This window comes from Maylandia zebra, linkage group LG5, assembly GCF_041146795.1.
Source record: "Maylandia zebra isolate NMK-2024a linkage group LG5, Mzebra_GT3a, whole genome shotgun sequence".
NCBI classification, from domain to species: domain Eukaryota; kingdom Metazoa; phylum Chordata; class Actinopteri; order Cichliformes; family Cichlidae; genus Maylandia; species Maylandia zebra.
In genome coordinates, this window is record NC_135171.1 from 23,906,697 (window position 1) to 24,008,424 (window position 101,728).

At 40.1% G+C, this 101,728-nt stretch overlaps 4 protein-coding genes across 9 annotated transcripts; 1 reads left to right on the plus strand and 3 right to left on the minus strand.

The window, feature by feature from the left end:
• Nucleotides 1–6,772: 6,772 nt before the first annotated feature.
• On the minus strand, nt 6,773–20,017 carry LOC101464398 (sodium- and chloride-dependent GABA transporter 2). The gene is made up of 14 exons (XM_014412888.4): nt 19,811–20,017; nt 14,660–14,794; nt 14,436–14,576; nt 14,145–14,232; nt 12,169–12,301; nt 10,541–10,675; nt 10,343–10,446; nt 9,709–9,833; nt 9,380–9,492; nt 9,157–9,294; nt 8,840–8,942; nt 8,456–8,556; nt 8,192–8,362; nt 6,773–7,850 (listed from the first exon to the last, which is right to left on the minus strand). Exons 1-14 carry the CDS (start codon nt 19,983–19,985, stop codon nt 7,758–7,760), a joined length of 1,755 nt encoding a protein of 584 aa, XP_014268374.2. The 5' UTR covers nt 19,986–20,017; the 3' UTR covers nt 6,773–7,757.
• A 10,025-nt stretch (nt 20,018–30,042) lies between these two features.
• Nucleotides 30,043–33,077, plus strand: ppil1 (peptidylprolyl isomerase (cyclophilin)-like 1). Its single transcript, XM_004548526.2, has 4 exons — nt 30,043–30,266; nt 30,485–30,639; nt 32,407–32,475; nt 32,796–33,077. The coding sequence occupies exons 1-4, from the start codon at nt 30,211–30,213 to the stop codon at nt 33,014–33,016; spliced, it is 501 nt and encodes a 166-aa protein (XP_004548583.1). The 5' UTR covers nt 30,043–30,210; the 3' UTR covers nt 33,017–33,077.
• A 574-nt stretch (nt 33,078–33,651) lies between these two features.
• Nucleotides 33,652–58,342, minus strand: LOC101475927 (sodium- and chloride-dependent GABA transporter 2). 3 transcript variants are annotated; one of them, XM_004548527.5, is made up of 14 exons: nt 57,763–58,342; nt 50,907–51,041; nt 50,681–50,821; nt 50,372–50,459; nt 48,255–48,387; nt 47,141–47,275; nt 46,960–47,063; nt 46,159–46,283; nt 44,441–44,553; nt 44,193–44,330; nt 42,890–42,992; nt 35,687–35,787; nt 35,387–35,557; nt 33,652–35,301 (listed from the first exon to the last, which is right to left on the minus strand). In XM_004548527.5, exons 1-14 carry the CDS (start codon nt 57,935–57,937, stop codon nt 35,209–35,211), a joined length of 1,755 nt encoding a protein of 584 aa, XP_004548584.1. In that variant the 5' UTR covers nt 57,938–58,342; the 3' UTR covers nt 33,652–35,208. The 3 variants fall into 3 exon arrangements, with proteins under 3 accessions (XP_004548584.1, XP_076740183.1, XP_076740184.1); XM_076884068.1 differs by lacking the exon at nt 57,763–58,342 and adding an exon at nt 55,596–56,036; XM_076884069.1 differs by lacking the exon at nt 57,763–58,342 and adding an exon at nt 51,361–51,468.
• Nucleotides 58,343–63,480: 5,138 nt separating this feature from the next.
• Nucleotides 63,481–87,968, minus strand: LOC101476219 (sodium- and chloride-dependent GABA transporter 2). 4 transcript variants are annotated; one of them, XM_012918517.4, is made up of 16 exons: nt 87,736–87,964; nt 87,466–87,548; nt 87,166–87,359; nt 86,880–87,014; nt 77,869–78,009; nt 77,582–77,669; nt 75,634–75,766; nt 74,698–74,832; nt 74,440–74,543; nt 73,922–74,046; nt 73,279–73,391; nt 73,046–73,183; nt 72,763–72,865; nt 69,402–69,502; nt 68,358–68,528; nt 63,481–67,376 (listed from the first exon to the last, which is right to left on the minus strand). In XM_012918517.4, exons 3-16 carry the CDS (start codon nt 87,356–87,358, stop codon nt 67,227–67,229), a joined length of 1,830 nt encoding a protein of 609 aa, XP_012773971.1. In that variant the 5' UTR covers nt 87,359; nt 87,466–87,548; nt 87,736–87,964; the 3' UTR covers nt 63,481–67,226. The 4 variants fall into 4 exon arrangements, with proteins under 4 accessions (XP_012773971.1, XP_004548585.1, XP_076740185.1 ...); XM_004548528.6 differs by lacking the exon at nt 87,466–87,548 and having other exon boundaries at nt 87,736–87,963; XM_004548532.6 differs by lacking the exons at nt 63,481–67,376; nt 69,402–69,502; nt 87,466–87,548 and having other exon boundaries at nt 68,373–68,528; nt 87,736–87,968.
• Nucleotides 87,969–101,728: the final 13,760 nt, after the last annotated feature.

Consider the following 101,728-nt stretch of genomic DNA (forward strand, 5'->3'; position numbering starts at 1 on the left):
GGTCTACAATACTTTTCCTGGTGTCCTTCGAAAGCTCTTTGGTCTTGGCCATGGCGGAGTTTGGAGTCTGACTGTTTGAGGCTGTGGACAGGTGTCTTTTATACAGATGATGAGTTCAAACAGGTGCCATTCATACAGGTAACGAGTGGGGGACAGAAAAGCTTCTTACAGAAGACGTTACAGGTCTGTGAGAGCCAGAGATTTTCCTTGTTTGAGGTGACCAAATACTTATTTTCCACCGTAATTTACGAATAAATTCTTTACAAATCCTACCATGTGGATTCATGGATTTTTTTTTCACATTCTGTCTCTCACAGTTGAAGTGTACCTCTGGTGCAAATTACTGACCTCTGTCATCATTTTAAGTGGGGGAACTTGCACAATCGGTGGCTGACTAAATACTTTTTTGCCCCACTGTAAATTGACCCTGCCTTCTGAGATTTTTAAATCTATCCCAGCTTCTTCTTCTTCTTTATTGCACCATCACCAGCAAACAAGAACAACCGTATGCTACATTTGAAAAAATGAAATGTGGAATGACGAATATCATCTTTATCAGCTGGTAATCTTAATCTTTCTTGTGCCAGTATGTTTCTAGTATGTTTTTTAAATGCTTTCTCAGTGATTTAAAAGGAATATATATATATATATATATATATATATATATGTATGTATATGTATATATATATATATTACAAAATGTAATAAGTGATTTAACACAAAAAAACCCCCAAACGTTTATACTTTTAGTCCTTACTGTAGAGCATTGTATTTTTATATTTGTTCATTATATTGTCTCCACCATCCTTGTTTGGATCAGGGTGGCATGGTGTGTGATATATCACGTGGTCAGTGAGGCACTTTCTTTTGCAGACAGAATTACTGAGGATGCTTAAGGTCTCTATCCACTTTGATACCTCAAGACACATGGCAGCCAGGGACAGTAGCTTTTGTCTTCAACTTTTTCTGTCTTCAACCTTCTTATATATATTCTTTGGGTTTTTAGCCTTTATTGCAACAGGATAGCTGTTGGAAGAAATTCCAGGGGTGCCTCATACTGGGTGCTGGTTTACTCAACCCAGTGAGCTAAACCAGCATTCAGTCTTTTGGCTTTATTTCTTCTTCTTTTTTTAAACCCTTATAGTAAGTTGCAGATCACAATGTTCCTTTTACAATATAATAAAACTGAGAATTACTGGTGTTTTATACAATATACCCTTACATTCCAGGTTTCAATCCAAGATAACAAGTGTCACTGTTCTGGTGCAGAAGAAAGTGCTTGCATAAAGTCTTGACACAACCCCAGCAACATCTTTTGGATAAACTGGAACACCAGCATGCTCCTAAACATCAGTATTCAACCTCATACTCCTTGTTTGGCTGCATGTCAGCAAATCCTTGCAGCCAAATTCCCAAGTCTTGTAGAAAGCCCCCCAGATAAGTGTAGGCTGAGGGAGGAAGATACTGCAGCCCATAGGTCTGTGATCAGTCAGTCAGAATTTTGGTATTTAATGTTGAACTTGAGTAACTAACATCAGTGTTAACCAGAGATGGGCAGTTACTGTAATCTGATTACTTTTTTCAAGTAACAAGTAAAGTAAGGGATTACTATTGCAAAAAATGGTAATTAGATTACCGTTACTTTCCCGTAGGAACGCTGCGTTACTGCGTTACTAAAACCGTGATTTTTTTGCCAGAATGTCTCATGACAGTGACATAAGCAAGTGCGACATTTGTGACAACAGCTGTGTGCAGATCAACAATGGATAATATATCGAGTGCAGGAGAGAGTATGAGCGTGCAGCGTTTAAAGCGTGGAAGTACTGGCCTTACTTTGAGTTTGATTCCATAAAAAGTGACAAAAACATTAGCGTCCGTTGTGCGTGGGAAGAAAACTTCTTTTTACAACGAAAAAAAACCCCTAAACAAGCTCCGAGTGCGCAACGACGTAACGGGAAATTCACAGAGAAACTTGCACACCTCCACCTACCCCACTCCTGCTTTACAGGTGAAAATAGAGCAACAGGACCGCTAGTCTTTGATTTTATTTATTTTCTGCTGTGTTTTACTTGCATCTCTTTGAAAGAGTGTAAACACAAAAAATAATTTATTTTATGTGCTGGAATGTGCAGAAAATAGGTTTAAATGTTAAACTAATTTCTTCCAGTCAGAGAATGTTGCATATAATTTAATTTTTGGTTGATGCATAAAGTTAAAAGATTAAAACTGATAAAACAAGTTTAAAAAAAAAAACTTTTCCATTTGATTACATTTTGTATGATGGATTATGCAGAAAAAGTAGAATTGGGCTGAAAGATCTATCGCTTTATCACCTATTCAGGTTGTAAATCGTGTTTTTAAAAAGTAACTAAGTAACTAAGTAATTAATTACTTTTGAAAATAAGTAATCAGTAAAGTAACGGGATTACTTTTTTGGGGAAGTAATCTAATTACTGAATACTTTTTCGAGTAACTTGACCAACACTGGTGTTAACTCACAGCTCTGTCAATATGGACCTCCGTTAACATGCATAGGCTTTCATAGAGGAAGTATGGGGAATGGTTTTTGTATTGTGTGCTGTGCAGTTAATTTTGCAATTGACAACTACAGCGAACCTCAGGTGTAAAACTTAGCAACAGAAGGAAACCTTTAATATTTCAGGGGAAAAAAACCCAGACAAAACTGAAACACAATCACACGTTTTTTCATAAAATGTTTAAATGAAGCTGTAAGTGAATTTAATCACATACACTACATGGACAAAAATGGAAACCCATGCCATGAAGGTCCCGGTGCACAGTTTTTGTGCTGATGTTAATGCTGTAGGAAGTTTCAAGCACGGCTGTTATTGTGTCAGCAGACCGATGACAACTTTTCAATTCAATTCAATTCAATTTTATTTCTATAGCGCCAAATCACAACAACAGTCGCCTCAAGGCACTTTATATTGTATTGTATATGGTAAACCCTACAATAATACATACAGAGAAAAGCCCAACAATCATATGACCCCCTATGAGCAAGCACTTTGGCGACAGTGGGAAGGAAAAACTCCCTTTTAACAGGAAGAAACCTCAGGCAGAACCAGGCTCAGGGAGGGGCGGGGCCATCTGCTGGGACCGGTTGGGGTGAGAGAAGGAAGACAGGATAAAGACATGCTGTGGAAGAGAGACAGAGATTAATAACAAGTATGATTCAGCAGAGAGGTCTATTAACACATGTTTAGTCAGAAAGGTGACTGAAGAAGAAAAACTCAATGCATCATGGGAGTCCCCCGGCAGCCTACATCTATTGCAGCATAACTAAGGGAGGATTCAGGATCACCTGGTCCAGCCCTAACTATATGCTTTAGCAAAAAGGAAAGTTTTAAGCCTGATCTTAAAAGTAGAGCTAGTGTCTGTCTCCCGAATCCAAACTGGAAGCTGGTTCCACAGAAGAGGGGCCTGAAAACTGAAGACTCTCCCTCCCATTCTACTTTTAAATACTCTAGGAACAACAAGTAGGCCTGCAGTGCGAGAGTGAATGGGGCGATATGGTAGTATAAGGCCATTAAGATAAGATGGGGCCTGATTATTTAAGACTTGAGGAGCAGGATTTTGAATTCAATTCTGGATTTAACAGGGAGCCAATGAAAGGAAGTCAATACAGGAGAAATCTCTCTCTTTCTTGCACTCTTGCTGCAGCATTTTGGATTAACTGAAGGCTTTTCAGGGAGTTTTTAGGACATCCTGATAATAATGAATTACAGTAGTCCAGCCTGGAAGTAATGAATGGATGAACTAGTTTTTCAGCATCACTCTGAGACTGGATATTTCTAATTTTAGAGAAGTTACTTAAATGGAAAAAGCAGTCCTACATATTTGTTTAATATGTGCATTGAAGAACATATCCTGGTCAAAAATGACTCCAGGGTTCCTCACAGTGTTACTGGAGGCCAAGGTAATAGAAGAATAGAATAATCCTTTAAATGTCCCACAAGGGAAAATTTGGATGTAACAGCTGCAAGAAAGACACATATTAAAACAAACAGTACACAAGACACAAAACAGAAACATACACAATTTTTACATATTTACATCCTTTTAGGCACTGTGCGTCTCAGCACATGCCCATACATGGTCTGTCACTTCATGGGTTATTTGCTGTGGTTCATAAACTGTTAAACTTTGTAATAACACCACTTCAGTTGTTCATGGCTGACTTGTTGCAACCTTGCTCTTTAGAGACCTATTCTTTTACAAAAATGAATAAAGGCAGATTGCATGGATAGGCGCTTGATTTCCATAGACCTGCAACAACAGAATGGGCCAACACCTGAACTGAAAGATCAGGAGGTGTGGCCTAATACCTTTATCTAAATAGTGCACCTGTTTTGCAAAACATTTCACAATTTTCCCATCTTGTACAGATAATCTTCAGATGAAGCCCCATTATATTATAATTATTATAAAGCAATATTATAATTCTTGCTTTTTTAATTTCCTCAAGTATTTCCATCTAATACAGCCAATCAAAATCTACAATGAAACAGTTCAAAGGAAATTAGGTCATCTTTCAGTAAAACTTGAAGTGAAACAGTAGCTGTGTAGCTGTTTACATATTTACCAAGCAAACAAAGGTTGCTGGTTCAATTCCAGCAGGAGACATAAATCAAATTTGTGTTGCGTGGCTGGGATGGTCATCTGGTGTAAGACAAATATGCAGGGCTACTTGTGCCAAGGGAGCAGCTGAAAGACTTAAAAAATAAATAAATATAATAAAGGATCAAAAATAAACAGCACACAGCCATGCTGCCCCATTTTGATGAAACACAAAATATTGTATCTGGAAATACAATCAGTCCAATAGTGCACTATAATGGATTCTACTTTTTTTCTTTTTTCCCACAGAATTCAGAGGGATAGCTTTTAACTTTCACAAAGGTTATCTGATGGATTTACAAACTAATCTGTTACAGTCAGCCGAGATCACTTCACAAGCGAGACCTCATTTCAGCAGCCATTTCATCCTTTGAAACCACATTTGTTGCATGGATTCAGCACCTCTTTAAAATGATTAACTTAGCTACATACAGCAGCTCTGTCAGTACAGAAGTCTTGCTCAACGGCTGTTTAAAAGTATTTGTGTGTGCGCGGCAGTCAGTAAGGCAGTTTAAGGGAAGGTTGACCTTAACTTGAGAGAAGCTACTGTAAAAAACCAAAACAAATTTGTTTCAGACAGTGGATAAACTGAGGGGCTGCACGTTGTAGACAGTTTAATAAAGAAAAACAACATTTTTGCAAAATGCAGGTAAGATTACACTGGAAAGTATCATATAGTCCACTGGTTGCACACTTTAATGTATTAGAGATTTAATGAAAAAAATAGAAAACGAATAATTTTTCATATTTTACTAAAAATATTTTCAGTCCATGAATTCAACATGTTTGTTGTTCTACTGCCTTACCAAAGGTTTTTTGTTGGGTCTGTTATAGTTCTGTCAGACAGTCAAGCCTAAAAAAATCCCCACGGCTCCTGGCTTCTTCCAGGGCAATATTAAATGCTCTGCAAGTTTTTTTGGACTTCATAACATGCTCTGTGTTCTGAAAACTGGCTTTAAGTGACTATAATTGTAGCTGTAACACAGCAAAGTATATAAGGTACTTCAGCAGAGCTGGCAATATCATCAAGGACTACTCTCACCCCAGCAACCAACTGTTTGAACTATTACCGTCAGGCCGACGGTACAGGTCACATAAAACCAGGACAAACAGATTCAGGGATAGCTTCTTTCCCAGAGCTATCACCGTAGTAAATAAGCACAAAAACAATTGAACCTATTCCATACCGTCACTGTCATTGTATTATGCTGCTATTCATACTGTCATTATATTAATGCTGCTATCCTGTATATATTGTACATACTATTGTTTGAGTACTTACGATTGTTTTTTTGTACTTTTTATATTTTACATTTATATTTATTATTGAAACTTGCACCAAGGGAGTGGCACTCCAATTTCGTTGTACTCTGTACAATGACAATAAAGGCTATTCTATTCTATTCTATTCTAAGTGACACTGTCACGATCCTGGGTCTTTTAACCCAGCGTTTTGAGTTTTAGTTTATTTTGATGTTTATGGTTTGCTTAAGTTCATTTGTTTATTTAGATTCACTTTGTTTTTTCTACCCCTGTATTTATGTTCCCCTCACTATTTATTGTCATGTCTGCGTCCCATTATGTTTCCTGTTTTATTTTGAAGAGGTCTTGTGTTTCTATGTTCAGTGTGTTTAGTTTTACACTTCCCCTGTGACTTCGTTGTGTTCATGTGTGTCAGCTGTTTTCCCCATGTGTTCCCACTTCCCTCATTAGCCTCTTGTGTGTATTTAGTCCGTGTGTTTTCAGTCATTCCTTGTCAGGTCGACTGCTAGTCCACATCGTGTCACCGGGTAGCCACGCCAGTTCTCCATGTTTAAGGGTTTTTCATGTTTCATTTTAGTTCACCCAGTTCAGGTTATTATTTAGTTCACCCATGCCCTTCGTTTGTATTTATTTTGCCAGCGATAATAAACTGCTCGTTTTCTGTTAATCCACATCACATTTCACATTGTGTTTCGGTCTGCATTCAAGTCCTTTTTCACAACATATACAGTCTGCCTCAGCCAGACTGTGACAGATATAAAGTCACTGTACAGGCTATATACGCTGTGAATGGGTTTAACAAGAATGGCAGGTGGTCGTTTTTTGTAGTAATTTTTTTTCCATGCAAAATAAAAGCAAAGAAGCAAAATTACCCCCAAAATTATTTTATTATACAAATTTAAAGTCACATGTTGAATAAAAACCCTTAATCAGTACAAAAATACTTTAGAAAAAAGGAAAACTCTGAATTAAAGCGTTAAAAAAAATTGTGTTACAGATTCAAGCAAGTCCTAATACCTTTGTGGAGGATATACATATTTGGTGTATTATATTTAATAAAAATACATGAATTAGACCCTGAATAAATGTTAGCCACAGAAATTTACCTGTCATGCTGTCATGGTGCACATAGTCAGTGACCCAAACCCATTATGTTTATAGCTGTTCTAGAGTTCTTAATAGAAATGTAAATCCATGCGTAAATATAGAAGTAAAATAAAAAAGCTCTTAATACTACTTTAATCCAAGAAAATACTTACCCCTAAAAAATAACAAAGTAAAACTAGCTTATAAGATATTGTAGAATTATTGTATAAATTCAAGCAGGAAGCATCATTACACCTATGACAACTGTAAAAGAGGTACTGTATATTCATTTAAATTTATATGTAGTAAAAAAAATGCTATTTTTTCCTCCCAGTGAAAAACACAAATGAGAATTTGGAATGCTGATAATATGATGATAATCTTTATGGATAAAAGTACTGCACCACCTACATATTACACTTACAGAAAAGCCATGCCATGTAGCTCCTAGGACACAGCTTTTGTGCTGATGTTAATGCCAGAGGAACTTTGTCGTTCTGTACCACTTTGTCCTTTTAGCTTAGAGTTGAATATAGCAATGATGGCAGTGAATTTCAACACAATTTAATAAAAAAAAAAAAACAAGCTTATTTTAGATCTTTGATCTGTCAAGCTGGTCTTTTTGTGTTAAAACAATTTGCTGTACTAAAAATGACCCACCATATAAAACCATGCAGTAAACAAGCTACTCTACATATTTTTGAAATAAAAAAAATTAAAGTTGCTCTTAAAGTTTGGATTTTTTAAAAATATGGTCATTTGCTCCATTATCGTGGACATGCAGTGAAGCTCGCCCTTTCTTTTGCTGCCTCTGCCATCACTGGAAGATCATCTGCTGGGCGGGAGCTGGTCTTAAGACGCTGGAAAAAGGCATTAAGATTGTCAATGAATATCACCAGGGGCATAATTTCCAGGGGGGTTAGGGGGGTTATTACCCTCCAATAATCAGACCCGACCAATATAACCTCTCCAATACAATTATGAATGACCTTTCATAGATAGGCTGTTGATTTTCTTTACTCATTTCAGGTATTACCAGCAAAATAGTTGCATGTTTAATCATCTGGGAATTTACCCAGATTTATTTATTTATTTATTTAGAGAGAGATCTTGACCCCTCCAATGTTCAGAACAAAGTTACGCCGATGAACATCACAGTTAGTTATTCAAATACAAAGCTGCCACTAGTAACATCACTGACCTGCCAGAGACTCCCTCTACCTTTGGCCAGTTTGTAGATCATAGTGACTGGGATCATAGAAAGAGACGACATGGCGAGGAACCAGCCAATCCAGTAAGCCCACCAAGGATACACGTAGGTGTTGTTGAATTTCAGTGGTGTGTAACTTATCAGCAAAAACACAAGGGTTCCCTTTAAAGGAAATCATCGTCAATAATAATCAGTGAAAGATGGAAATTATACAATATCGATAAACTATTTAGTCAGACTGCTTCAGATGCTTACACTGCAAATAAGAGGAGTGGCATACAGCCAGCAGTACTTGATTAGTGACAGAGGTTTGTAACCAATCATGTCCTCAATGTTGTCACAGAAGCGTTGAGCACCTAGGACAGAAGTATTTATTTAATTATTGTAAACAAAAAAGAAGCTAGGGCTATTTTTACCTGGGTTAGCATGCTCACAGTTGCTGCTAATTTCCAATTTGCAGCAACTATAAGCGCAACAATGCGTACTCTTTCCTGCACAAGGAGCTTGCTGTTGCTGCCTCCTCCACTTACATGTCTTTCCATGTCTGCACATTGAAGGGTGTGAACCTCCGTTTCTCTTTGGTTTCCATATATATATATATATATATAAACAATTGTACCACTGACATTTATAACATACCATAGATCCATCCAATAATCACTGACTGGAAAATTGCCATCAGAACAAGAGTGGGCCCACTGCATACATAGTGATCAAAGATCTGCAGAATGTATGCGCCAGCCTAAAATGAAAGCAGCGAATACAGTGGATTTGATTTATTTAAAAAAAAGTATTACTGCAAACAACTCAAAATCCTGTTGATTTAATGGAAACAAAAACACATTTTAGGAGTGTACCTACTGTGTATTTTGTGTCATTTGACCATGCTGGAAAAAAATGTTACACAGTAAACTGATTACATTTGACCAACAATAAATGTGCTTCTGACAGCTCACCTCTGACACTAATAACAGACCAAACATATAGCAGAGCGCACAGATCAGCATCAGATAAAGCTCTCTGCGGTATCCTTTTCGTATCTGGGCTGGGTACACATCTGTTAACGAGGTCATGATGCTCTCGAGACCTGCAAACTGGAGAGTAACACAAAGACAGGTTAGTGTCAAGATAAGTTAAGCAAGAGATTTTTTACAAGACATAGGAAAGACTGAAGCTGACCTGGCCATCTATTCCCAGTAAGATGATCATGGTGAAAAAGCACACAGACCAGACCTGAGGCCATGGCAGCAGGGTCACAGCTTGTGGGTAAACTATGAAGACAAGTCCTGGACCTACAGAGTGAAACCAAGAACAAGTAAATCATGTCAGAGTGCCACAGTGTCTTCGGTTTACGGAGAAATGTTTAATGCATTTTAACATTTAGAAGGTTCCAGGCTTAATAATTGTCATGAGGAAAAAGATTATTTTTCAATTAACAATCCGTAACTTTAGAGAAAAAAAAAACACATGCCAGTCTGAAATCTAACCAAGCAGGTGTGCAGCCTCACCTGATTCAGCAACTGTAGCAATGTCCACACCCTGTTTTTGTGACATGTAGCCCAAAACTGAGAAGATCGCAAAGCCTGATACGAAGCTGGTCCCACTGTTCAACAAGCAAAGATAGAAGGAGTCTCTGCAAATCAGAAACAAAGCTTCCTGTCTTTATTTGTGAATCGGTAACGTACAACAAGGACTGACACTGTGATAACAAGAAATTACTAAAACCTCCAAAAATGTCTCTCTCTGTGTGTGTGTCTTCTGTTCTTTGCCTATCCTGATGCACACTTATGTTTGGGGTTTTTGTGTGTGTGTGTTTGGGGTGTGTGTCATATTTATGGAAGTTGTGCTGATGTGAATTTAATTCTTCTTCATGCTGTATCTCACATTTTGTGTTGTTCCTGCATTATCACAACAGTGTTGGTCAGTGCTATTAAATTCTTTTGTTTGGGTGCAGGTTAAAGTTACATTGACTCATAGTAAGGGTTCGACACTTGTAATGAAAAAATTAAATTAAGATTTTGAATCTTTTACACAAGTCTTATTAACTGATAATTCTTTAGCATTAGGAATTAGCAGCTATAGTAGGACATAATTGCAAATTGTGATTTAAACCATCAAATTAGATCTTCATCAGGTAGTCACCTATAACAGTTATTGTTGTACTTGTTGTAGCTTCCAAGTGTAGTCAGGCATCCCAAACATATGGCATAAGAATAAAATATTTGTGTTCCAGCATCCATCCAGACCTGTAAACCAACAGAAGATTATTTTTCCAAAAATGCTGCTACTAAATGCTGTTATCGTGGCACAAAAATCAAAAGAAAATAGACTAAATAATACCTGTGGGTCAGCAAGCCGTGCCGGATTCGGATACAAGTAGTATTTGATCCCATGGAAAGCTCCGGGAAGGGTTATTCCTCTGACAAACAGCACAGCTAATGTGATGAAGGGGAATGTGGCTGTGAAATATGTAGCCTGTAAAAAAATAAAACGGGCAATACAAAAAGTACACCATAACTAACAATAGAGGGCATGGTAACATTTGCAAGGGGATATGTTGTGACAATGCTGTGATTTTGGCTGTGCAAACCTTTTTAAAAAATTTTCACCAATCCATCAATGTTACTTAATAAGACTATCTTTATTTATTGTTTTTACAATCTTGAATTTTCTAACTGTATCACTTCAGGAAAAAAGGCACCAGTGGATTAATTCAATTAACTCCAGTGATTTAGGAAGAAAATAAGTTACTACACGCTACAGTAGGTAATTATATGGCAGAGACAGCTGGGATCTATTGCACACGTCTCTCCCACAGAGAGATTTCCCAGTCAGCACTTCCAATTCACTTTCTCACAAATCACAAGCCTCACATGAGTCATGCCTATCCACTGAACGAGGCACACGAGAGTCTTCGCGTGTTTCATAACGTTTCGTCAAACTGTTGCTTTCTATATGAAATTAAACTCGCAACCGTATTTGACATTAGCTTGCTCGTGGCTGCTTTAAGTTTATATTTGAAAGATTCAAATTGTTCAGTTACTTTTTTTTATCGGTCTAGACAAAACAAACCTTTGGGTTATGTAGACTGAATATGTTACATCACAACGTGTTTTTTTTCCCATGTATACGGGAGTTATTTTTTGTTTTTGTAGTTTATGTGAAAAAGGGGCCTGCTTTTTTCTTTACAAAGTAGTTTAACCAAACTTTTTTTTTTTAAGTATCTCAGATAAGAGATAATCCTTTATTAGTCCCATACGTGGGAAATTTGTTGATATCTTAACATCTAAATCTAACCAAACTAGAATTGTGCCTTGGGTGGCTTCAGTGCGGCTGCTTCCTATTTTAACTAATCACCAGTAATTTCTTTAATACTGAGTCCAACAATCTGATTGCATGTGGCTGCAGGTCTGACACAACCACAACTGCATGACAACACTGTTATGTGTTGTGGTCTGCTTTGAAAGCTAAGCACACGTAACACTGAACTATTGGCTTGGCAGCAGCCCAAAAAACAAACAAACGGTGGCTGTCTGGGAGTTCTGGTCTGTTATTTTCCATGCCACACCTTAGGAGGGAAAGTGTTTCAGATTATTTATGACCCTTCATCATCAAGTAACCACTGATTATAACGTTTTGAGAACTAGACATCCTGTACCATGTCTGTCATTGAATTTAAGTGCCAAACATTATCTTCTTTGTTAAGCATGCGGTGCGTGCTAAGTGGAACAAAAGTCTCCTAAAAGGGTTTTTAGTACTCAGCTGTAAAAGGCTGATGGGGGTTTTTCATCACCCTGCCGTGTAGGCTGGTCGGTGGGGGTGGGCTAGTAGGCGGGTGGGCGGGCATTGTGGTCACCCAAGTTTCTGAATGCAATAACTCAATAATAAAGCTAAGTAGGAGCTTCAAATTGATAATAGTGGTGTATCTACTACAAATCTCGGACACACATTTGTCATTTTAGTGTTACCTTTCCTGTGGATTTAACTCCCTTCCAGACACAAAAGTAGCAGATGACCCAGGCTAGAAGAAGGCACAGAGAAAGTTCCCACTGAATGTTTCCCAAGGCCTCTATGCCAGTGGATATGTTCAACACCCGACGCCTGAAAGATGACGCAGTGTTAGTTAGATGAATGGCCTTTTAAAGCAGTATGTGTTGTTGTGTAAAACTTCATCTTTGGACTGTAGTTACTAGTTAAGATTTTAATTTTTTTTTACCATTACTGTCATTACCTACACATATGTGTGAGTTTGGAGAGGGCTACAAAAATGGGCAACATGTGAGCATTGCGTGAGTTTGCATGTTGAAAATCCAATACCCAGGAACATTTATATCAGAAAAAATATTATTAGTTACATATTTGATTGACAAGTCACTGGGGCCAACATGAAAGACCTGATGAAGTTGAAGCTCATTAAACTATTCAGAATGATATATGCTTGAATGTGCAATTAAAATCACTTCACACCTTTAGTACACAGGTGTTTTCAATTATTCTGGTTGATTGATCCCATCTCAGTGCTGAGGGGGAGCTATGCTGACAGATGCTACAGCATATGCTGTTACACGTGAACTGTCTTGCTCAGGAAATATGAGTCTCTCAGATAAGGCAGAAGATCTGAATAAAACTTCATAATAGTGCAGATTAGGTAATTTCTTTGTTTTCACGTTGTGTTTGAAGGTGTTTTCAGTTAGGAGCAATCAGACATCTGTGTGGCGCTAAGGGGACTCACCAAACTACTAGGGGTGCAACAATACACAAAATTCTCGGTTCGGTTCAGTTCGATACTTTGGTGTCACGGTTCTATATTTTTTCGATACAAAAAAAATGTTCATTCTTTTTTAATTTGTCATTTATTAAAATTATAAATATATATTTTAACTCAAAAGTACAGTTTTTAAATTTAATGTTGCTGAAACAACAAAGTAATAAAAAAAAATAATCTATCTGATAGAGAAATCACTCATCTTTGGAAAAGAGAGTTTATTACAGAGAAATGGCTCTTTCCAAAATAAAAGCTATACTATACGCTTCTTCTGGGCTATATTCTCAGCAGCATATTAAACATATCAGGTCCCCATAAGGAGAACCATGTGCTAACGGCTGTCTAAATGACTCGGATAAAGTTTGTAGCATGCTTGTTGTTTTGTCTGCTTCCACTTGTCTTTGCACTAGAATGATGTCGGCGTAAATGTGCAGTCATATTCGTTGTGTTCCCACTAGTGCTGTCAGTGTTAATCTGAAATGACGTTAACGCCACAACACAGCAAATCTCCGTTAACGAGCTACCACGGATCGCCCCGTGCGTGGGGCTGGACGGTGTCAACACGTTAACGAGCTAACTGCGCTAACGCACTAGTTCCCACCAATGTAATTGAGCACTGCGTGGCACATCAAACATACTGTTTTACTTTTGTCCATGACGCGCTTACCTTCAGGGTCATACTTCACATGAAGAACAAAACAGTTCCAAAAGCCAGATCTGAATGAGGGTGGGGGAGGTTCAATTTGCCATGTTGCAAGGAGCTTAGCTTCTGTCTTGCTAGCTTGTGCTGCGCTCAGTGGATCTGCGCTGGACAGTGCAGCCTAGGCGGAGTAGTCGAACGCAGATCCACTGAGCGCTCAACACAGACAGCATCGTCAGAAGAAAAGTTGATAAAATAAATTAAAAATGTTGTATTGTTCGATACATATGCATACCGAACCGAAAGCAATGTATTGAACGGTTCAATATCGATACGAGTATCGTTGCACCCTTACAATCTACATGATAAAACTGGCAAATTTATCATAGCACATGCAAAGAAACACACGAAAGCAGTGTGGAAAAACAAAGATCTGATGTGGCTGTGGCATCGACATGCAGAGCTTTTATCTTTAGTATAGTATACCTATAGCTGAGCTTTCAAATGAAGTTTTATTAAAAAAACTCATGATAACTCACTGCCAAAATTCTACAACAGAAGATGATGAATTTACAGGTAAAGTCCAGTTGAGGGTGGCATTGTAGTTGTTTATTACCACACAACGATCTGAAATAGATTAAAACACAGTTAAAGATGACAAATCTTCAAAGGCTTGAATTTTATTTATGTCAGTTAAATTGCTTAAGCGAGATGTCACATTTAGAAACACAATGAAGTGACATTAACATTATCCATACTATTTTTAAGGCCACTGATTTTTTGGTGTATGCAAAGGCAGATAAAAGTATAATAGCAACATATGTATTTACTTGTATTCCATGTGTTATTACAGGTGGCCCATGGCAACTCTCCAGAGAAGGAAGAAAATAAGTAGAGAAAAGCCCAGGCTAAAATCACAATATAGCTGATGCCTCCGTAGAAAATGATCATTTGGCTTGCATATCCCATGCCTGGAAACAACAACTGTTAGCATTGCATTCTCTTACTTCTTCTTCATTGATCTGCTTCACCACAATTCCAGTGGTTAGCTCACCTTCAAACAAGGGGCAGACCTTCCTCCAGCACATGATTCCTCCCTGACTAGTGTACTGGCCCAGTGCCGTCTCCAGCACAAATAGAGGTATGCCACAAGTGAGAAGGAATAGGACGTAAGGGATGAAGAATGCACCTGCAGGTGACAACAAACTACATTAGCACATGACTGGTATACTATATTGCAAAAATATTCATGTTCATCTTTCAAGACAATAAGTACTTACTTGGGCAATGCTAGGATATACTTTTGAATCATGAGAGAAAAATGCAGCTACAGAAACATGTCATATCTGTTATTTTCCATGCCACACCTTAGTCACTCAGCCATTCTCAGTGAGGAAAAGTTGTTGTGGGTGATTTTAGAACAGGAGGGAAAGTGTTTCAGATTATTTATGACCCCTTCATCATCAAGTAACCACTGATTATAACGTTTTGTGAACTAGACATCCTGTACCATGTCTGTCATTGAATTTAAGTGCCAAACATTATCTTCTTTGTTAAGCATGCGGTGTGTGCTAAGTGGAACAAAAGTCTCCTAAAAGGGTTTTTAGTACTCAGCTGTAAAAGGCTGATGGGGGGTTTTCATCACCCTGCCGTGTAGGCTGGTCGGTGGGGGTGGGCTAGTAGGCGGGTGGGCGGGCATTGTGGTCACCCAAGTTTCTGAATGCATGAGAGAAAAATGCAGCTACAGAAACATGTCATATCTGTAGTTAGTAGACTATAAAGGTATTATGAGTGAACTGAAAAGAACTGGGCCCATGAGGGAACCTTGGGGTACACCACAAATGGTTTGTTTTTTGTTAATGGAAGTAGACTTTTCTGATTGGCTAGAATGGATGTCTCACTTGTATCCGCAGTGACACACAGTTACACGCAGTTAGTTCAGTTCAGTTCAGTTCAGTTCATTTTTATTTCAAACATTTCAAACATGTGCCTTCACAATCATTACAAAATATCATTCCATTATTTGTTTGACTGGACCAGCTCTTTATCCTCTCAAGGATACTTGAGGGTGCATGGGAGTTTGCCCAACCAGTCTACATGTGTTTTGTGGACTTGGAGAAGGCATTCGACCGTGTCCCTCGGGGTGTCCTGTGGGAGGTGTTGCGGGAGTATGGGGTGTCTGGCCCATTGCTACGGGCCATTCGATCCCTATACAACAGTTGCAAGAGCTTGGTTCGCATTGCCGGCAATAAGTCGGACTCGTTCCCTGTGGGTGATGGGCTCTGCCAGGGCTGCCCTTTGTCTCCGGTGCTGTTCATAATTTTTATGGACAGGATTTCTAGGCGCAGCCAAGTGGCGGAGGGCTTTCGCTTTGGTGGCCTCAGAATCTCATCTCTGATTTTTGCAGATGATGTGGTTCTGTTGGCTTCATCGGGTGAGGGCCTCCAGCTCGCACTGGAACGGTTCGCAGCCGAGTGTGAAGCAGCGGGAATGAGGATCAGCACCTCCAAATCTGAGGCCATGGTTCTCAGCCGGAAAAGGGTGGAGTGCCCACTCCGGGTCGGGGATGAGTTCCTGCCCCAAGTGGAGGAGTTCAAGTATCTCGGGGTCTTGTTCGCGAGTGATGGGAGAAGGGAGCCGGAGATCGACAGACGGATTGGGGCTGCAGCTGCAGTAATGCGGACGCTGCACCGGTCCGTCGTGGTGAAGAGGGAGCTGAGTGTAAAAGCGAAGCTCTCAATTTACCGGTAGATCTACGTCCCTACCCTCACCTATGGCCACGAGCTGTGGGTAGTGACCGAAAGAACGAGATCGCGGATACAAGCGGCAGAAATGAGCTTCCTCCGAAGGGTGGCTGGCCTCTCCCTTAGAGATAGGGTGAGAAGTTCGGCCATCCGGGAGGGGCTCAGAGTAGAGCAGCTGCTGCTCCACATCGAAAGGAGCCAGCTGAGGTGGTTCGAGCATCTGACAAGGATGCCCCCTGGGCGCCTCCTGGGTGAGGTGTTCCAGGTATGTCCCACCGGGAGGAGGCCCCGGGGCAGACCCAGGACATGCTTGAGAGATTATATCTCTCGGCTGGCCTGGGAACGCCTTGGTATTCCCCCGGATAAGCTGGAGGAGGTGGCTGGGGAGAGGGAGGTCTGGGCCTCTTTGCTTAGGCTGCTGCCCCCGCGACCCGGCCTCGGATAAAGCGGATGAAGATGGATGGATGGATGGATTATTTGTTTGAAAAGGAGTAGGCTGAAGTATTTACTTATTTGTCCCTACCCCCTCAAGTTTTACCTCTCATTCATTTAAATTTTTTTTGTCTTAAATTAAACAAACAACATATGAAACATATGAAACATATGAAGTAAAGCAAAACAAAACATACATAAATCAACAAAAGAAATTAGCAAGCCCCACCACAGTATAGTTTCTTTCATATGAAAAATACAGAATGTGTATATTTGCAGATACACAAGTTATGGAAAAACAAACAAACCAAAACAAAAAAACAAAAAAAGAACCGCAACACCATTATCAGCAACATTACCGTCCTGGGTTAACCCCGTTTTCTTCATTCTTATACTTATTTAAAATTAGGTTTTTATATTTTACTTTAAACTGTTTTATGTTTTTACTGTCTTTTATTTCTTCTGTTAGACTGTTCCATAATTTAACTCCTGAAATTGAGATTGACATAGTTCTTAAAGTTGTTCTAGCACTTTGTATTTTTAAATTCCATTTCCCTCTTAAGTTATACCCACCTTCTCTTTCTATGAACAATTTACAGATTTCTTTGGGAAGCAATTTATTTCTTACTTTATACATTATTAGCGCTGTTTTAAGCTTCACCAAGTCTTGGAATTTAATAGCTTGCATTTTGACAAAGAGTGCATTTGTATGGTCCCTGTACCCTACATTATTTATTAATCTAATGGCCCTTTTCTGTATTATAGTTATTGTTTGTGTGTTACTTTTGTATGTGTTTCCCCAGACCTCTACACAGTAGCTCATATATGGCAGTAGTAAAGCACAGTATAAAATGTGCAGTGCTTTCTGATCCAACATATGCTTTGCTTTCCCCAGGACGGCAATGCCCCGTGCCAATTTCCCCCGAACATAAGTAATGTGTGGCTTCCAACAGAGCTTGTGGTCAATGATCACCCCAAGAAATTTTATTTCATTTACTCTTTCTAAATATACATTGTCAACACATATTTCTACTTCGATGTTTTTCTTTTGGTTTCCAAACAACATAAATTTGGTTTTATCTAGATTCAATGATAATTTATTTATATCAAACCACTTCTTTAATATCGTTAATTCCTGTGTGATCATCCCCAAAACCTGTGGCAATTCCACACCACACAGTTACACACAAGTGAATATTACTGTAACTATCTCTGACTGAATTTTCACACAGAGGACACAGTTGAAGGCAATTTGTCTGAATATAAATATATTTTATAGTCTATGTACTTTAGGAAAGGTTCAAAGCCTAAGGTGTAAAATACGGTGGTGCAGCGGCCCAGCTTTAAGCCGGACCTGCTGCCCTTTGCTTCATGTCTTCCCTTTCTCTCTCCTCATTTTGTTATCTATCTTAATTGTTTTATTTAGTAAAGTCCAAAAGGCCCCAAAAACAATCTTTTTAAAAAAAAGAAATTTGCATCTAGTTCATTAAAACACCTAGAGGACCTATCTTGAGATATCTTTTTGCAATGCACTTTTAATGAGATGACTATAAATTATAAGTTTTTTTCTGCACAATCTGACGTCATTTTGTGTTGATTTTATGCAAAGTATTTAAATTTCCAATCTTCTTACATTGAACAATGTTACAGTAAACAATATGACTAAATCAGTAGGGGTGCTTAACTTAACTATCAAAAGCTATACCCAGCCACTTACAGTGTCCTGTCCATGACACATCAAGATAAAGGAACTATTCATGTGGATTAGGAACACTGACAAACGACTGAAGCCAGCAGAATGTAAAAAATTATACACGGTTACAGAATCTGCTGCAGCATCAGTCTTTACATTATTATTTCTGAGATTCAGATTTTTTATAACTGCAGGGAGATGTTTATAAGTACAACAGTAGAAACCAGGTCAGGTTTCAGGATGATGCTGTTATAGTATGTAATAGTGTGTGGTCTAAAATAGGATGATTTAGAAAAAGACAGACACCTTTGAGATATCTCTGTTAGCTGATAGCTTAGATATACTCATATTTACATAATTCAATTGTTCAGCTATTTTTTATGAGGTAAGCTAATAAAGCCACAAGTATTTTTTATTGCTGTTGCCAAGCAGGATGCAGGATGATTCTTTCTGGTGCAGTTCACTTTCTTCCATTGTCAAATAAGTGTTACCTTGAACGACTATGTGTGATTCTTCTGTGACATAGGGCTTTTCTCAGTAAGAAAAAAAAAAGGATGGGAAATAAGAACCCTGAATTTATCACTTGTTATGGGGACACTTAATCAAATTGGAACAACGGCTGATAATGTCTATGAGCAGATTGTCAATTTCTCAAGGATAAAAGCTAGAACATTTAAATAATATCATCATTTTGCTATGGCTGAAAATAGTCGTTAGGCCTGAAGTTTATTTGTTTGAAATGCCTCTGACATATCTGTCCTCATTTAAGGTCAAAGAAGGGGCAAATCACCAACTTTCAAATGAACATTTCCATCCCTAAGAGGTAAGTCAATAATATTTCATCTGTCTTTTGTTCGTTTGATTTCATTCGTTCATTTTTGGAACGTTATCATCAAAATCTGCCACGTGAAATGTTTACGATGTCCAGTTTGTTTCCAGTTTAGCACCATCACAGCTAGATATTTTTCATTCAAGTGGAGCAATGCTGAACTTAAAGGGCTTCAGCAAAGAATCTGATTGTGATTTTTGGCATGGACACAGACTGTTATTTTTATAGCCTTTTGTAACCTGTCAAATCCTTAATCAACAGGCAGACAGAGACACAGATGGATAGCAGATACACTTCACATTGGACAGTTTTAATCATTTGCAGCTTTTAACAAAACTTTGAATGAACGTATTTGGCAGTGAAAATAAATATCTAATTAAAGCCCATAATTGTGCTTTGGTGAATAATAAAAACATATCTTCTTAATTCCTTAAGAAAAAAAACCCACTATGATCAACCATAATACTACACTTTTATTAATTAAGAATAATGAATAGAAATACTTACCTCCACCATTCTTGTAGCAAAGATATGGAAATCTCCACACATTGCCTAGTCCAATAATAGCACCGGCCACAGACAGGATGAACTCCTTTTTGCTGCCCCACTTGCCACGCTCTTCAACAGTTTTTGAAGTGCTCTTTGTGGGGAGATGAAACAGCCTGCACAGAGAGTCTGCCATACTGCTGAGCAAGTGGTCTAATGGTAGTACTGGCAAAGACTCTTGAGTGTCTGGATTGACTGGCTGGGGACTGTCTTATGTAGATTTGTATTGGGTTACCTAATGCTTATCTAATTGATGACCTGCACGGCCACAAGGGGGACCTCTAGATTTATACCCAAAAGTAATTTCCCAGCATATAGCCGACAAACAGGAGAGAGAAGCACGTGTGACTAATCTCCTTTTGAGCATGGTATTGAAGGCTTAGAAAGCAGGGTTCACTGTCTCAAACCACCTATAAATGACTAACAACTACAGTAATAGTGATAGTTTAACCAAGTTAAAAACAGAGATTAGCCTCCTCTCAGTCTTCTTGCATTCATGTATATTGTTATACATTATTACAGTTTTGTGTAATAAAACAAGTATCATGCAGGGAATTTCCAATACTTAATACTGAAGCCCCCAAGAGAGTCTTTGCCAGGAGGCCAAGAATTTCTAAAGCCTCATTAGATGCCGTTTTCTGTGTGCTGTGCTGTGTACATTTCGTTCCATCAGCTAAATGCCTAAGCACCATGTTGTCTTCTTAATAATGAAGACTTATAGATATTTTGTTTATTTTTAGAGGGAAATTTGGGACTCTTCTACTGTGAAGCTATACTGTAGTGTACACACTGCAGCATGCGGTTTAGCATTGTCTTAAAGAAATATGCAAGGCCTACTTCAAAAAAGATCGTTGAGGGGAGCATAAGTTGCTCTAAATAATGTATAGACCTTTCAGCTCTGTGCCTTTCCAGATGTGCAGTTTGTAATTAATTAGCATCTTATTTCCTGTGCAAGCAGTAAAGACACACTCACTTTTTCACAGGGCTACATAAAGTCTGGTGAAAACTTTATTTTCACGTGACCATATGTGACAAAAGCTTCCTTGCAAGTGGGTAGAAGCAACCTTAGTGGGATTCAGCTTCACACTGGTCAGTAAGCATGTCATGTAAAATATATATTTTTAAAGCAGGCCTCAGGTTTTGCCCACTAAATGACCCACAATGCCCTTTAAGATGACATTTCTATAGTCTTAGTGTAGTCTTTCTTATCTGAATCTGGAGAGAGTTGCTTTAGCCTCATCTGGATAGATGAGCTGACATAGAAACAGAAATATGTCCAGTAAGAAAATTAACTTCAAAACTAGGTAGCAGAGCATCTTTACACAGTCATTCAGAGTTGTTCTCAGGGTTCTCCTGGCTGCCTGAAACATTTCTGCTCATTCTTGATAAAGTGAACCTTGAGCTCACATTATTTATAAACACTCTAAACATCACTCTCACATCAGAATATGTGCCCATAATTATGTGCTAGAAAAGTTTCCAGTGCACAGTTGAATCCAAATGGTACACAGGCGTGTAGAAAGTTGTGAGGAACATAAGTTCTTGTTCTATGTAGAGAAATCAATCTTTAGTAAGGATTTGTAGAAGTAATATTTCACTTGGGGATAAATTTTCTTTCTACATGTGAGTGTCTGTATAAGCTCACTCACTCAGGTAGGTTGGTGAACTTTAATGGTGTAGCTGTTATTCCTCACAGTGTGTTTGTGCTCAGGATGCACAGCACTTTTTGCATTTGGCTCTATTTTGATGTCCTTTTGCAGTTTCTGCAACAGGTAGCAGACCTGGTGCAATAAACTTTAGTGATGTGGTATCTTTAACAGGACTGGTTTTCTCAATTTCAGATTAATTGATGGATATGTATTCTATTGTGATAATAAAGTTAAACTCAACCATTTGTCACCATATCTGCAGGAGTTGATTTTGATGAGGTTAATGTTAAAAGGTTCCTGTTCTTCTTACTGTGACACATGCTGAGCAAACACAACAAAAATAAAAAACTTATTTACTTTTAACTTTTTGGATAAACTAAATTGTCTATGTTTAGGAAACGAAATATATGACTTTGATTTTTCAGCTGTTAATGTTTTCTATGTATCACTTTATATCTATGTTTTCTTCTACTTCCCTCCTAACTTGTCCTAGTATTATGTTGCCTCCAAGTATCTAGTAACTAAATTACTCGTATTCATTTCCATCATTTCTTCTCATCAAGGACTATTTATGAGCATCTCACTATTTCAAAGTCACAGCAGGGGGCACCTCAGGATCTTTGATACCTCTCTCTGAGTGGAGACTGATACTTTCCTCCTTCGCTGCCAGTGTTGGCTCTTCAGCTTTCCCACAAGTGCTTTGCTCCTTTTGGCAAATTCTCTTTGATTAAGCAGTGAAACAAGTATTCAGAAAATAAAAGTTTTGATACCACAAAGTTAAAATATTCCTTTACAAATAAAAATCCTGCATGCATAATTTAAATTCAGTTCAATTGTATTTATATAGCGCTAAATGAAAACAACAGTCACCTCAAGGTGACTGTTGTATTGATTTTGTCACGGCTGGCGGAGGGAGCCGTGTGGTGTGGAGGAAAAGGAGGACCCAAGATGCAGCAAACTGATGATACGAGTGATGTTTTATTTACAAAAGTGGTGGTGACAAAAACAGGCAACGAGGTATGAGTACTTTACAAATGGAAACCTAAACTGGGAGAAACTAAATAGCAAACCTGAGACCGTACAAAGGGGGTGCGGGGCAGAGGGACGCAGAGACAGGACACCATGGAATGCAGAGATACACGGATGAGTGCAGACGAGCCGACAACAGGCAGGAGAACACAGGGCTTAAATACACACCAGTAATCAGGGGATGAGGGACAGGAGGGCAACACAGCTGGGAGAAATCAGAACTGACGGGACAGGGGAAATGTAAACTGAACACTCACATCAGACAGACCTTCACAATAAAACAGGAAACTCAGACACGGGGAACCAAACAAGACACAGATCTAAACAGACAGCTTCACAAACAGATGGGGTGACACCATAGACAGACAGATCCAGACGCAGACTCAGAGGCAGACCGAATATAACACAGAACTAAAACTCATCATGAAAATGATAAAACTAAAAGCGCTGGGTCACCGACCCAGGACCATGACAGTACCCCCCCCCGCAAGGGCTGGCCCCAGACAGCCCAAAACAAAAACAGACGACCAACCCAGGGCGGGCGGCGGGGGACCAGGACGGAGGGACCAACACCAAACAAAAAAAAAACTCCAGTGACCCAAAAGAATTGACCAAAACACAACACACACTGGAGTCCCCGAACAGGGTCCCAAAATATAGTTCAGGAGGCCGGCCCGGAGGCTGACAACTCAGGAGCCTAGAATAGTTCATCTCCGGGGGCCGACCATGCGGAAGGCAGTGGCGGCGACGGGGAAACCGTTCAGGCGGCCGACCGTGCGGACAGCAACGGCGGCGACGGGGAAACAGTTCAGGGGGCCGACTGTGCGGACGGCAACGGCGGCGCAAATGCAGTTCAGGGGGCTGACCGTGCGGACGGCAACGGCGGCGTGTAGGAGGTCGTCCACGCAGCAGGCGGGGGTGGCAACAGAAGTCCGGAGGGCGGCCACGGTGGTGATGATGCCCAACAAGCGGCCTGGCAGACGACCGACGATGTGAAGGTGGTAGTAGGGGACCCGAAGGCTGCGTGGCCCCTGCAGCCCCAGGCGAAGCGGAGGCTGGTCCAGGCGAGGCTGAAGCCGATGCGGAGGCTGGTCCAGGCGAGGCTGAAGCCGATGCGGAGGCTGGTCCAGGCGAGGGCGTAGGTGAAGCAGTAGCTGGACCAGGTGATGCTGGACCAGGCGAGACTGAGGTTGAAGCGGAGGCCGGACCAGGCGAGACTGAGGTTGAAGCGGAGGCCGGACCAGGCGAGACTGAGGTTGAAGCGGAGGCCGGACCAGGCGTGGATGACGGCAGCGGGACGGCTGCAAAACCTGACGGCAGCGATGCTGCAGGAGGTGATGTGGAGATGTGCTGGCTGGGTCCTCCAGGACCGTCAGCAGGTGTGAGGATGTGCTGGCTGGGTCCTCCAGGACCGTCAGCTAACGAGGCGTGGTGCTGGGTGGGCTCCTCGGGCCCTCCAGCAGACGGCACTTGAGGCTGGCTGGGTTCTCCAGAACCCCCAGCAGACGAAACTTGAGGCTGGACGGGCTCCTCGGGCCCCCCAGCTGACGAGGAAGCGGAAGGAGGCTGGACGGGCTCCTCGGGCCCTCCAGCTGACGAGGCGGGAGGCTGGACGGGCTCCTCGGGCCCTCCAGCGAGAACAGTCTCAGGACCAGCAGGCACACGGGCCTCTGGCAGGCACAGGACAGAACCAGCAGGCGCACGGGCCTCTGGCAGGAACGCAACAGAACCAGCAGGCGCACGGGCCTCTGGCAGGAACGCAACAGAACCAGCAGGCGCACGGGCCTCTGGCAGGAACGCAACAGAACCAGCAGGCGCACGGGCCTCTGGCAGGAACAGGTCAGAACCAGCAGGCGCACGGGGACCTCTGGCAGGAACAGGTCAGAACCAGCAGGCACGGGGACCTCTGGCAGGAACAGGTCAGAACCAGCAGGCACGGGGACCTCTGGCAGAGACAGAGCAGAACCAGCAGGCGCACGGGCCTCTGGCGAACACAAAGCGGACTGCGGCTGCACAGAGCAGTGACTCAGCTCAGGCAGCGACAGCCGGATGCAGTCCTCAGCTGGCTTCTTGACCTCCAGGGGTCCAGAGTCGGCTGGGGGCTGGAACCCAGCCTCTGGGGAGGCCCTGGAGTGCGTCACAGTCTCTGTACTGGCCAGCTGTTGGGGACTGATTACTGCGTTATGTGGCGTGTCTCTCTGCTGGACATGAACAGGTGAAAAACAGTGCTTTTTGGGTTGGATGGACTCTACCAACTGAGCTATTGACTGGGCTATGGACTGTAACATAGTGTCTAATGAATCTGACTGTGACTGTAACTGGGCTATGGGTAGTGAGGCTAAATGTGATGGAGGTGGCGACTGAGCGGCTAACTGAGCTAGTGGCTGCTGGGCAGCTAACTGAGCTACCGGCGGGGCAGCTGACTCAAAAAAACACAGCCCCGGAACAAACAGTCACACAGTCCAAAACAGAAAAAGGGTCCTTCTCACTCACCACAGCCGGCAGTTCCGAAGTCCTAATCTCCGGCTGTGGGGTGACGCGCCGACGGCGCGATCGTCGCTTCCTCCCGGGCAAAACCTCCGGCGGGCCGGGTAAAACCTCCGGCGGGCCGGGCAAAACCTCCGGCGGGCCGGGCAAAACCTCCGGCGGGCCGGGCAAAACCTCCGGCGGGCCGGGCAAAACCTCCGGCGGGCCGGGCAAAACCTCCGGCGGGCCGGGCAAAACCTCCGGCGGGCCGGGCTGGGTTGGGAAGCGGTAGCGGCTGGAGGGCGAAGGTGCAGCTCATGAAGGAGGAAGTCTTGTGCTAGCGGGTGAAGCGAGTCCAGCAGCCAGGAGTGGGCAGAGATTAGCTGCTGTATCCTGGCTTCTACCGCGCGGTGAAACCCTTCCCCCTCGTGCTCGAGCCACAAGTTGACCAACCTTGAAACAGTGTCAATTAATTCCTCCCGAAACTCCTGGGACGGTGCGGATGCTGCTGGGTCCATGTTGGTCGGCTCGTACTGTCACGGCTGGCGGAGGGAGCCGTGTGGTGTGGAGGAAAAGGAGGACCCAAGATGCAGCAAACTGATGATACGAGTGATGTTTTATTTACAAAAGTGGTGGTGAAAAAAACAGGCAACGAGGTATGAGTACTTTACAAATGGAAACCTAAACTGGGAGAAACTAAATAGCAAACCTGAGACCGTACAAAGGGGGTGCGGGGCAGAGGGACGCAGAGACAGGACACCATGGAATGCAGAGATACGCAGAAATACACGGATGAGTGCAGACGAGCCGACAACAGGCAGGAGAACACACAGGGCTTAAATACACACCAGTAATCAGGGGATGAGGGACAGGAGGGCAACACAGCTGGGAGAAATCAGAACTGACGGGACAGGGGAAATGTAAACTGAACACACTCACATCAGACAGACCTTCACAATAAAACAGGAAACTCAGACACGGGGAACCAAACAAGACACAGATCTAAACAGACAGCTTCACAAACAGATGGGGTGACACCATAGACAGACAGATCCAGACGCAGACTCAGAGGCAGACCGAATATAACACAGAACTAAAACAATCATCATCATGAAAATGATAACAAACTAAAAGCGCTGGGTCACCGACCCAGGACCATGACAGATTTGATGCGTAGTTAATGCTTAGTTAACAAAAAGAACAATTAGAACTCTTAATATTAACAATATCAAATAGAAATCAAAAACATAGTATGTATCATATGAAAAACAAGTACAGTGTGGTGCAAAAGTCTTGAGCTGCTCGTCATCTCTTTATGTTTTGCTAGGGCATTGGTAATAGGTGTAGCAGTTAATTAAAACATGCGAACATGTGAGGCAAAAACAGGGTTTGAGCTTGAAAATCAATATTTTCAGCTTTATTCTTCAACACGGTCTGAATTCTCTTAGGCAGACCTTCTTATAATTTCTTTAAGTAGTCTTTAGGAATAGTTCTCCAGGCTTCTTGAAAGACATTCAAAGCTCTTCTTTGAATGTTGGCTGCCTTTTGTTCTGTTATCTGTCAACATGATCCCACGCTGCTTCAATATTGTTGAAGTCCAGGCTCTGGGGTGGTCAACTGCCAGATGGAGACGTGTGATTCGTCACTCCAGAGACCACATCTCCACTGCTCTAGAGTGCAGAGACATTCCCTCTTGTCCCACTTTGTTATAATACCACTAACAGCTGATTGTAGAATATTTAGTAATGAGGAAATTTCACGACTGGACTTGTTGAATTTTGCTTTCTACCAGAAAATCTTGAAAGAGAATGTCTATCAATTCATCCCCTGAAGCTCAAGTGCAGTTTGGCTATGCAAGCCCACATGTGAATGCCTTAAAAAAATGAATATTTTAGAGTGTCTTAGTCAAATTCTTTACTTAAATCAGGGTGAGATGCATCGTCTGGACCTTAAACGGGACTGTTCATGCTCAAAAGGAGAAGAGTGGGTCAATATTCCTTCGCAGTCATGTAAAAGCTTGATTGGAGTTCTTGCTGCCAAACCTTTAAAAAAAATCTTTTCTGTACATATTTGTGAACATATCTGTTCACAAATATGATATGTTCACAAATATGATATGTTCACATATCTGGGTCGATTCCAAAAGTTAATCTTTCTGATTAATTGAAACTCAGGTAAAATTTTTAATACAAATTGGTCCATAACTTTTTTCAGCAATCCTTTGTAACTAACAAACCAAGAAACAAGCAAGCAGACAAAGTGAACCAATCACATGACTACTTCAGTGGAGGTAATAAGTTTGAGAGCTAATAGATATTTGTGACCACTGACGAAAACTGGCATAACTTGAAGGAGCCAATAGCATTAACACTGAAGGATGTTGTGGGTCCAAAGACGTCCAGTTGTGAGAACTGTTTCTTTGGAGAGACTTTAAAGATGGGAAGGAGAAGACACACAGGGAACAATGGCCAGACATGAGAAGCAAACACAAGATGCACTGAGAGTATTTTTAAGTAAAGTGGGCCAGTTGACTGGAGGAAGTAAAGCAGTGGAGCTTACTCCTTTATAAGGGTTTCACTCACTCCAAGGTGATGTTTGACAGTGTGCACAGGCCTTGACTTGGTCAGTAAAGGCCTTTTACTACTGAAAAAAAGCTATGTGAAGGGTGTACTGAAGTGCCAGGATAACACCCTATAATATACTTGACATATTCATACCAGCAATAATTGTTTCTGAACTGGAGATAAATGTTTTCCTGTATTGGATATCGGTACATTGATAATAAGTTTACCTCTTTCCATCAGTCCCACATTAGATACCACTTTCCTTTGCCCCATTTTCTTTACTTCCCTCAAGTCAGTATATCCTACCTGTCACCATTTACTTCTGGAGAGGTTTTATAGCTCTGGCGACCTCTAAAGCAGGAGACACAGAGAATGTGCTGTGGATGTTTCACAGGTAAAGGGAATATCTTTGAATGACACTGTTGTAGAGCGGTTAGATATGTAAACCAGACTGGACATGTTCTCTGATTCACAAGAAGCACATCGAGATAAAGGGTAAGTCACATGGAAAGCAAAGCTAGCTACACTAGAGAGCCTGAACGATACTCCAATTGACAAAAGATCTGATGGAGAGCGAGTAAAAGAGTTCATCCTTAAATAGTCCAAGTGAGTGAACAGTGAGTTACAATCAGATGTGCCAGCCAGGGAACCAGGGGAAACCTGCAGGTAGTGACACCTCTAGGGAACACAGGAAATTAATGAGAGATAGAGGAGGCAGAGAGAGAGAGAGCCATGGAAGGGGGGAAACAGATGGAAAAGATGGGCAAGCAGATACCATGACAACTTCTCTCACAGCCACATTCGAAGTATTTGAACTCTTGCTCTTTAGCACTGCTTTTATGGTGCCAGTAAATACCAGTCATCACAGAGAGGCTTGGGTGGAAGAACTGGGCAGTCCAGTATCAAATGAACGGTGGGAAGAAGGCCAATGAAGCTTGTTTGAAACCCAACCACAATTCATGAATTATGGTGCTATGTTGACATTTCTCTGTGCAAGTAATAACATTTCTCCCTTTGTTTGTGTTCGTGACCTTCCTGGTGGAGCAGGCAGCCTAACTTTTATGATTATTTTGTATTTTCTCCTGTTGAGGAGCAGTTTTAGACAGGGTCAACAAGGGGTGCTAGAATCACCCAGTGACCATCATCAACAAGCCTGGGATGAATGGGAGAGTAAACTCAAAGCTGGTTAAGGAAGACCTTCAATTCAAATCCTGCTTTGACATCATGAACCAGAACATGTATTACAATGCTTTTAAGAATACTTCCAGAAATAAAAATGCACCGAAGGACATAAGATGTTGATTCAGAGGCAGAGATTTCTTCAGAAAAGAGGCAGGACAGACTGTCCACACGTCTGTCCATGTGTCTGTCCTCTCACCTCCATAAAGCTTAAAAAGCTTAAACGGGAGAGATGATGGGATCAAATCTGAGTTTAAAAGACAACATTTTATTAAAGTGAAACAAGTGATAACTACAAATGCAGAGTAATGTCAGTATAATTTTTGGACAATGATGTAATTTGGTAATTTTTATCTATCAAGACATTTAAGTTAAATTAATATGACATATACGACAAATAAAATCTTTTCAGCTTCAACCGAAGTCATTAAACAAAAATCTGGGATTCATATGTAAGCAGCTTATGCTGTAGCTGAACAGTGTAGACTTGCTGTAGGCATGCTGTGCTAGACAGACGTGACGTCTGTCTAGCACCTGCAGCTCACTTCTCATGTTGCCACTATATTTTCCAGCTGCTTATTTAGCATTAGGAGCTGTAAGCTGCAAACTAGGAGAGTGGGTCCAGCAGATTCCAGGCGCAACATCAGAGGTCTCTGTCCAGTTAAGATACTACGTAGCAATACACACACACACACACACACACACACACACACACACACACACACACACACACACACACACACACACACACACACATAACCACACATACCCTCTCCCCCAGTTTTTAAATGATGTCTTTGCTCTTTTCCTTTTTCAGGCTCGGTTGGATCAGCACCCCCTGAGGCTGGCTCTGCGTCTCTTCTTACAATCTTACCAGGGATCCTTCAGTTGCATAAGATACATGTGTTACTGCACCTTGGAAGCACTTTATTAGTAATGACATAAACTACTGCTGCTATTATTACTACTACAGGGGATGATAATGATATGAATTTCTTTTGTTAAATGTATTTACTATATCATACATATTTAGAAATCTCTTTAACTACATTATCAAGACAAAATGTATTTCCAGATAACCAAACTTTAAGACAGGGTCCTTTTTCTTTCTTACAAAGTAAAGCGTAAATGACAGTGAAATGTGGTTTGTAATGTAGTTTTTCAGTTTATTCTTAGTAACAACACTGTTAAAAAGTCGTCTGTTAATCTGAACTTCTGAGAAGCTGATGCTGGTAAAGAATGCTAAACGTAAGCAACACAATAAAAAAAGGGGTGGTATCATTTAGTTCGTCCAGCAGATGGCAGCCTTTCTCTAACATTCAAAGGAAATGCTCGGCAAACCACAGAAGAAGAAACTCCTTTTGAAATGTGTTGAATGAATTCACTGGGCTAAGAAATTCCTGGCTACTTATTAGAACTTAAGTTTAACGAAACATTTTTTCACAACTGTTGTAGCTTACGGTTTGAGGTGATAATGTCGGGGATTCCTCCGGACACATGGCAGCCTCCCACAGTGGCTTTGGAGACGACGTAAGTCCCCAATGAAACACTGGATGCTAACTCAGCTAGCTTTGAGGAACCTGAAGTGTTGGTGTCTGTTGCGTTAATAAATTTTGCATATTTTATTTTTTCACAATCTTTTTAACAAACCGCATGAAGCATAGCACGTTTCCGCTAAAAACTAGTTTAAGAGACAGCCTTTGTTATTCAGAGCCGCTAAAGACATGCTAACTGGCCGTGCGTTGCAGGATGGGGACTGTTGTGGTGGAGCTGTACTGGAACCATGCACCAAAGACCTGCAAGAACTTCGCAGAGCTGTCCAGAAGAGGCTACTACAACAACACCAAGTTTCACCGGATCATCAAAGACTTCATGGTGCAGGGAGGAGATCCCACAGGAACAGGTGGGTTCGTCACAGATAAGTGTTTGAATACCACTGTCCACATGTTAGGGTAACAGGTTCATGATTTGAGTAGGCTAAATGCTACTTAAGGGTGTCTAGATTACTAAACATGTCAGTCACTTTAACATGAAGCTAAGTAAATGTAGATGTCTTTCGTATTGTTCCAATTTACAATGTGTTGTGTTTTTTTCCCCTCCCCTAATACACTGACATGACTGTTTTATGACTGTGCACAAAGCAAACTCCATAAATGAAGTTTTGGTGTTGATGCTGCCCAATATTACATTCCCGCTCATTTGGCTGTAAACCAGCCAGGTTCCAAAATTCTTATATGGAATCATGAGGGCTGTTGAAGCAGCATATTAATGCTCGTAGTTTTATAATCAGTCAGAACTCTTAATATAGATCCAGTGTTCAGGTGATTCACATGACTTTTAACCAGATGCTTTGTTTGTTAATACAGAACTTCATTAAACGGTGTGTTTGCATATGCAAATAATATTTACAGATGCTTATAATACTGTATATTTTACAGTTGTTCTTTTTCTTTGCCATCAAAAGCATGTCTGTATTTTTCCAAGAAAAATATGTAATTTTCTTAATATCGAATCCTCTTTTATACATACTAATCAGCCACTTTATTAGGCACACCTTGCTAATACTTGGTTGGAGCCCCTTTTGCCTAAAGAACTGCCTTAATTCTTCATGGCACACGTTGAACAAGATGTTGGAAACATTCAGCTTTGTCCGCTGGACATCTACTATTGAAGCTCAACTTTCATCAATGATGCTGTATTTCAGGGGTCTCAAACTTGAATGAGCTGTGGGCCACTGCAGGCACGGTCATCTCATGTGAGGGCCACTTTAGTGTTGAAGTAGTACAAAAAAACAAACAAACAAGAAAAACCCACAAGTATTTCTGAAAATATAGTGTGTGTGTGTGTGGGGGGGGGGGGGGGGGGGGGGGTTGTTTTGTTAATTTCAAATATTGTATAACAAGGTGCTGTATTTGAGCACAGTGATCTCGTTGTAATGTAAATCAAGCCAATTTCAGGCTATCTGAGTTTTGTGATAAGGTGCATTATCCTACTGGAAGCAGCCATCAGAATATGGGTAACACTGTGGCTATAAAGCGATGGGCATGGTCAGCAATAATAGTCAGGCAGGCTTTGACTGTTGAAAGATGTTCACCTGGTACTAAGGGGCCCAACGTGTGCCAACAAAATATCTCCCACACCATTAACACCAGCTGTGTGAATTGTAGCCTCAGTTTCATGTTTTTAACTAACAGGAGTGGCACGCAGTGTGATCTGCTGTATCCCGTCTGCTTCACGCTTCAATACGCTGTGTTCTGCATACCTTGGTTGTTGTTATTTGAATTACTGTTGGCTTCATATCACTTAAAGAGGTCTGTCCGTTCTTATCTGACCTCTGGCATCAACGAGGCATTTTTGCCCAGAGAATTTTCTCTTTTACAGACTGTAAACCCTGGAGATGGTTGCGTGATCAGCAATTTTGAAGTACTCCTGCTAAGTTCAAAGTCACTTAAATCACCTTTCTTCTGCATTCTGATGCTCAGTTTAAACTTTATTGTCGTCTTGAACACGTCTACAGTTACTGCTATGTGATTAGGTTTTTAGATTAATGAGTAGTTATATGTATACCTAATAAAGTGGCCCTGTCACTACTGTCTGATTAATTTCACATGTTCATGGTCTTCAGAAAACTCATCCAATGCGCCACTTGTAATGTTTGTTTTCCAAACAGGTCGAGGTGGTGCCTCCATTTTTGGCAAACAGTTTGAGGATGAACTACGCCCAGAACTAAAATTCACAGGTAATGCACGTAGAAGAAGCTTTTATAGGCTTATAAAGACAGGCTCTGGAGCAAATCCTTCAAATCATTTGTGTGTGTCAGTACTGATGTCTTAATCTGGTATTTGTATGCACATGTTCACATATGGACGCTTTATTTTTAGATTCAAATCTTCAGTAGAGTTCATGTATACCAATAACTTGTAAAGGTTTCTGGTGTTTTTGAAACATTTCTTTAGTTCACAGCTGAATAAACTGAGTCCAGTGATCCCGATAAATACCTGTGTGATAACTGATAGTGAGGACATTTATAATTTCTCATTATGTCTCTGTGCCTGTTAGGTGCTGGTATTCTAGCGATGGCCAACGCGGGGCCGGACACCAATGGCAGTCAGTTCTTCCTCACCCTCGCACCCACTCAGTGGTTAGATGGAAAGCACAGTATTTTTGGAAGAGTGTGTCAGGGAATGGGAGTGCTGAACCGGATTGGGATGGTGGAGACGAACAGCCAAGATCGTCCAGCTGATGATATCAAAATTCTCAGAGCAAATGTATCCAGTTAAATGAAACTTTTGTTTGTTTGGTTGCTTTTTTTAAATAAATATCTTTTTAATGTAAGTAAAATGTGTTTTCTTCAGCTGTGCAAATAACCTGTAGACAATATTAATCCACCAAACTATTAGACATTCCTACTTAGTTATCACTATCAAAACAGATTACGTTTTAAAGCCAAATTGATTATTACAATGTGTATTGGTTATAAGTTTTAACTCCGCAAGGAACAAGAATAAAACCACGAGAGCAATTAAATGACGAGCAGCATCAATCAAATATTGATTACTGCATATCTGTAAAATGAAAGCTCCGGAGAGACACAACGAGTGTCTACAAACATCTGTAAAGCATGTTGGAGGAGCTGAATTTCAGCCAGTTGTTTGGGATTTTTTCAAATTAATGTAATTATGAACACAGAAAGGTGCCATCAGATTGTCATCCACCATGCAATGCCATCTAGAAAGCATGTGATTGGCAACAGTTTTATTTTCTAGCATGACAACAAGCCCAAACGATCTGTCAATGCTCCAAAGACACAATGGAAACTGATCAGTCATGGATTGGCCTGCACCATAGAGTCTGTATCTGTCACACTCTCTCAACACATTCACTTAAATTACAGAAAAGCTTTCACAGTGAAAGCTAAATTATTCCCCAAAGTATTTTATTATACAAATTCAAGGTCAAATATCAAGACACATTTAAAAAGTCTTGTAACCAATACAATAATCCAAGAAAATACAATGCACCTTGAAGTAAAAGTAGGAGTTCAGTTATAAATGTAAGGAGCAAACATTAACCACTTTTTGACAGACTTGAAGAGCAATATTTATTTGGTTTATTATACATGTTGATAAAAAAAAGAATATCATGAAATATACTCTGAATGCTTAAAATACATACGGATCGTTAGGCCTAGTGTTTCCTGATATGTGTGTGTAGCACAAGCAACATGAAACACATACCAGAAAACGTCAAGGAGAAATCTTTCCAAAGGACACAATTTCATAGTTACTCCTCAGTTCCAGGTAATTAAAAAAGGAGGGGGCACTAAAGGAGTCTGAAGTAAAAAACAAAAACAAAACTGACCTCTGTTGCTTACATTCAGTGTATTTCAGCCAAAAAACTATAGGAATATAAACATAAAAAAGGTTCAGAACACTGAAAACTTGATGTGCGATCCTTGGCATTACTTAGCATGTCAGCATGTAGCAATGTTGACCTTTGTTCTATGAAATGTAAGTTTTTATTTTTCATGCGTATGTTATAAAGCATTTTGTATCTTGTATGTTGTAGCTGTAACCAAAATAAAGCTACAAGCTTAGTGAAGCTAATCTTTTTCATTTTAAATGTTATGAAGGTGTTTCTACGCAGGTCCCCATGTTATTTAAGTATTTAGAACTTAATGCCAGAATGATGATAGATATAGTTTTTAAAACAGGTTCTGACTGAGAGAGGAACAGAAAAACAGCCTTTTACTTTTCAATTTGTATGAATATATAAAAACGTTGTGTTAAAATAACCCAGATTTCCATGAAACATCACAAAAACACAACAGAAGTAGCAGTTGATGTAGGAAATCATTAAAAAAGTGATCATCATAAAAACGTGTTAAACTGTGAATATGTGTTTTCAGCTCAATACTTTTAAACACTAAAAGACCTTGCTTTTATGTTTCTAAAAAAGAAAAAAAAAAAACTTGTCACGGTGCGAGGGGCTGCACGGCGCGTTGTCACCATGGCGATCCGCGTTAACGGAAATTTGCTGCGTTAATGCGGTTATGGTGTTAACGTCATTCTAACAAGATTTAACGCCGACAGCACTAGTTTTAAAATCTCTATTCACTGTGTTGGTCTATAAATAATAATTGTAAGTTTCTTTTCAATCTCAACGTCTGTGTGTTCGTAGTGAGTTTAAAGTAAAAAGTCAAGTAAAAATGTTATTGTTAGGGTTTGAGGTATTTGAAATGCAAATTAAAGTCATATCAGAGGCTCCATATCAGTGTAGTATTTTATACATTCAGCCTCTAACAGATATTCAGACATTTCGTGCTTCAGATAGACCCTTTCACCTTATAAAAAATATTAATACCAGCCACCATATATGTGCATAATAGAGGACCCACACCTTAAGTATTATTTAAAACGCAAATTAAAAGGTACATTTAAAGATTTGCATTTCAGTGAATAAGGCTGAACAGTTATTTTGGGGCACGTAGTGAATCATGGACATTTATCATTTCCTTTTCCATTCCTCGAAGATCACTTGCAGGCTGGGAGCTGGTCTTCAGACGCTTGGTAAAGGAATTAATATTGTCAGTTATTATCAGGTATTATCAGTTATTATCACTAACAGCCGACACTAACAACATCACTGACCTGCCAGAGACTCCCTCTTCCTTTGGCCAGTTTGTAGATCATAGTGACTGGGACCATAGAAAGTGACGACAGCGCGAGGAACCAGCCAATGCAGTAAGCCCACCAAGGATACATGTATGTGTTGTTGAACTTCAGAGGGGTGTACCTCAGGAGCAAAAATATAAGTGTTCCCTTCAAAAGAAAACATTTAAATAATAAACATTATGGGATGAATTTCCCATATGTGGGACTAATAAAGCTTATCTTATGAGAATAGAGCATACTGATAAACTGTTTACAGAAGCTGCTTTAGAAACTTACACTGCAAATGAGAGGGGTGGCATAGAGCCAGCAGTACTTGATCAGTGACAGAGGTCTATATCCAATCATGTCCTCAATGTTGGTGTAGAAGCGATCGGCACCTAGAACAGAGACAGTTTACTAGAAAGAAACTTGTGTTTAACTTTTAATATTTCCCCATGTGATGGCCAAACCCGTGGCCACACTCTAAAGTCGGTAACTTTTGTATTTTCATTCTTCATTTTGAACATAGTAATACATTTTAGTTTCCAATAACTTTATTGATTGGTTTGGATACATTTGTTCTATTTGTAAGCGCGCACATTTAGTTTACTTATGTATTCATACTACTTCATTTCTTTGCTTTCTGACTAACCTTTGTCTTTTTATTTTCTTACCTGCCATCATCACTGGGAGTTGCTGGACAAAAGATGGTAGCCAGGGTTTGAAACCATTAAATACAAGGGAAGATAATTGGACCACACCACCACTTCCTGCTGAAGGGGGGGAATGTGTGTTTTCTTTACTTTAAAAACAAAGTATTTGTATTTAATTAAATATTTGAGTTTAGGGTTTAATGGGGTTTTTGGTTTTCTTCTTTAGTGTTTAGTTTATTAACAAACTAGATTGTACTGCATTGTTTATGATTTATGATTGTGTTTTGTTTGTTACCCCTCATGTGTCACAATGGTCTGATCAGCCATTATATATACCCTTGTATGTCATTTCATGTTTAGGTCAATTATGTACGTTTGGGCAGTCATTTGGTTTGTTAAGGTTGCAGTCTTTGCCTGAGTTCAGTTTTGTTTCTTTGACCTCTTTTATGAGCTCAACATTTATTAGTCTTGTAAATATAATTTTTGGGGGTTAAATAAATGGAAATTATATTTTTCTAATAATTCCTGGGCTCCTCCTGTTTTTCAACTCGGTCCATCACATGTGGTGGCAGCAGTGGGATCCTTCAGTCGAGGAGGCAGGATTTTTTTTTGCATTTTTCTGCCCTTTTTCCTCCCCTGACAAACTTTTTGAGCCATGCAGAATGCTGTGCGCCCAAAGAGAGGAAATAAAATGGAGGCCAGAGAGGCCTTGCAGCAGCCAGAGAGGGAGAAGGAGATGGAAGAAGGAATTTCAGTTGTGGCTGGAGACACTGAAGGAGAGGATACCAGGGAGCCAACTCTCCTTGATATTGCTGGGATTCTTCAGGCTTTCATGGGACAACAGGAAGTTCGAGATAAAAAGCAGAGAGAGGATGCTATACTGCAAGAACAGCGTTTTAAGAGTTTGCAACACCAGTTTTGGCTTTTGCAAATGGAAGTGCAGGCCAGAACCACCCCACTTCCAGAGCCCACATCAACTGATCCAGAGTCTGTTGAAACTCCAGCTGATTATCAGACACAAGCAACATCTCAGCATGAGGGTTCTGGCTCAGCCTCCATATTAACAGGTCAGTCTGTGCATATTCATCATCCTAAACTGGAGAAACTAGCTGTTGAAGATGATGTTGAACATTTTCTGACCACTTTTGAGAGAATTGCAGCTGCTTGTCGCTGGCCTGAGTCAGACTGGATTTTTCACCTCATTCCTTTTCTTACTGGTAAGGCTCGAAGTGCTTATGTTAATATGGATGTGGACGATTCACTGCAATATGACAAGGTAAAAGCTGCCATTTTGCAAAAATACGATATAAACCCAGAAACATACAGGCAAAGATTTCGCTGTCTTGAAGTTTTTGATGAGAGTCCCAAGGAACTGTATGCGAGACTGAAAGAACTTTATGAAAAATGGATTCAGCCGAAAAACAGAACTGTAAAAGAAGTTGGTGAAATTATCATCTTGGAGCAGTTTTTAAGAATGCTGTGTCCTGAGCTTCAGGTCTGGATTAAGGAGCATAATCCAAAGTCTGCTGCAGAGGCCGCCACCCTGGCTGATGTGTTTGTAGCTGCCCGAAGTAAGAGTCAGCCATGGAGCAACAGTGCATGGAAGGCTGCCAGAGATTCACGTCGGTCGCAACCCCCTCAGCATCCTCAGAGGTCAGCGACGGGTGTGGGTAAGCCCTTTACAAGGGAAACGCAGCCTCTGAATACCTCGAAGCCAGGTAAAAGGCCACCAGTGTGCTACCTTTGTGGACAGGAAGGTCACACTAAGCCCATGTGTCCTAATAATCAAAGCAAATTATCTCAGATGTGTTTTGTGCCTCACCGGAATGTGGATATTAAATCTGAGAGAAAGCAGTCAAATAAAATCACCACAGTTAAGATTAATGGACAAGAAATTAATGCTTTAATAGACACTGGCAGCACACAGACTCTGGTACACAGGAAATATGTGTCAAAAGACTACACATGCCCCTCTGAAACCATATCAGTTTGCTGTATACATGGTGATGAAAGACCATACCCTACTGCTGATCTGTTTATTGAAGTGCAGGGGACACCCTATCTGTTAAAGGTTGGTGTAGCTGATAATCTGCCCTATCCTGTAGTTCTTGGGGAGGATCTGCCAGTCATCTATGATTTGTTGAGAGAAGTGCAAGAGTGCAATGTTGCTATAACAAGGGCTCAAACTAAAAATCAGGATGAGCATCATGCAACCCTCAGTGCTTTACCCTTCTTTGAGGCTGAACTAGAGACAGATCCCGGGAAGTCTCGGAAGCCACGCAGTCAAAGAAGACGTGAAAAATTTCAACACACTGTTGGAAAGACATCAGTTCAGGCTGCTCCAGATATGCCTTTAGGTTTTTCAGTACCTACGAACATCAGACAAATGCAGCAGGCTGATCCAACTTTGTCTGCCATGTTGCTGAGGGCTAAGGAAAAGGACTCTGTTGAATCTGACACAAATAAAGAGCTGTACATTCTGCAAGATGGCATTTTATACCACCAGCACGGCCAGGTTAAACAGTTAGTGGTCCCTAAAGTAGCCCGTGAAACAGTGCTTACTTTGGGGCACTCCATTCCCTGGGCTGGCCACCTGGGGAAGCATAAGACCACCGCTCGCATCAAGCGATACTTTTTCTGGCCTGGTTTACGCTCAGATGTTGCTATGTTTTGCAGGAGTTGTCCTCAATGTCAGAAGACTTCAATTAGAGTCCCCACCAAAGCACCACTCCAACTTCTCCCAATCATTGGTATACCATTTCAGCGTCTTGGCATGGACGTAGTTGGTCCTGTAGAAAAAAGTAAATCTGGAAATCGCTTTATGCTAGTCATTACAGACTATGCTACGAGGTATCCTGAAGTCTTTCCATTAAAAACTGTTAAAGCAAAAACTGTAGCTTCCTCATTGATTCAACTGTTCTCAAGGGTTGGATTCCCACAGGAGATTTTAACTGACCAGGGCACTAATTTTATGTCCACACTGTTGAAAGAGGTCTATAAGCTGTTAGGTATCAGGAGTATGCGGACAACCCCTTATCACCCACAGACAGATGGACTGACGGAGCGCTTCAACCAAACTCTCAAACAAATGCTCCGAAAGTTTGTCAATGATACAGGGTCTGATTGGGACCAGTGGCTGCCATACCTCCTTTTTGCCTACAGGGAAGTTCCTCAAGCCTCCACTGGCTTCTCCCCGTTTGAGCTTCTTTATGGCCATGAGGTGAGAGGCCCATTGACCCTGCTAAAGGACTCATGGGAGGGAGAGCAAGGTAAAGAGGAATCGGTCAATGTTATTTCATATGTCATTCATATGAGAGAAAAGCTTCAGCAGATGAGTGAACTGGCTCAGAGTCATATGGAAGCTGCTCAGAGGCAACAAAAGACTTTGTTTGATAAAAAAGCTCGCCACAGGAGTTTTGTCCCTGGCCAGAAGGTTTTGGTAATGTTGCCAACTTCTGACAGCAAGTTGCTGGCAAAGTGGCAGGGACCCTTTGAAGTACAGAAGAAACTTGGACCTACTACCTACAAAGTTTCTACACCAGGTCTTCAGCGAGGGAATAGAGTGCTCCATGTTAACCTTCTTAAGGAATGGATTCCACGCACTGAGAATAAAACAGAGGGTTTGCTTATTCACAGCGTGGATGAGGAGGAAGAAGTTAATGACTACTTGCCTTCAGTAACAGTCTCTGTCCTGGACCTGAGCCATCTCACCAGTGAGCAACAGTCTCAGGTAACACCTCTGATTAATTCAGACATATTTCAAAAGTACCCAGGTCGCACGAGTCTGGTGGAGCATGACATTGTTTTAAAACCTGATGCAGCTGTGAAGCGTATGAGTTACAGGATACCGGAACGCTTCCTGGTGGAGTTAAAGGAGGAGGTGGACCTCATGCTGTCTCTTGGAATCATCCAACCTTCAACAAGTGAGTGGTGCAACCCTGTTGTGTTGGCTCCGAAAAAGGATAGCACGATACGTTTTTGCATCGACTTCAGGTACCTCAATTCCATATCAAAATTTGACTCTTACCCAATGCCACGCATTGACGATCTCATTGAGCGTTTGGGGAAGGCAAAATATCTAACGGCCATTGATCTCTCCAAGGGATACTGGCAAGTACCTCTCACTAAACGGTCTCAAGAGTTGACAGCATTCCGTACTCCGTGGGGATTGTTCGAGTTCACAGTCTTACCATTTGGTCTGCATGGGGCCCCAGCAACATTTCAAAGGCTAATGGATAAGGTACTCTGTGGGCTCTCAGCATTCACTTGTGCGTACCTTGATGATGTTGTTGTTTTCGGTGGAACTTGGGAAGAGCATGTGGATCACCTAAGGATCGTGCTGGATCGGCTGTGTTCCGCAGGCCTTACCATCAATCCAGCAAAGTGTGCTCTTGCTAGGACTGAAGTCCAGTACCTCGGGTTTACTGTTGGAGGTGGGACAATTAAACCACAGGTTGACAAAATTAATGCAATTGCATCATGTCCTCTTCCACAAACCAGGAAACAGCTGCGATCCTTCCTCGGCATGGCTGCGTTCTACAACAGATTCATTTCCAACTTCTCAGCTAGAGCAGCCCCACTGACGGACAGGATTGGCTCAAGATGTCCCAATAAGATTCGGTGGACAGCTGAAGCTGTTGCAGCTTTCAAAGACCTTCGCCAGTCCCTGAGTAAGGACCCCGTTCTGCACTCACCAGATTTCACAAAAGACTTTACATTGCAGACTGATGCTTCTGAAAGGGGTTTGGGAGCAGTGCTTCTGCAGGGACCACCAGAGGATCGACATCCTGTCGCCTACATCAGCCGTAAGCTGCTACCAAGGGAGAGCCGCTACGCAACGGTTGAGAAGGAAGCCTTGGCCATTAAATGGGCACTTGACTCTTTCAAGTATTATTTGCTGGGAAGAGAATTCATCCTTCAAACTGACCACAAAGCCCTGCAGTGGCTGGAGAGAATGAAAGACACTAATGGGAGAATCACCAGGTGGTATCTGGCTATGCAGCCATACCGGTTTAAGATTCACTATATCCCTGGTAAAGACAACACCATTGCTGATTACCTCTCTCGCTGCCTGATGGAAGATCCAGAAGTGGGGGGGTGTGTGATGGCCAAACCCGTGGCCACACTCTAAAGTCGGTAACTTTTGTATTTTCATTCTTCATTTTGAACATAGTAATACATTTTAGTTTCCAATAACTTTATTGATTGGTTTGGATACATTTGTTCTATTTGTAAGCGCGCACATTTAGTTTACTTATGTATTCATACTACTTCATTTCTTTGCTTTCTGACTAACCTTTGTCTTTTTATTTTCTTACCTGCCATCATCACTGGGAGTTGCTGGACAAAAGATGGTAGCCAGGGTTTGAAACCATTAAATACAAGGGAAGATAATTGGACCACACCACCACTTCCTGCTGAAGGGGGGGAATGTGTGTTTTCTTTACTTTAAAAACAAAGTATTTGTATTTAATTAAATATTTGAGTTTAGGGTTTAATGGGGTTTTTGGTTTTCTTCTTTAGTGTTTAGTTTATTAACAAACTAGATTGTACTGCATTGTTTATGATTTATGATTGTGTTTTGTTTGTTACCCCTCATGTGTCACAATGGTCTGATCAGCCATTATATATACCCTTGTATGTCATTTCATGTTTAGGTCAATTATGTACGTTTGGGCAGTCATTTGGTTTGTTAAGGTTGCAGTCTTTGCCTGAGTTCAGTTTTGTTTCTTTGACCTCTTTTATGAGCTCAACATTTATTAGTCTTGTAAATATAATTTTTGGGGGTTAAATAAATGGAAATTATATTTTTCTAATAATTCCTGGGCTCCTCCTGTTTTTCAACTCGGTCCATCACACCCCACAACAAAATTATATTTTTAAGGTTTTTACAATGACCGCTTTTTCAAATGAGTTATACAGTGAATATGGGCTGTAAACTCTCAGCTTCCTTTAAGGAGGAGGTCTTTGTCAATTGTTCAGGTTCCTCAAATTATTTTAAGGACACACTGCATACCATGCTAATATATGCCAGGTTTTCAGCTAATAGGTCTTTGAGAATCACCTTGTTGGTACAAAAATACTACTTTATGCTATTTTGTCATAAAATCAACCAAAGAAAAGGGAATAAATTATGTTTTTGCCTGAAGATACAATATAAAATCAGTTATTTGCTTGTATTTTATTTGTAGACACATCCCTTGAGTTATGTGTTTAACAAACAAAATAAAACATTCCTCTGAAAATGGGCCGGTACAAGAACTGGACTGACAATAAGTGAAAACAGCCAACGTCCAAAGAAAAACCTTGAAATACCTTCAGAAAGCCTGGAGTATTATTCAAGACAACTTAAAAAATATAATAAGATAATCTGACTCCTTGAAAGATAAATATAAGAAAAAAAGATACAGGGCTGGGTGTGGGGGGCTTGGGGACTCACACCATTCAGCTATCCACTCGTGCTGATTATGCAAATAATAACATGTCGCAAATATCTTCCAAAAAACACTGCATCAGGTATGAAAACAGACCTGCTTTTGTCTGCATTAAATTCAGTACATTTCAAGATTTCTGCAGATACGATAAGATGCAATAAGTTCAATAGCAAAAAAACCTGCATCCCCATCTTTCAGTTGATACTGTGCCTCTTTAGCAGGTCCTGACAGTTGCTTTTAAATTACCAAAAATGCTTTGTGCTGTAAATCCAGCCCTACATGTGTATGTATATACAGCATGTATAGAGATTTACAAGATATATTTTGGTAATAATAGTGGACAGCTATTAGGACGTCACTATAAAAAGACATACAAACCAAAGACTTTTATAACAATAATAATTTTGTCTTACCATAAATCCATCCAATCGTAACTGACTGGAAAATTGCCATCAGCAGCAGAGTAGGACCGCTGCAAACATAGTGATCGAAGATCTGCAGAATGTATGCACCAGCCTAAAATTAAAACATTCATCATGTTAATCTTGAAGCTATTCACACTTATTATCTAGTATATCAACAACTTTGATATCCTACAAACTTAGAAAGCAAAGTGAACTCTATATTATACTAAAAGAAGCATTAGGACAAAATCTCATCAACAAATTTCATAAATCTCCAGACAGGGGCATGTTTACCAATAAATTAGGTTAATTAGGTTAATATGCTCTTTGTGAACTGAAGAAACCATTTGCTGCAGTTTTGAAAGACAGCCGCTTCTCCACTCAGGTCTGGGTTGATGAGATTCCCACACCCCCATCACTCTGTTGTGTCCTGCCTGGGCCATCCTTCCTAACCCTTCTAAAAACACCTTGCCTACAAATTGACCAAACTGCTCTGTAACTGTAAGCCTAAGTCCCAGATGCCCTTCAACGTGCATCCATTTTTGCTAATTATTTCCAATCTTGTCCTTTTGACCACAACCCATAGCTCGTGGTTATAAGTGAGGCTATGAACATCCCTGTCACTGTTCCTACCACTCTCCCCACTCAAGACCCTGAGGTACTTGAACTTTTCTACATGTGGCAGCAATGCCAACCAACTTGGAGCAGGCATTCCAATCCAATCAGACTTCAAGGTGGTAATTCTCATCATTGCTGCTCCCCATTTGCCAGCAAACTGCCACTTGATGAAGCCTGAAGGATCACATCATACACAAAAAGCAAGGTTGTGATCATGAGTCCATTATGTCTCACACAAATGTATTAATAAGAATTTTGAACAGAATCAGAAACAAAGGGAATTCAACACCCACCAAACCTGACATTGCTATTAATTCAAAGCGGGGTTTCACTATTGTTGTGAAGGAACTAAAAGTCCACAGCAACGGGCCCAGTACCACATACACCTGAAGTGTCCTCGCAGGACACCCAGACTCCCCTGAGCACATGCAGACATGTGATTTTTGTGCTTCCCTTGTTTTGATTTCCATTTTGTTATACCCGTGATACCAAGCCCACCAAGCCTGGGGCATTTACAAAAACACTGAACAAGATCCATATAAAAGCAGATGCCATTAAATATTCAGATTTACACAACCATCATTTTTTTGTAGCACTACATTTTTCCAGTCTTGCATTGCCACTGTTCCAACTTTTATGAAATGAATTTCAGGCATGAAAGTTATAATAATTATGCTGTTTTTAAACATCTCACCTGTGACACCAATAACAGGCCAAACAGATAGCAAAGCGCACAGATCAGCATCAGATAAAGCTCTCTGTGATATCCTTTCCTTAAATGGGAGGGGAAGACATCTGTCAAAGAGGTCATGATGCTTTCAAGACCTGCAAACTTGAGAATTACACAAAGACAGGTTAGTGTCGAGGTAAGTTAACCAGAAGAAAAAAAAAACAATACTGCATTACATTTTCTTAGGAGATATAAAAAAAACTGCAACTCACCTGACCATCTATTCCTAACAAGATGATCATGGCAAAGAAGCACACAGACCAGACCTGAGGCCAAGGCAGCAGGGTCACAGCTTGTGGGTAGACTATGAAAACAAGGCCTGGACCTACAAAGTGAAACAGATGCCAAAGTGTCTCTAAATGACAACTTTATGATCATTACGGAGTTGTACAATTGTTAAGGAAATGCAGATTGGATCAAATAAATCTGAAACATGTTAAATGGTAGGAATAGAAAATGAATTACCAGTAAGGTGCTGATTTCTTATATACATTTAAATAGGCCTAAATTCAAGCTGAAATTAAGAAGTCAGAAATGCTGTGTGGCTACCTTAAGAGAGCTGCGAATAAATGAATGTCCGTAAACCTCAGTGAAGAGAAGCTATGTTTTAAGAAGCAGGGAGCGCTACGATTCCTCCAGAATGATGCGAGAAACCGATAAAGTAATGCAGAAAACAACTGCTTCAGTTATTCCTGCTAAAGATGGTTCCACAAGCTAATAAAACATTCAGTCCACTTAGTTTTTCATACACTGCTTCTGCCTTTTTTAAATTTACTGAAATGTAAAACCTTGAAAGACGGTGTACTTTATGTAGATAGAAAAGGCATGCATAGTCCCTTGAGGGATGCAATATGCCTCCAGAAAGCAGGTTGTAGTTAATGGAAAACAACATTTTCCATAATAGTAGTGTTTTTTTGTACATAGTAGTTCAAAACAACAGCCGGGAAAGATAGATGCATTAGGTTTATGTTTCCAACAGTGTCCTTAAGGCACTTAATATTTTAAAGTAAAGACTCAACAATAATACAGAGAAAAAAGGAAAAAAACTACAACAATCATTTGACCCTCTATGAGCAAGCGCTTTGGCAACAGTGGGAAGGAAAAACGTCCTTTTTATGATAAGAAACTTTCGGCAGAAGCAGACTCAGGGGAGGGGCGGCTATCTGCTGTGACCAGTTGGGTGTGAGGGAAGAAATATTAACAATAACTAATTATTGCTACTGCTAAATAGAACAGCCTGATGGCCAAAAATACAAATATTGCTCTATGATATTGACTGACAGACCATCTGATAATAAAATGTGTGCTGCATTCATGTGTTGGGGTTGTTATTGACTACAGAAACCCTGGGTGGCATTCTTACTCAATTTTGGTTGGCAGTAGTTGAGCACACACTACACAGCATGGAGTACAGACATTTCAGTATTACAAGCACAAGCTGCTCCAAGTCTTGGGAAATAAGGGACAATCATTCCATGCTTGTGAAAATTCCCCAGCATCATGCCTTATATTGTCAAAGTCAGTAGTGCCAGAGCTGATCCTGTATGCTTGTGGATAATTTTAAAATTTAAGTCTAAAAATCCTAACTATAAAAATGAAAAATAAGAGCTTATACACCTCGACCAAGGCTGAAAACTGCTTCCATGAACTGAGCTGCTGGATCCAGCTGAGTTCATGATATTATCTTGAGAACATTTAGATGACATTTTCCTCTTTTTTCAATTTGATGCATGTGTTGTGTGAAAGAACTAATCTGCTTGCAGTGTTAAAGAAGCTCTTTTAAAAATTCTTGTGTCCAGAGTTGTACTTGGATCAACTTTGAAACTAAATCACAAGCTTTCATGTTAATCTGTTTTTATTTTTTGCATAATGGATGAGGTAAAAAAAAAAAAAAGCCAGACTCAAATACTTTTCAGACTGACATCCGTACCTGACTCAGCGACTGTAGCAATGTCGACACCCTGCTTTTGCGACATGTAACCCAGAACTGAGAAAATGGCAAAGCCTGACATGAAGCTGGTCGCGCTGTTCAACAAACAAAGATAAAAGGAGTCTCTGCAAATCAGAAAGAAAGCATAATGTCACTATTTTCTTTAAGACAACAAAAAGATAATGGGCTGTGGGAAACACTTTCATTGTTACCCACTGGTTAATATTCTGTTTGCGGTAGTGCTTGAGGTGCTAATTCAGTTAACAAGGTGCTTCTCAGCACAGATTGCTTTTCTTTGCAGCCTTAGTGAGTTCAGTGCAGATGTTTATAAACCAGTTCTACAGCTGCTACAGATTCTCAGGGATCTCCTTGAGAGCAAAAAACAAGGACTGCGGTCGCCAGTAATCCAGTATGGTTTTACTGGAGTCTGCCCATAGAATACATAAATAATAAAGTGCATGGAATAAAGCACTACATGAATGTGTGATTAAAATGTGATCTGTAGTCTAAAGTGCTTTAAGAGGTTAGTAAGATAGAAAAGTGCTTTGTACGGTGACTGAATGTCTACCTGTGCTTAAAGGTTAATAAAAATAGAAGGGGTAATGGATGCACATATTACAAGGGCTGTAATCAAAATCATTTTCAAGTATGTGTTTTCTTGATGTGTTATTTACTTAGACCAGTGCTAAAGCCTTTCAGAAAGTAAGAAAGCTGCTGTAAACACATTTAGTGGCAAAGTATTTGGAGACAGCCACTGACATACAAACTAAAATGTTTGTCACATCTTCGTGAGGAGCTCACCTGTAACAGTTATTGTTGTACTTGTTGTAGCTCCCAAGTGTAGTTAGGCATCCCAAACATATGGCATAAGAATAAAATATTTGTGTTCCAGCATCCATCCAGACCTGTAAACCAAGTTATTAGTTCATAAACACCGCTGCAGAAATGTCTGACACGATTAAGAAATGAGGCTGAATCATACCAGTGGGTCAGCGAGCCGTTCAGGATTGGGATACAAGTAGTACTTGATACCATGGAAGGCTCCAGGAAGGGTCATTCCTCTGACAAACAGCATGATTAACAGGACAAAGGGGAACGTGGCTGTGAAATATGTTGCCTGTATATATATAAAAAATAAATTAGGTTTTAAATTAAGGATTACTTGTTTATGACCACACGCTATGATGAGGCCATGCTGTTAATGTCAGCATCAAGATATTATTCAACAAGTCACACAACTGTGAACAATATTCACAGTTGTGTGAATATTTGCATTTGGTCTTTGGAGGTAACACCAAATGCATAATACCATTCTTATTTAACTGCGACTTCCATGACCAGAATTTAAATCATGTGCGACACATTGGACCAAGAAATAACATAAAGAAGTACAAGAATATAATATTGCTATATTTTCCTTTGTTTATTAAAAGGAGGCTGTATTGTCCATAACAGTTGCAAAACTTGCTTTCATAACCCTCTTTTGTGCCAACTTCGGCTGTTATGTGTTGTGGTGTGGTTCGAATATACTGTATGATAGCCAGGCATGTGCAAATGTGAGACTGAACGACTGCCATGGCGGCAGCCTGAAGGGGGAAAAAAAGCAGTGGACGTCTGGGAGTTCTGATCATTTCATTTTTCTTCACACCACACCTTAATCACTCTGAGAACAAGTAGTAGCAAGTAAGTAATTTGAGCTCAGTACCGAAACAATTTGGGATTTTTATAACAGCAGCCACTGATCATCTCACCTCACTACACAACAACTTAACCGCATTTTATGTCAGTAGGTGATGTAATTTCATGCTTACACAACTAACGGATATACAAAGGTCGTGAAGGGAAATTGAGGAAACAGGTGTGCCTAAAAGTTTACAAATCCAGATTAGAAAGTATGCAAAACATCTGTCTATCTCTAGAAAACTCCAAATAAATGAAAATTAGATTTTCACAATAAAATTGGCAACAGCTACAAAGACACTGTGCAACATGAAATGAATCTGAATGATTCCCTGAAGAACCTGAAAGCCAGTGACAACTGCTGAAAACTGCTGAGGGTATAAAATGCGACTCAACATTTTTCCTTTTAGTGTTACCTTTCCCGTGGATCTTACTCCCTTCCAAACACAAAAGTAGCAGATGACCCAGGCTAGAAGATGGCACAGAGAAAGGTCCCACTGTATGGTTCCCAAGTTCTCTATGCCGCTGGATATATTCAACACCCGACGCCTGAAAGAAGACGTACTATCAGTGTATGGAAAGGTCTTTTAAACCAATGTATGTAGTTGGGTAAAACCTACTCTTTTGTAAAAATTTGAATCTAGTTAATTCACAAAGACTTTAAAAATGAAGATTCAGTGAGTGTGGCTAGAAAACTGATGTCAGCATACTTACACAGTGGACTACTTAAGTATTTACATATAGATTGACAAGTCACTGGGTTCGGCATGAAAGGTCTGTTGAAGTTAAAGCTCATGAAACTATTTAGAATGACACAAGCTTCAACATGCAATTAAAAGCCCTTCACACCTTCAGTACATGGGTGTTTTCAGTTATTATGGCCAAATTAAGTGTTTAATGCCAGGGGCAACTACGCTCCACCCTAACAGAGCAACATCAAAAAAGTGACTGAGACATCAGTTTAACAGTTTGTAGATCTCTACACACTGACAGCAAAATGTCAAAAGAAGTAACAGACCCTACTACTTGTATCTAAAGCATCTTCACACTAAACATTTATCAAAATGTGGGATATTTCTGTAAGATTTTTAATTTAGTTTTGGTGTTCTACACATTCTAAATGTGTCATAACAGTTTAACCCTGCTTAACAGACACATGACATTTCATACTACTCCTAACCTATAATTTCCTCTAGATTTGTACTTCTCATTTTAAAAACGTCAAGTAAAATTCTTTAAAAACTATACTGGTGTTATAAAGTATATGTCAGTATACACAGAATACTATAATGAGTATCAAATGATACTTATTATAGTACTCATCAAATAGTAGCAAATAAGTGTTTTGCAAAAAAGATCTGTTATCATAGTCCCTTATCATAGCAATTAAAGCCAGAGAAAAACAATAATTAATGACACTTACTCTCATTGGCCACTTTATTAGGTACAACTGTATTAATGTAAATATCTAATCAGCCAGCAGGATAGCAGCAAGTCGGTGCATTCATGCACTTAGATGTGGTCAAAACAACCTGCTGAACTTTAAAGTGATCATCAACAAGAGAAAGAAGTGCGAATTACATGACTCTGAACATGATTACAGATAAGCCAGTTGTAGCTCGAGTATTTTAGAAACCGCTAATCTACTGGGATTATGCCACCATCCACAGTTTATAGCTAATGGTCAAAGAAAACCATTAGCTTGCTGATGCCAGAGGTCATCAACAAGGCCAATACCCCAATACCGCTAATTGGTAACCCTAATTACTAGTTGTTATAACCAAGGCGTGCAGAAGACCATATCTGAATACAAAATGCATCAAACATGAAAGCAGATGGAGAGCAGCAGAAGACCATACTGGGTGCCACTCCAAACACCTACAAACAGGAAACTGAGGCTATAGTTCCAGTAAGTTCACCAGAGTCGGTCAACTGAAGACTAGAAAAGTTTTGCCTGATTTGATGAGCTTTGATTTTTGCTCACACATTCAGATGGTAAACAACATGAACTGACGTAAACAACATGAATTGAGCGATGTTCAAATACTGCAGCCTGTCTGACTTTTGTTGCTAATCATGTCCATCCCTTTATGATCGCAATGTGCCCGTTTTCTGATGGCTGCTTCCAGCAGGATAATGCACCATGTCACAAAGCTCTAATTACCTCAAAATAGTTTCTTGAATATGACATTGAGTACCCCTCTGGCCTCCACAGTACCCAGATCTCAATTCAATACAGCACCTTTGGGATGTGGTGCAAATTTCTGAGAAATGTTTCCAGCACCTTGTTCAATCTATGGTATAAAGAATTAAGGGAGTTCTGAAGGCAAAAAAAAAAATGGATCTACCCTTGTACTAACTAGGTCTACTTAATATAGTGAATGTGAAGCCCTCCAAACTACATGATAAATTACCATTAATTACCATTAATGCTAACAGCCATGTAATGCATGTAATATATGTATCTGAATTTACATACATTTTGAAACAATATTGAGGATTGTTAACAAATTATCTCTGATTTGTGACTTACTGCCAAAACTCTAAAACAGAAGATGATGCATTCACAGGTGATGTCCAGTTGGCAGTAGTATTGTAGTTGTTAATTTCTACACAACGATCTGAAATGTATCAAAATCTTGTTAAACACGCTCTGCTGACACATCAACAAGTGAATACTGCATTAAATATTGTGAACATTAGCTTTAGTATTTCATAAATGTATAGTTGTGTGAATATTTGCATATTAACATTTCAATCCAATCTTTACATACTTCCAATTCATTTACCAATTAAGTCAGTAATTTGTTGATGTATATGTGGGACAGAAAATTGAATTTACTCGTGTTCCAGGTGTTATTACAGGTGGCCCATGGCAACTCTCCAGAGAAGGAAGAGAACAAGTAGAGAAAAGCCCAGGCTAAAATCACAATATAGCTGATACTTCCATAGAAAATGATCATTTGGCTGGTGTATCCCATGCCTGGAAACAACATAACTGTTAACATTGCATTCCCTCAGTTTTTCTTCATTGATCTGCTTCACCACAATCCCAGTGGTTAGCTCACCTTCAAACAAGGGGCAGACCTTCCTCCAGCACATGATCCCCCCCTGACTGGTGTACTGGCCCAGTGCCGTCTCCAGCACAAATAGAGGTATGCCACAGGTCACAAGGAACAGGACATAAGGAATTAAGAAAGCACCTAGAGGTAGGAAAAAATAAACAGTAAACAACATATGGATTGGCTCTGCTTTGAGGGCAGCAAATGTTAACAGTCAAAATAACAGGGACGAAATACAGTAACGACATTATATCCTCCTGATAACCAAGCAAAATAGTATCTTTCAGTTTAACTGTTTAATGAATCACACAAGGGGATCAATGCTCTTTATCTGATTCAGCTGTTGGCTCAATTCCATTTGCTGTCCAGAGAGACGGATTTATAAAGTCTATCAGCAGAGACACGCCAAGACTCACACCTACATGCATGTGCAAGCACACACACATACATGCATACCTACAGATACTGTCACGGCCAGGCAGATCAGCTGCACGCTGATCAGCCCTCTCTGTTTCTCTCTCTCTCTTCCTCTTCTCTCTCGCCGGGGCAGAACTCACTGTGGGTTCACGCCCTCAGCCCACGCCCTCGGGAGATGAGACACCTGGAGCAGCATTTAAGCCAGGAGGTGACTGCTGTTCGTCGCTGGATCGTTGTCTACCACGCGTTAGTGAAGTCAAGCTACAACAAGTTTAGTTAAGAGTGTTTTCCTCTGTGCGTCGTTCTTAACCCTGTCTCCCTGTCTACAGAGCTTCCTGGATTTTTCCCCGTGTGATTCCTGTGTGGCAGTGTCGGAGTGTGAGCCTGTGATCGTGTGAGTGGATATTCTGAAGAACGCGTGCTTTCCCTTGGACTTCCCTGGAGACCCCTTCTCCCCCCACTCAGCTGTATATAACACCCCCCCGCACATTCTTGTATATACACCTGGTGACTTGTAAATAAATCCTTCTTGTGAGCATCAGAACCGGAGTCCTGTGCTTGAGTCCTCCTCCAAACCGTAACAGATACACATGCTGACAAATGGAAAATTATGCAAAATGGATCAAAGTGTTAATCAGACATACAGAATTATACAACAATTAAAATACTGGCTGTGGCACAGCCTGCTAATAGATGCACCTGTGGTATCACTACTTGACCTCTAACCTCTAACCTTTAGTTCAAGGTCACTGAGATTCGAACTCGTTGGAGATTTTTAGTAAATGCACTTGTGGTATCGATTTCAAAATGTTAGGTAACTTCCTTCTTGAGTTATCATATCCACAAGATTTTTCGAAAACTTGACTTCTGACCCCTGACCTTGAGGCTGAGATTTTTTAGCAGATACACCTGTGGGATCTATTTGAAACACCACTTGTGTTAGGCTTGATTTCTTAATGTAAGGGTGAAACCTAAGGTAACCTCTAAAAATTTAAACTCTTCAACATTTTTTAGGTATAACAAGTAAACAAAGGTGATACAGCAAGTCAAGCTTGCGGGTAGATTTAGAAACCCAGTCGCTCTTGAGATCCTGTTCTAAAGTGTCCAGTTTAACAAATTTGTACTCTGCCAACCTGGCTTTATTTAACATTTTAAAAAAAGGCAAAGTCAAGACTCCTGGGCTGCAGCTCCTGTTCCTGAGACGGGACAGGCTGGGTTTGATTTAGCTTACATGTTGAAATCTGAAAGTATCATGTATTTCTGGAGGGAAGGCAGCAGAAAGAGCTGTAAGTAATTTACTGAAGTGTCAAAGAACACTTTCTTTCACACCTTTCTGGCAGCTGAAGTAAACTTGCTGGTAAATGTGGCCTTTAACCCTCTTTGAGATTAATATTTGCAGCTGTCGAGGCACAGAACCTGTTTTTGGTGCCAAATCGCTCCTCTTCTTGTTATAAATCTCATTAAAATTGACATACATACATACATAACAGCGGTCCCCAACCCCCAGGCCTCGGACCGGTACCGGTCCGTGAGTCGTTTGGTACCGGGCCGCAAGAGTTGAGGCTCAGGTGTGAAATGTATAGTTTTCAGGGGTTTTATCGGTTTTCAGCGTTATTTTGTTATCGTTTTCATCGTTTACTTGGTTTTCCTGGGTCTTTTCACGTGTGTTATGAATAAATTTTCTTTTTTTCGGTACCGGTACTAGTTTTATTTTGTTGTATTTATCCGCGACACCTCAAAGGCCGGTCCATGAAAATATTGTTGGGCATAAACCGGTCCGTGGCGCAAAAAAGGTTGGGGACCGCTGGTTTAGAAAATACTGCCAAAGCTCTTCATCTTTCATCCTCTGATGACAAATTTTGTTTCATTTACCCACATAAATCTGTTGTACACACACACACACATGTGAAGAGAGAGAGAGTATGCATAGTATGCAAATAGCCACCAAACAGCCATCATAATTCGTCATACAATGAGAACAGGACAAATCAACAATTGACAAGGACTAATTAATATTAAAATCTGTAACATAATGTATTGTTTGGAGTTTAGTCTGTTACTGTTGCTATTTTTACCATTTCTTCTTGCAGCAACTGTAACCCACATAATTTCCTTAGGGATTAATAAAGTATTCTGATTCCGATTGTTTCAGGATGACCTGCCATTATCTGCATACCTGCATCTTTTGCTTGTTTCTCCTCTTCTTTTCTCTTTTTTCTAAACTGAGCACCTGATGGCTTTGAACTTTTCTTGTCCATCTTCCATTGGTTTTAATTTTGCACTCCAGTATGAACACCCATCACCACAACATAACCTAATAGACCAACACCTTAGTTCACAGATTCACTTTGTCTAGAGTTTATTTCTGGGATTTCACACAACCCAGGATTCATATCATGAATAGATAATGGGCTTGGATTTACAACATTATAAATGAAATGTGCTCTATTTGGAAGCAGCCGGGCCCCCTCCCCTTTCGACGGGTTGTGTGTGAGACTTTAAATCATCAAACTGTAAATTTTAAATTTTAAATTGTTATTGATCCCTTTACCCCGAGTCCTAAAGTGTATATTTATTTTCTTACTCTTCTTATATATATTGTTTGTTTACTTGCACTGCTGTAACTGGAGGCTCGTCGTCTGGTCTCTCTATATACTGGACTGTAGCGGAGATGAGAATAAAGTTTACTTTGGCTTCAGCAGCGAGCAGGCGCACCGAGGGCTCTCGCGCTCACTTTTCGTGTACAGAATTTCGAAAAAACATCGGTGCAAATTATAAGTCTGTATCATAATAACTTAAAGAAGTCCAGACGCTTTTCTTTGCAAGCTCCTTTGACTCTGTATCATAATGTCTGGTGTTTTCGTGTTTGTTGGTTTCTTTTTATTTTGTTTTTATTTTGTGAGTTGATTATTATTAGATGCTGCTCCAGCCAGAGAATCCCCTACCGCCCCGCCCTCTCCTCCCTGTGCCGCAAGCAGCAGGCGCACCTGGCAAACGGAGGGCGCCCTTACACCCAGCAAATGGGCGATAGAAAACCGATCGGTGCCTATGCCATTCCCTGGCTGACGTTGGGGCAGCATGAGTACGAGCATTTTTTTTTTGCCGATGCCCGTGATGCCGCCCCCCACCACGATGCCGCCCCGGGAACCGCCCGTGTCGCCCGTATCTAAAACCACTACTGTGTATAACTCAGGGGCGATTTTAGCCCATTTTTGGGGGGCGCTTCAGCACCCCCAAAATGAATCAAAGCACCCCCAAAGATTTCTTACTTTTTTTTTTAGAACATTCGCTGTTTGTGTGACACACTACTAAAAATATAAAAAGCATACAGTACTGTACTTGTTTGAGACATAAAATTTTAACAACAAAAGTATAGATAACCCCCCTCCCAAAATGGTTTGTTCCAGCTCGCCTCTCACCTACTCTGGCTCTAGGGCTCTTGCTGCCAGAGCATGGTGGCTGAGACGCAGCGGAGTGGGGGTGTAAGTGCCTGACTTAAAAAGGACATGTTAGCTGCGTTTAACCTTCAGTTACTCTTAGTTAGGTAGGAGTCAGACCATGTTTCTTTTTAGCTGAAAAGCATTACACCAGGTAACCTGCAGTGTTGAAAACGTGTTTTCCAACAATGTTTGCTACCTTACAATCCGTCCTTCTCTGTAGTAAATTCAGCAACTTTTGATCGTCCTGTTGCTCCCATTGAAATGTATACAGCCTATTTAAAATCTAAAACTTTAAATTGTCTGCAGCCTACTGTTGGTTACCACTGTCCTCTTTGAAATGAATACTAACTAGCTAACTGACTGAATGCCCATTAACCTTATAACTCCTGTTGTGTGAGTGTGTGTTTGTGTACAGAGAGACAGCCAGGTTCATAATGGATATAAGGAGGTTTTTTCAAAAAAAGGAGCCACATTCAGGTAAAAGTGTAAAATCAAATGATCCATCAATCAAGAATAATGTTGGATCAGTGTTTCAATGTTTATATCTTTTATTAGATGTTCATGTGGTTTAGTTATTTGCCTTTTGGTTGAAAGTAGACTGAGAGAGGACTTTTTGTTAGTGATCTTAATAGAATTTTTTTCATATTAATGTAATTTTTCATCTAATTGAATACAATCTATTTGTGTATGATTGTCAGTCCAAAGAGGGAGAGAGGAAAGAGGGGAGAGAAAGTACAAGGTCAGGAAGAACCAGGTAAGAAAACAGACAGGGAACAGTGACAGGCACAACAGAAACTGTTAAACTGACAAAGAGGAAAAAAAAACTGATTTTACTCACACAGTCTGGAAGTTGTGTTCTCCCTATATTAAAGCTGCTATACAGAATCTGCAAAACAAACTGGGTTGAAACATTTTTGACCCTCTTTAACAACATTCCAACATAACATTATAATTGATTGGGGAGATTAAAATTAATGATATATTTTTATGTGGTTCAGCCACAACTCTACTAAAACCTCAGCCAGTAATAGGTAGGCCAACTTTTGGACCGTCCAGTTGCCTGTATGACTGCCGCAGTACGTACATCACATTTGCACACTATCAGAAAGTGCCAAACAGCCCTGGTGGAGTGAGGAGCTGTAAAGAGAAGCAGATGCTCTGTTTATATTCTAAACATGTTTTAATCTTGTTTCAAAGATTCTGTACAGCAGCTTTAAATGTTTTCCAAAAGCACACATACACTTATCAGTGTTTCTCAAACTTCTTACAGTGTGTACCACCTGAGAAAAAATGTCCAAAAAGTACCACTATGAAAGCATGAAACTCATAAATCTTACAACACAAAGTTATTATTATTAAATTAGTAAAATTAGTATCTGCAATAAAGATTTGTTGTCATTGTATACATTCTACCACAGGCAAAGTTGCCTCCATTTTTATAGTTTTTATTAATATTTTGTAATAATTTATTTGTAATAATTTATTCTGTTTTGGGAGTGTTTTTTTAATGTATCTATATTATATTATACATACACAATAAAAGTGAATCTCTGTCCATAAAATGCACTCAGTTTACTTTTTACTCACTATGAGCATCACTCATTATTCTCCCCGAGTAATTAAGGTTAGGATATGTATTTTTTTCTATTCCAATCCATTCTTCTTTTGCAGCATTTAAATAACCTTTATCAGATTTGATGGTTTTGTTACAGGCAAAGTGTTTTGCTTTTCTTTCACAACTGTGGGGATTAAATTGTGTTAAAATGTACAAAACAGTGATGTCATGTTTTGTGACGAGGACACAGGCACAGAGAGACTTGATGAATTTAAGAATCGTATGATTTAATAAAGAAATTTGCAGACTTGCACAGAGATGGTAAAATTATGATGACTGATAACGGAGACGAAGACAACAGACAATGAGGACAGGGAGGAACAGGGGTTTAAATGCACCAAAGTGACAGTCAGAGAGAACTCGGGAGTCGGGACAACATTTAAGGATGCAGGGACTGACAGAGACAGGTTTATCTTGCCTGGCTGGGCAACTCTCTGGGTGCTCAGCACCCCCAAAGCTCTGATCCTGGAATCGCCCCTGGTATAACTAACGACACTATAACGAGCAGCTCCACGGTCTGTGCATCCGTGTGGACAGACTGTTTTCTGGTGAGGAGCAGTCCTGGGATGTGCGCCAGTAGTGGTGATAATAAGCTCCGTATGCGAAAAGTATTCACTGTGGGACTTTCTGCGCACCGCAGCGGTTTGGTACTGCGTTACGTAACAGGTGTGTAGTCTCCGCTGAGACTGGCTCGTGAAAACCACGCTGACTCCGGCTCCACGCCCTGCGCTTTGACTGAAAGGCGGTTCTTGAGCTTGTTTTCTAGTCCAGCTTCATATACCAGTGGCATTTGTTACGATGGTTTAACCGACTGCTTCTCGTGTAAACATTTACTAATATAACGACTTTCGGGATGTTTTACTTACTTTACTCCTTATTACACTGAGATCATCACATGGCGTTTGCTTTGTAACTTGTTCTGATTGGTAAACTTGCTGCCCTGTTCCAAAACACTGTTGCATTGATCCAGCGCACTTTTTGTTGTTTGCTTCTGTCATGCGCCTAAAACTCTGCAGATTAATCAGTAAAATTCAAATTAGGCTAGAAAAAAAGGCGAAAGCAACTTTCTTTGTAATAAAAAAACAGAATAAATCTGGCAATGTATTTTTTTTTTCAATAACCTGTGGGACAGAAGGAAACGGGGATGAAAACTAAGCTGCTTATCAACCATTTAATGTGTTTTTCATCCTCCCCCAACCAAGAAAAAGTCATCTGCGATTAATAAAACAATAGTCTACTGGTCATTCTGTTTCTTTTCTCTCTCTCTCTCTCTCTCTCTCTCTCTCTCTCTCTCTCTCTCTCTCTCTCTCTGTTTTTTATTATGGGAACAAAGAGTTTCGGAGGTTCAGACATTTGGTTAAGTAAGGGGGAGAATAACAGAAATACTCACCCCCGCCATTCTTGTAGCAAAGATATGGAAATCTCCACACGTTGCCAAGTCCAATAATAGCACCGGCCACAGACAGGATGAACTCCTTTTTGCTGCCCCACTTGCCACGCTCTTCTACAGTTTTTGAAGTGGTCTTTGTGGAGGAATGGAAGAGTCTGCACAGAGAGTCTGCCATGCTGCTGTGCAGAGAGCTTACCTAATGGTAAAACTGACACAAGTCCCCGAGTTTCTGGAGTGACGGGGTGGGGACCGTGTCATGCAGATGTGCACGAGCTTACCTAAATGTTACCCAATTGTTTCCTAACTGTCCGACTGTGAGGCCACAAACCGAGCTTTGCAAGACTGTCGGGCCAGCAGCCGACTAGTCAGTGAAGTCCAGCTCCCTCCTTAATTGTTTTTTGTTTTGTTTTGTTTTTTGTTCTGATAGAATTCTTTCAACATGTAGCAATTCGCGGTGCGTGCAGATGTTATAACATGACCAACAGCCTATAGGGACAGTGCGAGCATGACGGTGAAGAAACGTGCTTACCTGTCAAAATCCGTTACGCCCACAGGTGTTCCGTGGGTGTGGGCGTGCTCGGTATCTGTCCTGCGGGAAAAGAAAGAAAGAAAGAAACACACACACACACACACACACACACACACACACACACACACACACACACACACACACACACACACACACACACACACACACATCGTTTTCTTTCTTAAATGATCATCCATACATACACACATAGTATATATATATATATATATATATATATATATATATATATATATATATATACAGGGACGTGCAGAGGGGGGGGGGGGGGGGGGGGGCTAGAGGGGCTTGAGCACCCGCCCCTTTCCTGATGAGTGCCCAAAGTGCCCTTTTGTTGAGGCAACTTTTAAATTTTTTTTATTTATTTATTATTTTTTTTTATGTGTGTGTGCGTGCGGAGTCCTGTCTGTGCCCCTCAACAATAATATTTAACTATTAATCATAGTTTTGCTAAATAAAAGGATCTGGCTTGCATCAGTCACATGATCACATTTAACCAATGATCGCCCTCGACGGCAGAACGCGCTGGTTACGAGCCGGGAACGAGCTCACAAAGAGCACGCGCATTTTTTGCGGTCCGGAGCTGTAGGAGAAACACAAGTTAACTCAGAGACACAGACTGATGCGACAAACCCAGTAAGTAGGTGTACAGCGTACACTGTAGTGTGTAGCACACAGGAGTATTAGCTTATTACGTACACGTTGGTAAGCTGTCTTGTTGCAACTGACGAACTGAAACAAACGAGCGTGCTGTGTGTGCAACAGCGCGACAAACATTACCTGTCCTTTTATTAACTCCACAAGTAGTGCTGGTCACAGCTGCTGGCTACCTGTGTAAGGCTGTCATGGGTCTGTAGCTCTGTCCACCGTTTTAGGGAACATATTTAGTTTTAAAGTAAGTTTCCGGGCTTTTCCTGCCTTTCTGGAGGGATTATATTTCACTAAAAAACAATCTAATATGCATGTCCACATAATAATAATTATAATATATTAAAAAACACACGCTGTATTTTAAAGAACATACATTAAGAAGCAGATTATATTAGATTTATATTTTAAATAAGACAAAAGATTGTATCTCTACAGTTTAAAAATGTAATAAGCTTTGCCCTGCACAGAGTGGATAGTGAAACAAATGGAATCATCATAAATACATTATTTCATATTTATTACTTCCCCCTCCTCATTGCTTTATTATTGTAGCTCTAGTAATAAATAATAATGTAAGGATGCCCATAGTATATACAGTATTCTGAAGAAGGTCTAAAATGTCACTATGCGTGCATGTGTGTGTTTTATGTATATAGATTTTTTTAAATTATTACTCATGATATAACATTGTGCAGACATGGCTGGTAAGGACATGAGGAGGAAACAGTAGGAGCTGTATGAGGCTAGACAACTTGCAATAGCAAGTTGTGCCTTGTTCTCAGATAAACAGCAAGTGGAGAGTGATATATGAAATGATGGGAAGGAAGGAAGAAGAGAAGCAAAGAGTGATTCACAGGCAGAGCCGAGTTTATGTCACAGTTTTTCGTTGCCTTATGGTTCCAAGCGCTGTCACCAATCTTTGCATTTTGTTATTATCTCATGACACTTGTTTAATCAGCTACCATCTCTCCTGTGGACTTTTTAATGTCTACAGTCTCAGATCAACACAGCCCTGCCCTTCCCATATTAGATTCTTGATGAATGTGTGTTGTTGTTATTCAGCATGGTTCAATGTGCCCCTTTTTAACTTTGAGCACCCGCCCCTTTAAACCTCTCTGCACGTCCCTGTATATATATATATACTATGTTCCAGGCATGTCCCACCGGGAGGAGGCCCCGGGGCAGACCCAGGACACGCTGGAGAGATTATATCTCTCGGCTGGCCTGGGAACGCCTTGGTGTTCCCCCGGATAAGCTGGAGGAGGTGGCTGGGGAGAGGGAGGTCTGGGCGTCTTTGCTTAGGCTGCTGCCCCCGCGACCCTGCCTCGGATAAAGCGGATGAAGGTGGATGGATGGATATGTGTGTGTGTGTGTGTGTGTGTGTGTGTGTGTGTGTGTGTGTGTGTGTGTATGGATGATCATTTAAGAAAGAAAACGAAATGTGGAGATTACTGTTTGGCAGCTTTAAACAACAACTGTAATCTCCACACATTTTGACTTTTTCTCGAAATACAATTACGACTTTAATCTGAAAATCAAAATGATCGAAAGTCATTTTTTTTCTTAATGTGGCTCAAATACGCCTTCTTCAATAAAGCCACAGGCGGAATAGTGTTTTTAACTCAGTGTCACAAAGATCTGTTACACATTCATGAGTGCAAATTCAAGTTTATAAAATCATTTTTTTTACATTATCTAATGACGTAATTACAATGTTTTTTACGAAAAGATAAAAACGTAATGATTTAATATGATCATATTTTTAATAAAGGCCAGTCTCTGTCATTAGTTCTGTATAACTTTCAAATAAATATTTATCCTGATTTTCTTCCTGTTTATTTTCTTTTCAGCTGTACTTTTGCATATTTAATTTGCGTAATTTGTTATGCAAATAGTGCTGAATGCAGCATCTCTCTCTCTCTCTCTCTCTCTCTCTCTCTCTCTCACACACACACACACACACACACACACACACACACACACACACACACCAGTATAGTTAAGCCAGTCTGAAAAACTTCTATAACCAACAGCGACATGTATTAACAAACCTTATGCTGAAAGTGTCAAAAAATAAAACGTGATAAAAAAAATTTCTGAGCACTCAGTAATATGTGGGGTTGATAAACTTTTGCAGACTGTGTGGCTTAGAATACACAAGAAGACTGTTACCTTTACAATCAGGGTGGCAAATTTATTTTAAATATGCAATGAGTCCACCATAATTGTTTTTCTGACAATCAGTATTCCAGAACAGCAGGACAGGAAGCTCAAACTAGCTCGCCACTGCAAAAGTTTACTTATTTATTATTATTACTATTATTAATTTTTGTTTTTGCAAAGCCCTGTAAAAAACCTCTGTGCCATGTTAGAAAGGTATTGATATTAAGTACATAATGCATGCAATTAAAAGGCTTCAAAAAATGTTTCCATCAAATAAACTACATGGTGATTGTACATATCCCACAAATACAGAGAGTGTTGTGGGAACAAGCTGATACACCAAACCAAAATGTAGAAGTAATTTGTTGCTTAGAAGTTCACTTAGACTTATGTAATAACAAATTAATAACAAATTACAAGTAATAAAAAATAACAATCCTGTAATAACCTGTATCAACAAATTACAGGTTAGTATAAAAACAAATGTGCATAAATAATGTAAATAATTAAGAAATATGACGTGGATTGCCATTAAAGACAGATAATAAAAAATCATTTTTACAGTTAGATGCAAATATTTTTGGACACTGACATAATTTGATGTTATTTAAGTTGATTATTAAATCATATTAAAGACAATACTATGATGAACCTAGACTTACAGATTTGTAACTTTAATTTAAGGGGATGGACAAAAACACAGCATTAACTGCTGATAAAGAGCCATTTTCATGCATAGTCCACTTTTATCAAGAAATGAAATCTAAATGAAGACAATAAATAATAAATAAAATTCTTATTTTTTATACTTCATTGAGAATTCTTGCAGTAAATGGTTACCTGCACCCATTGATATCGCCACTGATTTCCTCCGTTGTGATGCTTTAATGCAGCTGTCTTGATTTGTGACTTTTTTGTTGGTCTTCTGCGAGTGTAAAGCATGCTCAGCATGGTGAAGACTTATGCAAAACCCCTGTGATTGCTCCAGGTTATTGTCCACCAGCTTTGCTGCATTTCACTGAACCTGTGCAGAAAGTATAGCTTTGCACCTTGTTTTTCAGGTATTGTTATTTTCTTCTGATCATGAGTTTTCCATCGTTTTTTATACCTGTCCTTCTGGTAAGGTAGGAGCTCAGTTTTATCTGTTGATAGTTTTTGGCAAAATCTAATCTAAACTTTCTTTTCTTGAGAGAAATAAAAAATGTAATCCGATCTATTAAATATCAAAAAAGCACCTCACAAAACTTGGGACATGGCGTAACTCGCCTCATAACCATAGCATGTCGGAGCAGTGTGCTCACGTGATAGAGCGGCTGTGTGTATTTGTAGCCTTGCTACCAAACCAGCATTTCATCTCCGAGGAAGTTATCCCAGAGAGAAGTAAAGCAAGTGTGTAAGTTCATCTCTGAATGTTTGTAAAGCATTCCCACGTTAAGCTTAACACCCGATATATGGAGCAACTGCCTCTCTCTCCCTCTCCTGCTGCTACTTCAATCATGAAACTGCTTAATGATCAGCTGATCGGCTTTTCTGTCGCGACTCCCGTTTCTCTTGTTTGTTTTTGGCCCACTTTGTACCAGAAAGAGGAAACCAGCGGCTGAATAACAGCAGCACGTTTAAGTTTGATAAGCTGTTAGAATTTATTTAATATTAGTTTCTACACCAGGATCCTTTTCTATGTAGCTGACGGCTGGTAACTGTGCAGGGGCGGATCCAGCAAAGTTTAGCCAGAGGGGGCCGATAGGGCATTAACAGGGAAAAGGGGGCACAAAGACATACTTTTCTTTCTTATTCTCATTTAAAATGTCTAGCTTTTAATAAATAATTATCTGAATCTTACACCCAAAGTTTTAATCTGATGTAAAATGTATAGAAGTCCATTACTGTATATAGTAACTGTTAAGTCTAATATACCCTAGTAAGCTATAATACTTTTTCCTTTGGGAAGATACCATCTGTGCAGTCTGCAATTCTGTTGAAGAAAGATGTTGAATCTATTTAATTATTCTTGAAAAATAATTTAATTCTGTGCATTTATCTTTTCACACTGCATCAAATTAAAGTTGATTACATCGATTAAGCATCATGAGGTGGAGGGTGGGTGGTGGTTCCCTGTTTTCTTTTGCTGGGAGTTTGCAACCCTATTAGTTAGGTTGCTTAATATTTCTGCTAAGTACTCTTTAAAATACCAGAATAGGAAGGATGGAGTAGTTTTAACTTTATTAGATTGATCAGTGTTGCTGAACTATGAAATATTTTGGGTGCAGTGTATTTTTTTACATACAGGTATAACAGAATAGCTTTAGTGTTGTTGTTTATTTAAACTTGAGTATGAACTTATACAAAATGCAGCAAGATATTAAAAAAAAGTTTTATTGATTAAAAAACACACTATATCAGATTCATATCGGTATCAGCAGATATCCAAATTTATGATATCGGTATCGGTATCAGACATAAAAAAGTGGTATCGTGCCATCTCTAGTTTTAACCAGCTTTTATCTTCTTTTTATGTCAGAACAATAAGAAGAAACTACTTTTGGCTACTCCATTGTGACAAGGGTTCACCACAGCAGGATCCTCAGCATGTTTGATGTGGGAAAGTTTCACACCAGACAAACCCTGAAGGGATTTGTGTCTCTGGCTGGATTCAAACCAGGAACCTTTCAATCATCAAGTGAATGTGTAAACCACTGCACTTTGCAGCCACTTATCTTTACGATAGACTTGGACAATCACATGCCCAGCTCCTGGAAAGTCTTCTTCAGCCACAGAAACCATCCTCTTCCATGGATGTGTAGGTCTATCTTGCAGACCTCACCACTGTTTTCTCTCTTTTCTCTGAATTTGACCTTCTAATGTTCTCACTGTCTCTTTAATGACTTTCTAATGTTTTAACAATGTAAAAATCACTCATTCATTTTCACTGGTAGCATCTTTGACTGCATGTTGTAAATTTTCAGCAGCAGCTTAAAATGCAAATGCCACCTTCTGAACACCCCTCAAACATTTACCTGCTTGATGTATGAAGAATTAATATACTTAAAAGAAAGAAAAGACAAAGCACACACATATCAATGAAATGGCTTTAGTGCAATTATAATTGAGCCCCTCAAGATGATGGACAACATATAATTATTGCAAGAATTTGTAAATGATTAAGGCAATATTTTTGTCCAACCCCCACATTAAATCTCTAAAACCACGTCTACATCAAATTCATAACTGTACGTAACATAAAATCTTCCTACCCACACAGCTAAAATAACAGAACCCATGTCAGTGTATAAAATATATGTTGAGCTCACTGTATCCACACACACATCAGCTGCAACTTGATTTTTTTGTTTGTGTTTTTTTCAGATTGTGTAATAATCTGAGGTCACAGTGGACGGTGATAATTTGCATCTTCTGATCCTTGAACAAGGTGACAGGCTGTAATCCTTTATCCTTTACTGAAAAAAAGTGTTGGCAAACTTCACAAACCTTGTTATCTCAAAAGTGTGTTATTGCTCTATGCCTCACAGTGACACATTATTGCTTATTGTGCATGTTGCAGAGACCTGAGGGCTGTACTACGAAGTGGTTTAACTAATTTTCCCTGTGGTCATTTAAAAAACTAAACAAACCCAAACTCATCTTGAGTGGTGTTTGTGGTATATGACACTACGAAGGCAACTGAGATGTTGGCGAGTCAACTCAGTGTTGAGTTGCCTTCATATCGAAAGGGAACTTTTGGCACAAGAATATTACATTAATATATTTCTTTCAAAGGGAGCAAGTAACACTTTCAACAACAACAACAACAATAAAAAAGGCCATTAAAAATTTTACACTGCCAAGTCAAAAAAACAAGAACAACTCAAATGTTTTATTAGAATTGCTTCAAATTTTGATGACAACGCAAATTCCCATGGTATCGTTTCATAATCTTAGGCAAGAATTGCACAAATTTTTCACTAAGATCTTGTATTGTGTCAGCTGATTCATGTGTGAAAATGTTGTCTCGTGTTCCACAAACAACTCTGTGCAATATTTGCAATATTTTTTCTTATATTTGACTGTGCAATAATCACTGTGCAATATACTCACTCAAATGTGCAATCCACTGGTATTCCTATTCATCCATATTATATATTCTGTATTTATATATGTGTATATGTGCATATTTGGTATATTTATGTGTCACACAGTGGAAATTTGTATTTATCTTGTATATTGTTTTTATTCTGATTTTTAGTGTTTATTTATGAGTGTCGTTTTATTTGCATGGTTTTATTCTGTTTCTATTGCATGGTTTTTAGTGTTTTATGTGACATGGTTTTTATCCACTGTGGACTGGCTGCACATGGGACAAATTAGCTGATAGGGACCACCTGCTGAGGCAGGGGTGTGTCCAGAGGTGGCCTATCAGCTGTCTAAAGACCTTTTAAAAACAGGCTAGCTGAGCACTGAAGGAGAGAGGCCCCAGACTGGAAGGTTAATGCGAGATAGCCAGCGTGACGCGGCAACCCAGTCCTGACCTCATGGAACGGCAACAGTAAGAGACAACGCGTGTGATTGGCAGCAGGGCAGAGGTTTACCTCTGCCTGCATTTGTGAGTAGGGTCTCTACTGTTGTTTACTGGGTGCCGCTGGATTGGGAGAGGGTTGCCATGGCCATGAGCCAGGGCCGCTTCTGGGACCATTGTTCTGGCCCCTATTTGTTATTTTACAGGACACCGATGCAAGGGGAGCTGTGGTGGTGGTCGCATGATGGATTCGGGTGCAGAACGCAAGCCGGGCTGGGAAGTGATGGGCCAGCGGAAGGACAAGAAGATGGGAGGCTCTTTCTTGTCTGCCGAAGACGAGGCTGGCGTGGACTCTGCTCTAAAGAAGGAATTCCTGGCCTGCTGATGGACCCATAATGAACATGTGGCATAATTATACCGGGGGGGGGGGGGGGGGTTTGGTGAATGTAGAAAATGGTAGTTTTACGGGTTTTAGAATTGTTTTATTTAGTTTTAGTAGATTGACAACATTTTATTATGTGCATTTTAAGGGTGTTTTTATTTGTGCTCCCTGGCCTAGTAATAAACTGTTTCTGATCAGACCTGCTTCCTCTCTGTGCCCGTGGTATCTGACTCTCTTGCTCCCCCTTGTATTTTAAAGAATCTTTCTTTTTAGTGCGACCGCTTTAGTGTCGCCACGTGTTACATATGCTCACATCCATACTCTCAATCCCCTTTATTGTAACATGCAACTTCTGTCGGTGCTGCACTACTGGAAACTGAATTTCCCAGAGGAACCCACCCGAGGGATTAATAAAGTTTCATCTAATCTAATCTTTCAGAGTTGCTGAATCCTCGATTTGTCTTCTCAGAATCATGAGAAAAAAAAAACACATTGATGGCAATTCAGTACATCAGCGGTAGTCAGCTGACCACTGATAAGTAGTTTTCCTAAAGCCACACAACTTGTACTGTCTTAACAATGTGGAAATGCTGTTAGCTTCATAAAACTTTTTTCCCAAGATGAAAAAATTTCATCCTTTTTCCCCAAGATGATGGTTCACCATCATTCTCTTACCAGCTTGCTTATTTAAATACGGGTGGTTGCTTTTCTTTCTTTCTTTTTTTGACCAGGCAGTGTAAGACAGATTCAGCATAGATGCAGGAGAAAATTTAGAAAAACTTTTTCCAGCTGCCTACATTAATAGGCTTATCAATATTATTGCCACATTATTAAAAGTACATTTCAACACAGTTACAGTTATGAATTCTATCAATCAGCAGAAATTGTGGCAGTGTTTGTGGCAATCTAATGTGAAAGTCGACTACAAGGCTCAAGTGCTTTTGTTTGAGGATTGTGGTGCTAAATAAGAGCCAACCAAACACTGGAATGATTTGAAACTGATTGCTGCTAGCAAGACAAAAAATGTAGCGGGGAATAAAGTTACCTCGCTAGTCACTAGTCTACACGGTCTCTCAAAACTCGACCTGCCTCTGAACTCTGCTAGAAGTCTTCGGAATTAATGATCTTATCAGTATTTCCTTTACAAAACCTTGAGTTTAAAATAAAATAAAAACATCACATCTGAAAAATTTATAAAAATGTTATGGTTTTCAGACTTGCATCTCCATCTCAGCTCCACCTCTTCCCTTGTATTCGTTGGCAACAGGAGTAAGAGTAATGTCTGGGTTTAAAGGGCACTGCTCGGGCTGCTTTGCTTTTCTGTGCGTCAAGCTCTGCGGGACGCACAGCTGCCTGAGGTTCTGTGGAAAGACGATCAGTTCAGTCCATTTGCAATAAATCATAACTTTTCAAAATGTGCAGAAATGACCAAACACCTATTACAGCTTCCCCAGTGTCCCTCACTATTGATTAGATTACTGCTAATTTGTTTGTTCTACGAATTTTGAAAATGAACAAGTTTACAGTTTAACAGACAGGATGATGGCCGGGAGTCTTCTACTTGATCTGCTGACTGTTCCTCTAACACCAGAATGAACTCAGGACTTCTAATGGAAATGTTTTAATAACTATTAGATGGATTGTGATGGGATTTAGTACAGATATTAATGCCCCCACACAGGATGTAGGGGATAACTTTACTGAGCCCCTGATTTTTCATTATTCTTACATGTTTCCAGATGGATATCTTATCTGAACGACACTGGAGCATTTTTTTTTTAACTCAGTGACCTTTCAGCCAGTCCAATCTAATGACGGCCTTTTGGCTTTTCTGGCAGCAAAAGCATATTAAAGTTTAAGGTAATCCATCAGGAAGTATTTTGTTGTCTGGTGCCCAGCTTTGCTAATGTTTTTGGCCTAAGATGAGTTGCTGAACTGTCTGTGTTAATAACTTGTGTCAGAGAGGCTGCAACTTTAAGGACACTGATGTGAAAAGCTTTTACTTTAAACTACAGAATTGTAAGGTTTAATGCTCTTGAATGTGTTGGGCTGTTAGTTAAAGAAAAGAACATTCTGATGTGTTGGCAGATTAAAAAGCTCATATAGTTTTAGATTTTTAAAATATTTTGTTCGGCACCAGTAACAAGAGGAGACATGCACACAGCACTGCTGAATCCAAGCATGGACACTGTTTTGATCCATCCGCCACACTACCTTAGCCTGACTGCACTTGTCATGGTGGAAAAACATTTAACACTAAACTGAACTGAATTAGTAACAAGATCACCTGGGAGCTTAATGGTGTTTCGGTGGTGCTCCTGTTTTCTTTACTGAGTGCATACCTGCCAAATTGTCCCTTTCATTGTAGTAACTTTAAAGATGATCCACAGAGGAACTAGAAGAACACAGAACAGTCCAAGAAACCAGCCCAAAGCGTACGCCCAGGTCGGATAGACGTAGGTTTTGTTGAACTTGAGAGGCTTATATTTCACAATTGAAAAGACAAAAGTACCCTGAAAGAAACACAAACAACACAACAATGAAGTTTTGAAATTTTAAAAGAAATTCAGTTTTAGAAAAATCTTTATCATCACCAGGGAAAGTACAATGAGTATAGGTTGCTAAGTATAAGTTATCTACAGTTACTCTAAATGTATATGGATACTTTTGATTTGTGTTCTCTTCATCTGGGAATATTTTCTGTGGATTCATTGTTCCTTCATTGTCAGCAAATCTAAAATAAGTTATTAAAGAATTTGATTTTTGGTCAAGAAACATCTTGCTTGCAGATGCTGGTGTCACTTTCCCTCCAAACCCCTGTTTTCCCTGCTGACTTATTTATCTGGCACGATGCTCATTGACATTTGTCTACAAGTCCTTTAGTTTCTGCTTTGCCTTGCTGGCTGTTCATAGTGTGATAATGTAGGGTCCTTGCATTATGCAATAAAATACATCTTGAGATGACTGTTTTTGTGAACTGTCTCTAAAAAATAATCCTGAAATAAATGAAAACAAACACACACAATAATTAATAATGAAATACAACTATAGTAGATTTTCTCTTTTTTCCCCCCACTTTTCCTATCTCTCGCCACCATATTCGTATAACTGTCTCATACTAGTTTTAGTGTATCACCAGCAGGGTGCACCCTGCACAGTTTATCACAGAGTCATATGCCACAATGACACTGGAAGGTTATGGACACTTTTTTCTCTTCTTTATTCACTTGCATCTCTTGTTCATTCCTCACCTCAAACTATTTCCTGAACTAGAAGAGGAAGTTTTAGCTTTCAATTGTTGTTTGGTGCTTTATCACAAAAAGAGTCCACAAGTTTTCATGAATAAATTAGACTACTTGTGTTCTTAGGAACTCTGTTTCACTCACTAGACACACAGCAGGGGTAACGTAAAGCCAACAATGCTTCATTAGAGGCCAGGGACGATAACCTATCATGTCTTCAATGTTGTCATAAAGACGATCAGCACCTGAGCAAAACATGAGAAGTTAATAACAAGGTTAGAATTATCACTATAAATTTTACCAGGACTGATAAAATAATAATAAAATCATAAGAGTTATTAATGAATAGAATCATAAAATGCTTTCTACAAAGTCAACCAAAACAGTGAAAGTCATTCCTAAACAGTGTTGGACAAGTTACTTTAAAAGAGTAATTAATTATAGTTACTAGCTACTTCTTCAAAAAAACTAACTGAGTTAGTAACTGAGTTACAATATTCTAAAAGTAATTAATTACTTGAAAGTAACTATTGTGTTACTTTAAAAAAATGTTTAACCCTCTGGGGTCCAGGGTATAATTGGCCATTTTTAACTACTTTTGATTTTCCCTCCACATTTCACCTTTAAAAACGATTTACTTTGCCTTGTTTGGTCTCATTCTTTTCAGCACAACCTCACGTGTCTGAATTTACAGTCATCTTTTCATTTTGACATACTGTATTAACACAATTGATCTAAAATCAGACAAACAACATAAAATCAGAGTAGAAAAGTTATATTTGTACTGTAACAACCACAAACATGTTTAATGAATCATATTTCAGAACTTTAAATGCAAATATAAATTGTCAATTTTAAAATCCTATGCACAAGTTTTGCAAACAAAGTTATTTGCATCCATTTACCTTTTACCTTGATTTTTTAAATAACCATTTCAAACTATTTACAGAACAATCAGCTGTTCTGCATTCAATAAGATGCCACACAAATTATTTGTGCCACTCCAAAACAATAATTTCTGTCCACTATAAAGGAGAACATCACAGCCTGATACCTGCAGGCCTGACAGCAGCAGGTGTTTCACTCCTTTTTCTACCTGGAGACAGCAGTCGCCTCATTGTTCTGACACACAACACAAAACTATCCACAACACTACACACTAACTACACAAGACAACACATTAACTACACACTCCAAACACGCTAAATTCACAAATCTCTCACGTCTCAAAACTCGCTCTCTCTCTTTTTCTGCTGTCTCTCTCTCTCTCTTTCTCTCTCTCTCTCTCTCTCTCTCTCTCTCACCATCACTCCTAAAACTTCCCCTGTTTGTTTGTTTGTTTGTTTGTTTGTTTGTTTGTTTGTTTGTTTGTTTGTTTGTTTGTTTTGCTCATAAGCAGAGAGTGCTTGCTAGCGCTGTCCTTAGACAGTAAACGTGATGAAACTATTGAGGAAAAAACGCCGCCTATATATTGTTTATCATGACTCTGGTTTTACGTGGCCTATCAACACAATTTAAAAACTGGTATATATCACCTTGTTGCTTTGTCATGTTGAAGTGGTCATGTGATTGGCTTACCACGACTACTTTATTCTTCCTCAGTCAAACAGCAGCACTCATGCGATTGTTTTGCCTCCTTAGCTCCAGGTGTTGTGCAAGACAGTGACCGTGATTACCGTTAGTTAGATTACTCGTTACTGAAAAAAGTAATGCCGTTAGAAACGCCGTTACTTGTAACGCCGTTATTCCCATCACTGTTCCTAAATAAGATAGCTGTACGATGTCAGTAGATGACAATTGATTTTTAACAGTCGTGCAATCAGTATTTGCCAATTTATCTGACACATTATGATTATTGACACCGTGGTGCCAGTGGTTCGGTCCTAGTTGAGCATCACCGTCTCACAAAGAGTTTAATAACAATATTTACACTTAGATATGAATGAAGATATCAGCTGACATCACCGCTTCACACACCAAATGTTTTTCTCATCCTAACCAGGAAACACTGTGAGGCGGTCCATAAAGCTTTGTTCATGCATTGCAGATGTGTTGTTATAGTTGAATGTTTAGTGTTCTTTAGATCTTTTGCGTTCATTCACATTCAAAGAATCACTACTTTCAGCTGATCTGGTGCCACAAAGTACACACATAAGGAACACTAAATGCATTTGAAAATGACACATTTAGTTAAAGCACAAAGAAAAACAGTAAAATGAAGGTCTGCATATTAATTTTTTTGAACATACAAAATATGACCACATCTTCTCCAGTCTAAATAACCTCAGCACTATCCCGCACATTATCTTTAAGCATCAGTTTCTTCCATCACATGAATAGAAATGTTTCAGGCCATTGCTTCTAGTAAATAACGGGCACACTGTACACATCTTGTACAATTTTAGAGCTAACCAAACCATGCAAAGGTTTAGGCAAGCTTAGCTTGATCTCTCAGATGATTACCAAGGTTACAAGTTCCACATCAGCCAATCAATCAGCAGCCACTGGCTCATCTAAGTAGCTCCTTAGTATTTTTAATATTAAGACAAATGATGCAAGGAAAGTAGGAAAAAGCTATTGGACGGATTTCCAGGTATCTTTAGTTTGCAACACTATTAACAAATGGTAGTTAAAAGGAAGTTGATGTGTGAAAGAAAACCTAACCTCTAGCAACACCTGCCAAACCACAAGACTTTTATGCATAATCGACACTAAATTCAGCATCAGAGGTTTGCAAGTTTGTATATCTAAATTAGGCTAAACGGAGAAAGTCCTATGGGTACATGAAGTTAAAGCAGAACTTTCTAGCCACAACACATGTCAGCTGTTAAGCAGTAGGATGGATCCATTATGCCTTCAGGTTATGTTTCAGCCAGTGGCAGTAAATACAAGCAGTTTTTTTCACAAGGCAAATGTCCAAACATTTGCTAAAAAAGCTAAAAATGAAAAGAGCAAAGCATCAACAACAACATTTCAACATGAGTACATAAACAAAAGGTGAGAACCCCACCTGTCACTCTGTTTCACAATTTGAGAACCACTGATTTAACGAATTCCTTAGTTAGCAAGAGGGAGATATAGGAAATATTAGATGAGCCTCTGGAAGAATGCAGTAGTTAGTGGTCATAATTTTAACCTCTAACTAATTTGAGAGCTTTTTTTTAACACTAACTTCACATAATTGTGCTGTTGGACTGGGCCTGAAGGGAAAACTCCACCTCAATAGAAAGTGTTTAAAAAGTGAAGCTGCTGGTAAAGTGGTGCTGAGCCAGTACCCACAAGACACGGCTTATTCTTGTGACCCCAGCTGAGCAAGATTCAGAATAGCTGGAATGAACGCCTATACAGTAAGCCTAAATTTTGGCCTTTTAGTAATAAGCGACTCAATAAAAGCAGTCTTAAGTGTATTTTCAATTAATGTGGGATTAGCAGGATTTGAATCAGCTTTCTTAGCCAGATCTGTGCAAACATGCAAGGATTTGACTCTCGGATTTTAATGACTCACCATATATCCATCCAATCGCTATTGACTGACACACAGAAAGAAGGAGAAGATTGTTTCCACTACACACATAATGATCAAAGAGTTGAAGGAAATACAAGCCGCCCTGCAGGAAGACAGAGAGGTTAATTGGTATAGCTAATCAAAGATAAAGACAACAAATGCATGCATACAAATTCAGTTTTGCCTAGAAAGAAGTAAGTTAAGAGTAATGAGCACTGGTCCATTTTTACACCCTACTGAGGGTAGTGTAAAGACTTGTGGGAAAGTTAATCAGAGCTCTCACCTCGGTGACGAGGAGGAGGCCGAGAAAAAAGCAAACAGAGCAGAGGCAGAGCAGCAGCAATTCTCGACGATAAGCTCTTCGAAACACATTGGGGAACATATCCGTCACTGAGGTCATCAAACACTCCAAACTCACAAACTGCAAGAGACGCAGACAAATCAAACACATTTACTAAGAACCAAACATGTACAGTGGTGAAAAATAAACAGGATTTCTATTGGCTTAAAGCAAACCTGTGTATCTGCCCCCAACAAGATGACCATGATGAAGAAACATATAGCCCATAATTGAGGTAAAGGCATCATGGCTACCGCGCGCGGATAGGCAATAAATGCCAAGCCAGGTCCTGTTCAGAAATATTTTCAGTCATTGATGGCAACTTAAATATTTTTGGATAAAACTGCTTACTGCAGCCTTCTCCCAATTTATATTTTAGTTACAGCACTCTAAATGTTTTAAATCTGGACTCACAAATTCTTGCAACATCCTACTGTTAGGCATAATGACCTGATAGCATTCATTTATTTCATTGGAAGGAGTTTAAGGTCAGGAGGACTGTTCAGGATTAAAGGCGGGGAATTACTGTATTAGCCGTGCTTAGCTAAGAGAAGCTAATACAGGAATTTTGTCTCCAAAATTAAATTAAAGCCATTTCCATGCCAAGTAAAAACACAGGCCCAGCTTTTCCATTTAGCATTGCTTTGTTTTGCCTTGATTTTGGTTGGGTTTTTTTGTTTGGTTGATTGGTTGTTTTTTTTTTTTTTTTTTTTTAGGGGGGGGGGGGGGGGGGGGGTATTTTAAAGTGGATTAATAAAACCCACTGACAGTGTAATGACTTCATTAAATATAACAGAAGTTGTGTAATGACTGCCCTACCAGAAGCTGCCACTTCTGATATTGGCAGTCCTTGTTCGTAGGACATAAATCCCAGAACAGAAAAGATTGCAAACCCTGCAACAAAACTGGATCCTCCGTTAACCAAACACAGAACAAATGTGTCTCTGTGGAGACAGAAGAAAACACACAGCATTCAACAAAGAGCAAAACAAGAAACACACTTAAAGCAAAAGCAGCTGTTTAAAATGTTGAAATATGAAAAAAAAGTACCTTGCTGCCCAAGATATTAAGTAAGAAGAAAAAAGTTGTACAGGATTTGAGCATTATGTAAACTTTTTTTATTTACAGTCTGCATGTTATTAAGAAAGCCTGTGCAGTTTTATGAAAGTATCACTTTGGTGCTCCCTGCTGGCTATTTTAAAACTAAGTGGCCAGGGATTAAATAACGTTGAAAACATCTGTTTAGTGCAGTTTTATCTTGTCATAACAATAAGATTACTAGAATTTTTGAGCATATTTTTTTTAATTTAAGAACATGGGCGGGGGAGCGTACTCACTTGTAACAATCATTGTTATACTTATTGTAACTGCCCAGAGCCGTCAAACTCCCCTGACAAATCCCAAAGGAGAAAAGGACTTGTGCACCCGCGTCCATCCAAACCTGATGCCAACACACAGATATTAGTTTACTCATCACTAAATGATGATATTCATTGTGTAAAATGTAGGTATTTTAGTATTTAGGCTTCCGTGGGTAGCGTGCAAGCTTGCAGCTTTTCTTGGTATTGACACATTGTTTTGATCCTATTACTTACTTGAGGGTCCACCAACCTTGTGGGGTCAGGATACAGGTAAAAAGCTAAGCCGTTTATGGCTCCTGGTAAAGTGAGTCCACGAGCTAACAGAACCACCAACATCACGTAGGGAAAAGTGGCCGTAAAGTAAACTACCTGTCAACAAGAAGGAAATGCATGGTTCAAAGCAGACATCACAGGGACAGTGTAAAGTTTGATGTTCTTTGGTGTAAGAAAACATTTTTTTTTCCATCTAAACATATTTCAGACAATACATTCCTCATTTGTGCCATAGTATTGTCTCTCTTTTTTTGCTTGCAAAATGAGACATGACTGCTGTCTGCATTTAGGTGTAACTCCTCTTCCTCCAAATACATCCCTGTGCCTCCTCCCAAAGAGTTCAGATTTAGTTTGAGCTGTTCACAGAACATTAAGCAATACTGGAACCATGTGATCTTTGAAACTTAAGAGGGGGTTGCTGTTACCTTAGGTTCTTACTCATCTCTTTTAGAATTGCACATGTGCAATTCTAAAAGAGATGTGTAGATTACACTACTGCAGTAGTGTAATCTACACAGGAAGCCACTCCCAGGGAGAGTACCAACAGTCCTGAACTTTTGCCTTGTTACATCCTGATAAACTCCAGCTTGTATGTATTTCTGTATTGTCCTTCTAAGGTCCTATGAAGGTTCTTTTGATTGAAGTATATGTTCCCACCAACAAATTTATATGAGACGATTAAACTTTCAGCAACCAGACCTTGGATGTGACTCTGATAATTTTCTTTTCAGTGACCAATTAAAACAATCCTGGTATTTTCCAAGGGTTCACAAATGTATTCTTGCAATATTACTTCAAAAGGTACCGCAGATGTGATAGTAGATGTATAAACTGTGTTTACAGAACTTATTTTCTAAATGTAGACTAATAAATCATATTTTAAAGATGTTTCTCTACCTTTCCAGTGGACTTCACTCCTTTCCAAACACAGAAGTAACAAATGATCCATGCCAGTAAGAGACACAAGGCCAAATCCCACCTCAGGCTACCAATCTCCTCAATCCCTTGAGATATACCCAGTACTCTTCTCCTGAAAAGAAACCCATATTATTTGTTAAAACAAAAGCCATTTGGGCGCAAAAGAACTTTTTTCACAACTACTATAAGTGATAACAGAGTTGACACAATGCAAATGTTACAATATTTATTTACAATAAACCAGAAAGTCAGTTATGTAGTTGCCCATCAGCCAGACACTAACCTCCCTTATTTATCTATATAGATATAAAATGCACATAATTTCAACAAATTCAGTGGATTCAAATCTCATTACCTAAAATATGTTCAAGGTATTTATTTAGAATGCAATTCTACAGATAGTCTTTTAGTTCTGATACGTCTTCTTTTATCCACTTGTCTAATTCCAACAAAAGTGTATTTTTGTGACAGGCTGCTAGTCACAAAGTGCCTAAAGATATCATTTCAGAGTTAGGTGCTTTTTCTACACCTAAATGATTGATGACAGTGTTTAGTAGTTAGTAACACAGCAACAAAGAAGCAACAAAGAAACACTTCGAAAGACTTTCAGACTTTCACTTTCAAAACTATTGAGCACTTAAAAAATAAAAAAAATAAAAAAAAATAAACTACAATAAAATCTGGCAACTTGGAAAAATATAAACAATGAGGGGTGGCTCAAGACATTTGCACAATACTGTAAAATCCCAAATACTGGAACCTTGATTTAATCAATTAATGTATCAAATGATACAGTGCAATACTTATACAGTAAACACCACAGATGAAAAGGAATCAGAAATGATTATACTTTTATTATATTCAGTAAATGACATGTTACTGTCATGGAGTTAAAATGATAAGGTGTTATAATCACTGTAAATGACTCATTTTGCATTGTGTTGTTTGGTGGTTACTAGGCAACATGATGAATCATAATATGTAAAATAGATAAGAACTTTTAGCAGCCAAGTTTGGTTGCATAACTTATGACCATGTAAGAGGAGTTTGTGAACAAACTGATACATAGAGATTTGCTGCATTTTAATGTGTGAAGTCACTAGTTGGCTGTAACCAGTCATATCAGGGGCAACTTAAACTCATTCAGCGCCAAGTGTTTAAGTTCAGGACTGTTGTGAGTATATGATTAGTAGTAATCTTGGCCACAAAAGTATCAGCATGCCACTGATCACATTACTGATGTCAGTACATTTATGACATACATGGTGATAAGAAGGCACCAATCATACCTTCTTAATATTGACTATATCAATAGGACCACTCCTTCCATAATCGTGACCAACAGTATCATGATTAAAATCATCCAATAGCACAAAGGTGGTATGCTGTATGTGGTACAAAGTGATATTTCAAGCAGTTACATAATTTGATATTTGGCGAGTTCATAATTTTTATCAACACTGAGAATCGAGACTGGGCCAGATGAGCGTACAGCTGTGTACAGCCGCGTGTTATGACTAAACACGATGTGACCTAATCAGTATCTGAATAATCCAACACAAAAATGACTTGATGGTATTATCGCCAATTATCAGCATCCATCCCAAAAAGGATCTTACATCTGTACCAGATTACAAGAACACATCTAAAGACAATGAGAGCTAAAAAGATGGATGTTCCAGATTAACAATCAGGAAATTGTATTTGGACTGATTATGTAGTGTGGTTACCATGTGTATACAGATTGCTTACTCTGATAACTATTGAGAAATAATGAGCAGCTATTGGTTAACCAGTATGGAAATGCTGCTTTCCAATAACTCAAATATATGTTGTTGAAATTTAGGGACTGATGGCTTCAGTGTTCGGCAAAAGCTCCAGAGGTAAATCCATCTACCGAGGTCAGACACATGTCATTTACACTTACTCCCAGAATTCTGTTGCTGGTGTTGTTGCGTTTGCAGCTGCTGTCCAGTTGGATGACGCATTTGCTTTATCAAATTCAAAACAAGACTCTGACAAAGAAAAAAGCAGAGTCATGTCAACAAAGATTAATCTATGTTTGATAAAAGAGATATTAGAGACTACACATTTGTCAAGCACAAAATGACCTCACTGTCATGTGAGATTCCCCAAATCATCTAGATCACCATGTCAATAACTCTGAAATAAAGAATGACCACAGTGAAATCTTCCTTCGCTTTGAATAGCTACCTGTATTCCAGGAATTCCTGCAGCTAGCCCATGGAATCTCAGCACTGAAGGATGAAAAGAGGTAGAAGAAAGCCCATGCCTGGATCACAATGTATGAAACAGCAGCATATGCAATCACTACCTGGGTTGCATATCCAATACCTGAGAAGATAAAGTGGAGTCAGTATATATTATAAAAAGGCAATTAAATTATACTGCAGCATATGGAGTAAATTTCAATGGCATCCAAAACATTTAATGTACTTTTGTTTGTTTTTTTAAACCTGCCCTGCAAGAGAGTTTCACAGAACTATCTGGAAAGTAGCTGTTGGAAATTATTTTGAAAATAATGGTGCTAACATCAGTCCAAAGTAAGAGGGACAGAGAGGTGGTGACAGTCTGGGAAAGCTAATTCATTACACAATGCATTGTTGTTTAAAAAATGTGTTAGAACCAACCAAGAGAAGGTCTGACTGAATGCCCACTGCATGTAAAAAAAAAAAAAAAAGAGCCCTTCAGAAAACTAGGACATCTTACTATTATCACGGATTGAAGGAAATAGAAACCACCTTATGTTTCTCTTCAGCGCTGTAGCCAGGCTGACAAAAAGTCAGAGCACTGTTAAGCCAACCATTCCTTTAACGTTCACTAGTAATGACTTCATGAACTTCTTCACAAATTAAATTTTAACCATTAGGAAAAAAACGACTCATAATCATCTCACATATGTAACGTTATCTACAGCTACCTTCAGTACCATTGATGGAGTCTTTTTCTTCAATTGATCTTTCCGAGTTAACTTCAGTAATTACTTCCTCCAAACCATCGACGTGTCTTTTAGACCCCATTCCTCCTGCCATTAATGTGTGTCAATGTTTCAATCTTAAATATGATGAGCCTAAATCTATTTACCAGCTATGTACCACATGCCTTCAAGCTGGCAGTAGTCATCCTAGGTAAGGCCTATTTCCAACTTTCTTTTTATCTCAAAAATCCTTGAAAGAGTAGTTGTCAAACAGCTAACAGATCATCTGCAGAGGAATGGTTTATCTGAAGAGTTTCAGTCAGGTTTCAGAGCCCATCACAGCACAGAAACAGCCTTAGTGAAGGTTTCAAATGATCTTCTTATTGCCTCTGACAGTGGACTCATCTCAGTGCTTGTCATTGACCTCAGTGCAGCATTTGATACTGTTAACCATAACATTTTATTACTGTGATTAGAGAATGCTGTGGGTATTAAAGGCACTGCGCTGCAGTGGTTTGAATCATATCTGTCTAATAGACTCCAATTTGTTCATATAAATTGAGGCTCCATTTTGGAAAAAATATCCTATGCAGTGTTTTCTAATTAGTATGAGCTGTATGATACTGAAGGATAAACTCAGTGCGCTTAGTGATTGGAAGTATGCCCGGTTTTTTTAAAAAAAAGTTATCTGCTCATTACAGTACACACACTCATAACTGTCCTCGTGAGAAGCCTGTAAAAGGAAAAATGTTATTGTGTGACAGTCTTAAGGCAAAGGAGGGTCGGATTAACAAAGTTTAATAAAAAGCTCACTGGGGACTTCCCCCTTCAACCCCTTGCATGAAACCTTGTGCGATGCAAAAGCGATGCTTTTGGTCCCTTGCAAGAACAAACGCTCCAGTTCTTGACTTTTCCTTATTTTTGTTTAGTTTTATTCTGACAGTTTGGTCCTTCGAGTCAGATCCATCTACCCCACTCGCCTCGGGAACGCGACCGAGACCAAGCACAGGGGTGTCTGGGATTCCTTACAATCAAAGATCTCCCCCCCCCCCCCCCCAGTGTTGTTAAAAACACCGTTTGAGGACATAGAGGCCGGGAGCAGAGGCAACTAGAAGTGTGACAAGATCCATGAACCAGAGGAGCAACTTGAATTGGGAGCAAGCGGTCTGGGCCACTAACACGGAACCTCGAGTGGAAAATAAAGTAGGCCTATTACTAGGAGTCAGGCACTTGAGGGCTTGTGCATGTTAATAATAATAATAATAAATAACCATAAAATAAAAATAAATTGGAAAAAAGACTAGCTATTTAAAATGGTTTGTGTGTGACTGACCAGTGTCTCCAGTTGAGACAAAGGGGAAAATCTCACAGTGACAACAAAATCCACCGGACCACGGACCAGTTGCTCAGGTGAACTCCGTATTACCTGGGTTAATGGGACCAAGGTGGACAGGATGAACAAAAATGGTACAGATACATTTGTACATTTCTCACCAAAAACACCCAGGTACTGGTATAGTTTGGACATAGTACCAAGTGGCCCCAGCAGTGTGACACCACAGTTGCATGACATGACCCGACGCAGAGCAGGACCTTACACAGACATCCAAAACACAATAGGCATACACTGCACCATGTCTTACAAAGACGACCCGGGCTCAGATGCAGCTTATGAGCAGAAACTTCTTCAAACCCAAAGTGCCCCTTTATTCCTCACAGCTTTATATTGGAAGGGAGCATAGTGGTGGCCTGTAAATTAGGCCCTGAAGAAAAAGGCCAGTACAGAGGATTTGAAGCTCCTAACGTGTCATTAGCGAAAAGGAAAACTGAGAGGTGGCAGGATTTAGAAGCCTTTGTAACAAGATTTGAGGAAACAAGGGATTGGGCTGAAGAAAAGAGACACCCAGGCGTACAGTACTCTCCCTCTTTGAAAGCATATGTTACCAGGTTAAACTGGAAATACACCTGTTTCCTGTAAAGAAAGCATCCCTATCACAAAGATGGAGGTTAGTGCAGGACCTCCAAGCAGTAAGGCTACAATGGCCACATGATGATCAGACAAAAATGTATGGCTAGACTGAATGTTTTGGACAGCCCCACAGTCTAAAGTCTCCAATTGCTTAGGAGGGTGCCTTTTAAACTGGACAGTAATAATAGTCCATCAGTTCTGAGATGTTTTACTGCCGTTCCAAAACTCTTCAATCACTTATGATACTAATTGTCACACTCACCACTATCTGTTTCCTGCAGGTCCCTCGTGATGTAGAACCATATCTCGGAAACTACACCTGCTTCACAAGGGCTAATGGAAGCTGGAACTTGGGTTACTGACACTGATGCATGTGAAGTGCACTGGTTTTTAAACCATACTGTTGGTAAAGCAGATGTTTGGTGGCTGTTCGGGGATAAGAAGCTAATATATTGAAATATATTAATGAAATAATGAAATATTCTCCTCTAACAAATTCACATGAATCCTCGTGGAACATGCCAGTTGTTAAAGCAATAAACTATACTTCACGGCACTCTACTGGGGACATCTCTATGAACTTCAGATTAAAGGAATGCTTCTTGCAGTCTCTTATTAGCAATTAGCAATAGTTCATTATCCCCTAGCTTCCATCACGGGTTCACTGCTTATAAGATTAAGTGACTTAAATATAAATTATATTAGAATATGTCAGTTGAAAGCAAGTGTAAGTGCAGAGAAGCTCAGCTGAAAGATCAGGTGTCATTTGTTTCCACAAACATATTCCATATACCAGAGATACAAAGAAAAATGTCCCAGGGCTTTGACTTGAATCACATGACACACTTCCAAATTGGCAACTGCAAACTTTGCTGGCGGAAAATAGCAAGCCAAATACTTATTTTGGACTATATATTATTTTGTCATATAAAACAAATTTCACTGTTTTGACTAAAAATTTATATGTTTTCTTAAAATACAGCAGCAGACATTTTTGCTTTGACATTTTGGCATCCAATGCAATTAACTTAATGCGCTTTCACACTTTTACATAACAAGAAGTTACTCTAATATGCCTTGCCTTTAGCCCTACTTATGGAAGTATTTAAATGATAGTGTAGAAATATATTTGTGTCTGCATGCATACTTATAACCCTGTGTAGATTACAGAAAATTCTGAATAAATTCAAACTTGTTTACCCAATTCTTGTTTTTTAAGGCCATTACAGATGTACAGTGGGTACGGAGAGTATTCAGGCCCACTTAAGTTCTTCACTCTTTGTTTTATTGCCGCCATGTGCTAAAATAATTTAAGTTAATTTTTTCCTCAATAATGTACACACAGAACCCCATACTGACAGAAAAACACAGAGTTGTTGACATTTTTGCAGATTTATTAAAAAAGAAAAACTGAAATATCACATGGTCCAAAGTATTCAGACCCTTTGCTGTGATACTTATTCATTTAACTCAGGTGTTTCCATTTTGTCTGATCGTCCTTGAGATGGTTCTACACCTTCATTTGATTGATTATACTGATTGAACTTAGGAAAGCCACACACCTGTCTATATAAGACCTTAAAGCTCATAATGCATATTAGAGCAAATGAGAATCATGAGGTCAAAGGAACTGCCTGAAGAGCTTAGAGACAGAATTGTGGCACAGAGCTACCTAAGGTTACAAAAAAAATTCTGCTGCATTTAAGGTTCCTAAGACTATAGGGGCCTCCATAATCTTTAAACAGAAGATGTCTGTGAAGGTTCTCAGTCATCCAGGTCATCGTAGTCAAAGGAGCTTGCAAAGAAAAGCGTCTGGACTTCTTTAAGTTGCATGAAGACGTTTCACCTCTCATCCGAGAAGCTTCATCAGTTCTAAACAGAAGATGTTTGGAATGACCAGAACCCTTCATAGAACTGGCCGTCCGGCCAAACTGAGCTATCGGGGGACAAGAGCCTTGGTGAGAGAGGTAAAAAGAACCCAAAGATCACTGTGGCTGAGTTCCAGAGATGCAGTTGGGAGATGGGAGAAAGTTGTAAAAAGTCAACCATCACTGCAGCCCTCCACCAGTCGGGGCTGTATAGCAGAGTGGCCCGCTGGAAGCCTCTCCTCAGTGCAAGACACATGAAAGCCACCATGGAGTTTGCTAAAAAAAAAAAAAAAAAAAGCTGCAGGGACAGGACGACTGGTTGCAATCGAGGGAAAGATGAATGCTGCCAAGTACAGGAATATCCTGGACAAAAACCTTCTCCCGAGTGCTCAGGACCTCAGACTGGGCCCAAGGTTTACCTTGTAACCAGTCAATGACTCTAAGCACACAGCTAAAATAACGAAGGAGTGGCTTCACAACAACTCTGTGACTATTCTTGAATGGCCCAGCCAGAGCCCTGACTTGAATCCAATTGAGCATCTCTGGAGACCTAAAAATGGCTGTTCACCAACATTTACCATCCAACCTGACAGAACTGGAGAGGATCTGCAAGGAGGAATGGCAGAGGATCCCCAAATCCAGGCGTGAGAGACTTTCTCACGTCTGTGAGAATTTTACGCTAGGGTTAAACTTGCCCTTCAGGGAATATTGACACCTCTGCGTGGTAGAACTGACTTCCTTTTTAAAAAAAAAAAAGTGTTTCAACATCTCTGCCATATTTATGAATGGAAGGGGTGTGAGTCGGCTTCATAAATCAAGTCAACTTGATTTGTATGGCACTAGTCAGACACAAGGTAATTCAGAGTGCTTTACAGCGGGATAAAAGAGGAAAACAAAAAGATATTTTAAATATATAAAGCATACTGTATATGGATACATGTCATGATGTAAAGCATGCACAAACAATCATGACAGTAATATAACAACAAGCAAAAATCAAACACTTTCCCATGTTCACATATCTTGTTATATATATTTATGTCCTAATGTGTACTACTATTGACCATCTACTGTAGATGCTATCGTCACAATGAATCTAGGTGGTTTTCCACTACAACCTCAGTAAGGGCAATGTCAAAACAGTGCTAAAACTATGGGAAGAGCCAATCCTCCACAAACATGCCTTGTAATGACTAATCTTTAAACCGTATCCAACCAGCAGGAGTTACAGCAAATAAAAGGTTAAGAAATCTATAAGAGTGGTTAAAAAGACGGAAGCAATGCCTGGCTCCGCCCCAAAGTCTGCACCTCTCCTCTGAGTTGCAAAATGTGTCATGTGGATCACGTGGACTTGTACACAACATCCATCAGGTTTTCAGGAGTCACAGGCAGTTTTCTTTTCTGCTTTGGCAAATGGGTGCAAGCCTTTTACCACAAACTTAGTCACTGCTCGGTGACATTCGTCTATCCTGGCCTGAAAGGAAACGCTACCGGTAGACTGCAGCGAGAACTGCCAGCATCTGAGCCAGACTCTGTCTGTCTCTCTCATCATGGTCACCTAAATGCACAGTAATGGCAGGTTTTGTAATAAGGCAGATCGCGCTAACATAATATGCACTGTTGTTGATTATTTACCTGCCGCATTAACGGGAGAGGACGTGCTGCTGGGTTGAGATTCACGAGTCCGGAGTGGAATTAAAAACACGACATTCATTTAAGCTTATCGCGTGTTTTTTGCATATTCGTAGTGTTTCCTCCCTTAAATGAAATATCTACTTTGCAAGTATTGCAAGTTGCCCCGTTGTCATCCGTTCTTGTAAAGTATAACCAAACTTTTGAGTGTTTGAGCCTCTTAGGTACCATGTTTCGATACCCATCCCTACTCATGTCTGTCCCCAGCACATACAGTGCAAAAGTATTCGGCCCCCTTGAACTTTCCCACATTTTGTCACATTACAGCCACAAACATGAATCAATTTTATTGGAATTCCACGTGAAAGACAAATACAAAGTGGCGTACACGTGAGAAGTGGAACGAAAATCATGCTTGATTCCAAACATTTTTTTCAAATAAATAACTGAAAAGTGGGGTGTGCGTAATTATTCAGCTCCTTGAGTCAATACTTTGTAGAACCACCTTTTGCTGCAATTACAGCTGCCAGTCTTTTAGGGTTTGTCTCTACCAGCTTTGCACATCTAGAGACTGAAATCTTTGCCCATTCTTCTTTGCAAAACAGCTCCAGCTCAGTCAGATTAGATGGACAGCGTTTGTGAACAGCAGTTTTCAGATCTTGCCACAGATTCTCGATTGGATTTAGATCTGGACTTTGACTGGGCCAGTCTAACACATGGATATGTTTTGTTTTAAACCATTCCATTGTTGCCCTGGCTTTATGTTTAGGGTCGTTGTCCTGCTGGAAGGTGAACCTCCGCCCCAGTCTCAAGTCTTTTGCAGACTCCAAGGGGTTTTCTTCCTAGGTGGACAACCTTGTCTCGGTAGGTTTACAGTTGTGCCATACTCCTCCCATTTCTGAATGATCGCTTGAACAGTGCTCCATGGGATGTTCAAGGCTTGGGAAATCTTTTTGTAGCCTAAGCCTGCTTTAAATTTCTCAATAACTTTATCCCTGACCTGCCTGGTGTGTTCTTTGGACTTCATGGTGTCGTTGCTCCCAATATTCTCTTAGACAACCTCTGAGGCCGTCACAGAGCAGCTGTATTTGTACTGACATTAGATTACACACAGGTGCACTCTATTTAGTCATTAGCACTCATCAGGCAATGTCTATGGGCAACTAACTGCACTCAGACCAAAGGGGGCTGAATAATTACGCACACCCCACTTTGCAGTTATTTATTTGTAAAAAATGTTTGGAATCATGTATGATTTTCATTCCACTTCTCACGTGTACACCACTTTGTATTGGTCTTTCACGTGGAATTGCAATAAAATTGATTCATGTTTGTGGCTGTAATGTGACAAAATGTGGGAAAGTTCAAGGGGGCCGAATACTTTTGCACTGTATGTGCTGGGGACAGACATGAGTAGGGATGGGTATCGAAACATGGTACCTAAGAGGCTCAAACACTCAAAAGTTTGGTTATACTTTACAAGAACGGATGACAACGGGGCAACTTGCAATACTTGCAAAGTAGATATTTCATTTAAGGGAGGAAACACTACGAATATGCAAAAAACACGCGATAAGCTTAAATGAATGTCGTGTTTTTAATTCCACTCCGGACTCGTGAATCTCAACCCAGCAGCACGTCCTCTCCCGTTAATGCGGCAGGTAAATAATCAACAACAGTGCATATTATGTTAGCGCGATCTGCCTTATTACAAAACCTGCCATTACTGTGCATTTAGGTGACCATGATGAGAGAGACAGACAGAGTCTGGCTCAGATGCTGGCAGTTCTCGCTGCAGTCTACCGGTAGCGTTTCCTTTCAGGCCAGGATAGACGAATGTCACCGAGCAGTGACTAAGTTTGTGGTAAAAGGCTTGCACCCATTTGCCAAAGCAGATGCCCTCGATTTTTGGTAAGTGAATGTGTTTAATTGTAGGCAGGGACATTACTGGATATTCTTGTGTAATTGCTGCAGAATAATTTATGTTATACTTTGTTATTGCTACAGAAGAATATTTATTTTATTATTTTACATTTACAATTTTTTTTCCTGGGGACCCTGTGACACCCCATTGAAGAGCCGTAGGCTGTGGATCTCTTAAGATCTCACTGTTGGGTTTGTAAGGCCATGTTACTCCTAAATTTCTATCTTGTTCAAAGAGAAGATATAAAACAAAGTTCTAAGCTAATCGACCTTAGTGTTCTCCTTTTTTTTAAAAAAGAATCGATAAAGAATCGATAAAGAATCGAATCGTCAAACAGAATCGAAAATGGAATCGGAATCATGAAAATCTTATCAATACCCTTCCCTAGACATGAGAAGCTTTTCTTTTTGGCAGTGAACATAACTGATTTCTTTTTTCTTAAGTCAACAAGTTATTTTGCAATTCTCTGAAGAACGTATAATCTCGACCTTGATGTTTTTTTTCTCAGGGAAATGTTCTGTGTCAGTCAGATATGTCAGATCTGTCAAAGAACACACGAACCAGTGCAGTAGATGAGACAGCACGACAGTCTCGACACTGTAAGATACAACACATTACTCACACTTGTGCTCTGAACAAAGTTAAGTAAAGCTAAAAAACTTTTTTGCGCTTACTTCATGGTTTCATACATAACCATACATCACTCCAAAAAATAAAACCTATTATTTGAGTTATTGTTTTTCACGGAAATTTATTTAACATGCAATTCCCAAAAAGTAATGTGCATTTTTTTTTATGTGAAACTAAAGGACAATTCAACTGTTGGTAAAGAGGGCATGTTTTCACACAGTATCAACTCTCACTTACATATTTCAGCTTTTTTTATACACTGACCTTCAAACAAGGGGCAGAAGTGCCTCCAGCAGGTAATACATCCCTGAGATGTGAACTGTCCCATAGCTGTTTCCAGGAGGAACATTGGGATGCCACAAGCAAGCAGAAACAGGACGTAGGGAATAAGAAATGCACCTGAGAGTAGAAACACGAGGATCATTACACAAATATGCCACAAGATTTCGCTTGGGGCAAATCTCTTCAAGCATTACCCTTCATGTTCACATATCAACAATTTTGAGAGAATGACAGAAAAGCAGAGGGGATATATGTTTGATCTGCATACCTCCCCCATTTTTGTAGCACAAGTAGGGAAACCTCCAAAGGTTTCCCAGGCCAACCAATGTTCCTGCTACAGCCAGTAAAAACTCCAACTTGCTCGCCCACTGGCCGCGGTCGAGCAACTGAGTCTTCTTCATGAGACCTTTTTCTTGTCCGGGTACGTCCAGGCTGCTTCCTTTAAGAAATTCCCTCGGCATGCTGAGAAAATCAGTAGCAAATTAAGTTGTATTGGTTTTGTTCGTTTGTTTGTTTTTCTTGGTTTTTTTTTTTGTTTTTTTTTTAAAAACAATAAGAAAACCCTCACCCCAATGTCCTTCCACTTCCTCCACACTTATAGGACAACTGCTGTCAAACCTTTAAAGCTCTCATTCACACTGACAGAGAGCTCTGGGGGTTTTATTGCACACATTCAGAACTTCTCAGCTGATTATTTGGCATTGCTTATAAGCTTAATTTATTCATTCGTTGAACTTAAGCTCGTAGGATAATCGGGAATTGAACTGGCGACAGAGTGCTGCCGCATTTTTTAGCGTTAAAGCGTAAAGCGCAAAAGAAAAACGCGGTGAACACCTACCTCTCCATCATCAAACTCCCGCCCCCAAGAGCCCCTTTCCAGCCCCAGAAAACTGATCAGTATTCCTCTCAGCCGCTTACACTGCGAGAGCTCTACACAGCAAACATGTCATGAACAGAGCCAAAGTGAGAAACAAAGTAACCGTGGTTTGCTTTAACTCCTCTGACCCAATTATTGCTCTGCACGTTACGCATTAGAAAAAAAAAGAGGTTTGGCTGTGACAAAGATCCGATCTAATGCCACTTCCCTGCTGTATTTTTCCACTCAGACAGGAAGACCTCGAGTGTATAAGATTAGCACTTTGGCTAATAACTAAAGCAAAGCAGCTAAGCCGTCTCTGTTAATGTCATGTGCTGTAAAGAGACCTCACTGAGCTGCCAGCTGGAGGATTTGTAGCAGTGGTTCATACATCACATGAAAGCAATATAAACATTTCTGCATGCAAACAGCCATGCGGTGGGAATGACTGAACGTATAGCGTGCACCTCGTGTTATTGCGTAGTGTCTATAATTAGATGCAAGTTCTGCTTCACATCTGTACACGTGCAGCTGCTTAAATTTCCTTTCTGAATGTATTTCTCTGAGCTCTGATCGCTGAATATGTTTTCTGTGAATAATTTACTACATTGATATTGATAATAATAATGGATTGCATTTATATAGCGCTTTTCGAAACCCTCAAAGCGCTTTTACAATTCCACTATTCATTCACTCTCACATTCACACACTGGTGGAGGCAAGCTACAGTTGTAGCCACAGCTGCCCTGGGGCAGACTGACATTGCTGATATTGCTACTGATAAATATTTGTTTTTTACACTATTTACTTCCGTCTTCTAGTTGCTGTAATCATCAACTTTGGTATCGTATCTGTAACCGGAAGGTCGCCGGTTCGATCCCCGGGCTCTCTGTCCTGGTCGTTGTGTCCTTGGGCAAGACACTTTACCCTACCACCTACTGGTGTTGGCCAGAGGGGCCGATGGCGCGATATGGCAGCCTCGCTTCTGTCAGTCTGCCCCAGGGCAGCTGTGGCTACAACTGTAGCTGCCTCCACCAGTGTGTGAATGTGAGAGTGAATGAATAATGGCATTGTAAAGCGCTTTGGGTGCCTTGAAAAGCGCTATATAAATGCAATCCATTATCATTATAAGTGCTGCATTTCATTTATATTTAAAAATATGTTAGTAAATGTAATAAAAATACTCTTATTCAGACTTCTGTACATATTAATAACTGTGTTGTTATTTCATCTTTAAATGGCAATATTGTAAATCAAGTTGTAACAAAGGTTGCTTTAAATGATGTGCACATTACTGAACAGTCAGTCTCACACAAGGGCGTAGATTTGGCATGGACGGAAGGGACATGTCCCCACCAATATCCAGCGAATATTGAATTGTCCCCACCAATAATTTGATTTCTTCGAGTAAAGAAAAACAAACCCGATAAAAAGAAAAAAAACAAACATCTGTCGACGTCTCATTCACCCAGCGGTGCAGAAAGAGTTAAATTACGTTCTCTACTGGAGTCCTACGTCATGTGATAGATATGGCCAATGTGATTGGCTGTGCCTTTCAGGGAGCTCTGTTTAGTTTTAGCAGCTGCAAGCCTGCGCTGCCAGGACCTGCAAGGAGGAGAGGAGGACGGCAGCACAAAGGAAGAACCTGGATATAAAAAAGTATTTCGGAAACTAACTGCACAACAGGCAGCACTATTAGTTCTCTCAGTCTCCCAGAGTAGCATTTCTAATTTTGATTGAAACTGTCAGAGAAAACGGCAGCCTCGAGCATATTAGTTTACAGAGGCTGTTAAAATTATATGTCTAACATTAAAATGTTGGTGACACAATAATTTCATCCTAATGGCACTGACATATTCATAGGGTTAATTTTTGAGACAAAATATCATGAGGTAGTCATGATTGTGCAAATATTCCACCTTGGAGTGCAGTTTGCACAAATTGTTTTAAAAATGCACTCACCCTACAAACATTACTGATGTATGTCCTATTTGTCAGGTGATAGAGAGTAATGGTGATACAAGATCACAGGTGAAATTGGATGATGACTTGATGGTTCATTACTGTATTTGAAGCACATGTGTGACTGCATGTATGTGGAATGTCTCACTGTTATTCATCAGCTGACAGAGGCAGCTCTGCCATGTTGTAGCTCAGACAGAGGTGAAGAGGCGAGGTCACAGGTGACTGACTGATGATTTGGTGCTATAGATTAACTAGTATTTATTATCATGACAACTGTTAGGCTGCTGATGTAAATTGATTCATTAGTGTATATTTGACAAAGAATCTGAATTGACATGTCTCACTTTTTATATGGCACAAATCAATGTGTTATTTTATCAGGTAGCAATATGTCCTAGTGCAGTCAGAGGGGAAGAGCCAGGGCCAAAGGTGAGGCACATCAAGCATAGAATAATAATTGTAATCTGAGGATAAAACGCATGTACTGAGGCTGAAAGAAGCTTCAGTGCTCTCAGAAGACTAAAAAGATGGGTAAGGTCAACAATGACTCAAATGAGATTAAACAATGCTGCTGTATGCCATGTCCACCAGGAGACATTGGACAGTATAGATGTAAAACAAATATGCCAGCAGTTTATCTCAGTTAACGAGAGGAGAAGGCATGTGTTTGGCTCCTTCACATAGAGGACGTTGAGTTGTTGTGTGGGACATGGCCTGGTAAATGGTAAATGGCCTTTATTTATATAGCGCTTTTCTAGTCCCTAAGGACCCCAAAGCGCTTGACATATCCAGTCATCCACCCATTCACACACACATTCACACACTGGGTTGTAGCCACAGCCACCCTGGGGCGCACTGACAGAGGCGAGGCTGCCGGACACTGGCGCCACCGGGCCCTCTGACCACCACCAGTAGGCAACGGGTGAAGTGTCTTGCCCAAGGACACACGACCGAGACTGTCCAAGCCGGGGTTCGAACCGGCAACCTTCCGATTACAAGGCAAACTCCCAACTCTTGAGCCATGATCGCCCCATGGACATGTAGTCCATGTCTGTTGCTGTAACAGTAGTTCATGTTTAGAATTAAAAATCCCAGCTCACTGATTTGATCGGGGCAATAGTGACTAAAATGTTGCATAATTTTGCTGAGAGATATTTTGTGGTAATCTTAGATGAGTAGTTTTATGGACAAAAACCACCAGGTAATTCAGTGTTCCCTTAGTGCTAATATGTTAGAGATGTTGGTGTACTATAACTGAACTAATGTTGTTAATTTTTTGGGAAAAAAATATTTCTCCCTATTTTGGGGGAGCTTTAGGGTCCCTAATAATATATCAATCATAAAATTTGACACCCTGCCCCCCCCCAAACAGATATTGGTTTGTTGCTTCAAGGCAACACTGTGCGACAAGGGTAGTAAAATGCCAAGTTATGCTATAATAAGTTGTATTAGTACAACAAGGATGAACAAATAAATAAACAACAAATAAACAATGCAAACATTTCACAGAACAATAAAACACCAAAAAAAAAAAAGAACAATAAAACACCAAAATACATCCAACATTTGACCCTAACCCCATGCACGCGCATGCACACACACACACACACACACACACACACACACACACACACACACACACACACACACACACACACACACACATTGTGCACGCAAAGAATGACGGCCCTTTGGTGGCCCAGACCTAGTTTGCCAGAGGTGGCCTACACATGGGCCAGCACAAGGCCAGTTTCAGACACACTGGTGGTCCTGTGCTGGCCCATGTGTGGATTACCTCTGGCAAACCTGATCTGGGCCACCAAAGGGCCGTCATTCATTGCAGTATGTGGGCCATCTGTAGGTGATGCGCAGTCACGGGCCAGTTGTAGACACACTGCTGGCCCTGTGCTGGCCCAGAACGGTTTCAGCTCTGGCCCCAGATGTCAGCCTAATGTGTACCTTAATCAAGCCATGCAATAACAACATGTGGCAGAACATGCAATACAGTGCAAAAGTAACATGCCGAAACTCTGTTCAGACAGTGAATGGACTGATTTTTATATAGCGCTTTTCTACTCTCCCAGATTGCTCAAACTGCTCTATACAACATGCCACATTCACCCACTTTTGCTTAACAGAGTGCTTCCTAACTACATTCATACACATTCACACTCTTGACATGCAGACTGGAGGAGCCAGGATCGAACCACTAACCTTCCTATCAGTTTGTAACCTGCTCTGCCACCTGAGATATAGCATGCCATATCTCGGACATGCTCAGCATGCTCGGACTTATATCCAACAATGATGAGACAAACTATAGGACAGAGGTGCAACAACTAGAGTCATGGTGCCACGACAATAACTTGGTCTTAAACACCAAAAAGACCAAGGAGATCATTGTAGATTTCCGGAAGAGGGGTCATAACAACCATCTGCCTCTCTTCATTGGCAGTGAGGCGGTGGAGAGGGTGAGCAGTTTTAAATTCTTGGGGGTAACTGTGACCGAGGACCTGTCCTGGGGCAACCATATCACCTCAGTTGCACGGAAGGCCCAACAGCACCTCTACTACCTGAGGAGAATGCGGAGCGCACACATTCCCAGATCTCTGATGTTGAACTTCTACAACTGTGCCATCAGCAGCGTTCTGACGTATGGATTTCTAGTGTGGTTCCCCAGCTGCACCAAGGCCGATCAGCAAGCACTCCAGCGGGTGGTGAAAGAAGCTGGCAGAATTATTGGAACAAGTCTGCCAGAGATCAGTAATATCTTCCCCACTCGCTGTCTGAGGAGGGTGCACAGTATCCTGCGGGACCAACATCACCCTGCGCGCCACCTTTTCCATCTGCTGCCCTCAGGGAGAAGGTACAGGTCTATACAGGCCAGAACATCCAGACTGGCCAACAGCCTGTATCCACAGGCTGTGAGGCTCCTGAACTCTCTGCCCCCCTCTCACGGACAATAACCATATCCAACTTCTTAATAGCAATGAACTGGTCTGCATTGGTGCATCATATCTTTATTCTCTTCCCCCTCCTGCCCCCCCCCCCCCTCTTTCTTAAATAGATAACTATCATATCTGATATCATATCTCACAGTACAATAATATTGAATGGGTTGCATTGTTGTATTTTGTCATGTTTCTCAGGTCTTTGTCTGAATTTCTACGAACATTATTGCTAAGGATTGTCTTATTGCATTGGAGTCACACTGGGTTAAATATGTACACTTGGGTTTTAAGGGGTATTTATTATTTTCTTCTTTTTTTGGGTTGTATGGAAGCCCCAAACGCAATTTCATTGTTCTTGACAATGACAATAAATAAATACTACTACTACTATGCCATCGCATAAACAGTGGCGTCATTGCCAGACCTGGCACACATCTGGTTGGCATACACTCTGCCAAAACACCAGTCAGTCAGAAGTGCCAGCTTGATGCCAGACCTCTTTTCTGTAGGCCTGGGCCACATAAACCAAGCCACAATCAAGCCAGATATGGCATGCCATCACATAGACAGTGCCATCTATGCCAGGCCTGATGACATACGTCTTATCATGCCAGAAGTCGGCCAGCAGTGCCGACTTGATACCAGATCCTGGCCAGACCTGCTTGCTATGTGGGCACTAACACACACACAGACACAGTTACTTTACCAACTGACCCCTGAGCTCCTAAGTATCCCCCCCAAACCTCATTCAGGGATCCACTCCTCTACTTCAATGTCACTCCCTGAAAGCTCACTGTCCTCATTTCTGAGGACAGAAAGTGCACATTCCCTTGGTTTCCTTCCATAAAAGGTATTTACATCCATGTCCTGTAATTATGAGTAGATTGTAAAGTATAAAACATTGACTATGATCATATAAATGCACACAAACACATCTCTACACTCATATGCAAATGCATTATACAGGGAGTGCAGAATTATTAGGCAAATGAGTATTTTGTCCACATCATCCTCTTCATGCATGTTGTTTTACTCCAAGCTGTATAGGCTCGAAAGCCTACTACCAATTAAGCATATTAGGCGATGTGCATCTCTGTAATGAGAAGGGGTGTGGTCTAATGACATCAACACCCTATATCAGGTGTGCATAATTATTAGGCAACTTCCTTTCCTTTGGCAAAATGGGTCAAAAGAAGGACTTGACAGGCTCAGAAAAGTCAAAAATAGTGAGATATCTTGCAGAGGGATGCAGCAGTCTCACAATTGCAAAGCTTCTGAAGCGTGATCATCGAACAATCAAGCGTTTCATTCAAAATAGTCAACAGCATCGCAAGAAGCGTGTGGAAAAACCAAGGTGCAAAATAACTGCCCATGAACTGAGAAAAGTCAAGCGTGCAGCTGCCAAGATGCCACTTGCCACCAGTTTGGCCATATTTCAGAGCTGCAACCTCACTGGAGTGCCCAAAAGCACAAGGTGTGCAATACTCAGAGACATGGCCAAGGTAAGAAAGGCTGAAAGACGACCACCACTGAACAAGACACACAAGCTGAAACGTCAAGACTGGGCCAAGAAATATCTCAAGACTGGTTTTTCTAAGGTTTTATGGACTGATGAAATGAGAGTGAGTCTTGATGTGCCAGATGGATGGGCCCGTGGCTGGATTGGTAAAGGGCAGAGAGCTCCAGTCCGACTCAGACGCCAGCAAGGTGGAGGTGGAGTACTGGTTTGGGCTGGTATCATCAAAGATGAGCTTGTGGGGCCTTTTCGGGTTGAGGATGGAGTCAAGCTCAACTCCCAGTCCTACTGCCAGTTTCTGGAAGACACCTTCTTCAAGCAGTGGTACAGGAAGAAGTCTGCATCCTTCAAGAAAAACATGATTTTCATGCAGGACAATGCTCCATCACATGCGTCCAAGTACTCCACAGCGTGGCTGGCAAGAAACGGTATAAAAGAAGAAAAACTAATGACATGGCCACCTTGTTCACCTGATCTGAACCCCATTGAGAACCTGTGGTCCATCATCAAATGTGAGGTTTACAAGGAGGGAAAACAGTACACCTCTCTGAACAGTGTGTGGGAGGCTGTGGTTGCTGCTGCACGCAATGTTGATGGTGAACAGATCAAAACACTGACAGAATCCATGGATGGCAGGCTTTTGAGTGTCCTTGCAAAGAAAGGTGGCTATATTGGTCGCTGATTTGTTTTTGTTTTGTTTTTGAATGTCAGAAATGTATATTTGTGAATGTGGAGATGTTATATTGGTTTCACTGGTAAAAATAAATAATTGAAATGGGTATATATTTATTTTTTGTTAAGTTGCCTAATAATTATGCACAGTAATAGTCACCTGCACACACAGATATCCCCCTAAAATAGCTAAAACTAAAAACTAACTAAAAACTACTTCCAAAAACATTCAGCTTTGATATTAATGAGTTTTTTGGGTTCATTGAGAACATGGTTGTTGTTCAATAATAAAATTATTCCTCAAAAATACAACTTGCCTAATAATTCTGCACTCCCGGTAATGCCTGAAAATTTTTGGGCTAACTGCGCAGTGTTGCCTTGAGGCAACGAATGAAAATTAACAGTTTTACTGTCTAAATAAATTTACAAAAGTAGAACAAACAATCAAATATGCTTCTTAACATATTCATGCACATACAAGCATTTTTTAATATACATTTATTTCACTATAAACATGTAAAGTAGTGATATTTTTCTTGCCTCCTAATGGAGATGTCCCTCATGTAGTGCAGCTTGCAGAAAGGGGTCCTCCCCCACCAAAATGAAAGTCACACCACCTTCAACTCATCATTTTATTGGAAAGAGATGTGTCTGGTAGCATTATTTGAAAAAAAAAGTTTGTTTTTTTTTGAAGGGCCATGTAAGGCATGAAAATGTGGTTTGTTGCCTCAGGGCAACGCTATGCTGTAGAGGGTTAAAGTCATATTCTTTTATTGTCATGAATGTATTTGAAGCTATTTTTATGTTTGTATGATACCTGATTTATATGGAATATGGCTGAAGTAAACTAAAGCCTAAAATACTTAGTCAGTCATTTGTTTAATAATAATTTAACATTATATAATTCAAATGTAAAACTATGAATTGTGATTTTAAATGGTTTAAAAGCATGTAGAACTGCATATGAGGGCAAGTATATTTCTCCTTTTTTTTTTTTTTATCAAGAAACAAAGACAAAAGGAAAAAAAAGAAACAGGGCAGGGTTCAAAGGTTGAATCATCCGTCCCCACCAATGCCAAAACCAAATCTACACCCTTGGTCTCACATTTTTGTCTTACAGCCTTTCAGTCAGAATCGTTCCACTGTCGGAAAATATATGGAGGCCATCGCGAGATAAACTGTAAGCTTGTGTTACCCTCTGGTTACCCAATATGATAACAAATCGATGTGGACTGTTGGATTGACCAGTGGCTAAATTGAAGGTTAGACTGGCACTAGCTCATATTATGCCTAATTTGCAAAACTCTCATTTGGAAAGAAAATGTGAATGTCTGAGTCCCACCTTAAAGAGAGTTCCCAGAATGGCAGAGTACAGACAGAGCTGAATGCATGTTACCTGTTTTAAAATGAAAACATATTAGAGTGCATGAAGCGAAGGGCAGAAAAAGTGTTTCTAGGAACTCTGACCTGTCAACTAGCAGCACAAACCTAGCTAGCAACAGTACACACAGGTTATGTTACTAGTAAGCATCTGCCACTAGATGATCAGCTCAACTTACTGCCATGGAAATCTACAGCCATAAATACAGGTTCACATGTAATGCATCCATACATTCAATTCAATTCAATTCAATTCAATTCAATTCAATTCAATTCAATTCAATTTTATTTCTATAGCGCCAAATCACAACAAAAGTCGCCTCAAGGCGCTTTATATTGTACAGTAGATCGCACAATAATAGGTACAGAGAAAACCCCAACAATCATATGACCCCCTATGAGCAAGCACTTTGGCGACAGTGGGAAGGAAAAACTCCCTTTTAACAGGAAGAAACCTCCGGCAGAAACCAGGCTCAGGGAGGGGCGGCCATCCGCTGCGACCGGTTGGGGTGAGAGAAGGAAGACAGGATGAAAGACATGCTGTGGAAGAGAGACAGAGATTAATAACGGATATGATTCAATGCAGAGAGGTCTGTTAACACATAGTGAGTGAGAAAGGTGACTGGAAAGGAAAAACTCAATGCATCATGGGAATCCCCCGGCAGCCTATGCCTATTGCAGCATAACTAAGGGAGGATTCAGGGTCACCTGGTCCAGCCCTAACTATATGCTTTAGCAGAAAGGAAAAGTTTTAAGCCTAATCTTAAGAGTAGAGATAGTGTCTGTCTCCCGAATCCAAACTGGAAGCTGGTTCCACAGAAGAGGGGCCTGAAAACTGAAGACTCTCCCTCCCATTCTACTTTTAAATACTCTAGGAACAACAAGTAGGCCAGCAGGCCTGCAGTGCGAGAGTGAATGGGGTGATATGGTAGTATAAGGCCATTAAGATAAGATGGGGCCTGATTATTTAAGACCTTGTATGTGAGGAGCAGGATTTTGAATTCAATTCTGGACTTAACAGGAAGCCAATGAAGGGAAGCCAAAACAGGAGAAATCTGCTCTCTCTTTCTAGTCCCTGTCAGCTGCAGAATTTTGGATTAGCTGAAGACTTTTCAGTGAGTTTTTTGGACATCCTGATAATAATGAATTACAGTAGTCCAGCCTGGAAGTAATGAATGCATGAACTAGTTTTTCAGCGTCACTCTGAGACAGGATATTTCTAATTTTAGAGATGTTGCGCAAATGGAAGAAAGCAGTCTTACATATTTGTTTAATATGTGCGTTGAAGAACATATCCTGGTCAAAAATGACTCCAAGGTTCCTCACAGCGTTACTGGAGGCCAAGGTAATGCCATCCAGAGTAAGAATCTGCTTAGATACCATATTTCTAAGCTTTTCAGGGCCGAGTACAATAACCTCAGTTTTATCTGAATTAAGAATCAGAAAGTTAGCGTCCATCCAGGTCTTTATGTCTTTAAGACATTCCTGCAGTTTAACTAATTGGTGTGTGTTATCTGGTTTTATGGATAGATAGAGCTGTGTGTCATCTGCATAGCAGTGAAAATGTATGCTATGTCTTCTAATGATGCTGCCTAAGGGAAGCATGTATAATGTAAACAGAATTGGTCCTAGCACTGAACCCTGTGGAACTCCATAATTGACCTTAGTGTGTGAAGAGGACTCTCCATTTACATGTACAAATTGGAGTCTATTAGATAGATATGATACAAACCACTGCAGCGCAGTACCTGTAATACCTGCAGCAAGTTCTAATCGCTCTAATAGGATATTATGGTCAACAGTATCGAACGCAGCACTAAGGTCATTCCACTTAGTTCTCACTTTTGAAGTTGTCCATGCTTTTAGTTAGTTACTTTTGAGTGTTCCTAATTTTATTTAGTTATTTAATTGTACAGCAGAGGTTTGGTAATGATTCCACGTCGTTTCTTATCTCGGTTCACAACAACACATCAAACGCAGAAAAGAGAAAACATCCTTGGCTTTATTTTTCTTTAAGCCAAAAAGAAATTGTGAGCAGATCAGCCTTAATCATTCACGCTGACAGAGAGCGAAAGAGCAAATTACACACATGAAAAAGACCGACTACTTAACTTTAACATGACTCCTCAGGTACAGGTGTAAAGGCGAACAAGGATAATGTGTGCAGCATCACTCTTCATTAACCTCAAAATGCATACACGCAATGAAAAGGGTGTCACTAGACTTTACACAGTTATGTGAACAAGAAAGTTTTCACAAGACTATGTAGTCCTGTGAAAAACTAAGTGCATCCTTAATGCTTCCATAGGAATTACAAGTGTAATAAGCAGCCAGGTGCTGCTAATCAAATCCAGTTGATTAACTGATCATCATCAAGAGTGAGCGCCTTTATAAAAGCAGAAGCTCTGGCAGTTTGTTGGCCTGGAGGATTCAGGTGTGTGTTAACACAATCCCAAGGAGGAAAGACATCAACAATAATCTTAGAGAAACAATTGCTGCTGCCCACCAATCTGGTTAGACGTATAAGGCCATTTCCAAAAATGTGAAGTCCATCATTCTACAGTGAAAACAACAGGGAAACATGTGAGAGAGCTGCCAGTCTTCCCTGGGACAGATGTTCCAAGCAAATTTTACTAAGGGGTCAGACCATGCAAACATCACAGAAGTAGCTGAAACAAGAACTACAACTTAGTACAGTCCATCACATTAGAAAAAGACATAACAATTATAGCCATAATGCACAGCACCGTGTTAAGTGAAAACCAAACATATTAGCACAGACAAACCAGCAGTCAAGCACGGTGGTGGAGGGATGTGCTGCTGTAGTCCAGATATCAGTAGGCCTTTACGTGAGCTGTGAATAAATGCATGGCCTCCAGTCTCAATGAACTGCAGCTATGCTCTAAAAACAACTAGCCAAAATTCCTCCCCAATGATATGAAAGACTGATGAAGTCATACAGAAAATTACTTCAAGTTATTGCTGCTAACAGTGGTTCTTCAAGCAACTGAATGAAAGGACTGAATGAAATGTTTTTGATGACTGTATTATTTCTATAGGAAATGGTAACCCTTTTTAAGCCCTAAGGCTTTAAACAAGAAGGAAGCAGCTCTTATCTCATAAACACAGGTTAGTTATTTTACATCAAAAGAGTCATCTACACTTCTTATATATGTTTAACTTTCTTCATAGTAAATCATTTACTCCAGATATGGGGAAGTTGGGGATTATAAATGTTAAATGAGGAATGCAGCTGTATTTACAGCACAAATGTGTCACATTTTTAATATACTGGATACAGGTTTATGTTCACATTATTGCTTTTACTGAGAATGCAATGTCCATTTATGGTCTACATAACCATAAGTTTCTTGCAACTGATATACCAGTAACAGTGCTGTAATTGGTGCAGTTTTCAGCTACTTATAGTTAGTCTGTCAACAGATCATTTACAATTTGCCCTTTACATTGCTGTAGTTGATGACATGCTTAAAGACAGTCTATAAAATTAAGTTCAGTTTAAGCACATTTTGCTTATCTTTCTGTGTCATTCAACAGTCAGTTAATTTGTTCCATTTTTTTCTGGCACAACTGACAGGAACAGAAGGAGCAAGTCATAGCAAAAGCTACCACAGGAGTGATGGATACCTATGAATCTACTGCAACAGTGGGCTAACTAGTTGCATGCTGAGATGCACGTGAAGATGAAGGCTGAAAGTGTTTTTGGTTTGTTTGTTTTTTGCCTGTCCAAACAGGACAGTTTAGCCATCAGAATTGTTGTCTGAAGGCCAAGAAAGATGCCAAGCGGATTTACTTTACCAACTGGATTATCATGGCCTTGCCATATTGGTCCATTTGATTGACCTTTATTATAATTATGTATTTATTTGATTTGATTTTCGGTTGTTACAGACGGGACAGACATGACTGGGGGATAGGACAGGGAGAAAGAATGAAAGAAAGAGGAAGAGAAAAAAATAGAGGGGGGAAGAGATGGTGAGAAAGAGGGGAAGAAAAAAAAGAAAAACAAACAAAAAAAGAGCAACATAATAAATACAACACCATCACAATAAACTAGCTAACAGGAGAGATAAAAGTAGATACTAAATATTACATGTTACTGTGCAGCACGCAAGATCGACAGGGCACAATGTGCTTTGAGGCAGCAGCCAAGAAAGCTGTAGTTTGTGTCTGTGAACACCTGTGTGGATCAGCACACTTGTATTCAAAAGGTTTCTCCATGTAATGATCTGCTAGTGAGTGTGGGGAGCCATAGCCCCGTCCCCTAGGACATGAAGCAGGTATGGAGGAGATCCAGGTCCCAGACATCCAGAGGGCCCAGAGTACGAGGACCCAAGGAGGACCACCAGGGGGGCAAAAAGTGTTGTTTTAATCCAACTAGTGCAGGGCTCATTTACTATGACAAATAATAAATAGTCACCAGAGCACTGCATTTAGGATTTGAGTGGGGGATTGTGACTGCTATTTTCATACAATGGAAGACAGGTGCACACTGTGAGGTGTGAAATTCCCCTGCTGCTAAAAATGAGTGTGTGTATGGCTGGTATGCAGTAACTCCTGTATAAATCCACCAAACTTTGTGTCTTCGACCTTTAAATGCACAGTTGCTGCTTGCAGGTTTGAATGCATGTGAAACAATCCCTCTGGCTGTTGTTCAATGATGAGCTCAAGTGTTTCTAGTGAAATCACAGACAGCCAATTACATTTCTGGTATTTCAGGTTCTATGCTCACATAGAAATCAGACACCCAAGCAACAAACAGCAGCATGAGTTTCAAGACACAGTGAAAGGCCATTGTACATCTACTGATGTTCTCTTATTAATCACTTTAGCTAAAGCCACCGAGCCTCCCAGTAAAGTGGTGCTTTGTTACTTTCTGATAGAATAACCAGACAATTATATGAACACAAGGCTTTAAAGAATATATTTACATTTTGGTGTAAATCGAATGCTCACATGAACCACGTTCTCTGTACATATAATTACCAGCACAGAGAGAGAAGTGCTTAAAAGATGTTAATATTGAGCTGCAAAAATAAATCTGGAATAAAAATCACTATTTCATTGTTGGTTAATCCACAATTTGAAGAGTAAATAAATCCTCTTGTGCAGGACATTGAGCTACTCGTTCTGCTTGAGATGGCCTTCATACATTTAACATCACTCATCTCCGTTGACTAAAGGCATTCCTGTCAGCTCACCTCTTAGCTTCCGTGCCTGAGGATGAATGATCTTCAATGCAGCGCTTTGGGTATTGTATTACAGGCATTTCATAAGGACAGTTTCACATGCTTGTGGAACAAAGCTTTTCTCTTCTTAAAGTTATCAGGTTTCTTATGACGTTAATCACATCTTCCCCACTTTTCTTTAATTCTTAAACTCTGATTGTAAAAAAAAAAAAAATTCAGTAAATGCCATAATGTAAGAACAACGAGGCACATGATCCTGGAGGGGAAAAAGCTTTGCTACT

Excerpts from the sequence above, each read along its gene's own strand:
- LOC101464398 (XM_014412888.4), bottom strand. The coding sequence starts at position 19,985 with ATGGCAGACTCTCTGTGCAGGCTGTTTCATCTCCCCACAAAGAGCACT. Across the intron at positions 8,943-9,156 it reads GTCTGTTATTAGTGTCAGAG|GCTGGCGCATACATTCTGCA; the intron begins GTGAGCTGTCAG and ends CTTTCATTTTAG. Across the intron at positions 8,363-8,455 it reads CCACTCCTCTTATTTGCAGT|GGAACCCTTGTGTTTTTGCT; the intron begins GTAAGCATCTGA and ends TTTCCTTTAAAG.
- ppil1 (XM_004548526.2), top strand. The coding sequence starts at position 30,211 with ATGTCGGGGATTCCTCCGGACACATGGCAGCCTCCCACAGTGGCTTTG. Across the intron at positions 30,267-30,484 it reads ACAGTGGCTTTGGAGACGAC|GATGGGGACTGTTGTGGTGG; the intron begins GTAAGTCCCCAA and ends CGTGCGTTGCAG. Across the intron at positions 30,640-32,406 it reads AGGAGATCCCACAGGAACAG|GTCGAGGTGGTGCCTCCATT; the intron begins GTGGGTTCGTCA and ends TTTTCCAAACAG.
- LOC101475927 (XM_004548527.5), bottom strand. The coding sequence starts at position 57,937 with ATGGCAGACTCTCTGTGCAGACTCTTCCATTCCTCCACAAAGACCACT. Across the intron at positions 47,064-47,140 it reads AACGGCTCGCTGACCCACTG|GTCTGGATGGATGCTGGAAC; the intron begins GTATGATTCAGC and ends CTTGGTTTACAG. Across the intron at positions 44,331-44,440 it reads TGTTAGGAATAGATGGTCAG|TTTGCAGGTCTTGAAAGCAT; the intron begins GTGAGTTGCAGT and ends GTAATTCTCAAG.
- LOC101476219 (XM_004548528.6), bottom strand. Across the intron at positions 75,767-77,581 it reads CCAGCAACAGAATTCTGGGA|GAGAAGAGTACTGGGTATAT; the intron begins GTAAGTGTAAAT and ends GTTTCTTTTCAG. Across the intron at positions 69,503-72,762 it reads AGCGATTGGATGGATATATG|GTGCTGATCGTCTTTATGAC; the intron begins GTGAGTCATTAA and ends TGTTTTGCTCAG.